Below are 144,179 nucleotides of genomic sequence, written 5' to 3' on the forward strand. Positions count from 1 at the left end.
TAATCATCAAGGAGGCATTTTGAAAAATCAGTAAGCCCAAGAAGGCTGGAAAGGCTATATTAGCAGATTAATAAAGACAAAAAAAAAATACTACTAGAGATAGAAGGGAACAAGTTCTAAGGACAAAGGGGGGCTATCCATCTGAAAGATATAGCAATTACAAATGTGTATGAACATAATAACAGAATCTTCAAATACATAAAGAATAAAATTACAAAAAGAATAAAATTATGACATTTGCAGGTAAATGGATGGAGTTGGAGGATATCATGCTAAGTAAGCGAAGAAAGCCAATCCAAACACCAAAGACTGAATGTTTTCTCTGGTAAGTGGATGCTGATCCATAATGTGGGGGAGGGGGGCATGGGATGAATGAAGAAACTTTTGATTGGGCAAAGGAGGGGAGGGGAAGAGACTTCAGGGTAGGAAAGATGGTGGAATGAGACAGACATTATTACCCTAGGTACATGCATAATTGCACGAATGGTGTGACTCTACTTTGTGTACAACTAGAGAAGTGAAAAATTGTGCTCCATTTGTGTACAACGAATTGGGGGGCATTCTGCTATCATGATTAGAACAAAAGAAAAAAAAAAGAAAGAAATATAGGGAAAAAAGATTTTGACAGAATGAAAGATCTCATTTCACTATTTTAGTAAGAGATTTTAATATACTTTTTTTAAAAAAAGCAATCTACAGAGTAACTAGACAAAAAAATCAGGAATAGTAATTCTATAAACTATCTTGATATAATCAAAATTTATATAATATTACCTCCAACAACTGCAGGATAGATATCCTCTTCAAGTACACATTCACCAAAATAGACCACATGCTGAACTATAATACAAATCTCAATGAATTGATAGCATACAGAGTACATTATCTGACCCAAGTAGAATTAAATTAGAAATAAATAAAAATAAGACATTTACAAAAGCGCAAATATTTGAAAATAAGTAACACATTTCTAAACAAGTCACATGCAAAGAAGCAATTGGGAGGGAATTTAGAAATTATTTTGAAATGAATGGCAAAAATCTGAGACATAAAAATATATGGGAAGCAGGTCAAGTGGGGCTTAGAGAAAAATGTATAGCTTTAATTGCTTGTACTGGAAAAGAATTTTTGAAGTTCTAAAGCAATGGTCAAACATTCTACTTTAAGTTGAAAAAAAAACAGTAAAGTAAGCAGGACATAGGAAATAAAATTAATTAGAACAGAAGTCAGAAAAAAAAGGCAATGAGACAGATAATAGAGAAAAATCAATAAAACCCAAAGATAGTTCTTTGAAAATATCAAGAACAAAAAATTACTGAAATAAAAAATTTAAAGACTGCTGAGGTTGAGAATCCTGAGCTTCAGTTTAGTATTGGCAACAACAACAAAATAGATATATAGACCAATAGAACGGAATAGATAATCCAGAAAGAGACCATTTATATGGTCAATTAATTTTTTTAATTGCTAAGGAAACTGAATTTTTTTCAATAAATGGTGATTGAACAATTTGGATATCTCTGTGAGGGAAAATGAACACTGGCCCTTTTTTCAAATCATGCACAAAAATGAAATCAACTGTATATCAGATAACTTTAAACCTGTAACTCTAAAATTTCTTGAAGAAACCATGGAAGAAAATCTTTGTGACCTTGGGATAAACAAAGTATCTTAAAGAAGAATGAACCATAAGTGAAAAAAAATAATAAAATGGATTTCAACAGTCAAAGAAAATATACAAATGGCCAATAAGCAAATTCAGATATCAAATATCATTGGTCAGTAGGGAAATGCAAACCAAAGTACAGTAAGATACCATTTTAGGCACAGTAGGATAGCTAGAGTGAAAAACAGTGTTGACAAGTGCTAAGAAGCAGATGAAAGTAGCCCCTTACCCTGCTGGAGGAAATGCAAAATGGCACCATAGCTGTGAAAAACAGTTCAGTGAGTCCTGAAAGGGTGAGCACAGTGTTACCATATCACCTAGGAAGTTCACTCCTAGGCATATACTGAAGACAAATGAAAATATATGTCCACATAAAAGCTGGCACACAAATGTCACAGCAGCTTTATTTTAATTGCCTCAAACTGGAAACAACTCAAAATTGACAAATTCCTGGTAGAGTGATCAAGGAAAAAGTGAGAGAACCCAAATAAACTATATGGAGAATAAAAGAGAGATATGAATTATTACTATAGATACAACAGCAATTAAAATGGCCATAGGAGAATATATGAAAAACTTCATGACAACAAATTTGACAATCTAAGTGACATGAACAAAGTCCTAGAAAAACATAGCTTACCAAAATTGACCCAAGAAGCAACAGAAAATCAGAGTAGCCATAGTTTTTCTGTTAATGGAGAAATTGAATTTGTTATCAGTGACTTTCCCACAAAGTACACTCCAGGCTACTTGTTTTCACTGGTAAATTTTATCAAACAACTCAGGAAGGAATAACTTTGATCTCATGTGAAATGTTTTAGAAAATAAAGCAGTAGGAAACACCAACCACTCATGTTATAAGACTACTTTCTATCAAACTCTTATAAAAACATTACAAAAAGACATCAAAACAGACATATCAATATCCCTTATGAACAGTAGTTCCTAATTTTTCCCTCCTAGAGAATATCTGGCAATGTGGGTAGACATTTTTAAAAAGCTTTTGCCATATTTTTTATTAGTACTTTATAATTTTACATAATGATGGGCTTCCTTGTAAGGTATTCATACATACACATAATACAATAGTATAATTTGGCCAATATCATGCCCTAGTGCTTTACCTGAGAGACAATTTTTAATAGCATGACTTTGATGAGAGAAAGCCAAAGGATAAAGGAAGAACTACTACAAGTTCACATTTCCATAATGTTTGAAAATTTTTATTACAAAAAGTTAAGGGATTATAATTTTCTTATATCCTAAAGCTTTTTTTTTCTCCCTAGGAGTAGGCATTTATAAAAGTGCTTAAATACAATATTAAAGCTGCTAAAACAAAAGAAAATAAATAATATGGTAAGACTAATAAAATATAAAAAGTAAAAGTTATCAAATCCTACAAAAAACTTAGTATTTAAGACTATACTGCATGACCAATATGATTCTGCAACCTGTTCACTCAGAAAAATGAGAAATTATATCCCATCTGATTCAAATGTATGATATATCAAGGTCATTGTACTTTCATGTGTAACTAATTAAAACAAATTAAAAACAACAACAACAACAACAACAAAGACTATATTTTTTTGGCCTTTGAGGCGCCTAGTCCTAATTCTGGAAAGAAAGGTAAAAAAGAGCACAAGGCATTGTGTTTTCAAGAGGAAAAGGGTATAAGTCACATGTTAAAAAAAATTTTCTAAAAATCACCAAAATACTTTATTTCTTCTCTTAAGAATTTGATAATTAAAGAAACTTTCCCAGAAAGGAGAAAGGTACTATAATCTCATAAATCTTTATTTGAATATAATTCTTTTCTATTTTTCCTCAGATGCAGATGCATTTTTATGTGGCATTGCACATTCTGGTTTTTTAAACAGAATATTAAATATTTAATGCCTATATAAATGGTTTAATAAAAATGAAATATATTAATTTTAGAGGACTTCTTTAACATGATTGATAATTTCACAATATTTTTTTCTTTTGTATCAGGGATTGAACCCAGTGACACTCAACTATTGGGCCACATCCCCAGCCTTTTTTATTTTTTATTTTGAAAAACTGTCTTGCTAAGTTGCTCAGGGCCTCACTAAGTTCCTGAGGCTGGCTTTGAACTTGTGATCCTCTTGCCTCAACCCCCTCAGCCACTGGGATTATAGGCATGGGCCACTTCCCCAGGCTAATTTCACAATTTAATAGAAGATATTTATTTACAGGAAAATGTAAAATTCTAATAGAAGGATAAAATAAATTCATGAAGACACATGCCTTGTTCTTGTGGAAGAAACCTAGGGAAAATATTAACATGTTCACTATTAGAGCATATTAAATATGAGTTGCAGTCTCCAGCCCACCTCTTAACAAGTTTATAGTGTAGTTTTTCAGGAAAGATCAGTAAGCAAGACTACCACACAGTGATGATGATGACAGTTATAGTAATAATAGTAGCATCTTAATGCTGGCACCCCCCCATCCCATGGACTTGGTTGGTACTCCCTGGCCCCACACATCAATTAATGTTTCATCCTCACCAACTCCTTATCCAAGAAAAGGAAAATTCACATCCAGATGTAAACAAAGAAGTACTGGGAGGCAGGAATAATTCAAGAGGAAGGATGGGAGATATTTTAATAATTAAAATCTGGTGGATTAGATTTGCTAGTAATTCCAAAAAGGTAACTTGAAAAACTATTCTAAAAACTAGGAAAAAATGGACTGGTATATATTTACCTCAGTCATGGAGGAATGATGCATAATAAACTGTAGTCCATGTTTAAATATTTTGACTTGTTTAAAATATTAAAGGAAAAGCAATTAAAGGGACATAAACATGTAATGAGCTGTTGATAAATAAGAATTTCAAGTGCATAAGATTAGTGTCTGGTTCTACTTGATTTATAGTCTATGTGGACAAACACTTTACACGTATAGACTTACAGAAATCAAATTATCAAAATGAAAAATTAATAAACTTGCTCAGTTTCTAGCACGGTTCAGTGGCATACATCTGTAATCCTAATGACTCAGGAATCTGAGGAAGGAAGATTGCACATTTGAAGCCAGTGGCAACAACTTAGCAAGACCCTGTCTCAAAATGAAAAATAAAAAGACTAGAGATGTAGCTCAGTGGTAAATGCCCCAGTACCAAAAAAAGATAAAGAAAAAAAGACAATCTAGGGCACAATTACACATCTATTAAATTTAAAATTGAAAACAAATTAAGCTTAAGATTAGAAGCACAACTTGGTAGGAGCTGGAGGGTGTGAGAGGTAACAGATGCAGGCTTTCAGCCACAAATTTATTCTATCATTCAGAAAATTTATCTAGCGATGAAACATATACGAACCAATGACCTTTAACTTGATCATTCCTGTTAGGGATTTTAGTCAGTGTGTCAGAAGAATTAACACAACCCTGGACAAGTTATTTAACTGTTCTTGGTTTTGTTGCTCCAAGTCTACGTAATGGGTTGGGCTAAAGACAAGTTTTCTCACTTTTAGTGTGCAAGTCAAACAAATGGCCCAGGCTAGTTCAGGCTCTCACCAAAGAATGGGGGTGTCCAGGAGAGGTATGGAAACTTTGCTTTTCTCCTTGTTTAGAGCAGCTAAGACATGTCCGTATTTTTAAAAGTAAACTTGGATTACAAAACAAAGGTAGGAATAAAGCAAAGAAGTATTGGCACCTGGTGACATCTAGCCAGAGGCTGTGTGAGGCTGACACTTTACCTAACTCTCCAAGTGACTTCAACACAGAATCCTTCAGCCCCTCCAGCTAGACCCTTGACTCTAGGAGCTCTATTAGGATATCAAAGTCAACAACTATGCAAAAAAAAAAAAAAAAACCTATTGAGAGCCTTCTGGGTATCAGACACTTCAATAAACCAAGTGTTTTCCTGGGGTTTATCTAAAGAAACTCTATCACAAGTGTGCAAAATATTTTGAAGGACTGATAGATAGATCCAGGATGTGCCTATTAAAAGGCAGATTCGTACATTCCACTCCCTCCTTTCTCTTTTTTTGGTGGGGGGGATGGGGGCAGTGGGCATACTGAGGATGAAACCCTTAGATGGCCTAAGTTGCCCAGGCTAGCCTTGAACTTGTGAAGATCCTGCTTCAGCTTCCTGAGTAAGTGGGATTACAGATGTGTGCCACTGTGCCTGGCTCTGAAATCTATCCTTAAACAAAAAGTGGACTTACAGGAGCTTTAAGATCTCTCTTGACACCCCAATTTTCTGAATCTATAATTTATTTTTAATAACCTAAAACTTAAAAAAATAGCTTACATGATAAAAAAAATGAGAAATGCATAAGGAAGTCAGTTTCATACAATGGAGTGGTAGAAAGGTCTATTTGACAAATTTCTTTTGCACAGACTTCAGTGCTCTTCCATTCATTAGATAATAAGAGTCCTGAAGTCCATGGTTCCCATTTTGCTCCCACATCCATTATTCACTCAATTTAGGAAGCTCGCCTTTAATTTATGTGTTTTGTTCGTGAGATTCACCTCTCCTCCATCTGTCACATCAGTGATTCACCACCTGGCCTGATCACCTTTCAAGTCTCTAATATGTAACACTGCAGTCAGAATGGACTCCTTAAACCTTATGTGGTAAAGAATTTATCTTACCCAAAGAGAAGCCTGGTCTTGGCCCCCAGCTCATGGAAGGTGATCTCTGAGCCCTTGGAATATCTTGCCTGATAATGTGATTTATGGTGGGGCCTTTGGACCATGAAGTATCAGTAACCGCCATAGGGGCTGGAGAATAAAAGTCAGCCATATGGACAGTGAACCATATCTATGTGTCTGACTTTAATAAACACACTGCGCGCTAAAGTTGGGGTGAGCTTTCCTCGTAGACAATACTCCATGCATACTGTCTCACATCATTGCTGGGAGAAGTTAGCTCCGTCCATGACTACACTGGGAGGGGACAATGAAGGATGTCACATATGGACTCTTCCCAGACTCTGCCCCAAACATCTTTTTCACTAGCTGATTTTAATCTGTACCCTTGAACCATAACTGTGAGTGTAACACCTTCCGGTGAACTCTGGGGATCTTCTAGCAAATTACTGAGCCTAGAGGTTTCCTTGGGACCTACCTAACTGCATTCTTGTAATGTGCTGAACATCTCAATGTCTTTCATTCTTCTAGGGCTTTCCTCAGCTTAATATTCCTGTCCCTATGACCCTCCTCTCCCGAGTGCCCTGGAAAACTCCTGTTCTTATATTTAAGATGGTTTAAGAGCACCTCCTTTGTGATTTCCCACTACATCTCTCTTTCAGTCAAAATTAGTCATTCCCATACCAACCCCATGATGCTTCTAGAGTTCTGTCAGGTCACCCTGCAAAACCATGTTCTTCCCAGTACCCAACAGAGGGCTTCCTGCGGAGTAAGTCTTTAGTACATGTAGGGATTGAATGAATTAGCTATGGAAATGAGTATTTAAAATAAAGAAAAAAACCAGATTAGAAAATATGCACAAATGAAGTGCAACCCAATGACAAAAATGTAAGGCTATTAATAAGCATCCACAAGGAATGCCAAGAAATGTCTATTTAACATTTATTATTAATTATCACTTATAACTTGAAAAATCCAGCTTTATTTTAATATGAAAAATGAGGGTAGACAGCTACAATAAAAATAATTTACCAAAGAAACAAGGTTAGGGAAGCTAAAATATAATGTGTAAAGTGTTACTGAAATAGGTAAATTTTAACATTTTAACTCATAAGCAGATTTATTTTTAGCAATCCAATTACTTTTGGCAATAAAATATATCATTATATTTCCCCTCCTTTTTTTCTGGCCAACTAAATTTAGTTAACTTCTTCTTTAATTGCTGTTAGAAAGTATTTCGAAAATATTCCTTTTTAAGTACGTTCACTCAAAAAAAAAAAAAAAAGAACATGCAGAAGTTCACAGAAATTAGGTTGCTCTTATTATTGCATGTTAATGTTTATGTTTTATTATGTTAAAGTAGCTGCTTGATTATGGCTTATCTTTTTGGACTTCCACATTTTGAGAACTTGGTTTAATCTAAATGAAGTATACAACTGATAACATTTCAAGACAAGGCTAAAGTAATAACTATATAAAGTGTTTGTTTTGATTTCAGGAGCAGGAAGGATGGCCGTTATGACCTTTTGCTTCGTATGAAAGCATTTGAAAATAATTACTGAAACTGGATATTAATGATTACCATAAATTTGATGGCTGCTCAGAGGCCCTTAACCTTAGAATGGTTAGGAAAACAGGACCTTGTAAATGAGTGATATTGTGCAGGTTGGTTTTGTTATGACTCATTTGTTTATTGTTAATGAGAAGCAATTGTCCTGGTACTAAATTATCATTTTATTTTTCCATTTGATAATCAGTTTTTTAATGTTTATTTAATTTAATTAACTAATTTATTTATTTTTTCTTTTTTTTTGAGACAGTGTCTTGCTAAGTTGCTCAAGCTGGCCTTGAATTTCCCATCCACCTGTCTCAGGCTCTCCAGTAACTGGGATTATAGGTGTGCACCTCCACACCCAGCTTAATCTTTATATTTTGGAAGTAAACGTCTTTGGCAGCAAGATAATTCATTCCTACAACTGTCTGAGATACCATCATTTATTGTTCTCATATCTACACTCAAATCAAACTTCCTTGAAATGTTTTTAATCCAAGTACTATACTGGAGAAGTGCACTGGAACTAAATATTTCTGGTTATGCAGCCTCAGCTTAGCAAAGTAACATCGCCATCCTTTTTTCAAAAAAGAAGAATCAGTGAGGTAGAAGAAACAATTATATTTGAAGATTGGCTCGTGATATTTATCATAACAGTACATTCACTGGGTTCACAGGAGGCCCCTGGACATTTTCAAGGCCAATGTTGATGGCAGTTTATCTTTTAAATTTTAGATTCCACTTCTGGGATGACAACCTGAGGAGCTCTGAGGACCCACTCCCCAGCTTACGAGCTTAGTTTAAAAAAGTTTTTTTTTTTTTAATATTTTAAAGTCTTTGAAAATTGTCCTAACCATACCAAAACTCAGAACAATAAGAGTATGTGGGAGTTGAGTCATGTCCCTCTTTTTTCTTTATACCCTGCAGCTCAGCTGATCTAGGTGGATATGGCCAAGAAGGTAGAGCTCCTTTCCCCCTACTATTTCTCACACCTTTCAACTCCAAGTGCAAGAGGAAAAGTTCCTGAACAGTGCAACCAAAAGTATGGGAACTCCCACTCAGCACTCACTTGAAGGATGGAGGCTCTGCCTCAGGAGCAGCAGGCCAAGAACACTGGGACCCCAATTATTCTCACTTCAGTTTATTCAAAGAGTAGAGCTTCCATGGATAGAGAGGGCAGCCAAGAAGAGGAGAAGCTATTGCCCCACCCACAGTGCTTCAGAGATGTTTCCCAGGAGAAGAGGTAGTTCATAAGAAAAGAATGTTTCATAATTTCTCCAAAGTAACTGATTTTATTTGAACCAGAGCAAGTTCAAGCTTAAAGATACTTTAGAAAATAATAGCTCCTTTTAATGAAGGGCAACAGCTAAACCATAGGTCAGGCAGCCCACCAAGGAGAACCAGCTATACTGACAACTAACAGTGCCCTCCTGGGGTCAGAACAAACCTCAAGACTGAACTCCAAAACTACCCCTGCCTGAATTTAATTGGGTCAGACTTCAGAGCAATTTATGCCCTAGGTTATTGTTGAAAACAATAGGGATAGGCTGGTAATTCATGAAGCCTAGCAGTTGGTTGTGCTACCAAATCAGGCAATTTAGACTACGGGAAAAGATAGTCAAAGAAAAACTCTGCTAAAATCCCAATGGGACTCTGTGTAAGCTCAAGGAAGTGCCTTCCACATAGGAGAGAAAATAGTCTTTAGTAAAATGGTATAAAAAAATGCAAGCAAAAAGGCTCCTGAGAGAAAGAAAATCAATATCCATAGCCACAATAACATATTGTTAAATTTTTAATAAAAATTGTAAGATACGCAAAGAAACAGGGAAGTCTGAGTCATATGTGGGAACAAAAGAAATTACACGTGAGAGGAACCAGATGCCAGATTTAACAAAAACTTCAAAGTAGCCATTACATATGTGTAAAAGGACCCAAGGAAATGATGCATAAAGGCATAATGGAAGGCCAGGTGTGGTGGCACATGCCTATATTCCCAGAGACTCAGGAGGCTGAGGCAGTAGGAACACCAATTCAAGGTCAGTCTCATCAACTTAGTAAGCCCCTATCGCAAAAAACAAAAACAAAAACAAAAAACTAAAAGGGCTGGTATGTAGCAGCTCAGTGATAGAGCACCCCTGGGTTAAAACTCTGATACTACAAAAAATTAAATTAAATTAAACAAGGGAAGTTATGATGAAAATGTCCCATCAAATAGGGACATTCACATCAATAAAGATGAATTATAATAATGAACCAAATGGAAATTCTGGAGCTGAAAAGTAGAATAACTGAAATGAAAATTCATTAGAGGGGCTTAACTAGATTTGAAGTGGCAGAAGAAAGAATCTGCAAACTTAAAGGTGAATTGACAGAGATTATGAGATCAAAACAGAGAAAAAAACAGAATAAAAAAATAAGAAGTCTCAGAGAAAAATGGAATACCTTCAAGTGTGCTAATATATACATAATGGGGGGATGAAGAAATAATTGATCACATTTCTCAAATATATTGAGAAAATGTTAATTTACACATTCAAGAAATTTGATGAAACCCAAGGAGGACAGATGAAAAGAGATATAAACTTGATAGTAAAAATGCTAACACACAGGATGAAAAAGAAAATCTTAAAAGCAGCAAGAGAAAAGCATCATATAAAAGAAATCCCCAATTAGACTGATAGGTCAGGGCTGGGATTGTAGCTCAGTGGTAGAGCACTTGCCTTGTATGTGTGAGGCCCTGGGTTCGATCCTCAGCACCACATAAAAATAAATAAATAAAAATAAAGATATTGTGTCTATCTACAAGTAAAAAAAAAAATAAAAAAAGATTAATAGGTCACTTTTCAGCAGAAAAAGTGACAGCCAGAGGCATATTAAAAATGCAACCAAGGATTTTATATGAAGTACCATTATCTTTCAAAAATGGAAATGAAAATAAAAATATTCCCCAAATAAACAAAACTTATAAGAATTCATTACTTTGCAGGCATACATTACAAGAAATACTAATGGAATTCAGGGGCAGTGGAGCATACCTAGAATCCCAGGTACTCTCGAGGCTGAGGCAAGAGGATTTCTTGAGCTCAGGAGTTCAAGGTCAGCCTGGGCAACATAGTGAGACCCTGTCTCTTAAAACAAAAAAACAAAATGAAGTATCATAGGAAGTTCTTCAAGCTAAAAGAAAGTAAACCTAAAAGGAAGTTTGAGTCCACATAGTGACACAAAAATTATGGGTAAAGAGGTAGAAATAGACTGAAGTATAAGCAATTATTTCTTCTTTCATTTTTGTTCATTTAGCTGATTTACAAAGTAAGCATATGAAGCTACCCATGTGTATATGGCCACGTGTGTACATTATTGTGTCTATACCAAATAGAAATACAGTATGCTGGGCAATGATAGCAAGCGAAGATGGCCTGGAGTAAAGAATGGGATTAAGGAAATGACACCAGCTAGTGACCCAAACCCACAAGAACAAATGAAAAGTAACAAAATGGTAATAAGAAACAAGATCCAACTATATGATGTTTACAGAATACACATTTTAGATTCAAAGACCAAAAAAAAATTAAAATAAAAATAGGTTGAAAAATGAAGTATTGGTAAAGATATGTTATGCAAACAGCAAACATGAGAAAGCTGCCACGGCTATGTTCAAGCAGACAAAACAGACTTTACAACAAAAAATTATTAAAATAAAGAGTGACATTTTATAATGATAAAGGATCAACCCATTGTAAGACATAACCAAAGTAAACAAACAAATAAAGTCTTATTTAAGACACCCACATAAAAACTGTATCAGGTTGAATAGTAAGCACCCCCCCCACACCCTGAAAAAATTTGATGTCCACCTGGAACCTCAGAATGTCCCTTTATTTGGAAGTAGGGTCTTTGCAGATGTAGTTGGTCAAGCTGGAGCCATACTGGGTTAGAGTGGATGCTAAATCCTTGGCTGGGGTTATTATAAGGGCATGCAAGGACACTAAAGAGGAAAGCCATTGATGACAGAAGCAGAAATTGCAGTGATGTGGCAACAAGCCAAAACCTGCAGGCAACACTAGAGGTTAGGAAGAAGCATGGAAGGATTTAAGAGCCTTCAGAAGTTGCATGATCCTGCTGCCACCATAATTTCAGACAATTTCAAAAAATTTGAGAAAATTAGTTCTATTGTTTTGTGCTCGTTTGTTAACAACAGCTCTAGGAAACTAATACCCCAACCCTGAGTTACTGGAATACATTTTTGTTTATCTTCTACCTACTTATTATATTATTGAAAGTAGGGTAAGAACTCTATTATCATTGAATTGTTTATTTGTTCTGTCAATTTTTCTTTAAGTATTTTGAGGCTAGTAACAATTTTTTATTTGGAAGTATAATGATCTGATATTAGTATAGCCACACTGAGTCCCTTTGGGTTGCTGTTTGCATTTTGTGTGTGTGTGTGTGTGTGTGTGTGTGTAGTATGGTGCTGGGATTTGAACCTAGGTCTTTACCTGTGCTAGGCATGCATTCCACTACTGAGCTATACACCTAGGCCTTCTTTTTGGATACATTTTTAAATTTTCAACCTGTGTCTGTGTCTTTGAATCTGAAGCATATCTCCTGTAGTCATCATATAGTTTGATTTTTTTTTTAAACCCAGTCTAACAATCTCTCTTACTTGTATTTTATTCTTTTTCCAAACTATTTAAATGTTTATTGAGTTCTTAATTTTAGGTCTTACATTTTTCAATTCTAGAATTTCTAGCTGATTTTTAAAAAACTAGATTCAGGCTCTTATGAAATTCTCCATCTTGACTTATTAATCATTTTTAAGTCTATCTCATATTTTAAGTTCTAGTAACTGTATCATCCATGGATCTGGAAGTTTTGTTTGTTTGTTAGTTTATCTCTTTTTCTTTTAGCATTCTTGGGAATTTTTTTTATGCTAGAAATTGTATATGACACTTTGTAGAGTCTTTGAATGATATCTTCCTTCAGAGAGGGATCACCCTATTTCCTAGTAGAAAACAGAATAGTAGCAGGTAGATCACATTAGTTCAATCAATAATTCAGGTGACTTGAACCAGGTTGCTATTTTAATAAGGTTTAATTTACTCTGATTCTCCTGTGTTTCTAAGCTCTCCAGAGTTCTGGGTTATGTTTGTTTTGTTTTTGATTTGTGGTGCTGGGAATTGAAATCAGGACCTTGTATATGTTAAGCAAGCATTCTACCACTGAGCTACACTCCAGCCCCTCTCCAGAGTTCATAATTGAGATTCCTGGATGTGTCCAAGGGCCTTTCTCTCGAGGGGTCCCCAGAGACAATTTTTGCCTGATTAATACCATGATGCAATTAATACAAGCTTCCAAAACCTATGCTATGGCTTTCATAAGGTTTTTGTCTTCCTTTTCTTTCTTTTTGTTTGTTGCTGGTTTTGTTGTTTTGATCTTTCTGATCTGAGCAATCCAAGGATTCTGCAAATACTCAAGCAGGGAACAGGCAGAGTGTCAGAATCACTTCTCTGGGCCTCTGGCCTAATTGGGACCCTTGCTCTCCCAGTGCTAGTTGGCTTAGTGGCTCTTAACTTTTACCTCTCCAGTCCAGTGCATGGTTGCCATAATTTATTTCCTTCTCTGATTCTTAGCAGTAACTAAAATATTTTTTGTGCCCAAATTTGTGCCCCAAACTGGCCAATTCTGTAAAGGAAAAAGTAGCCATAGGCTATCTGCTCCTTTCTCCTGTCATCTTCTGTATTGAGAGTCCTTAAGACCTCACTGCTACCCCAGGCTCAACAGACAATTGTATTCATGGCTATCATTTATTACAGAAAAACAATACACAGTAAAACCAGCAAAGATGCATGGGGTGAAATCCAGAGGAAACTGGGCACAAGATTCCAATAGTCCTTTTCCCATGCAATCATGCAGCATGAGACTAATTCCTCCAATACTATATTGTGGTATGGTTAACATTTTGTCTGCTAGGGATGTTCATTAGAGACTTATTGCCCAAACTTTATATTGAGATCTGGGCATAGACACCCCTGCCCCCACACCTGCCCCCTGCCTCTTGCCACCTAGCACATATCATGATTTCAGACTCCCAGAAGGAAACTAAGTATTCAGTACAGACCATGTTGTTTGTATGAACAGTTTATACAGCAAAAACCACCTTATTACTTGGGGAATGGTGTGACCATTCCTGTAATTCAACTTCCCAGACATAAACCAAAGCCCAACCTTCTAAGAAGAGCTAAGGATAGTGTCTCAGCCTACCACATTAACTCTTTTGGCATGTTTTCTGAGATTTTGGCTCCTAGAGTTCTGGTTTGGCTGAAAGTTCTTCAATGGTCTTAAACGGATATTAAGTAATTTTACCTAACGTTGCTAGTTGATACTGAGTGTCACTCTGCTAAGGAAGCATCTGGCTATATTTTATTCTCTGCTGAACATTATATTTGAGAAATTGTAGAACTTGGGGCTTAAGATGATGGGACTTTTCCCCCTCCGTGGAATATTTGTTTATTAACAGGCACCTAGAGGATTACTTTCACACAGTTTCAAGAATTGGGATGATTTGAGGCTGTGCTGAATTCCTTGTCCACGTATCTGTGAGAGAGTTGTACTTTCAGTTCACTTTTATTCCCATGGAGGCACATCGTACGGCCAAAGCATAGCAGTTTTCCAGTCCTCTCCCTGACTGGCTGGCATTGACATCCAGCTTTGTCCTCCTCCAAAGCATTCTTTATCTCCTTAAGTACTGCTTCTCCAGGAAATAAGTTGTGCCAATGCTGGTCTTGTCTCTTTAGATTTTCATGTTTAGAAAAAGAATTGTTCAGATTATCTAATTGCCAATGGAAAAATAACATTTCTGGAAGTGGATTTCTACCTCTACTTGACTTCTTATGCTTGAAGGTTTTCAGAAGCAATATTTTGAGGAACTCACGATGGTGATAGGGCTCTTAGTATAACCCTTAGAAGCCTGTCACTCTGGGATTTACGGGGATCAATTCCAAGAAGACAAACAGCTGCCTCTCCAAGAAGAGGAGATTTGATCAAATCAATCTTTCATTAAGGAGCTCTCCGGTCACCTTGGGGCTCATCTTACGATTGGTCAGTACTCCTGGAAAATTGGGCTCATGGCCAATTCAAAGTAGCCTTGGTGAATGGAGGTCGATCTTGTTGAAATCTGTGTAGAGCCAAGATCCTTGCAATATAGACACTTGAATACAGACTAGTTGAACAAGGATAGGATACCAAAGAGCTCTACTGACATCCTCAGAGTCACCCTAGCCACCTGGTTATCTAGCGCCTCCTTCACAATAGGACCTTTGCTTAGTATTTATGTGGGAAACAATTATTGTTATGATCAAAATCCATTTTAAGAAGTCTATCCATAATTTTTTTATTTTTCCTTCCTTCTTTTTTAATGGTACTGGGGGGTGAATCTAGGGGTGCTCTACACTAAGTTACACCCTGGCCCTTTTTATTTTTTATTTTCGAGAGGGGGTCTCACTAATTTGTCCAGTCTGGCATTGACCTTACAATCCTATTTCCTCAGCCTCCTGAGTCTCTGGGATTATAGGCATATGTCACCACTTCTGGCTCCAACCATATATTTAGCACCCAGATTTTATCACTCACCCTCCAATCCTAATAATTCCATGTCCCCAGCCACCTGGGTGGGTGTAAATGGCATATTCTTGTGATATCTCCCCTTCCATGAAAAGCAGCAAGAAAGACTGCTCAGATTTATTCCCACTGGAAATAATTATTTTCCTTGCTGTCCTCAAGAATTATTTGATGGGATTGTAATACCACAGTCTACTTCTAGCTAGTAACAGTGTACAGTGTAAGTTCTGCTGCATGTATAAGCAGGCTTAATTTTTTTCTCTTCAGTGAACTGGCAAGTTTACTATTCCTAATGCACATATAATTCATAGCTTTTGTTGCTTGCTTTTTTTCTCCTTTCAGGCATGTCCCTGCTTCATCAAATTTAACTTGGTTAATGTAAATGAATTAAAAGACTTGAAAGAATAAACATTCAGCTGGGTAGCAGTGGCTGTAATACCAGTAGCTCAGGAGGCTGAGGCAGGAGGATGACAAGTTCAAATCCAGACACAGCAACTGAGCAAGGCCCTAAAGCAACTCAGTGAGACCTCGTCTCTAACAAAATATAAAAAAGGGCTGGGGATGTGGCTTAGTGATTAATCACCCCTGGGTTCAATCCCTGGGACAAAAAAAAAAAAAAAAGAATAAACACTTGAACAAGATTTTGAACTACTGTGGAATTAGAAGAGAAAGTGGTACCATGTTATTTTGGTGAGGGGTTGTCTCATTTCTCTTGAAATGAGAGAAGAAAATATTGGCAGAAAATAATGGACAAGACTAAAGTGGAAACCCGTGGCTGACTGAGGAACTTTACAAATTCTAAGGTAAATGTACTGTAGGCCTTCATGAGTAGGTGTATGCCTACAATACAACCATCAAATAAACTTGTAGTTTCTTCAAAAGGAAGCAAGTGAGATAAAAGCGAGAATTCATAGCACTGAAGTGAGGTCTTGCCTACTTTGTTGTTGGATGAGTCTAGACATCATTCATATGAACCACAGAGTACACAGGAGGGAATAATATGGCAGAAAGTAAGAAAAAGTAAATGTCATAGATGAGCCCAGGAAAACTTCATCCATTTCTCTAAGTAAAAAGAAATATGATGTATTATAATGTACTTCTCAAAAAATTTTTATGCAGGCACATTTAAAATAATCAAAGTAGTCAAATTTTACAACCTTCATCTCCAGGAAGATGTACATTGGAGTGTCAGAGTTTTGCAAACTTCTCTCAAAACAGTCTCTCATACACTACCACCACTTTCCTGGATTAGATTCACAGTCTGTTTAATAAAACAAGTCTTTATTCACTAGCATGCACTAGGTATCACATTAAAGTCCCACAGAGTTATGGTCCAGTGAGGGAGACAAACATATAAGAAGATAATCATAATACGATATGATCAATATTTGTATTAGAGCACAGAAGAAGTGTGACCCAGTGCTGTAGGAGCCAAGAAGCTTCAGAAGAAATCTACAAGATCTTCAGTACAACTCTGAAGGGTCACTACAGGGTCACTATATGCTATACATTTGACTTACTGTCTTTGAATAGGGAGAGATGAAAAAGAGAACTGAACCCATCAGTGTCATCCTGGCTTAGACTGCAGCCCACCTATGTCCATGAAATTTAGTTGCTTATTCCAGAAAATCTGTGCCCAGGAAAGAGAAGATTGTAAACAAACAAAAACAAGAATGGGCTCTAAATTTTTGTTTGTATAAGGGGATTCTGACAGGTTGGAAACAATAATTGCTTCTTAAACATGTTGATATATTAAGACTTTTGAAGAGCCTCGCTTACTGTGACCACCATTCCTAAACTTCCCTTCCTAGACAGAGATGCCATCTGTGCACAGATCCCAGAGTCCTACAAATATCTCACTTCCCAGATCTGAAACACAGCTAAGCATATCAAGGTGGCACATTGTATTTTTTCAGCAGAGTTTTATTCTTTGGTTTTTCTTTAATAACAAATTATCTAATAATATTTTGGGAAGTTAGACAATAACAGTTTTTTTAAAGAATTGCTCATGTTAATTTGTACATACTCTTGTACAGAAAAACCAGGTTTCTATGCCAGGTCAATTCATCTTTCACTAACTAGTCTATGTTGATGTTAATCAGTGTTAGTTGGCTTTATATTAGGGAAGCCCCATTTAAAAGACAAGACCCTTTCGATAAGTCCTTTCTAGCTAAAATCCATTATCAGATAACCAAATCATTACTGTCAACTACTATACCAAGTCTGAGTTCATAAGTATCAAACTGAGGAACTTGTTGGGAATATAGGTTTACAAGTTTCATGCACAGTGATTCTGATTCAGGGGAATTAGCACAAGACCTAAGAATCTACATATTAAAAAAAACCTGTTTTTCACAAATGTAAACTGCATTTATACCTCCCTTTGAGAAATAAATGCTGTCCTCCCCATATAGCTGTAAACACATGTATATTACACATATATACACACCCACCTTAACTATTCAACTCACAATGAAAGTAAGGTCATACTACATACACATACATTTATATATATTTAAAATATATGCAACATTTTATAATACATTTTCCATGGCATGCTTTTTCCAGAACATATTATATAATTTGTCTAAATCATCACATATAGATTTGCATTTTTTAAATGGCTGTATCATATTCATATACACACACAATGATTCATCCATTTCTCAATTAATGAATGTTTAGATTGCTGTGGGGGATATATGTTGTAGATGGGCACAATACCTTTATTTATTTTTTTATGTGGTGCTGAAGATTAAACCCAGTGCCTCGCATATGCTAAGCAAATGCTCTGCCACTGAGCTACAGCCCCAGCCTTGCTGTGAGTGGTTTTTTTGTTTTGTTATTCTTTTCTCTCTTTCTCTCTTTTTTCTATTACAAGCAATGCACAATGACTACCTTGCATGCTTATGTTTATATATTAAGCTAAATTTTATGCAGAATATGGAAAATGGAATAAACATAGGAGAGTAGGATTGCTAGGTCAGAGGGTATATGATGCATTTTAAAGACTGATAGATCCTGCCTGTTGAATTGCCCAGTAATTCAGCTTGTACCAATTTGCAGTCCTAACTGTCTCAAAGTAATGACTTCTTCCATACTTATACTAATACTAGTATCAGCCTTTTTCATCTTTATCAATCTAACAGATTAAAAAAAGCATATTTAAATTTGATTTTACCATATCTTTAGTATCAGAATAACCAGAATTCGGTTTACCATGGAAATAATTATCTCAAGTTTTACAAAACATATCATAATTTCATTTTAGGAACTTTTATTTTAAAACTTAGCCCTATAAAAAGACTAGATGAATGAATTTCACTAGGTAGCACTTACTTAGCATTTTCTTTTACAAAGTGATATAAAAGTGAGAGTTCTAAGACCTATGTTCGAAGTCTGGCTTTACCATTCATCAATGAGATGTCCTTGGGCAAGTCACCTACCCATTCTTTTTTAATATTTACATCTTTTTAGTTGTAGATGGACAAAATACCTTCATTTTATTTATTTTTATGTGGTGCTAAGGATCAAATGCAGTGCCTCACACATGCTAAGCAAGTGCTCTACCCCTGAGCTATAATCCCAGCCACCCCACCTACCCTTTTGAGAGCTTCAGTTTCCTCTTTTGTGAAATGGGGCTTCCACTCATAAAATGATTGTTTGAGTAAGAAACGAGGTAATCATCCTCGTTACAAATATTAGCTGTTACTACTGCCACATTAATAATGCAAGGGAAATTATCAAATAACTAAAATTGTAATCTTTCTTCGTAATTGTAAGTATGTTGATGTTAACAAGTCAGATTCTATTAGGTGAGTCAACTATTTAGTCATATATCATAGGCTACCACACTGTCCATGAAATTGGATTCTGGCTCTGGTTCTCTACAAATCCTCCCCTAAAAGCAGCTCAGGAAATCTTTCCTAAAGTACTTAGTTCCTTATATGAAATGGAATTATCCAAATACACAGTTAATTATACACCAGAATTTTTTGCAAGTTTCTAAGAGGCTTTTGTTGTGAAGTACATACTTCATGTAATGCCTTTAAGATTTCCTAAAGCCAAAGAATGAAATTCTAAAATTTTACCCTAAAATAATACACTAAAGCTGGCATCAACCCAACTCAATCAGTGTCTAAAGTACCTAGCATAATTCCCTACATAATCTCTGTATTCAAAAGGTAAACTCATATTCAAATTACAAAAAAGAATAACCTAAACTTGCTTGTGCTTCTGGTATAACAAATAATCAACTATTGCCACATGACCCATGAAGCACTTCTTCTTTGGACAGATACTAATGGACTTCCTGCACTTCTCATCCCTAGGCCATGTCAAGCACAAAAGCAGGAATGAGATATCATTGTCCTCTGGCTTACCCCTACAGCTCTCAATGGCTCAACTCACCTAAGTCTTCCTCTTTTACTTTTTCCATATCATGATGTTTGAAAATTTATATAATATTTTTTAATGAATAAAATTATCTGGAAAAATATTTTTTCAGTTTTTATTTCAATAAAACAAGAGGCAACACTTGCTGTATAAAGTACTACATATGGAGAACATTTACACAAACATACAAAACTTAAAAAAAAAACTAAACTCCAGTTTATTTCCATAGCCTTAAAAAGGTATAGAGCACATAAAAATATCCAGAATCATGTTTGTTCTTTAGGAATGTAAACTCCAGGAATACAATTAGAAACAGTTATGCTTGCTAGGAAGAGATCAGTATCACTACATGATTTGAAGTAAAGATGAAAAATATACTCTCAGGTCCTGATGACAAAAGCAACAATCTGTGAAATAGGATCTTGTGTTTTCCAGTAAAAGCTTCGTATTCAGACACAGGTACTCTAGAATTCTACTATCAAAACACAAAAACATCAACAAAAGTGTTCACTGCCAGTCTCTTCAGACATGCACAAGTTATAAAGTACAGAAGACAACATATTTATACTCTCTGATGAAGAAGTTAACAATATTAAATGTAAGTCTGAATGAATCAAAGTATTAAGTACAATTCCACTAGAAACAAATCTAAAAGTACACTTTCATGCTAATTAAAGGACTACAGAGTTTTAAGTTTTCATTCAAAGATTGGGAAAACATTATTATGCATTAATTTTTATCTACAATGTTTAATTTAAGTATCCATCCAATCATTTGTCTTTCTAAATGGGTTTTTAAAAATATATCCTCTAATTACATTATTCACTGTATATATTTCCTTGATGTGCTTTCCTTTAATATAGATTTATTGTGCCTATAGACTCAAACATTAAACTGCCTTATTTTAAGTACTTGTTTAAAATTAGGTGAGTGCCTTTTTTTCCTCCATAATTTAACAGTTTAAACATTTTTTTGTTTTATTTTTCCAAAATAGGCAAAAATCCCTTAAAACTGGGATTATGTTGATCTATTTTGGTTTAAAATATACATTTCCCCTTAAGTCAACTTTTTTTAAAAAAATGAGCAATATTTGCTGAACAGCTGCTTCACAATTGAAAAGAGCAATGAAATATATTGCTTTTTCAAAACAAACTTTAGTCATCATTGAAGGACTAAGAATTTCCACTCTTCAAGTCTGCAAAACTTGTCTTAAAGAGTTCCACAGTGATATACAAAAGACTCCAGGGTGCTTTCCTGTGGCTTCAGGAAGAAAAAGAAAGACACCTGCCCTGGGTACTCTGGGATATTCCCTTGAAAAGTGTACTTTTTTTCTCTCCTGCTTGGATTCCAAGAGGCTTGTGCTGGGTCCAGTGTAGCCAGACCACTGCACCAGCTGGGTTTCAAGAGTGAGAGACTGAGTGATGTCAAGAATCTCTGGAGTTTTAAAATGTGCAGTGGAGCTGCATGTTTTGCTTAGATCCTTGGAACTGAGTGTGAGACCCCAGTTCTGTGTGGAATCCTTTTGGTTATTATTCTGGATACACAAGAGGTCTGTTAGCATCTTTATAGGAAAGTAACCTACCAAAGCTACCACCTTTCAAATTTGAAAGGTGAGTAGAAAAAGAGTAGTAAGCATAATAACAATTGTTGCCACAGTTAATATTATTCAATTTTCATAATTATTAGAAAAACTTTCAGGGTATATCCTTATTTGGAAATAGTATCAAAGGTATTACCAAAAAAAAAATTTTATTAACATGATTCCACACTGCAGAAAATCAGTTGGTACAAATCACTTGGAGCAAAAATTCAGAATCACTCATTCAATGAGTAAGCTTTCAGAAAAAAAAATTTAAAAAGTATATACACATGCAAATTTGTTGTGCATTGTTTAAAAGGATACCCTTTTGTACTTGAACTTGGAAGCATCTATAGCTGATTTCATTTGTGGTTAATAAAAATACTAAAAGTTACATTTGTATCACAAAAATTAATGAGAATCATTAGGAATTTATAATTAGAAGACTTAAGAAGTCATGCATCAATGTTATTAAAAAGTTAATTAGTTGTCAAAAAAAATGACAATTATAATGATCTACTATCTAGTATGTTTTATCTACGGTTGTGAGGCCACTGAAAATCCAACATATTCGACAACTAATTTGTCTGAACTCTGATACTCTCTTTTCAAATACTAATGTGCATAAAAGTCACTTGGGGATCCTGTTAAAATGATGATTTGATTCACTAGGTCTGGACCTGAAATTCTGCATTTTTAACAAGATGCCAGGTGACACCAATCCTACTTACTAGTCTTTGAACCACTTGAGTAGCAAAAGCCAAGAATAAAACCCAAATGAGGTTTCTTTACAGTACTACAACTTCAAGATTTGATCTTGCATTTGTGACAGATAATGTTTCTGCAAACTTATTCTGTTTTCTAAGCACCTCAAATTGCTTAAAAGGCCAGTCTTTAAAATTAGTTCTTAATGTTTTCAATACTGTTAGTAACTATGCCTAGGGGAAATTTTTTTGTTAAGGAGTTACAAAAAGACAATAGTAAGTTTACAGTGACATTTTACAAATATTTTACATTGTACACAGAATTACTATTAAAATTAATACAATGTCAACTTTCACTGTCTGGTTTCCCTACAGTTTTTGACTATACTTCATGACAATCAATATTATTCCATTTTATTGCTGGAAGTAAAAATATCAAATACAGTTATGTTAAACTACACTGTACTCAAGGATAATGGTTAAAAACTAATTCATGCTTTTTGAAGAATTAGGTTTAAACTGATAGGCAAAGAAGTTATAGTCAAGCTGTATTTGGAGTGTAAATGCTTTAGCACATTTCAACACATCGAGTTTTTCATGTGTTTGAGTTGTACAGAAGCAGGAAGAAGAGGAAAGCATTAGCATGCTCTCTTTGTGAGAAGAGACCAGAGCTAGGGACCATGAGGAAGGACACCACTGCATACAACAAGTAAAGCAGCTCAAGAGGTGGACAGCTTCTCAGGCCCTCTTCCCCAGTCACCTCCTTTAATCTGCAGCCCTTCTTCCTTTCTCTCACTCTAAATTAGTTCTTGCTTTACAGGGAACCTCAACCAGAGCTGAACTGACCACCACTAGAAAACAATGAAAATTTTTTATGTCCATCTAGAGGTCACCTAGTTCCCAATTGCTACCTAAAAAATTGTTCAGCTTCTACCTTTGTTGCCGTTCTTATTTTTGTCTTTTGATTGGGGGCAACTGAATTGACTCTTGTTTCTATATCATAACAAGAACATTGAAAACAGGCCTGTTCACAAACAAGAAACACATTTCACTCTTCATATTTTAAATTTAAGAATACAACCATAAGCAAACCAAAATTAGCTTACATGTAAATGTCCTTTGTTCATATTTCACTATCTTTATTTTTTTCATGTCATTTTACAGATGAAAAAATGTATCTAATTTCCTTCATTTGCAATTCAATATCACAGCATGGATGCTGGTTTCTTGAGAATTGTGTTGCAAGATTTACAGTGATTTCCAGGATGTCTTCAGTGATGTGTGCTCTAAGTTAAAGGGATCCACACTAACTAGGATGTCCAAAGTCCAGAAGCAGGGTCAATCAGCTTTATGGCCTATCACACCTTCAAATTGACAAGAGATTTTTTCACCTGCCAAGTTCAGATCAAACACTTCAAACAACATTTTCTACCAGCAATCTGAGTTTTGACATAAAAATGTTCCAAACATACCAAGAGAAATGCCCCTACCCATCTCTGGAATCACATAATCATCTCAAAGTACTGAGTTGTCAGGCATTTTCCAGTGCTTTGAACAAACTGTTCTAATCTTCAAGATGATCTGGCGACAAATATTTCTTATCAGGCACTTTTCGTACTCATCCCTTTTGTTTTCTCACATGCCTGCTTGTCAGCGTGGCTTGCTGAAAGACCAGCTGTGCAAATCGTGGACTTGCTCCTCTGCCCCATTCTTTATGACACAGTTCCCTTACATGAGACCCCCTTTGACTCTGAAGGGCAAACACAGTTATGAAAATAGGAGGCATTAAAAACCAACTCACAACCTCACATGAGATGTAACCAACTTGATCAGACAACCTGCCAAAACTTACTGTTACACTGACAATCTCAGGGCAACAGTAACAAATAAGATTAAAACAAAACAGAATCAAAAGAAAACAGGAATGGGCAGCGAGGTGGGGTGCGGGGAGAGACCAAATATCAAGAAATAACAAAATCGTATTTCAACTTACTGCAACCTAGACATTGTCTCCTTCATATAGTCAAGGGAGCCTTCAGAATTTAAGACATGGGGCTCCCATCAGGAATAGACCTGGGCATTTTCATAAAGAAGCAAGGTCGTATTTTAGGTGCACTGGTTATAGGAGAAAAACATTACAGATTAATCTGTGGACAGAGTAATGCTAATACTAGGAGGTCTCTGTGGACCTGCTTGATACTTCAGCGGAAGGTCAGTCCTTTCTGAAATGTAAGCGAGCCTTTCATCTTGGAGACTACAAGCAGAAAACCTATTGGCATCTGTCCCAGTCCCGAGACCCACGACAGAGGGTGGGTTATGCGGAACTGTGACCCCACTGACTTGTTCAAAGGATTTACTAAAAACAGTCGCAGCAGTCTTAGCCAAACTATGGCTACTAGGCTTAGGCAGGGACTGGCTGGTGGTTAAAGTTAGTCTCTTCAAAGAGAGAAGCTCAAGATTCTCACTTTGGGCTCTCTGAGTTTGTTTTCGAGCAAAGTGATCTTTGCAAGATTCCCCTGGAGTTTCTTTTTCTTTTCCTCCAGTTTTGCTTCCTCCTGACCGTCTCTGGTTCTTTCCTACACTTGTCTTGTTACTACAATTTTGACTACTGTTTGATAAACCCGACTGGCTGGTACTAGACGCAGCCCTGGAATAAAATCCCTCGTCAACTTCAGATATCTCCATCAGTTCTTCTTGACCTGTTAATTCTGTATTTCCTAAACAAAGAAATGACAAAGATTAATTAACATTAAGTATCTCAAGCAATTCTTTTAAAAAGATTAATACCAAATCAATTGATCATACTGAAATCAATTAAACTTCATCATAATTTCACAAAGCTACAGATTATAGAAAAAAATCAAAGGATAAATCAAAACAGCTATTCTATAAAAATGACAAAAAATAGTTTATTGGAATTAAATGACAGCTATTTAGAATGTATTAAACAAAAAGCATGCCATAACCATAACCCACTATGTTTTTAGAGAGAGTTCTCCTATTATGCATGCAAAAGATCAGAAACAATTAGAAAATTTACCACACATTAAAAGTAGGGGTAAATTCTCCCCAGTAGCAAAACAGTATAAAAGCAAAGCTCTTATATCAAGAAACATTAAAAAAATAGTATTAGAATGTTTTAAAGTGCTTTTTTCAGAAGGCTGAATTCTCCATTCCAGATTGTTTTATCAAATTAAAAAAATGACTATAAATATCACAAGCTCAAAACTTCTTAATATTCTATGTACATTGTCCTTCATATCAAATATGACAAAAATACAAAAATGGATAACTAATTTTAGATACCAAACACAACCAGAAAATTACTTTGGAAGCAATTTTCTGTCTCAGCTTTCATAACAGTTTACTCAAGAGACAACATAGGTATTACCATTCCAAAGAGCATTAAGAGTCATTGAAAGAGTGTGATGCATAGGTCATGCAATTTGATTATTAGATGACATGCAAAAATTTTGTGACTGTGCAGCTGTTGTTTAACATGCATCAGTGTCCCTTTGCCTTGAGATACCTTGGAGTGCAGCTATAAAGTGCTCTGCTAAAACTGCACTCTGCCAGGTGAGTTTATTCCATCCTCCATCATTTTTCTTACAGATTTTTGTCTCCTGATCTCTGGCAAGCCTTTGCTCTCAGTTCTAGGATCTGTGGCTGTTTCCTGCACACCCTGCATATGCTGAGCATCAATCTCTCCTAGTGTTCTGCCTTTTTCCCCATTTCCGGTTCTCTCTCCGGACACATTTGTGACACTAATCTCAGGAATGACAAGGATGCCCAATTCAGTAGTATCATTATTGTTGTCAGGTTGCTCTAGAATTGAAGATGATAAGACAAAATAATGGCTGAAAACAAAACAAAATAAAAATGCAAAACAAGAAAAACAAAAGACCCAAAACAAAAATTGGACAACTGAATGTTATGAATTAAGCCAAATATTTACACCATAGAAATTTTCATAGTTTACAATACTCTGACAGTACTGGAGACAACAGGGTCATTTTCTTTAATTTTACAATGACAAAAAAAATCACAGAGCATCAGTTCATGTTCTGAATTTTTCACACAAATATTTTACATGGAATATGAAACAAATTGTTTGTAAATCAAAACAGAATTTCTATTGTTTTAAGATAATAATGTGACCACATGAACTTATGTCAAGCCTTAGGCAAATGCTCAAGAATGTACAAGCAAAACCCTAGCTCTTAACATCAGGAATGAAGCCACTTCGAAATTCCATTCTGTACCCTTAAAATTCTATTTTTTATTAGACTATACTGAGACTGATTTAATAAGCCATTTGGGAAAGTGATTTTTCATTTATGATACCATGGTTAGCAATGCCACAGATATAGTTTTTGTCTCACACACCCACCATAAACATGAATTTGGCTGTGAGAGAATTAAGCAGTCAATTTCATCAGACTCATACTGATTCCATAAATTCAGGCCAGCTTGTTACACTTCACTACTATCCTGGAGAAAAATAAAAATTGATTTGAACAAAACAATTGGCTGTCAGTTCTTTCTTCTGAAAATAGCCATTATAATAGAAACAAAGGAACAAAACCCCTAACTAGTTAATATCTGTAGATGTGATTTTATTCTGTGTCTTAAATCACAAAGTCACAGTTCTATTCAAAGCTGTTAAGTAACTATCTAGCAAATGGAGGGGAAAATAACATAAAGAGATCTAGAATAGTCCAGTTCAAAACAACACAAGACTACATGAAACAATATATACTCATTAAAATTGTAGACACAAATCTGCCTGAGGAACATTACCTTCTATTTTCAAATATTTTTCACTAATGGTGCAAAAGGCTGAGAAACAGTATCAGGAAGTAAAGAACTTAGACTAGAGCCACACAGTTTCATTGCCTAAGTTTGCTGCATAGTGGTATCACTGGGGCATCTGTAAAAACTATGGATGCCTGCCTCCTCCTACCCCTAGACATTCTGATTCACCATTAGTGTGAGGACCTGATATTAGGGGTCTTAAAAGCTACCAGGTGACTAATATGAAGAAAAGTTTGGGAAGCACTGCTCTGTTCTGATTCTTTCAAATTGGGAAAACTTAGAAGTTGATGTGGGGGTCCTGCACACTCTGCCCCACAGCAGTACGCACTCCTGGAAGTGTGCCCGACCCCCAGACCGGCCCTGAGCCTGTGAGCCAATGTGCTGCTTTGAGTAGTTCCCCTTAACTTAAGTGGCCTCACACACTTTCAACCAAAGAATCCGTAAATGAAATTTCAAGTTCCTAGATAGGCTAAAGACTGGGTGAAGCAGTAGTAGCCAGCTGCTCCTGGATGCCCTGTACTAAAGGTTTAATGAGACTAAAAAATCTAACCAAACCCATTTCCCATTGCTAACAGCTGTCTTCAAAGTCTTACTGAGGTAAATACCAGAGGTCACTGGAGCTGAGAGGAAAGTCACCATGGTGCTGTTGGGCAACAGCCAAGACTTGTCCATTTACTTTGTAGAATCCATTTCAGAAAAGACCATTAAAGGGACCTTCAGTCCCAAAAGGAAATCATAAATGGTTGGAAATTATACGGACAAAAAAAAAAAGCTTACAAATATTAAAATGTAACAAAATTAAAAGATACACACAGGCAGCCTTATACAATAGAGAACACTAAATGGCACTAAATAGGTTTTTTTTTGAGTATTCATATAGATTATTCAATGATATTCATGATATTCTCAAAACAATATGTTGGTGAGCCTCTGAGGTAGGCCGCTTGATTCCCATTTACAGAAAAGGAAACTGAAGTTCACAGAGAGCTACACAACTATTCAGTGGGGAAGCTAAATTGTGAAATATTTTGACTTCAAATGTCCATTTTAATATACTAGAAATTCTAACTCCTCAATTCTTTAGAGTCAATTTGAGTTAAATATCCTCTGACATCTCCCAATTATGTTTAAGTTATTTGCTTAGATTCCTGGTCATTTCATAGACAGCAAATTATTTTACTTTGGCTGAACACAGGGCTAGACCAAATAAATACTGAAAGAAAGTCATAACTCCCAAAGTTAGGTTTTTTGTTTGTTTTGTTTTTTAGTTATGGGATATGGATATATATATATATATGGGATATATCATATATATATATATATATGAATGAAAGTTAATAATGTAAATATGCTTCAATGGTGAAAATTTGCAAGAAAAACTAGAAAATGAAAAAATATTATATAAAGCAGCACTAGGCAATTGAATTATTAATCACATTTATCAGGATAGTGGTAAAGATCTTCAGTCTGAGGAGAAATTATACTTATATAGTTATAAATTATATACTTATAAATAATTATAATTTTTTTAGAAACATGAAATTAAATGGCATAGAGAAAAACGAGATCGTATGTTTTTCTACAAGAACAAATCTTTGACTAACTGATGTATGCTAACAGTAAAAAATGGTGATAATGGGAGATTTTCTAAAACTGCTTATTAAAGTCATAAAAAGAAAAGCATGTAATTCTATACAGAACAAGAAATAACAGAAACATAATTCTCAGGAAAATTACACACTAAGAAAGGTAATTATGTAACACAAACAAACATTTGTTACTTGATCTTGCTCCTTAACTAATCTGGTGATTTCTTCCTGTATCCAACTCTGTGACCTGATCCCCCATCAGCCTCCACTTTCTTACTGGTCTCTTGGCTGTCCTCCAGGCGGAGAGTGCTATCCCCCAAGTGGCTCCTTAATTCCTCAGGTCTTTTCCCAGAACACTTTTCAGTGAAGCTTCCCTGGTCAACTCCACAAAAGTTTCAATATTATATTTGAAATGCCCTCTTTACCTATTTTTGCTTCTTAGTATTTATTACTTTCTAATGTACAATTACTTATTGTTCTTGTTTACTAGATAGATTCTTTTCTTCTGGTCACCACTGCATACCTAATATTTGGAAAAGAAGCTTCTATATACTAGGCATTCAATGAATGTTTGATGAATTGAAAGAATCTCCTGTTATGAGGTGAAATTACTATTGGAGTAAATCAAGGTGGAAAAACATGCAGAAGACCCAAAAAGTGTAACCTAGGAATGTATTTTTTTTTCCTTTTATCCAGTCAAGTAATATACAGATTATGCTAATGAGAATTTGTAGATGGCAAAAAACAGCAAAGGCTCTTTGTTTTGGAAAAGTGAAGCAGCTATTTCTAAATATAAATTCTAGTAAAATGCATAGTAACATCAAAAAGATCTTTTAAAAAGTGTATAGTTGTTTTTAATGCTTTCCAAAACATAACATACATAACTAATAAGAGTAATTAATCATTTAAAAAATTATATAAATGGTGTTTTAGGAGAAGATAAATACTAAAAAATAGAATTTGGTTTTCCCAGAACTTAAAAAATCTATACAAAAGGAGTCAGGGTTAATTCATATCTATAAAATGTTAATACTTAGATTTGATTTCCAATAATTTGAAAAGTTCAAAAAAGATCTAAAGAGAAATTTCTTAGAGAACTTTTATTTATGTAAACTCTATGAGTGTAAATTCTCTCTGTATTTGGAAAAGAATACTTTTAATAGACATTTCTAAATTGGTTCTCAAAAGCACTAAAAAATTTCTCCCTAAATGATTTCTTCTTCACTTTGAAAAAAAAAAAGTGCAGCAGATGGGCAGAGTGGCACACACCCAGTGATTTGGAGGCTGAGGCAGAAAATCTCAAGTTTGAGGTCAGCCTAAGCAACTTAGGGAGACTGTGTCTTAAAAATAAAGTAAAAATGACTGGAGATGTAGCGTTAGTGTTACAACACCCCTGGACTCAATCTCCAGTACTGAAATAAATAAATAAATATCAAAATTAAAGTTTAAAAAGGGGATGTAGCATAATGTAGAGTTTTTGCCTACCATGCACAAGACCTGGGACTTAATCACTGGCATTGCAAACAAACAAACAAAAATTGCAAATATCATTAAAATTGATCATAAAAATTTATGATTTCTCTTAAATATTGAATTTTATAATCCCAAGTATCTATTCCATATGTCACTTGTGAAACAACCCCAGTTTTTGCTATTATAATTTATTGTATGGCTACCCTGTTTTATTAAAGATGACAATATTAATAAAGAAACACTTTGCATATTTATAGAATTTACACATCTTTGTGAGTCTAAAGAGACTGACTACGATATGAGTCACTTACAAACTTACTTATGAAAATAATAAAATAAGCCAAAGCTTTTATTATACTTATAATGTTTGTATAATACAACTTTTGACATAATTATGAAAAGTATTTCAGAATAAACTCCAAAAGAAAGTCATACACATACCTTTACAACTTATTACATAGACATTTTAAATGGCATAAGATGCCTGAACAAATTCATACTTTTCAACCCGGTCATTTTATAATTACAATTTATTCCATCCAATGGAAGAAAAATATCTACATTTAAATCTATAACACTGTTCCTTGCAGTGTTATTTGTAGATGTAAAAAATAGAAACAAATTATTTAATATATTAGGGACATGGATAAGTAACTGACAGACTATCAACTCAATGTGATATTATTTAGTCGTGAAAATAACTAAATTCACTAAGAAAACTTGAGGAAATGCTTGACAATATTAACTGAACAAAAGAAAAATATTAAAAATATTTAAATAGGGTGCAATTATGAAAAATTCATACACATATGGAAAAAAAAACTCTAAGCACTGGAATACATGAATAACTCCTTACCCAGTTTACTATCATTTTATTACACTATATTTCAATAAGAAGGAACAAGTTACTTTTACCCTGTCATAAAATTTTTTATCATGCATTCACACAGCCATGCATTCAACTACAATTTATTGAACATCTAGATTGTGTCAGACATTGTTTTAGGTACTGTGGATACAATAGCCAATAAGACAGACAAAGACTTTGCCCTTGCTGCAATATAAGAACTAAGTAAACAAGAGAATTGAGACAGAAAGTGCAATGAAGAAAATAACCAGGATGGTGAGGAAGAAAGACTTTAGATGGGTGGTCTGGGAAAAACTCTCTGTAAAAGGGATATTTAAGCTGAGATTTGAATGATGTAATGCTGGCTACATAATGATCTGCAGGAAAGTGCAATCTGACACAATTTCATAATCCAAATTTTAGCTCAAATATCCCAAATAACTAGATCAAGCACTTAAGATAGAAATGATTTAGTATGTTAAAGGGATACAAGAAAAGAGTCTAACGCTGTCTGATAGAAGAAAAAGTTGGCTACGATCTACATACTGTGGGGTTGGGCTCCAAATTCCTCAATAGGACACCCATAGCACAAAAGTTAATAACTAGAATCAACAAATGGGACTTACTCAAACTAAAAAGTTTTTTCTCAGCAAAAGATACAATAAGAGAGGTAAATAGAGAGCCTACATCCTGGGAACAAATCTTTACTCCTCACACTTCAGATAGAGCCCTAATATCCAGAGTATACAAAGAACTCAAAAAATTAGACAATAAGAGAACAAACAACCCAATCAACAAATGGGCCAAGGACCTGAACAGACACTTCTCAGAGGAGGACATACAATCAATCAACAAGTACATGAAAAAATGCTCACCATCTCTAGCAGTCAGAGAAATGCAAATCAAAACCACCCTAAGATACCATCTCACTCCAGTTAGATTGGCAGCCATTATGAAGTCAAACAACAACAAGTGCTGTCGAGGATGTGGGGAAAAGGGTACACCTGTACATTGCTGGTGGGACTGCAAATTGGTGCAGCCAATTTGGAAAGCAGTATGGAGATTTCTTGGAAAGCTGGGAATGGAGCCACCATTTGACCCAGCTATTCCCCTTCTAGGTCTATTCCCTAAAGACCTAAAAAGAGCATGCTACAGGGACACTGCTACATCGATGTTCATAGCAGCACAATTCACAATAGCTAGACCATGGAACCAACCTAGATGCCCTTCAATGGATGAATGGATAAAAAAAATGTGGCATTTATACACAATGGAGTATTACTCTGCATTAAAAAATGACAAAATCATAGAATTTACAGGGAAATGGATGGCATTAGAGCAGATTATGCTAAGTGAAGCTAGCCAATCCCTAAAAAACAAATGCCAAATGTCTTCTTTGATATAAGGAGAGTAACTAAGAACAGAGTAGGGTCGAAGAGCATGAGAAGAAGATTAACATTAAACAGGGATGAGAGGTGGGAGGGAAAGGGAGAGAGAAGGGAAAATGCATGGAAATGGAAGGAGACCCTCAGAGTTATACAAAAGTACATACAAGAGGAAGTGAGGGGAAGGGGAAAAATAATATAAGGGGGACAAACGAATGTCAGTAGAGGGGGCAGAAAGAGAAGAGGGGAGGGGAGGGGAGGGGAGGGGAGGGGAGGGGAGCGGGGATAGTAGAGGATAGGAAAGGCAGCAGAATACAACAGACATTAGTATGGCAATATGTAAATCAATGGATGTGTAACTGATGTGATTCTGCAATCTGTATATGGGGTAAAAATGGGAGCTCATAACCCACTTGAATCAAATTGTGAAATATGATATATCAAGAGCTATGTAATGTTTTGAACAGCCAACAATAAAAAATTAAAAAAAAAAAAGAAGTCAAAGAAAATGAAAAAAAAAAAAAAAAAAAAGAAAAGAGTCTAGTGGACCAGGGTGAAGTAGTCTTAAACAAGGTCAGAGTAGTAGGTCATAAATGTCATAATATAAAGGCTGGATTTCATTCTGAGTGAAATGGGCAATCATTGACAGGCACAAATATAAACTACTTGCATTATTTATGAATAGAAATAATACTGTGTAACACAAAATATTGAGCATAAAATATACCCAAAGTTAGAAGAGATACATTGTAGCAATGTTCAACCTCAGCCAGTAATTTGCAAAGCAGATTAGAGAAAATGTAAACTGCCACAGAAAGAGTAAGTATCAAGAAGTTAAAGGGCTGCCCTCTGAGCAAGGATGGAAACAAAGACTTAGATACAGAAATCCTGCTCTTTAGGTAAGAAAAGATCAGCCTAGGGCACACAGAGAAAGTCTGGACCAGAATAATTTATTTAGACTCATTGGAGCTATTTCCAGTTTTCTCAAGTAAAAAACAGTCAAATATTTCACTTTTGTTGTGCACATAGAAAATGATAGAATTCTCCTTATTGAGGTGAATTCAAACACCCTCAATTACTTCTTTTGTCATCTTTATTAAGTCTCAAGTTAAAACACACATTCACACACACACACACACACACACATACACACACACACACACACTTTGAGAATTGCAGCATACAAACACTGCTGGCCCAGGTGAATGCTTTATGATTATTAAAAATCCTTTTGACTTGAGAGATCAACAACAGATAAGCAATACCTATTACAAAGCTATCTATAAAGCCTAATTTCTTCCTTGGTATGCAATGTGCAGCAAATGCTCATAAAAAAAGTGAAGGGGCACAATATTCATTAATCAACAATAATTTCCTTAACTATAGCAAGAATTATATAAGGCCTCCTTAGTAAAAACGTAGAACACAGTAATTTACAAACCAGTGCTTTTGACTCATAAGACCAATAATTCTGAGCTGTCTTGCTGCTGTGCAGATTTTTTTTAACTTTATTATATCTGGAAATAGAATAAGATTTTTTGTTCTCTTAAAAAACTGGATAACACAGAATTCTCTACAGTCTTTTCTCTCTTAAGCCTAATGTTCACATGTGTCAAATGTACCAACAACATAACGTTTTAGCTCTTTAGCTACTATGTCCTTTTTTGTTGAATCATCTAACATTTCCTAATATTTTTCTTTGCTCTCCATGAATATAAAGTTTTCTATCAAAAATGCCAATTCAGTCAGAAGGAAATTTTTGGCCCAAATGTTTTATCATCTATATTGGGAAAGGAAAATTTGTTCCTCAAATAGCATCTGAGAATGAAGAAATAGAGCTTCTCAAAAAACTGTCTTTTTTATAAAACTGCCATAAATTGTTTTATTTTCTAATTTTCCTTAAGTATAAATAATTTCTAAAATAAAGCATGTATATTATAAACTTCTAATTGAAGCTAAAGAAGTGATTCCAATAGCCACTTCTTAAAAGTTTGCACTTTGGAGCAAAAGTAGGTTTTGCGACTTTTAATTTTAAAACCAATTTAATTAATTTAAAATAATTTTAAAACTTTTAAAATCATTACCATTTCTTTGTTTTCCAATGCTTTTGTTAACTCTAAGGAATTTTATTTCTCCTCAATTTAAGACTTTTCTCATAAAGTCATGATTCACAAAATAAATATTCCATCTGAGGATTTATGACAGTCGGTTTTCTGCAGTATCTAGAAACATGATCTTAATATTTTGAATATTTATAAACATTTATTTAAAAATATTTTACTGAAATATGTTTATAATTTTTCACACTTGTTTAATAGTTATAAATTAGTTTCATGCCTCAAAAATGTTATTATATTAAAAATTCATTAACATTTTCTATATCACTAACCAAATTTAAATAAATTATTTTCAAACATGAATTGTACTTTTTTTATTGCTTATTTCCCCCTCATGTAACAAATTAGTACTAAACCACTGAGAAAATAATAACACAGATTTCTTTCTTTTATAATCACAAATCTCTTAGTTACAATAATTTAACTTTATTTAAATGCTATGGCATTCATTAAATAGAAACAGTTTTACAAACCAAAAATGTAATAAAATTGTTGTAACAAGATGAAACTGCACTTTGTTTGGATTCAATATATGTAAACTGTATTTAGTTTGAGTTTTCATTTAAACATTTCATATGATTATATATTCTAAAATTCTCAGGATATTTATTTTATATTAATAATTAGAAGATTTAAAAGAGATAAGAGTTCTTGCCAGGTATGGTGGCACACACCTTAATCCCAGTGGCACAGGAGAATCACAAGTTCAAGGCTAGCCTCAGCAATTTAGGGAGAGCCTAAGCAAGTTAGCAAGACCCTGTCTCAAAATAAAAACAGGGTAGAGATGTGGCTCAATGGGTAAGTGCCCCTGTTTTCAATCCCCAGTACCAAAGAAAGAGGGGTGAGGGATCGATCTTATTTTCAATTTATATTAAATACATTTTCTAGTAGATGGACACAAATTATTTTATTTATATGTGGTGCCTAGGATCAAACCCAGTGCCTCACATGTGCTAGGCAAGCACTCTGCCAACTGAGCCACAACCCCAGCCCTCAATTCTTTTTCACTACTTAAAATTTTATACTCTTAGATTTTTCAAGTCAAAATAATTTAAATACAATGTTATTAAAATAAACTACTTAACATATCTGAGGACCAAAAGTAGGACAAAATTCAAAGTACCTAGTTTGTAAGTATTATTTTATTATTGCAACCTACCTGTTTGCAAAGGTGTAACTATACATAAATGAGAAACACAAGTTCAATCTAATTCTATTTTGACATTAACTTGAGATTAGGTGAGGATAATAGGTATTAAAATAACATTTTTAAAATTCTGACTGCAATAGTGACTTAAGTGTTAAATAATAGAATTCTATATTTCAGGACTACAAAAATCATTAAGATGATTTTTACAATTTCATAACATATGTATACTTCTGTACTTTATAGTACTCTTAAACTATACAAGTTTATGTCAAAGTATCCAATTTATTAAAGAGCTAATCTATCACAGAACTATTTGAACAGCAAAGTATTCAACAAAAACCACAGATACAATTACTATGTAGGTAATAAAACTCATTATAGTTCTTAATTAACAATTGCCTTTATGTGGTGCTTTAAAGTATACTAAATACTTTCCACTTACTTCTCTCATCATCTCACAAATACACAAGTGGAAAGAACGGTAGGTAGTAAAAAAGATGGGGATTTTACTGGTTAAGCCTTTTTAAAAATATTAGTTGGCAAAAATTATGAGCACTCACTATTTGCAACCATAAATAAACCAGGGGACTTTTATAGAATGAATAAGTGATATTTCAATAACTATTTTAAAAGAAAGAAAAAATGCTTATGTTGGAACAACAACAAGTATAGATAATTTTTTAAAAAGTAGAATAATGAGTCACATGGTGGGGGGACTCAGGGGAAGCAAACAAAAATAGCAAGGAAATTTGCTCTGGAGGAGGGGCAGCAATGGAAATAAATAAAAATATATTGTATACTAGAATCAATGCTAGAGACCCACTCAGGTTCAAGAAAAGGGGCTCTTACAGCTACAGGGGTAGATGATGAAGATAGCTTTAGAAACAATATTTAAGAAAAACTATAAAAATAAAGCTTAATTATAAAGAAATACTTTGTTTCCATTTTAGCTATTGTGTTTATTTTTAAAGGAAATATTTAAGCAAAATTGCCCCTTTTGATTAACTTTTTAAAAAATTACAAAAAATTAACATATAACTTCACTAAATTTTAGCTTATTTTTCTTAATGGAATTTTCATTTTGATTCTTATTATTGTGATCATCATCTATTCATTTTTCTCTTCCTTTACATAATACTTTTTGAAGTTTACTCTATTTTTATCTTCCTGTAATTGTATTTTACTTTCCAATAATGACTTCTAGATAGCCCACAATTTGTAGATGGCTTGAAAAATCTAGGTTTGAAAAATAAACCTTTGCCTTGAATTATCTACCATCTAGACTGAATGAAAACTACCGCTATGCAAATAAAGCTATTATTTATGAAGTTATATTCTTTAAAAGTCAAAAGCAATAACACATTCTAACTTTAGTTTCCAAACATATGCATTGACATGGATTCATAAAAATCAATATAATTTTTCAAAGAATTAAATACAATGTTTAAAAAATTTGAAACACACAAAATTTTAAGTTAAGCCATGTCAGTACAATGTTAAAATAATCAAGTGAAAAGTGGTGATAATCAGGTGAACATGCTATTCAATGTCAAATAATTCTCCAAAATAATACCTCTATTGAAACCAAACTTAAAAAAAAATCCATTCAAATAAGGATGCACTGTCTGATCAAAATTTGAATTATAGGACCTTATGAATGCACTCTAGTGTGGGATGTTGGTAGTGGAGAAGGCTACATGTGTCGGGGGCTAGAGTAGAGATGAGGATGCTCTGTACTTCCTACTCAGTTTTGCTGTGAACCTACAACTGCTCTTAAAAAAAAATGAAGTCTATTAATGATAAAATAAAATACAGGGACAAGCAAATAATAGAATGGGTCAGAATACAATTCTGAAACTTTGGGTTATTATTTAACAACAACAATAAAACAGCAGCAAGGGATGTATAGTCTGAAATGTGTGAAAATGTTAAGTCTAAAGTAATTTTTTACCTTTCATTAGGATACTTTGCACTAAAACATAAACAGTGGATGGATGCGTGGAGCTTCAGAGAATCCTGAAATACATTCTAGAATAGTTAAAAAATCTTTTAAGATATAGTAATTAAAAATAACTTTTAAAACACCAGAGTGTAATTTTTGGCTGTAAAGATAATTAAAATTTGTTTTCTGTTACTAAAAATAGAAAAGAATAAATGTGGCTTATTGTTACAATTAATGTATTTGTTGCTGTATAATAATTTCTGATGTCTAGTTTAATTGTATATAATGATAAAAGGAAATGGAAAGGAAACAAGTGAAAAAAGAAAGTCATGCTTGGCTGCTTCAGTGGCAGAGCCTCACTTTTTCCCTCTTCTACCCAGATACAAAGGAAAGAGGGGCAAGCAGAGAGATATGGGTGGAATGGGAAACATATTTATGGCTCCATAAATAAAAGAATCCTAAATGTGTTTTCAAATGGTCACAAATTGAATTTACATTTTACAGTACTGTATTCTTCAGAAACACTGTGGCATAAAAAGGCCCTTGTGGGTTATCCTGGAATCTGGAAGTCTTTTAACACTATTTCTAAAGAAATGTATTAATTACATTTTGTTGTTTTATATATATATATGTATATATATACATATATATATACACACATATATATATATAATTTACTTACAAATATAATTTTATGTATAAATAAAACCAAATTTAAAGATTTATAATCTGAGAACTATCTATATATTTAAGAGATATATAAAAGATATTTATCTTCCCCACAGGAATTCCATGCTGGCCAGAGAGTTCAGAATAATAATACACCCTTAGAGGAAGAAAGACCATGAGGATTGAAAATTAAAAAAAAAAAAAAAAGCCTTTAATTCAGCAAAACATGGTAACTTCATGAGAAATACTGCTTTAGGAAAGTGTCATGGCTTAAGTGTGTTTCCCAAAGGTCCATGTGCTGTAAGCTTAGTCCCAGTGTGATACTATGAGAAAGGCAGAACCATTCAGAGGTAAGACCTAGTGGCAGGTATCTGGGTTACTGAGGATGCTACCCTTGGAATTAATTGATATAGGACCCTGATAGAGTGGGTTGCTATAAAGTAAGACCACTCACAATGGTTGGCCTCTTCTGTGTGCAGCTACTTCTCTTTCCTCTCATTGACCACGTTGTGAACCAGCCAAGGGGGGCCTTGCCAGATGAGGGTGCACCAAACAGATGATGCTGCCTGATTTTGCTTGGACTTTCAATCTCTAAAATTGTGAGCCGAAAAAAATTTCCTTTCTTTTTAAGTTCTCAGCTTCAGGTATTTTGTAATAGCAACAGAAAAGAGACTAACATAGCAGGAAAGCTAAGACAACCTTATAAAAGGAGAATGCAACCTATCTGTAGAGACAGAAGGACCTTTGACTAGGAATACCATATAGTCCACCAGATGAAGAGAATTCACACTACAGAAGGTGGCAAACAAGGCTCAATTGTATTCTGTATCTGCTCATGCACATGACCTGCTTTTCATAGTTCACTCTCTTCTATGACCTTTTTTGCTATCATAAGCAGAAGTTGCTCAAGTGTTAGAGTTGTAAGGTCTGAATAAGTATAGGGGGGAAAGGCTACTTTAGTGAGGCTGCAGCCTTGAAACAGTGCACAACCCCTCAACTGGCAGCCAAAATTGAACCTAGAGGATATGTAAAAACTTAATAGACAATATATTTAAATAGTCTTTTCTCTTATTTTGGTAATTTTTTTCCTTACAAAATATTTCTGGAAAATAGCTTCCATTTTATCCAGTGTAATACCTCCTTCTGTTAAACGCACACTTGGACATGCACACACTCTCACACATACATGCACAAGAGAGCTTCGATACTTTTCACATTTTTAACTATAGGACCTACATTTCCCCCCCTAATTCCCCAAATGACAACCTAAACAGCAAGAAGGGAAAGTAAAAGAGAAATTAAAATTCATTCTTGCATTTTCTGTAGCAGTATTTTGGGTCCAAGTGTGGCCATAGTGTCCTGTAGGGTCTAGTTGGTTGCTTCTGTGCCTATTTTCATACATTAATGCCATCACAGAAAATTTGACCATTGGAGGACTCTCATATCTAACTAAATTACTTCTACCTATAATATAGTTTCATTCAACAGCATAATTTTTATTGAAAAAACTGAAGTATGTTTAGATTTTGTTGTTTTAAATAGTACCATAATTTGATAATTGCAAACATCGCCACCTTTTTATGCCTTCCTATTGGATTTTAAGAAATTGTCACACTGACTTAAAAACAGAAAATGAGCAAACATAATCACTAGTTAAATGAGATCATTTCATCCTCATTCTTTTTTGCACACAATCCCCCAGAGTGTTTAAGGGAGAAAATGGCAAATGTTCTCATTAGCTTTCTACTCCACCATACATAACCTCTTCCTTCTCACTTTCCCTTTTCTCTATAGAGACCATAGAACAGCTGAACTCAATACAGTATAGCAAAAGAGCTACAATTTTCACCTCAGTTTATAGTAGAAAAACAGAGACAGGAGTTTGTTTTATCCCCAATACACATTTTGCTTGGGGCAAAAAAAGTAGCTGCTTGCCTCTCATCCAAAGGTCACCTTCTGAGGAAGGTAATAATAATCCTCTTCATGCACTGATTCTTGCCACTACAATGAATTTTAGGTAGGAGGAAAGTTATAAAAAGAATAAGCAATTAAATAAGGAAAAAAATAAAAGACAAAGGAGGAAAATGGGAAAGTATTAAGACCATGAATAAAATTAACTTCCAGTAAAACTTTAAAATAATAAAATTAAGCAGACAAGAAGAAAGATTAACACAAACAATCTTGAAAGAAAATTAACATAAAAAATTGGAAATGCCTAAGGTTGCATCAATACATCTTTACCAGGAAGTCCAGACAAGATGTTTAAAGTCCTTGTTAGTTGTTCTGCTTTTATACGCAAATTTACCTGCTAAGGGTTCATTGAGAAATAAGAAGCATTTATTAAGAGAATATCTAAAAGTAAGAATAGAAAACCAAAATGCATGAATAATTGAAAATGCATTTTTCTAACTTTCCTATTCTATTGAAATTCAACTTAAAAACTAATACAACTTTTAAATAAATTTTCATTCATATGTGTACCGTAAGGGACTCCATTTTCCTTGTCTATTGCCGCTGGATGATAAATTAGGAATTAAAGTGACTCAGTAGCCCCTTCTTCCAGGACACTATTTACTAAAGTTATAAGTTCCAGCACCATAAGTGCAGAGCAGAATGTAAAGAGCCATGGATGCTCTAATTGGAAGAGTTATGTATTTCTTACCATGTCTTTTCCACCTATGACCTCTTATTGACATGCTGGTTACTGCATTTCTTGATATTCTAGAGGAAGTTGGTGTGATTTCAACTTGAATACACCGTGTACCTTCCTTACTAGATTTCATGGCACCATGAGGCAATGAAGCCTTTATTGCATTAGCAACCTAGGAAGGAATAATACAGTCTGAGATTGACATTAACAGACGTATTATTTTGCCCTGAGATAAAACAGGATAGGATTTAAAAAAAAACCACTCTAAAATATTCCATAAGACAATACATAAATCCTCTAGAATAAGGAGTAAGAGGCTCAGAAGGAAATTTACAGTTAAAAACAATACGTATGTGATGAGGTTAAAAATTTCAAAACATTAAATCAAGCTTCCTAATGTCTACATTAATTAACAAATGTACCTTAAGGAAAACATTATGTTAAGTTCCTAAACATAAATGCTAAGGAAAAATTCTCATAAGTTAAAAAGACTCACATATCTAAGAAGTTCATGTAATGAAATTTTTAAATTGTAAATATACCCCTTTAAGTGTAAAATTTCCTATATATAACAAGAACAGAATCACTGAGTAGTAATGACATATCAATGCACTATGAATGACTTCTTCTTAATTTATAATTCTAAACTGAAAAAAGCATAAATTTTAAAATATATATAAATAAGCGAGGCACCTACCAGCAGTGGCTCTGGATATAATTCTAGCTGGGCTCTGTATGTAATATCATCCAATGCTTTTTGAGCTAGATCCCATTCTCCATTATATCTACAAAATTAAGCAAATTAAATAAAGTGTTATTATTTTTAGTTAATTTTATATTATTGAACAAAATGTAATGAAGAACTATTTACTGAGGAAAATAACAGATCACATTAGCACATTGCTTAACATTCTATTCCCCTTAAAAATGAATTTTCAAATCTTTTGAGTTTCTTTCAATTGTATCTGAAATCCTATTAATAGCAAAGAAAATTTTATAGATGTACATTTCTTCTCTAAAGAACATGACTATTTATAGAACAAAATAAAAAAAGCTAAGGCAGTTTCAAAGCATTTTGTATTTTTAAAGCAAACCAGAACATAATAAATTATATACCTTAGAATAATGTTCAGAACACTTTATGGTCAAATTATTCTGTAACTCTTGTGGCTTTTAATGAGAACCAACCACTACTCAGTGTCCTGAGTACTTATTTCTTAGTGCACATGATGTATGAAATATGAGGGGGAAAGGTGTGTGTATGTTGGGATGTGTAATACATAAGAATAATTTTCAAAGGTGTACCAAACCCTTCCTAACCATCAGTTAAATAATAGAGGTAAACAGAGATATAATGACTTGGTCATCTGTCAACAAAATAGAGAGTCATGAATGATATCTAAACAACTGGAAAGAGAATTACTTCCATCCTAAAAAACAAGATAGATCCAGGTAGTCTTCAAAATCATTACTTTTCATGAATCCATCAAAGAGCTAAGGTTCTAGGCAACCAAACAGCCAGAACCCTAAAATGTGGGCCCCAATATAAGTGCATTTTGCATCGAATTCATCTAAACCTCTTAATAAATTTCTTAGAGCCAAAGTGCCAAAAGGATGAGTCACTGGCTAGTGGGAGAGTAGAATGTCTGGGAAGCACATACAAGGTAATCCTTTATCCTCTCAGGCTCTTCTCCACACACCTCTCATAGGAGCTCATGTAGAAGCTCACAAGAAATACTGGAAACAGGGCAGGGGACCAGTGAAAGCTGCCCTGGAGTAGTACAGGGATGAAGGACCTGAGTGGCCACTCATATGGGAAAGGCACGAAGACCTAGCCAGACCCTTTTCTAGTGTGGAAAAAATTTTTTAAAGCTTTAGGGGAAAGAGCAGCAAACCTTTTAACTCTAGGGCATAGGTAAAGACTGTGGTTCTGAGGAAAGCAAAAGAAATTTTAAAACCTCATTCTATGTGAGATCACTAGGGGTCATTTACCTAGAGAGGAGCACAGTCACTGAGAAATTCAGGGGCAATAAGCCTGCTTAGAGCTGAGGCTGGACCAGAACAATAGAAGACACTGTTTGCTACCACACCCCCATACCAAAACCTACAGGCTACTGCACACCTAAAAACAATCAGCAACATTCTACTGCTAGAGGAGGGGAAGAACACAGAGAGAGACCCTCTGTGAGGTACAGGCACTCAGGAAAGCTAACAGTGGAGCAGGAATATGGAAGAAAACCCTCCAGCAACCCAGCTCCCACCCTAATACCAGGTAGAACTAGAGGAAAGGGAAGTAAGTGGTGCCCTGGAGGTAACCATAGCAACAACAAAACCCAACTCCCTGCCACACACACACACTCCTGCCCATAATAACTCCACCAGCAGCCTAAAAGAAAAGAACCATGCCCATTTCAGGCATAAATATTTACCTCAGTCTCCACTGTTCTATCTCTGAACAACATCATAAACAATCAAAAATTACAAGGCATACAAAAAGCAAGATTAAAAATAATCCTGTCAATAAGTAAATCCATTAGTAGACCCAAATTCAGAGATGATCTAGATATTGAAGTTGTCAGGAAAATTAACAACATGCACAAACAGATGGAGATTTCAGCAGAGATGGGAACTATTAAGAGTTGAGTGAAAAAGCTAGAAATAAAACAGAAACAGAGATGAAGAACACCTTCAGTGTCCTCACAGTAGGTTATGTCAAGTCTACAAATTGATAAAAGAATAAGCTAATGTGAAGATAGATCAACAGAAATTACTCAAAATGAATCAGAGAATCAAAAAACTCTAGGACAATATGAATGATGTAACACAGGGAACAAAAACTTTTTAAAGGACTAAACAAATATTTCAGGCTTATGGGCCATATAGTCCTTCTCACAACTACTCATCAACTCTGCCAGTGCAGCAATAAAGCAGCCATGGTGATATGTAAACAAATGAGAAAGACTGTGTTTCAGTAAAACTTTGCAAAAAAAAAAAGCCGCAGGTCAGATTTGGTCCAAAGATCAATAATTCTGCCTTTAGCCAAGAAGCATACAATCAATGGGGGAAAATTAAAGTGTCAAATGAATATAATCCAAAGTATAGTATGATATGTATGATAGGAGAATTACAAAGAAAAAATTATGGTTCAAAGAAATAACTAGTCCCTACCTAAGTCATTAGGTAAGACTGTACCAATATAAGAAATTAACAGTAAATTAGTAGCAAACTATTTCCAAAGTGGTTCTAAAATGCTTTTGGAAGAGTTAAAATTTCTGGAAACAGTAAAAGACATTCATTGGGGGAAAAACCAATTTGGAATTTATTGCAAAAAAAGAGTAATGAAGAAAGGAATGATGGATATATTATGGTATTCATTTTCATTCTGTCCTTTAATGAAAGAAAAATGATGTATTCATAATCCTAGATACTCCAGAGGCTGAGGTGGAAGAATCACTGGAGACCAGCCTGAGCAACATAATGAGAACTCCCCCACCCACACACGCAAAGTTAAGTCAGGTGTGGTGGGATATGCCTGTAATCCCAGAAACTCTAGAGGCTGAAGACAGAGGATCATAAATTCTAGGCCAGCTTGTGCAACATAGAAAGACCTCATCTCAAAAGGAAAGGAAATGAAAGGGAAGGGAAGAAAAGGCAAAGAAAGGGAAGAAAAATGACAAAATATTTTAGTTGGTTTAAAATTCTTCAGAGCTTTAAAAGATATGCTTTAAATAATAAAATTATTATTAAGATATTGATTCTTATTCTTTCATAAAAATATGCTGATTGAGACTATAATATAGTAAGAAATAATTATAATATAGTATAATATGCTATATTATAATAATATAGTAAAAATATGCTATTGAGATTATAATATAGTAAAAATAAATTAATAATATAAAATTTTCCAAAGATCAAAGGTTTGCTTTGTATATGAGATAAACTTACAAGGCAAAATAAATTCCTGTTAACATTTGCACCATGAATCCTGAAGAAACTGGTATCCTGCTACTTACACCCTTGTATTTTCTTAAATGTTGTCGAGGATATCCACAAACACAGATTCTAGAAAGACAAAAACAAATACATTTGTAAAATTCATAAAAGTTTAAGTAATTTATTTTTAAACATTTTAAGACAACAATAAATTAGGTATATTCTTATAACAAACCTCATGGTATCTATAAAGTAAAAAATCAGAACATTTGTTTGCAACATTTTCCTGAATAAGTTAGATTGGAAAAAATTTATAAAGTTAGAGGAATGCTGATACATAGTAAGTGAACCAGATTCATTACTGGTTGGTCTAATAAATTTGGTCAATTCAATTATTAGTGATTTTTGACAACAACAAAACACATTACACAGAACTTGTCATCAATAGATTCACAGTATGACTGTCAATTCCTGACAAAGTTCTTGATACAACTTCAGGATCAAAAATTTACTATAAATTTGATTCAAAACTCATGCAATATACCATAATAAATTTCAGATATATTATTCAGAACATGTTATGATACAATTAAACTTGATAATTTGAAAGTCTAAATGACAGGAAAAAGCTGTATAAAACGACACATCTGAATGATCACACTTTGTAATAAACAAAGAAGTGTCTAGTATGTTCTAAAACTAACATATACACAGTCACAGTTATCTCTGATCTGTGGGAAATATAGATCTATTTTCTACTTTGTTTATATTTATTTTCTGAATTTTCTACAATATACATGAGCTTCTTTTAGAATTATACATTTCTATTTTTAATAAATTTACTAGAAAACAGCTGCTTTCTCATAATGTGTAATGTTTGATATAGTACTAATTAATATAGTACTAGCCAGTAGACTGTAATCAGTTACCCACTTTCTCCTCTGCTCACTGCCTAGAACTTAGTACTTAGCCCTCTATTCAATAAATCTATACTTTCACTTCAAAATGCCTAAGTATCACAGATCATTTCAAAAATATCTCCCTGGAAATGTTTTCCAACCAAAGCAACTTTATAGAATAAATACATACACATTTGATATTAAAAGGACCTCAGAGTTATTTGGAACTAAGAATAAAAAGTAAGAGAAAGACTGACATGGTGCCAAATAAAATATTTAAAAAGTCTGGGGATATGGCTCAATGGTTAAGTGCCCCTGAGTTCAGTCCCCAGTACCCCAACTCCCACCACTAAAATAAATAAATAAATAAATAAAAGTAAGTGGGAAAATAGAAAACTTAGCTTCATGTGAAATAAATAAAATAAACTAATTTTGTCTGAAGTTACAAAAAAATTATACCCAAACTAGAGTAAAGACTCATCTTACTCTTGTTATCTAAAGAAGCAAATTTAGTTTTACTTTCTTACTTTACCACAGACTGGTAGCAAATAACAGAGAACTAATGTATGAAAGGATAGGATTTTTCAATTAATCCATTTATCTATTCAGTAAATGCTTATTAGAAATTGATATTGTGCCAGATACTAGTAATTCAGATGAAAGATGTAGTTCCCATAGAGATCCACAATTGAATGATGGAGAATGTGCAGTAGGCAAATATCTGCAATGAACAAGTTCCAGAGTTGGCAAGAGAAAAGAATGGACCTCAGGTGAAAGAAGTAGATGGTCAGAAAGGGCTTCTCAGAGAAGGGTTCCCTTTGACCTGAGTCTTGAGAAAAAAAGTGATATTTTCCATTTGGAGAACAGGAAAGGGCAATGGCAGACGAGAAATAAACAGCATGACATTGAGGAGCCCGGGTAAATTCTAGTCAGATGACTGCTGGGACACTAGCTCAGAAATAACGAAACTAGCTAGCAAGGTCAGATCCTGAGGTGTTTTACAATGAGTAAGGTTTTATTACATAGAAAATGGGAAGCAAATAAAGGTGTTTGTTTTAAGCAAGGAAGTAACATGATCAGATATATTTTCTCTTTCTTCTCCTCTTTTTTTCTTTTCTTTATGGTGCTGAGTATTGAGCCCAGATCCTCGTGCATACTAAGCAAGTGTTGTACTACTGAGCTACATCCCTAGTCCTTTTTATTTTTTTATTTTGAGACACAGTCTCACTAAGTTGCTGAGGCTGGCCTCCCAAGTAGCTGAGATTATAGACATGCTCCACTATGCCCAGAGAAGTTTTTTTTTTTTTTTTTTTTTAATATTATTGTAGAGTGGGAAAAGTAGTACTTTAGAAAAGATGGTCCTGGAAGGACTTTCCAAGGAAGCAACATTGAGCTGAGACCGGAAATCTAGCTGCATCTTAACTAATAGCAGGATCTCTTTTCTCCATCTCTTTTAGTACTTGAGAATTCTCTGAATCACTCTTGCATTATCTGATCTCTCTATCCAAAGATATTCATTTCTCATATACCCTTCACTGTATTTAAATAAAATGCAAAACAAAACTAAAACTGATACAGAAATACTGATGTTTCAGTTCACCAGGGCTTTTCCCTGAAGTCCTCTGATTTTCCTATAAAATCCAAAACACAAAAGTCCAACCTTGACAAAGGGTAACTAAGTGGTATCATCTCTATTCTGTGTTCAGTTTACTCTATGGTTATAGATGTCTGTCAAATTCTTAAACTATGTTAAAATAAAATCCCTTTTGGTAAGTATTGTGCCAATACATTTGTTGGAGAAGATCTGAGAATCAATTTGTAAGTGAGGAAAACCTGGCTGTGATTCTCATTCTCCATTGAGAGACACTTGTCTCATTCTTAGGGTAAAGTAAACTTTTGAGATTGCTGTTAAAAAACTTCTGCATCATAAGTTCTAAGGCAATCAGAAGCCCCATTCCAGTGAGGTTATTTAGAAGATGTTGTGTCCGCCAAATACTAAAAAATAAATATATAAAAAAAAAAAGAAGTAGGGAGAAGAACAGAAGCCTAGGAAAGCAGAAGAAGGATAATTTAGGGAGAAAAGAGAAAATGGAGGAATTGCCTAATCAGTAATGAGTGCTTTTTTCCCCCCTTGGCCTTTTGTTCTCCCAAATTAGGAGATTAATAAAGACTGCATCTTCTGTTACTTCCCATAAGTGAAAGCCACACACTAAAACTATGATCAAATAGTTGGAGGAAAGGTTATTTTGATTGGACTAGGAAGGATGGACAAGATTTAGATAGGTTAGAAAAAGGTTTCCAAATAAAATAACAAGCAATGGAAAAATCAGCCTTAGATTCTTTCAACAAGGAATCTAAAACAACCATCACATGGCCAAAGGACTAGATTTGCCCCACAACCAAGGGATCACTTTAACCTCTGGAAAGCCCTATACCATCCCCAGCAGCATCATGAAGCTCATAACTACTGTCATCATTCATAACTTACTGAAGTTTTGTCAACAACTTTCTTTCCATAGATACGAATCGGCTTAGTTTGACTAAATACAAGTGTTTTCTAATTATTTCTGACTCATCTTCAAAACCTACAAAGTTTCTAAATTAGAATGTATCATAATTGATTAAGGGAGCCAGGAGTTAATGAATAACTGGATGTCACCATTGAGAATAGAGCAATAGGGAACCTAAAATAGAAATTAAAACCTAAAAAACTAAAAAAAAAAATAGGAATGACAGTTTGATGGAGTTCCTCTTAAATAATGGCTTAAGAGTTAGTGTAATTTAAATCTTTTGAAGTACTCAGATTTCTTCCCCCACCCACATTTCCTTTACAGCTGGTGAACATAGAAATAATTTCTCTTGGGGTATAAATTCATCTAATACATTCCTACTAAAATCTTCCTTGGCCAAAATCCTACAGCTAGAGAAACATAGGGCAATCTATGTTTCTCTGCTTTCAAAACAGACTTTTACTTGCATTCTTCATTGAAGTGTTACTCAGTTCCCTGATTAGGTAAAACTGTCAATTGTCTACCCATAATTATCAATTGTCTACCTATAATGTAAAAGTAATTCTATTAGAAGGCAATGCATTAGAGTTACAGAGGACAAAACAAGCCACACATATTCTTTCCTAACTTTTCCATCAGTAGTTTTGGGGAAACATCAACAATGGTTCTTATTAGGGCAGTATTCGAACATCTATGGAGCTTCAAATTTACATATTACACGTAAACAAACACATGTACACACACACACATACACACATATACATACGTGTGTGCACATAACATATTCTTGGGTCCTATCATCTGACACATTGCTTCAAAGTTTCAGATCAAGACCTGGATGGTGTAGTATGTTTCAAATTCTACTATATCAAGTTTCTACTTAAACTAGTATTTCTGAAGTGTTGGTCCTTATACACATTTTAGTACATAACAAAGTATTCACTGGACCACAGTGAAATCAGAAACAAGGAAAGCTAAACTTAACCCACTTTTCATTTATGAATTGTTGTTCTTCCCTTCCAATTTTTTCCCTTTTTGATTTTAAAAATAGTCTCCCTTGGGAGATATAGCTCAAGGCCCTAGGTTTCATCCTCAGTGTGTGTGGTGCGCGCACACACACACACACACACACACGCACACACACACACAAGTCTCCCTTTTGATAAATCATAAATAATGTTGATGTTAGATACTTACAAAAACTTAGCAAAATAAAAAGTTGGTAACACCATGTAGATAACCTACATGCTTCACCTCTTTGAAATGTTTGTAGATCTGTGGAACTCAAGCCAGGCACCTCAGTTTAGAAGATTTAAAGCAAGGAATATATCAGAAAGGTTCCATAAGTGAAAGAGATGACACTGGCATTATCTTTCAAGTAATTCAGAAATTATCTGAAAGACTCTTTTCACTTCTCTAACAAGCCCCTTGTCTTTTTAACTCCTTCCTCAGCTGATCTTGCATGACCACGTTCTGCTTTTTTTTGTTTATTTTATTTTAATTGATTTTATTTCTAAGTATTGCTCAATAGACTCTCCCTCTGGCTAAGTTTTATGTTCTCAAAATTTCCCCAAATACAAATTGTTTTCTTCAATTTCCTTAAGTTTATTTGGGCTATCAAAAGCAATAATTTCTCTTTTTTGTTTCATTTTTATTTTATTTTATTTAAAGGTAACATGTTCATCACAGAGAAGTAGAGAATCATGGAAAAATCACAGAAGAGATAATAGAGGGCATCTATAGGTGAGCTATTATGTTATAGAACAGACTTATGTTATATAAGCTTATCAGTAACAATAAAAAGGAAAAGGAAAAAAAGACTTCCCAAACCTTCAAATAAATCATAATTCCACAAATGAGAGACAACCATTGTTAATGTCCTTGTCATATTCCACAGGTACAAAAATAATAATATACCTTATAGTATATACGGTTGCCATCATATTATATATGCTATTAAATATTTGAATACTATTAAATACTTGTTGATATGGGAAGGAGTTTTTAATGTTTGCATAATATACCCAAAAATATTTATTAACATAAATAAATAATAGCAAACAACACAACAAAAAGCCCAACCACATTTCAAAAATGGTAAGGTCTCAGGCATTCTACCCTTTCAGACATGCAGCATAATCCCTTTTTGATTAAATATTTCATTTAAATGTGATCTAGCTTGACAGTCTCCATTATGCTTTTTGTGGCTATCACTTAGAGGGAGCTTTCTATGTATTCCATAGACTGAGCTCCATAGGACCTTACTTAAAATTTTAAACAAACAGTTACATAAAAACAAAAATAACTGAGGTATGTAACAAACTAATAATCCTAGATTAAGATATTCCAATATTAAAACATTTAAATTTCAGTTTACCTTGAACAAATCTGACACAGTGATTGAAGAGAAACACTGGGCATATAGGTTAAGGCAGCGTTGTAACACAGCAAAAGGAATGTCAACACTTCAAACCTAAGGAGGAGACAAAGGAATGCTAACACATCTTTAGAATTCTAAAAAGTCAACCATAACAGGGAAGAGGGCATCTTAGGTGAGCTATTATATTAGAGAACAGATTTATACAACATAAGCATATCAGTAACAATAAGAGCTAAAAGGAAAAAAGACTTTCCAAGAGATAACAGCCATATACAACATTTTAAAAACTCAATGTTCCAGATGACATTTGAAGCAGGGTGCAATGACAAATCTAGATGTTTTTCTCTTCTACAAAATGACTCAATATTCAAATAAGTTACTACATATAACTTCATTAAACAGTATTCAAAAATTTACTGAAATCATTTTTTGAAAAATTATTGTGGTAGGATAAGAAGTTTTGGCTCCACAGCATACCTATTCTGTGCTGTCAGCATCTCCCTTTGAGGATGAGGTCCACTGTACACGACTTTTGATAAACCATGTTGGGAGAGTGCACTCTCGGTCAGAGCCATGGACCCAATACTGGAAGGCTAAAGAAAAGACATTTGAACAAAGGAGAAAACAGCTATTCTGTTGAAAATGTGATGTTTAGAATATATACCATACCAAGAATGGCTACTAGAAGCATAAATCTTAACAATATTCATTCAAACTGCCTACCAAATTTTCTGCTCAAAGATTTAATAAAAATTAAAAACCAAATCACAAATGACAAATAAAAAATAGCATAAATTCCAAATATTCTACCATGAAAATATACAATTACCATGTACAAAAAATTTTAGATCAATGCTTAATGATTTTGATTTTCCATTTCATATTGGAAATAGTAACACTTTGGTGCTTTATAAAAGAATTTTTTAGACATTAAAATTTATCAATATTTTTGCATATGAAACTATAATCTAGTTTCTGACCATATCAAAGCTTAGGACCCAATAAGCTTATTTTGATAAAATGTCACTTACTTCATGATATACAGATGGTTTGGATAAAGATGGAATCGTAAAACTCAATACTTTGCAATGTCCCTGTTTGTCAACTATTTCCTACAAAAGTGAAAGAAAAATGCCTTAAAATATTTGCTTTTATACACACAAATCTTAAAACTAAATTTATATTGTTAGGCTAAACTATTTTTTAAAAAACTGAGTAGAAAATTTTAAATTCTTCAAACTCTTAGACAATGACAATCCATTATCAATTATTCATAAGTAATAGTCATTTAAAAGTACATTCTTCTACATTTAAAGTAAAAAATAGGGCTGGGGTATAGCTCAGTGAATGTTTGCCTCACATGTATAAAGCCTTGGGTTTAATTCCCAGCCCTGGAAAAAAAAAATTCTAAAATAAAGGTAATACATACTTTCTAGGATAACTGAGATATAGATATACTATCTTAATAATCGTTGATCTTTTTCATGCAACAAGCTACAGTTTCTAAATTAATTAATGATTTAAACATAAAATATGTCAAGAAAAGAATCTTAAAATTCCTTTCCATACAAAAAGTACAAGCCATTAAGTTTATCTTCATAATTAACACACAAACTACTAATAATGCAAAATACATGTAAAACAAAGATGTAAACTCTGGAGATAGCACAGATTTTATGCAACTATGACTGGTGAATATTAGACAATATCTTTTCTAAATTTTTTGAGAAGCAGCCTATAAACGTTTAAATTGTTTTTATTTAAAATTTTATATAATATTAATATTTTGCAGATACCACTATAAAAATTTTGAAATCATATGCTTTTCAGCTTTCAAACAATTCATAAAGGTATATTTAAATAATTATATGTGTGACTGTAGAGTTCCCAATTTCCATAAAAAGTTATTCTGGGGAGAATACATAAAAATAGTACTAGCTTTATTAAAACAAAAAGTAGTTGCAAAATTATGTATTTGATTTTGCCAAAAAAAGCATTTGTTAATACATTAAATACAAACCAAATTGTAAACCCCTAGAAGAAGAGCTTCAATACATCCACTGCTATGCACATTTCTGCTAGCTGAGACTGCAAGGTAGCACCAAATCAGTTCTGGGAGAAACTGCAGTGTAAATCGAAGCAACTGTTCCTCTCCACTTCGATAGAATTCAAAGAGCTGGTGGCAGACAGGTTCTAGCAACTGGAAGAAAGAAGAAATGTTAGTCAAGAACTGAACTCTGTTTGAATGACACTATCATATAAAATATAAAAAGTTTTCTCAGATCAATAACAACAGAAATATCCAAATGTTTTAACTTTTTAAGCAAAGTATTCACTGCTAAGCTATTAATAAACCTTTTGAATTCTGGTAAAAGGACAAAAATGCCATGCAAGTATTATGGACACATGTTATCTTTGACATATTCTGTAACTCTGAGGTAATACTATTATTTAAAACATGTCTTTGAATGTCTTATAATAGCTACTTTATAGGAAGTTTCTTCCTTAAAGCCTTTTTTCTTAATAAATTACTTGTGTGTGTGTGTGTGTGTATATATATATATATATATATATATATAGTTATAGGGTAGAGAAATTGAAATGGAAATCCTGGGCAGTTACTGTCACACATCACCCCTGAGCTTATAATTAGGCAGCATGTGACAGCAATGACTGGAGTGTAGAGAGGCTAAATAGTTACAGAGTGCCTAAATCTAGATTCTTATTGCAACCATGGTTAATTGTCCCTGGATAATCTAAACATTGCTGTAATTTTGTTTTAGACATAGTTCATAGTCATTTATAACATCTTCCTTTCCCTCATGCTACCAATTTTATCAAGTTAGTAGAATTGACTGCATCTTTATCATACTCTTTTTAAAAAACAGCCAAAAGGCAAGATAAGAGAACCACTTAGGTAAGTGTTGTCTTAAAGCCTAAACAATGATCACACACAAATCATAATCAAATATGCAAAGAGATTAACAAAGGTACTCATTTTTCAAGGAAGCTATCAGTTTATTGTATTTTTCAATAAATTGTATTTCACTGACAGGGAACAGATTTGAATCAATTTACTAAACAAATTTTCCATTACCAATAATTTTAATGAGCAGAAACCAACTTACAGTAGACATTTTTATTTCATATAAGTATATAAATAATATAAAGTCAAATATTATTTGTACAAGTTTAATAAACACTGATTATATCAATAAAGTCTCTCCTGAAAAATTATCTAACTTCTAACACTTATTCTTCCATAAAGAATAGTTTTTCCAATCTCTAATGGTCTTTGGAGGACCACTGATATCCATTCTATCCATGGAAGATAATAGGAAATTTAAAGGCAGGAGGCAAAGTACTTCATCCATAGATGGCAAGAAAAGGTTTCAGGGTAGGAAATTGGAAGAATGGGATTAGAGGTGCCAGGAAAAAAGACTTTTAGAGGAAGGTCTAGCTTTTGGAAGAGTTTTAAAAATTTTTTCTTTATAGACCAGCCAAAATAATCTTATAATATCCCTCATTTCTAAATCCCTGGGCAAACTTTGATTAAATCATTTCATAAAACTTGATAAGTCTAATAAGTGTTTGCAAATTGGAAAATTTATTCAAGACAATCTACTTGAACATAAAATCAATTTTAATCAAAACATACTCAAAGGCTTTATAAACAGTTCCAAATCCCAAATTAAATGGGTTTTTGCTTAATGAAAGCAGAACAAAATGAAGGTGGATTCAAAGGGAGGTAGAATTTATGTTGCAAAAAGATTAAAAGAAATTACCCATTTGAAATCAGTACAGATAAATATCAACATCTGTTCAATATTTTACAGCTTGCAAACAACTTCCCACATATGAATCTGGTCATTTTCCACGTTACTACAGGTAGAATAGCACTATCTACACTTTCCACATAATGAAATTGATACAAAGAGGCTATCCACCATGAACAATATCACACAGCTTACAAGGGCCAGAAAGGAATTAGGTCTTTTGACTCCTTTACAACCACACCTTTAATATGTCATAAAAGAATAAAATAAAATACATTGTGGGAAATACAGGCAGTGTTTGACACACCTAACTTGAATATATTTGAGGCAAGCCATGGAGCATTAGAACATGCTGTGCTCTTAGTGTCTGGGTTGAATTCTTTAATGTATTTTCTCATGGAAAATTGCCATATATGGCAATTGGGGTTTTAAGTACTAGTAAGAAAGAACCATACCACAAGTATATTTTCATGAGTTAGGTGGGCTTTTATGAGTCTAACAAGAACCCAACCACTATTATTCTCTCCATTTTAACATACTTCCTAAGTTCTAAACTAAGCTCAAATGAACTTCTACAACAATCCATTCATCAATTAGAAGTCTGTATCCTAAGAGAGATTTCTAAAGGTAGAAATGCGACACAAAAATGTCCCCTAATCACTAACCTAGGAAAAGGCTCTTAACTAAGCAAACAAAGAATAAAGTTTAAAGAAAATTTTAATTGAATAATTACTGATGAATATGAGTAGGAAAAAAGATACTGAGAAGTTGTGAAGGCACTGTTCTGGTACCAGCAGTCAATGGGACCTGACCTCCCTCACTCTGGGTTTCCTACTCCTAGAACATAGGAGACTCTATGTGGCTCTTTAAAAAAAAGAAAAAAAAAAAAAGACAAAACAAAAACAGTTGATTTCATACAAGACTTAAGCTTTGTTATCCTCTAATTTCATATCTATCTTAAAATTACAGTTAATGAAAAAGCACCATCCAAACAAACTGCAGGTATGCCTATACAAACTGTCTCTTTGTACTTTTCTTGAATACAACACACATACCTTAGGGCCCCATGCCCACTGTTCCCCTCCTGGAAATCTCTTGCCCTCACTTTTTTTCTCTAACTGATTCAAACGTTGACTTGACCATCACCTCCTCAGTCCTGATATATATATGTCCCCTACTCCATTTTATTTAGCTTCTCCGCTTTGTCATAGCATTTATTATAATATACATTTGTTTAATGTCTATTCCACCTACTAGAACACAAGTTCTACATATAAGATGAAGAATATAGTCTATTTTATTCTCTGCTATATTCCTACCTGGTTCCTGACATATGTGTTCAATAAATATTGATTAAATGAATAAAACTGAATAATAGAAAAATACTATTAGTAAAATACAAATACCAAATTTCCCAAACTTCAACTAACACCAAAATCAATGTTCCAAATTTTAAAAATGCCAAGAGACAGTCATATGAACTCTTCAGGAATATTTCCAAATTCAGACACAAAGTATTCTAAAGAACAAAAGGGAGGCAACAAAGTTAAAGTAGAGCACACTGTTACATTTTAGAAGACTGGGGAAAAGCCTTGAAAGGCTGAGTTGTTTTTTAAGAATACACAGTACACACTGTCTCACCACATTAATCAGAATGAAAACACAAGACAAAACATTTATAAAACTTCTGAAACCAGTGCTTCTCCAAGTGTGGCCCTTAGACCATCCACAAACTGTCACCAGTCCCCAACAACAAAAACACAGAAATTGAGAGGAAACATTTAAACATTCTTAAAGCAATTTTATACTATTGTAGTAACCGAGTGGTGATCACCAGACTTACCAGAGTTTAGGTCAGTTAGGGATAACCAAATATGTGTGATGCCTCACATCTGATGTGAGTTGTGCCTCACATTATGCACAATACTAGTCTGTGACAAATTGGAAACAATTTTTAAAAATTGTCTTTCACTACAATAATTTAAGAAATATTACTCTGAATCACTAGAGCTGTAGTCACTAAATTTATCTTAATAAAAGAAATGCTCTAATTAACATACCAAATCAGAAATTTATCCTATGAACTCTTTCCAAAGTAGCCTGGTTAAAACACATCTCAAAAGAGGAATAATTTTTAAGCCTTCCAAAATAATAAACGGTACCTGACAAGCAAGTTTAATTTGTTCAAAAAAAAAAAAAAACCACATAGCTATACTTTATTAGGTCAAGTAATTCTGAAACAAACATGGAAAACAAAAACAGTTCCAAAAAATGGTTTTGCTTTTAAGGCAAACCTTTCAAGAAAACAGGCTAGCTGGGTACAGCAGCATGCACTCATAATCCCAACTTCTTGGGAGGCTGAGGCAGGAGGATCACTTTTTTTTTTTTTTTTTTTTTGTTGTTGTTGTTGTTGTTGTAGATGAACAGAATACCTTTATTTCTTTCTATGTCATGCTGAGGATGGAACCCAATGCCTCATAAGTGCAAGACAAGCACTTCACCACTGAGCTACAACCCCAGCCCCAGGAGGATCACTTGAGTCCAGGAGTTCATGACCAGCCTGGGCAACATAATGATGCCCCATCTTAACAAATCAAATAAATAAGAAGAAGCAGGCTATCTATACATTCTATACAAATTAAGAAGCTTTGCTTTGGAGAAGAGGAGGAAATAAATCCAATGCGATTGTTAATTGTTATTCCAGTTAAAGTTTGTTGGCTTGTCAATATAATCCCTGTAGCATTTAAAATGTATAATGAATGTATTTTATAGTACAATAAATAGAAGCTGGGCTATTCTACACTACCACCAAAAGAGATTAACTACTCAAATAACAAAAATCCTGGGTTGGGTAGTTTCACTCTAAGGATACATGGATCCACTGAAGACTAGACTCAAGCCTATGTCTCTTTACCACTGAATAATGAGATTAGTGGTGTTAGAGACTATCACCTCATTTGCCAAACTTAAGAACAAAAGAAATTGTGCAGATCCCTCTTCTGTACCCCACTTCTCTCCACCACCACCCAGCCCTATCCAGGTTCAGGTTCTTAATAGCTCCCTGCTAGGCCATTGTTTGTTATAGACAGCCCCCTGTCTTCCTGCTTATACTTTTCCCATTCTCCAATACCAGCCAGTGAGGGGGGGAGTCTAAACTGCTTAAGATAGAAGTCAAGGCTCATCCTGGTTAAGCCCTATGGCTATCCTTTCAGCTTCAGTTCTGCCAGTTGGACCCTCTTCTTGTCAACTATTGCATTAGCCTATTTGCCTTTTACCAAGTGCCATGCCTTTTTATTTTTCATGCCATTTTCAATCCTTTTCTATTTCTCCTGTGAGTAGCAGGATTTATAAACATCAGAATCTGTAGTATAGATTATCACCTTCAAATAAACTGTCTTCCTGACAAAAAGAAAAAGAGGAGAAAGGGAAAAGGCTCCAGTCTATCCAAACTACTTGTCCTTATAACACCTTGTACATTCTCAGGCCTCTCTTGGAATGTTATTTGCTTTGCCTCCTGGAAAACCTGTCCTTATCCACACTCTTAGTCTATCTTGTGTTGCTGCTATAACAGAACATTACAGGCTGGATAATTTATAATAAATAGAAATTAATTCCCTCATAGTTCTCTGGGCTAGGAAATCCAAGCTTAAGGGGCTTCTTGCTGCATCATCCAACAGCAGAAGGCAGAAGAGCAAGAGGGTGCCCAATTGGCCCTTTTATAACAGCACCAATCCCACCCACAAGGATGGAGCCCTCATGGCCTAATCACCCCTTCAAGGTCCCAACACTTAAGACTTGTTACAGTGGCATTTAGATTTGGAGGGGACAAACAAGCAAACCATAGTGCCCATAGACTCAATTAAGCATTGCCTTGAAAACACATTTACTTATTTCCTCCTCATTTTCTCTGTTAGGATAAAGATCATGTGTTATTGATCTTGTGATTCTCTATTGAACAGCAGAGCAGACACCTTATGATGGGCACAGATATTTTCTAAATGAATAAAATGAATGTAGCTACCTAGAGTTTTCAAGAGTACAGAGATACTTCACAGTAAAAAATCAGCAATCGATCAACAGAATGGTACTAGCATAATAAACCGTAAGAGTACTTACCTCACTTTGTGGCTCCTGGATGACTTTATAGAGTGATGAAACTAAAGAACTCTTGTCTTTCAAATTTGTGGCATAATTTGGTAAAGATGTTTCTGGCAGTGTCTAAACAAATTTAAAAAAAAATTCACTTTATTTTTATGAAATTCCAAAATAAGCAAAAAAAAAAAAAAAAAAAATAGATTAGCTGTTGCCAGAAACTGGAGCAGTTGGTGGGGGCGGTGACTGGAAGTCACTAATAGGCACTGAGTTTCTTTGGGGGGATGGGAATGTCCTGAATTAGATGCTGGTGTTGGTTGCAACATTGTGGATGTACTAAAAACCATTGTATTCACCTTAAAATAGTGAATTTTATATGGTGTGGATTATATCTCAACAAATAAAATAAAAATGTATTTTATTCTCTTATCAACAGAAACATAAATTAATACCAAACCTTCATCTTTAATTACAGTTTGGGGTTAGAAATGAGAAAACAAACTGGGTTTAAAGCTATAGATATATTTTTGTAGCATTGTATAAATTATAGTTTCATTAACTATGTTGATCCTGTTTCATGTTATATAAGGATTTGATAACATTTCCACCTAAAAGCCACAGATCACCTGATCCAAGTAACTACTGAGTTACATGTTGAGATTATTGAGCTGATCTACTTTCTGGATTTGGGAAGAAAATTTAAGACTTTTCAGAACTGGAGAAAAACATATCCATACCCACAGCAAACTAAAATGTCATTAAAAGTGTGGACAACCAATCACAGCTTGCCAGACCTACCCACCCACACAGGACACCAAGACCAGAGAGGAATGGAAAGAGACAAAATTCAGTAAGAAGTCATAAAACTTTGGGTAAAATAGCAATAAGGAAAAGGAAAGAAAGAAAGAAAGGGAGGGGAAACAACTCATTATAACAATGACAAAAACATATGCTTCTAGAGCATACCCCCTTCCGTAGCATTGTTATTTTTCCTCTACCAAATGACTTTTCTTCTTCAATTATCAATCACTCAATCGATGCTTATTCAGTGGATACCATGTCTCAAGATATTCCTGTCACTCCAAGATATACACTATTTCTTACATATCTCATAACCTTGCATTTCATGATTTAACATGGATTGTGGTATGTGATATAGGTATTTGTGTGCATAAACAGGGGTAGAAAATTAAACCACCGACATTCTCATAATTAGGATACTTGATTCATTTCTACTTTATTGTGAGCTCCTTGAGGGAAAGAACACTCTTATCGTGTTTCCCATTCATGTCACTCAGCACAAAGCCCCATACTCAAATCTTTGCTGAGGGAACATATTACAAAGAAACAGAATAAGAAATAGAAGCTGTCACTGTTTACCCTTCAGATGGTTCTTTCAAAAGAAGTCATATTTCACCTTAGGATACAAAAGTGGATAGTTTTGTTTTAATCTAATGAGAGAATTTTGTTTACCAGAATGGTAAGTTAATGTGAACTATTTGGGAACCTTCCACCATTTTCTAGAGGAAGAAAATACTTTCAGTGTACTGCTTACATAAAGAAGAGATTAGGGCATTCTTCAATATTTCAAAAGCAAGTAACAAAAGATATCCAGGTAACATTTCATTTCCGTAATTTGATTAAGAGTAACTTCACACTGGGGAAATTTATATAAAAGGGAGTAATGGTCAAATATACAGCAGATTTCTAATCCCTGAATAGAAACCTACAAGCCTAAATTATAAGTATAAAATAGATATAGTCTATATGAAAACATTATATAAATGCCTAATATACATACCTAGTTACATATATTTCTAGTATAATTATGTCTATAAAGTTTAAGAATAAATGAATTAAAAGTACAAATATTTTAAAATTGCTATTGAATAGAAAGATTATTATAATATTATCTATACTATCTAGGCTAAAATTGGAACAGTCACTAAAAACACAAATTATAATCCTCAGTGTATGTATCAATTTAGCTTCACAGAGTACAATCTTTTCTGTGAAACAGCCAAAGGAAGAAAAAAAAAAAAACAACTTTTTTTTTCTGAAAAGTCAAGATCTGGGAAATACCTTGAACTGGGCCTACTACAGTTGAATGAGAAAGGCTATCTTAAAATTTAGTGCAAAACTATTATATGTTATTCACAATTCTGTCATTATTTCATTTTATGAATGTCTGTAAAAGCAGTGGGATATAACTGCTATGTTTACAAGGGATGCTTTGAAAAACTTAAGATCTGAAAGAAACAGATGAATATAAGTACTGTTACAAAAAAACATTTAAATTTTCTGGTAGCATACTAGTTATAATGTACTGGTTTTCTTAAGTGCTAGTAAGGTTTCTCATGTTTCAAATGAGGATGAAAAGTAATAATGGGAAATTATGTTGAAATTATTCTTGGCAAAATTTGAAGAAGACAGATGCTTCATACTGAAGTATCATTTGGCAGATGGTTTTTCAAAAATATAAGGAAATAATATGGGTTGGGTGGAAGAGAATTAATGAAGATGGACAGATGGGTAAAGAACCATTAAATAAAACAACCTTGATCAACAACATCACACTTAAAACTGGATTTTGAGTAATATACTGAGATTTAGTGACTATCAGGAAAAAAAATGGAGTCTGGAAATCTGTTAGCTATTTTGAGAAAAACATAATATAATTTGCAAGGTAATATTGTATAAATGAATCTTTGGAAAGATAGAAATTAAACCATTCATGAAATCTTAAAATGAAAAATCCAAGTTTCACTTAATTGTTTATAATGAAAATACTAATAAGAGATTGGATAGCTTTTCCAAAGGAAAAAAAATGTTTCTTTCATTTTTAAGATTTTAAACAAAAGATTTGCACAAAGCAAATTGCTGTCTCTGCATTTCAGAGTCTGTTGAGTCAGGTTTTGAGGTTAGGAGTTCAAATTGACATCATGGAAGAACATAGAACTAAAATCATCTTCACAGAGCAACTACTTCAAATTTTCTGAAGACACTGAGATGTGGAGAAGTTATATGATTTTCCCAATGTCATAAAACCACCTAGTAGGAGAATTAGGATTAGATCAAAGGGTATATGACTCTAGGTCTACTTAATAAATCACAATGATTTTGGCCTTATTAATGCCATGGTTATTATTAAACAACCAAACTGAGATTTCTCTAAAAATAAGTATGTACCCTCAAAACCTTCCTTCTTAAGTATTTTAACTAAAATATGCAATTTAATAACACAAACCATTTCAAAAGACAAGTTACTCTAATTTTAAAAGTACTTTGCAGATTTGTTCCCAAGCAATTTTCTACCTTCTATTACCTCTGGTATGCTGGTTTAGCCTGACAATCTTGTTCTTTTTATCAAAACACAGAGCTGAATTCAACACACATTAATATAATTCAGAATAACACTCAAAATCATTTTCAGGAATGCCTATCAAATTAGTCAAGGAATAGGAAATATCTTTCCTTAAACTGGCTGACATAAAGACTTGAAGATAATTTAAACATTTGTGCTAACAAATTTATTGGAAACTAGGTAAATTTAATATGGAGGGTAGGGAGAAAATAAATTATATTATTTTTTATTCCAGGTGGCCTATGATTTCACTCTCTCCTCCCAATGGAAAATTTTCCTTAACTTTACATTAAATTAATTTTAAAATTTAAGAAAATATTGCTACCCAGCGTAAGAATGGCCTTAGGTTTTAGCCTAAGCAACTCCATTTTAAAACTCCAGTTTGAAACCTGCCGTCTCACCTGGCACCTATTGAGCCCTCCAGTATGGCCCTCAGGCACAAACAAGTCATTTATCCCCACCCTGATACAAACTCAGAATGAAGTCTCTGGCAAGTTGCCCTGGATCTCCCTGATAAGAGTGAGAAAGCAAGAAAATCAGGGTGGGGACCACCAGGCCAGACGCTTTATCCTCAGGATAATGACTGAGAAATCTGGTAGCAGCTGATAGGGATTGAAAGGGTGGTCAGAAGCCCTGAAATTTCGTATAAATGATGGAGCAAATGAACAGACATTCAGACAGCTGAAGCTGATGCCCTCACGCTGGAGAGCCTGATGAGGACCTGGACTGACATCCCAACTCTTCTCATCACTTGCCTGATCCTCTGTATCTTCCTCACCATTCTCAAACTCTACAGCCATATCTTGACCCTGGTGAGAAATGCAACTTCTCCCTAAGACCCTCTCTTCAACCAGCCATCAGCTCCACCCCAGGAGAAGCCTGCCTGTCCTGATCTGACCACCATGATCTAAGTGAGGTTGTGTCTGCTGGACTAAGAGCCTAAGGCTTGAGACTTTTGATGTGACTTGAGCTTAGCATGCAGAGGGAATGTCTGTCCTGAGCCTGTCATGATTAAGTGTGTTTGCAGTGCTTAGAATCAATCTAGAATTGTTTGCTGTGAATTGACTATGTCTATTGCAGTGCCTAGCATTAAGAATTGCAATTTTCTTGATTAAGAACCCATAGAGTGAAATTGTATTGAATGATTTGAATGAGTAAAGCATTGAAAAGGGCAGAAGCACATGGACATTCTTTATTTCTCCTCCTCAACTGCACAAGTCACACCTTTTGCCCATCTCAACAATCAGATAATATATGTCTTATTGATAAAACTACTACTTAGATAGTACTTTCAGCTATTCACACTTTGGCTTCTTTTAGTGGAAGATGGTATTTAGAAAATAAAACCTGGTTTATTTGGTGCTACTGGGATGCCATTACTTCTAGGTCCTCTCTGAGAACAGTGCTGGGAAATATGTGTTCATATAAGTATAAACATATATATGTATCATATATTTAGAACCCATTCCATTTTTGTAATTCCTAAGACAGAAACATAACTCCCATTATCCTCAATATATACACTTACTTTCTCAATTAACTTATTTACTCAATGTAACCAATCTACCAGTGCAACTTCTCTAGCTGGCTCTTGTACCTCTGCAACCCTTTGCCCTAACCACCCACTTCTTCAGACACTAGGGCATATCACTGCCTATACTGCTGCCCTGCCGCCCCCCCTTAGTCCTCCCTATTGAAGTTCCTAGGTATTTACATACCAAATCAGGAGGAGGAAAGAGAGAACAAACAGATGGGCAGGGAAGGGAAAAAGTCATAATTTTCAATTGTTTGCCTGTAGAGTTGATCTTTCCTATATGATCCACACTTTAGTAGGTCCTCTTTCTACAACCCCCATCACAAAGAATGGATAAATGGCTATTTGTTTTTGCAAGCTTGATTTCACTATTATAAATATAAGTATGCCCTAGAAGAAATGGTACTCAACTGTCAAACTTGACAATTTCCATTGACCTGCCCCCCCAAAAAAAGGAAAAAAAAATCATGATACTACACATCAAATCATAGTCAACACTTTTAAAGTAGAAAAGAAAAAGCTTAAAAACATCTTGAATGCTTATTACTAAGACAAAACTTAGAAGAAAAAAGCACATACAAAATTTAATCAAATTATTAAAAATTATATAAAGCACTATATACTGCACACTTTTATAACATTCTGTAACACTTCATGATGACAAGGGATCCATATAGAAGGATGCTCAATTCATGACTATAAAAGCTGAGAAAGTAAAAATCTACCCAGACACTCAACAGGATTAGATAAGAGACAGATAAGGCCAGCTGCAAAATGAATAGGATACATTGCTTCTCCCAAGGTCACACTGCAATTGAAAAGTGTCACAACAACCTCCTTTTTTGAATGATTACTGAATTCTTACTCCCTGAAAATCCTTGTTGTCCAAAAGAGATTATCAAAAACTTTGTTATTTAAACATATGTCAGTAACAATGAAACATCCCACTCTTGTCTGGAGGACATAAGTCACTTTGACACAGAGAATCAACCTTGATTTCCAATGCAGGTGCAGAGCTTCAGATAAAGGGTTTCTGAATACAACAGTCCAAATCCACGTTACTGTTGTAGTTTTCTAGACTGCAAGATCCTGGATCCACTTTGAAGTCCACACCAATGTGCCCATTACAAACAGCTCTGCTTTGTTTTGAGTTTATCAAAATACAGACAGCTTTATTTAAATATCACCTATATTCTACCCTCACTTTTATACTGTTTATCTTTTCCTTTATTTGAGGAAATGTCCTTTCTTGTGCAATCTCCCTCACTGCAACAAGTCAATAAACCTGATAATGTCAGACTATAAGTTTCTCCCTAAGGTTTTGGAAGTGATGGGTTGAACAAAATCAAAGTGACAATTTCAGCCCAAACCTTTTGCTTCTGTGGTTTATGATCATGAAGCTCACACAATTTTGGTGTTGTATAAGGATAGAAAAAAGGAATTAGCTGGTTTAGGGAACACAATTTTAGTTGTGATTAAAAAGAATTCATGAGACAAGCAAACATGAGATTTATGTCCTTCACCAACTAATAAAGATTATATAGTTCTTAAATAACCACTGGGTTAGCCAACTAGAGAAAGATCCATTGGTAGAAAGCTGGGCAAGTACTTTCCCATCTTCTCCCCATTGTTGATCATGCCTGGTGCCACTGCTCTCCCCCGTGACTGGGAGAAACATTTTGACAATGAATCATTGATGGTCACTGGAGAGTCACATCAACATTCATAACCATTCTTAGTGGAGCTGCTGTGAAGGGAGGAAATACACAAGCAAATCAATGGATAAACTCTGCATCACCACTCAGGAGAAAACAGAAATTAATTTTCTAGAAAAAAGATTACCATGTGTAAATAGTTCTCTATTAAGATATTATTAACATGCTTGTCCCTCAGCTATTTATCTTTTCAGTCATATACAATTTAAAAAGTCACTGAAAACTTCTATGGAATATAATTTTTAGATTAACAGTAAATATTACCTTAAACTCTGACAACCATTCCTCCACAACCCCTTTCTCTGAAGTAAACATCTTTCCACATCTGTTCCAAACCTTCAACCTGAAAATCAACATAGAAAAATGTTAAAATTTGAATATTTTTTATTCAGATTACTATGCATAGAGGTAATCCTATAATGTTAAGGCCATTTGTGAAATTAAAATCATTCAAACATAAATTACTACATTCGTTTCAAAACCAATGTGCATAAACAAGACTTAAAATGCAAGTATTTTGACAAAAGTATAAATATCATAACATGATGAAATTGGCTGTGCAATTGATTCAGCTTTCAGGAATGCCAGCTGCAAAACATACTGAAATTTTTTCTCTAGTTTCCATTAAATAATTTCAAAAAAGATCATTTGTCTTAAAATTGTGGAAAATATTTCAAAACTGTGAAAAATTAAGAATACACCCAAAATTGAATCTATAGAAAGAATTAAAGTAATTTAATTTGCTTATTTTTCAGTTCTTCACAGCAGCAACTACCTAGACAAGACATTCAGTTCCTTAATACCTTAATATTCATTAAAAAAAGTGACAATATCCAAAATACTAACCCTATTCAACAGTACTTATTCAGAAGATTGGGCTTTACATAAGTAAGAAGGGAAAACAACAACAAGCAAGCTAAAGGAAATGTGTAATTTTTTCTGGGGGGGGGGGGGAACCAGGGATTGATCCCAAGGGTTCTTAACCACTGAGCCACAACATTCCCCCAAACCTTTATATTTTTTATTTTGAGAGATGGTTGTCAAGGCTGGCTTTCAATTTGATGATCCTCCTGCCTCAGCCTCCTAAGATACTGGGGTTTTAAGCATGTGCTGCCATGCTCTGAATAATATTTTTATTTCAAGCAAAATTTTTGTTAAAAGTACAATCTATTTTCCTTCAACCATCTATCCGTATGAAAGTATACTTAGAAACTGTTTCCTAAGGGAAAACTTTAGCTCTGTCTAAACTTCCTGACCCCTTGACTCTGCACAAATACTGGAGTAGCTTTCTTCACTTTCATCAATGTTACAATGTAGCAGAACCTGAGACAGAACTGCCAAAAACTGAATCCTGATTGTTCTATTGCTTATTTGTAGGATAAACTTTGGGCAGGATATTTGACTAACTTTTCATCAGTGAAAAAGTAATAACCATAGAACCCATTTTCAAGGGATTACTGTGAGGATTAAATTTTAAAATGAAGATAAAAGCACTTATTACAGGGCCTGGCAATAGAGTATTATTACAGGCAGTATTATTATTAAAGAACATTACAAACTCACATAATCTTTGCTACGCTGCTCATCAAAGTATACGGAGCTATCTTAATGAAAAACAGAGATTCTTGCAGATGAATATACTCTATTCATTCATTCATGATGACTTGAGTTTTATGTATCTCATTTTTTAAAATAAAAAATAGCTCATTTTTCCTTCAATAGAGTCATACTAACAGAAAAATCACATATTTAATTACATCATTGATTTGTCAGAACTGTATGGACAAAGTTGGCTTTGGAATGTTATCCTAAATGTTACCAAAAGCATGCTAGATCACATTATCTCTCTTAAAAGCCAACAAAGGACAAAATTCACATCCTCAGTTTTCAGTACAGGAAAACTCTCCTTTAAAATAACTGGGCTGTTTTGTATTATGAGTATTTTGAATCTCATAGCTGATTAGCTTTGCTCTAATTCTAACAAAATTGGGAGCCAAAGTTTCTGCCCTAACTTTGTTCACATAAAAAGCAAGCCTAGATCAACTTTTCTATTGCCTTACTTTATATCATTACACTTGTTTTCTTTTACCCTGTATCTACTTAGTTTTACTCCTTTATGCATATTTATGAAGCAAAGTAAACATAAATACACAAAACTTTTCCTTTATATACTCTATTGTTTAATTAGGATTAAAAAGTCATCACAAATAGTATACCATATCAAGTTACAAAGAATGCGGCATGTATTTTCCAAAAAAGTTCCAAATAACTTTCTAGTTAAAATTAAGGCAAGGGCTGGGTTGTGGCTCAGGGCTGGGGCTGAGGCTCAGCAATAAAGCACTCGCCTAGCATGTGTGAGGCCTTGGGTTCAATCCTCCGCACCACATAAAAATAAACAAATAAAATAAAGGTATTGTGTCCAACTACAACTAAAAAATAATTTTTTAAAAAAATTAAGGGTAATTTTTAAAAGAATCAGTAGGAATATGCAAAGTTGCCAAGTAAGGCATCTTTGTTCAACAGTGATGGAGCTATACTTCTAGATAGTAAGGCTTACTATGAAACTTACCAAAACTATACTAAAATTATAAAATGATATTGTCATAAGGGTAGAAAAACTAACAAGGAATAGAACAGAAACAGACCTGCACATACATGGTCACCTGATTTATGGCAAAAGTGACACTGAATTCTTCAAGGAAGAGACTGTCTTCTATAATAAACAGGACCAGGCCAACATGAGGAGGGAAAAGAGAACTATGATCCCCTGGCTCATACCATATACAAAAAACAGTTCCAGTGGAATCATCTGACTATGAATGGTAAAACATAAAGTTTTCAAAAGAAAACATTAAGAGAGTAATTTCATAACCTTAATGTAGGGAAAGATTTCTTAAACAAGAGGCACAAAAGCACTAATCATGGGGGTGAGAGAATAAATTGAATTTCATTAACAGTAAAAAGCTCTATTCATCAAAAGGTACTGCTACAGGAATGAAAAGGCAAAGTCACGGAATGGGAAGAATTACATTCATATATAGATGATAAAAGTCTTATATCCAGAACAAATGAAGAACTCTTATAAATTAAAGGCAGACAACCCAATAGGAAAAACAAGATCATCCCTTAACCAAGTGGAAATTTGACACAGGAATGATGCTCAACTTTGTTAGTCATCAGGAAAGTGTCAACTGAAATGTAGAATGAAATATACTGCACGCACACTAGCGCACATACACACACACACACACACATACACACTCCAAAGTATGGCTGAATGAAAGATAATACCAAGTATTGTAAAGTTGGGAGCAATCATAATATTCACATAGAACTAGTGTGAATATAAGCTGGTATGATATCTTGGAAGACTCTTTAGCAATGTATATCCTCTAAACTTGAACATATGCACATTCTATGCACTCAACAATTTCATCCATAAAAATTATACCCAATAGAAACATGGACATATACATATGTGCAGGAATGTTCATCAGAATAGCAATTTTTCAAATAGCCCAAACTAGGAACAAATGTCCATCAAAAGTAGAATGGATAAAGTTTGGTATAGCACACAGAGTATTTCACACAACAAAATATATCTCTATGAATAAATAAATTAAAACTACAACCATGCCATGATATTGGGCAAAAGAAGGCAGATAAAAGAGTACATACTCTATAATTCCATTATATGAACTTCAAGAAACAGGTAAAATTAATTAAGTTAGAAGTTGGGGGAGTGGTTGCTCTTGAGGTTATGGAAACATTGTGTTTCATCATCTAGGAGCTGGTTACACAGGTGTGTGCATTTGATGAAAATTTACCAAGACTAACACTTATGATCTGTGCATTTTTCTACATGAATATTATACTTTAGTAACAACAGTCAGCCCCAGACATCTTATTTTCCATCTGAGATCAAATGGGAGAGCTCCTTGTATAACTGAACTCACATGAATATTCACTTGGTTAGTACTGATGAGCTCAGGGAAAAAAAAAAAAAAAAAGAAAGAAACCTGTCCTTCCCTGTATCTCTTTGTCTCTTTTTGCAGAACTCAAAAAGGAGTTAGGGAAATGACTTCCAAACAGAAACTTTTGGTCTTACCATTCCTCTCCGCCTTAGGTCCAATGGGACTAAAGTCATTATTCCCTTCATCCTTGTTGGTATCAGCACCACAAAAAGCTACAAACTCCCAGGCTATCCTTATCTCCTATACACAAATCTTCATAACTCTTTGCACATCCTCTACCTATCCTAATCCTATCTCCTATCCTACCTATCCTAATTCTGAAGAAGAAATCCCTCTACTGTACCCTCTGCAACTGACCAGCAGACACTGCTTTCCCTGCATGCAAATTTCTCAAAGTGACTCCTTTTCCTCACACTGCCCTGGAAGAAATCACTGGGCCTGAAGGTAAAGCAGGTATCCTCCTTCCTCCATGTTATCACTCCAGGTCATTTTCCTTCTCTCCCACTGAACCATCTAACCAACACTACTTCGAAATGGGTAGTTTTCAACCCACACCCATGTTCTGCCCTCTTCCATCCCTCCCTCCATTTCCAGATGAGCTGAGCTCCGGGCTCACTATCACCCTGTCAAACCACTCCTACTTAAATTCTTGGTGATTTTTTTCCTCACCCCCATGATTTTTAACTACTCCAGCAATATTGTCTTCCTCCTTGTCTGAACTACTTAACTTTATGATCATTGAGCTGTTCTCAAACATGGTCATGGGCACTTTATGCTCTTAAATGTCAATGTAACCTTAACAAACACCTAATGGTCAAAATAAAACAAAAGTATAGTCCTGATATATAACACCTAATGGTCAAAATAAAACAAAAGTGTAGTCCTTATATATAACTCAAAGTATAAAATAAATATATACAAGACCCCACTAATTATTATGGTTTGGATATGAGGGATCACCCAAAAGCTCACGTGTGAAATAATGCAAGAAGTTTCAGAGGAGAAACGATTGGATTATAAGACTTTAACCCAATCAGTGAATTAATCGCTGATGGGATTAACAGAGTGGTAACTAGATGCAGGTGGGGTGTGACTGGAGGAAGTGTGGCTATGGGGTATATATTTTGTTTCTGGAGCTGGAGTCTCTCTAGGCTTTTTTTTTTTTTAGAGAGAGAGAGAGAATTTTAATATTTATTTTTTAGTTTTTTTGGCGGACACATCTTTGTTTGTATGTGGTGCTGAGGCTCGAACCCAGGCCGCTCGCATGCCAGGCAAGTGTGCTACCGCTTGAGCCACACCCCCAGCCCCTCTAGGATTCTTAACCACCATAATGTGACCCGCTTCCCTCTGCCACACACTCTGCCATGATGTTCAGCTTCACCTCAAGCTCTGAGGAATGGAGCTGGCCTTCTCTGGACTAAGACCTCTGAAATCATAAGCCTTCAAATAAACTTTTCCTCCCCTACAGTTGTGCTGATCAGATCCTTTAGTCAGAACAGTGAAAAAGCTGAATAAAACACTGATATAAATCAATTATTAAATAAATAAGAGATAAACCCTTCTTTCAAAAAAAGTCCCAATAACAAATGTAGACCCTTTCCCCTCCAGGAGAAAGAGCTTAGTACCTGTCTCGCCTCTAAGGGTAGGCTGGAAACAGTGATTCACTTCTAAAGAAAAGAGTATGGAAAGGGTGAAATGATAACAGTATAGTGGAGAACACTGGGTTAACATCAGCTATGATGCCAAGTGAATATCATGTATGATTTGATGTGATGAGAAGGGCACCTTGCTCTGTGATAGTCTTTCTAAAACTCCATAAACCTAATATAACTATGTGACAGACACTAGAGGAAACTCATTATGAAGAATATTCTACAAAATAACTGACCAGAGCTCCTCATGAAAAACAAGAAAGAATGAGAAACTAAAAACTAAAATGAGACCAAAAGAGACTAATGATGAAACTAAATGCAATATGGTATCTTAGATTAGATTCTGGCCAAAAAAAAAAAAAAAAAGGATAATGATGAACACAATGGTGAGATACTAATAAAGCCTAGAATTTAGTTAACAGCCACGTAATAGAAGGACAATGTACATTGGTAATGTAAGATGACAACATTGTGGGACAAAAAGAGGTATAGGGTATAAAGATATTCTCCTTACAGCTTTTCTGTAATTCTAGTTATTTGAAATAAAATAAAAATTATTGAAATCCCCAAAATACTTTTTACATATGTAGGTTAATAGCTATTGATATTTACTGTGTCATAAATTATAAGAATTAAAAATTTCAAATGACAACATATAATTTTAAATTACCAAGTTAAGCCAGCTCCTGGAGGATGTTATGCTAAGTGAAAGGAGCCAGGCACTGAAAGATAAATACTGCATGATCTCATTTATATATGGAGTCTAAAAAGGTCAACTCTGAGCAGTAGAAACTAAGAGTAGAATGGTTTCCAGGGATTGAGGGTAGAGGAGATATGTTAGCCAAGGGGTACCAAGTTTAAGCTAGACAGGATAAATAGTTCTAGAAATCTAATATATGTGAAAAATTTGCCAAAAGACAAAATCTTTATGTGTGTGTGTGTGTGTGTGTATACACACATACATAAATATATATACATAATTTTTTTTTAGTTGTCAATGAACTTTTATTTATTTGTATGTGGTGCTGAGAATCTAACCCAGTGCCTCACACATGATAGGTAAGTGCTCTACCACTGGGCCATAATCCCAGTCCAAAAGACTAAACCTTAAAAGCTCTCCCACCCCCCCCCCCCCACAAAAAATAAGTATCTTAGGAGATGGATAATTAGATTTATTTAATCATTGAACAATGTATACTCATATTAAAATATTACATTGCATACCATAAATATGTGCCAATTTTATTTGTTAATTATACTTTAATAAAACTGAATACCCCTCCCCCAAATCTGCATAAGGTAAAACTTTTTAAATTCTTTCAGGTGACAAGTTTCTTTTAACTTCATGAAAATGAAAATATCTTAAAAAGAAGATAAAGCATATAAATATTAAAAATGGTATTTAAAAATTATTCATTTTGTGAAAAAGAGGATTATGTGGATAGGTAAGTATTAAAGAAATAGAAGATAAAAAAGTCAACACTGTTTGTTTGTTGACTGATACTTTTCTTTGTCCTCACCACACTGTATTAAAAAAAAAAAAAACTTTCCATTTGCCCTGGGCTCCAAAATGAGTAACAGTTATAACTACAGGCATCACTAAAAACTAGGTAGAACAAAAAATAAAGTGACTACAAAATAGAAACAATGATTTAAAAACTATTTCTCTCTACCAGCAGGCAGCAAGAGTCTTTCTACAGTTACTAACCCAGCCCTATATTTTATACCTAATATGTAACTTATTAACATTATGGCAAAGCCTTGATTATATAACTCTGTTGGTTGTATAAACCTAAATAGATACATCAAGTAATATTCAAAACATATTCTCACATCTTTAAAAAACATATATATATATATTCTTCTCTAAGGTAAAAGGAATAAAATTTAAAAAGAATCTTCCTGCTGTATAGCAAAACTTCCTATTTTTCTCAAATATGTTCAAGAGAAGAATATTTAAAATTGTATTAGAAAGTTTACTGAGGTTGCATGCAGTACTTCACAAGCAGAATTAATCTGTACAAAATTAATTTTTATATGTAATATATAATAAAACCATTTTAATCAAATATCTTATTCTTCAATTTTTGTACTATATTCTTAAATCTTAACTCTAATAATGACTACCAGATTTCATCTTCCAGTGTTGTCATCAGAGACACAAAACATTAAATTGTTTTACTATTACCCAATTGAGGAAAAAAATACAAAAAGAAAAATCTGAACTGTAAACTAGAAATTTCCTAATTTCTACTATTATTTTACATTATCTTCTTTATTGTGTGATATTAACTATAAACTACAACAACAAAAAATTGTATCCATTTGCCTTGTGTATTATGAAAATCAACCTTCTATAAATTTAGAATAACCAAATTTCTATACACAGATTATGACATAACACGAAGTTTAAAATTTCTGTCCTATGCAATAAAGCCATTGAAGTGTTTAAATTAAGTGCTGTCAGATTAATAAAATTCTCAGGTGAAGTTCAGGAAAACAGAAGAGAAAGAAATGTCCAAATTATGTTACAGAACAATATTGATACCATCTTAGGTATTTGTTGTTGTAGTTGTTGTTGTTTAGAAACAGACAGATCAACTAAAGAGTCCTATGAAGAAGCAGGAATTCATGAAGGAACAAGGAATCTGTGCTATTTCTTGAAATGAGGGGTTGTTGAATGCCTCATGGCAGGCCTGTGCCCTTGAGCAAATAAAGCTTCTGCTCAAGGCACAGGGAGATGCAATATAATTTACAGGGCTAGTAAGAGAGGTGTAGGGAGTCTTTCCCAAAGCCCATTGCATAGGTCTTTTCTCCTCTGAATAAAAAAAAAAAAAACAAGTATCTGGCTATCAAAAAGTGAACATAAGTTTTTACTCAGGGAAACATTCTTTGACTAAATCATCTTTTGCACAACCCATGGATAAGATCACATTGGGATTTCAGTGTACTATGACAACTAGCCCAGTGTTTTTCTGTTGGGAAAGCTAGAGTAATAGAAGGAAAGATAACAATCCCTCTTCTTATTTCCATCTTCCTGTTCTTCTCAAATCTTCTAGAACTTCAGAAGAATATCTGATTTGAACTCTAATAGGAGTTTAGAAAGAAGTATTTTTCAATAACCATGTTGATATCTAGATGGATCCTCTTAACTAATTAACTAATTTCCCACAAGAACATAATGAACACAGTGCCAGAAAACCTTTGAGGCCAGGCCTTAAGAAATCTGCAGCTTCCACCTTCATGCATGTATCCCTCTGGGAATCCAGTGGGCACACTATATGAAGCCCAAACCACCACAGAAGCTTGCAGGGAAAACAGCTGAGGTGCCTGCTGAACTGCCAGCTGAGAACAGCACTACGTGCCGCCCATGGGACTGAAACATCTTAGACCTCCCAGCCGAGTCAAACCTCCAGATAGATGATTGCAGTTTCTGCTACCAACAAGTAGAATATCTGCCCAGCTAAATTTAGTCAGCCTCATATTTTTAAGAGATAATAAATAGTTGCTATTTGAAGCCACTAAGTTTCAGGATAGTTTATTAGGCAGCAACAGAACTATCTTAACCAAATATTTGGACAGATCGGCTTAGTGCAAAGCATTACGGTAACTCCTAATGGAGAGCATTAGATTGATCAAAGAGATGGTCCCTCCCATCAAGGAGTTAGACTTTTCTCTGAAAACTTGTAATAAAACCCTTTGTAAACACGACATAATTCCTAAATTGTCCAATAAAGGTGATTACATTCTTCTCATGTGTACTTTTTTGCTTGATCCCTATTGTCAATAATGACAGACATTATGAAACAGTTGGCTAGAATTCAAAGTTTAGAGAACCATGGCCACAGAACAAAAGAAAACTCACTGGCTAATAATCATCTTGTCATAAGTGTTATACTTAATCAGTGGAGGAAGCAATCACAATTGCCACGATATTATATAAAAGCTTTTTATTAAGCATAAATAATCTAAATACATATATATCTTGATGCTAGCTCCCTAGAATACAATCTTCCTGAAATGTCAAATGATTTTATTTAAATTTTCAGTTAAGAAAAATTGTTTCATCTGGATTTTTCTGCTTTCTGGTATTAGATCTTTAAATTTTCAATATAATTAATATTTTTAAAACCTTTTAAAATGTAAATACAATAAGGAATTCAGGTTTGATAGAATAATTAATAATCAATAATCCTTATCACTGAGAACTTCAGTGTAAGATGGGCTATTGAGAGAAAATAACATTTTCAAAATGATAGATTGTTTTTTTCTCTTTCTAGGTTTAAGAAAAACTCATAAAAATTAGGGGGGAAACTAGAAGATTTCTAAAGTCCCTGCTTATCCTACAACCGTCCATAAAAATAAATTATTCAAAAGCAAATTGACTAAGATATGCAATGTAAAGCAATACTTGCTACAATTAGACATTTTTACAGACAATGCAGTACTTTAATGTTATAGATAGGGACATATGTAGAAGACCATAAAATTCATTTGTCCAATACTCATACTGACTCAAAGCATCAGATGAACATATAGGTTGTTTCCACAATGTAGATGTTTTCCCAAGGGATGATTTTTATTAATTTGATGGCAAAATCCAGAACATAATTCTATGTAAAATGAATTCAAATTAATCCTAAATTTGGGGGTTTACAAAGCCATCCATTCCACAAAATGGAGGGATAAGATAGAAACAAGAAAATTGGTACAATGAAACTAAGAAACACATTTCCACTCCATTAGGAAACCACAGGTCATAAAGCCCATCACAAACTATGGTATGGAACAGAATGCTTTAAAGAAATTACTGAACCACTCAGGCATGCATTATTCTAATATCAATAAAAAAAAGTGCTCATCTCACCATTCTGGAACCTCTTAGCTCAGAGAAATCTAATTCGTCAATAAATTGCATATGATTTTAGTCAAGGCTATTTGAATGCTAGCTCAAAAAAAGTGGGAGAGAATAATTGTATATATATTTTTAAAAACTGCAGAAATCTAACGATAGGAATTGTAGCATAATGAGGACTTAAGGAAACTGGACCTAAAGCTAGAAACTAAAACCCGGATCTGTTTTCTAAAGGTAGCCAGTTTATTGTGACTTCTCTGCTTTGTTGGGTGCACTCTCTATTTGCTGACTAGTTTCTCAATTACCCTGCTCTTTTGGTTTAGATACATGTCCTCCTAAAGCTCATATGTGAGACAATGCAAGAAGGTTTAGAGGTGAAATGATTGGATTACGGTCCACATAACCCATCAGTGAATTAATCCCCTAATAGGGATTAACTGTAACTAATAGGTAGGCAAGTAGGGTGTGGCTGGAGGAGGTGGGTCATGGAAGGGTGTGTCTCCCTCTTTCTCTTCCTCTCTCCTGCCATGTCCAAAGCTGGTTTCCTCTAACACTCTTTGCCTGATAATCTGCCTCATCATGGGCCTGGAGAAATGGAGTTGGCAGATAGACTAAGATCTCTGAAACTCTGAGCCTCAAAATAAACTTTTCTTTCTCTAAATGTTCTTGTCAGATCTTTTAGTCACAGCGGTGAAAAAAGCTGACTATAAGACACTTTCCTATGGCCCATGGTGGTTATTCTAATCCTATCATGACCTTTTTTCTGTTCCAGGCCCACATTCTCCTCTGCAGCAAACCTGTATTTCTCAATTTCCCAACTCCAAATTCTTTATATAAATCTCTGATTTGGCCAGTTCTTTATTTTGAGTGTGACTAAAACTGGCCAGTCCAGAGATGGCCTGTCCTTGAAATAGATGTCTCCCCTTGGGCCAACATTTGAGAACAAAAGTACAGGATCATGTAGATACAGTTTTATTTAGAAGAGTCTTTATATGAGCAGAAAAGGTAAACATATCTAGCATCTAGTGCAAATGTAACAGCTCAGAAGAAATCTAACAAGCTATCAGGCTATAACACGTCTATCAAGAAAACCTAAAATTGTATAACCTTCCTTAGCAATCAAGTATCACAGAAAGTGTTCATACTAGGCTTGGAATCAGCAAAACAAGAAGACCATTTTTGTAAAAACTCTTTTCAAATAAGGCTACTCTTATCATGTATTTAACCAATCAATTTTTTAACACCTGTTATAATGAAACCTTGTTAAATTGGTTTACATATAACAGAATCATAAACATTGTCCAGAGAATGAATAAGTGAACAAAATTATAGATCTTTACTAGTTTGAACCCAGGGCCTCACGCATACTAAGCAAGTGTTCTACTGAGACACATCTCCATCTCCAGGAAGACAATGATATTGTTTTTATTTTGAGTCAGGGTCTCACTAAGTTGCCTGGACTGGTCTCAAACTTGCCATCCTCCTCACTAGCTGGGATTACAGGCATGCACCATGTCTAGCTTCTGAGTTTTAAACACCACATTTACCTCATTACTTAACTCTTCAAAGTAGTTGTTAATAGTTTGGATCTCAAATGTTCCCCCAAAACCTCTTGTTTTAAAGGCTTGGTCCCCCATGCAGCAATGTTCAGGATTTTTTGGAAATGATTAGATCACAAGGGCTCTGACCTCATCAATGGATTAGCCCATTCAGTGATTTGTAATTTGATGGCATTATTGGAAGGCAGTAGAAACTTTAGGAGATGAGACCTAGTTAGAGGGAATGTTCCTTGCAGGCATGCCCTTAGGGACTCTGGTCCCTCGTCCCTTCTCTCTCCTTCTCCATGTGCTTCCTGGCTGCCATGAGCTGAGCAGCTTTCCTCTGCCCTGCCCTTCCACCACCATGATATACTCACTGACCCAGAAACAATGGAGCCAGCTGACCATGGACTGAAACCTCTGAAACCATGAGCCAAAATAAATCTTTTCCTCCTTTAAGTTATTTTACTCAGATATTTTGTCACAGCAAAGAAATGCCAACACAGTTGTTGATATTATAACATGCAGTAAAAGTTGTTTTAGAATCCGGGAAATTCATACTAGAGAAAAACTAAAGAAATTCCAGTGACATGTTGTAAAGTCATACCAATATAAGTAATAGTTAGTGCAATAACAATAAATAAAGATTCCCAAAGTAGACATAGTCTAGGCATAGGGGGCCCACACTAAGTAACTATCCATGATAAAAATCCAAATCTTAATGTTTAGTATGGGAAAGAAATAGGGGTCTATGCAGAGAAAGGTTCCAGATTCAGCCTTAAGATAGAAATCTCTGAAATATATAATAGGAGATTTACCAATGAGGAAATAGTAAATATGTATAAAAATCAATTACCACAAAGAATATGATTGTCCAGGAAGACAATGCAGAAAGCAAAATAATTTCAATGAAGTAGAATCATCAAAAGCCAGGTTTTCATTAGGATCTAATGGAGAGAATATAAAAACAATGATGTGGGCAATTTATTTGCAATTATAAAGGTAAGAAAAAAGTATTTCTGCTTATTGTAACTGAAGACAATGCCATTAATGGTAAATTTTTCACATTTAACTTTCTCATCAACAAACCAAGGCATCAATTACTTGTAAAATGATGAATAATTGAACATACTTCCATTGCCTCACTCTGCCCTTTTGCCTTTATTCCAACATGAAAACTATTATACATTAGCCAATATTACTTATAAAAATATTCTAATGTGGTTTTTACATATTTTGGATTCATACATATTTTGTATCATTGGCTTTAACCAAAGAAATGACCTTGAACTTAAAGTACTTTTCAGTTTCCTTTAAACAAACAACCTTCTCTAGCATGCTTGATATAAAAATCACATTTACAAATGTTTAAAACTATAATATAAAGTGATAATTTCATTGCACGAGTGAAGAGAAATGGCTTTTATTATGCACTTCTAGAACATTCATAATCATTCAAGAATATAAATATAAGCTGTCTTTAAAAATAAAGCCCTCTGGTCCATTTTCTTGCCAAAGGATTTCTTACATACGTGATTAAGTAGCTGCCTTTCAACTTGTTAATCAAATAAACCATAGAACAGTTAGGAAAATTAAGGGGAAAATGTTTGCTTTTCATTTAAGAAAGGTTCTCAACATTCATTATTTTTAACATCACAAATTCCCAGAAAATATTAAGAACTTCGCCACCAGTGTACATAATACATTTTTTGAAATCATAGTTTTTAAAATAAAATTATATAACAATTACAGGCCAAGTTAGTTCAAATATTATTAGCATAAATGCATATAGTATCTAATAAATAGTTGTTGAATAAGGGAATAAATTTCATTTTTCATAATGCCTGTCAAATTTACCATCTGGTCTCCATCTCCACAGCAACACCCTGAGTTTGGGCTCTTACTGCTTCTGCATAGGCTGCTCACACAGCACTCCTGTTTCTGGTTGCCTCCCTTCTGCAGTACACTAGGCATGTTACTACCATACTAATCTTCCTGAAACACCACTCTTATCCTGAATATATCATCAAGATCAATGAGATCTTTCACTGCAAACTTGCCCTGTAACATGGCCATAATCCAAATTTCACTTATCATAATCTTCAAAATACAATAGGTCATTCCAACTTCTATGTGCTTCCCATTCTGGCTTCCTTTTTCTCCTCTGCTTTTTACAGACTACCCAGGAAAAACTCAGCTCATACCAATGAGTTATATGGGTTGCCAAGGCAAACTGTCAGGAGAGAACTATGGCACTGCATCTGTGAGCCACAATAGCATCATCTGATGGTTTAAAGATTTATTGATGGATGTAGATAACCTTGACTTAGAAAATCTTCCATTATCATTTTTAGAAATTCTAGAATCTATTCATTTAGGCACTTCATTAAATATCACAAGTGAATTATTTTAAATGTAGTAGGTAGAAATCTGTAAGAGCAATTATTGACTGAAATAATATTTTCCAAAATGTTTGTATCATCTTTTACAAAATACAAGGATAGCTATATTAAATGATTCAAGTATTGCCTCCGTAAGTCAAAGTCCATTTAACCCTGACAACTAATACATACATTATAAAGTCTATGATGACAGATTTGAGATTGCTACAAAAATTTGAACTTTAAAAATTATCTCAACAGCATTTATTGACATGATTATTGTACAATTGCATGGTAAATAGCATAGGGATAAGGAATGCTTTTAACATACAGACCAAGATCTCAAGTTGACACATTTGTTTTCTATCCTTCAAGTTCATACTATTTATTAGACTATAGGCTCGATAGGTGGAAACAAAGGAGAATAGAACTAGGCAAAAACAGACATAGACTGGGAGGTCATGTTAAGATATAATGCATTCAACATTTTTATGTACACAAAAGTCAATACTCCTATCTATTTAAACTGAAACATTAATAATTCAATAAGCCATTGAGTGCTTAGAGAGTATAATGCAAAGTGATTCTATTACTTCGCACAAATGGCAAAAGAACAGTAAAATATGGTCTATGTCCTTAAGGAGCATATAATCCAGATGGCAAAAGAAGAGAATGGAATAAATGAGGAGAAAAATGAAACAAGGTAGCACCCTACATTTTCCAGATGAATAATTACAAGTGTTAGTGTCATGATAAAATTATAAGAACTACACAAAATCATTAATGTAGAATTTAAATGCAGGTTCTGCTTAACTATGCAACTATAAAACAATCGCAAAATTTCTGTTGCGAAAAAAAATAAAGCAAACAAAAAACTGATCACTTTGGTAGAATACATATCTTCTATATCCTCTAATATTTTTGGTCATCAGAGTTCTTTTTTAATTGCTATACTTAAATCTTTACCATGTAATTGAAAGAAATGTTCAACCTTCTCACTGTTGCTATCATGTACTTTAGAAAAAAAAAGTTAGTTGTGCATTATTTTGAATATTTTTCTATGCTACAAAAATAGCAATTCTCAAAACTTTACTCTTAAAAATTATTGAAAGCATCAGTTTATACCCAAAGGACCCACAATCAGCATACTACAATGACACAGCCATATCAGTTTTTATAGCAGCTCAACTCACAAATAGCTAAACTATGGAACCAATCTAGGTGCCCTTCAACAGATGAATGGATATCACAGGGTGACCAACATCTCTGCTAGGGAATTCTTGCCTGCTCAGACGAATAAACCTCCTGAGAAATTAAAGTCTAGAATAATTAGTGAAGAACAAAAAACAAAGAGTCGGAAAGAATAGTTTTAAGGAGCTGGACCCCCTGATAGGTCCAGTCCACATAGGATCTGGAGCTACACAATTAGAAAATGGCTCCCTTGGTTTATTTAAGGGAGTACATCAAAGGTAGGGGTAAGGTTTCAGGGATGGAGTCTTACTTCCTGACATCTTGCAGTCAGCAGGTTGATTGGCATCTTAGCAGGTCAACCCCATCTCCAGTGCTGTGTGGGATGTGGCAAAGCTTGAATAGGGTTCACAATGTGTCTGGGCAGTCTTCCACAGAGGAAATGTCCACTAGAAGTTCCCTGACACCAGAATTCCCTATTCATTAGGCTACAATGCACAACAGTCCATACGTAACTCCAACAAGTAGCTCCCAACAAATGGATAAAGAAAATGTGGTATATATACACAATGGAATATTACTCAGCCTTAAAGAAGAATGAAATTATGGCATTTGCCAGTAAATGGATGGAACTGGAGAATATCATGCTAAGTGAAATAAGCAAATCCCCCCCAAAAATCAAAGGCTGAATGTTTTCTCTGATAGGCAAATGCTAATTCACAATAAGGGGAGGGGATGGTTAGAGAAGAATGGAAGTACTTTGAATTAGGCAAAGGAAAATGAAGATGGGTAGGAAGAATAGTAAAATGAATTGGACATTAATACCTTAGGTACATATATGACTACACGACCAGTGTATACATCATATACAACCAGAAGAATGAGAAATTATACTCCATTTATGTATATGTGTCAAAATGCTTTCTACTGTCATATATAACTAATAAGAACAAATTTAAAAAGTAAAAATAAAATTATTGAGAATTTTGAAGAGCTTTTGGTTATGATAGTTATACTTACTAAGTTTTATCATATTTGGAATTTTTAAAGGCAAAGTTTTAAATATAAATTCATTTAAAAATAACAATGATAAATGTATTATGTGTCAACACAAATAACATTGTTATTTAAAAATAATGATTTCCTAAACAACAAAAATTATTGAGATGAGTAGCATTATTTCACATTTTTGCAAATTTCTTTAATATCGTGTCTTAATATAAGACATTTAGATTCTCACAATTGCTTTGGAATTTAAACTAATATGATTATTTTGTTTTGATTGAATATATACATGCACACAAACACACACACGAATGAAATATATATAGCAAAAATATGTATAGCAAAGCACTGTGGCACGTGAATATAATCCTAGCAGCTCAAGAGGCTGAGCAGGAGGATTACAAGTTCAAAGTCAGCCTCAACAACTTAGTGAGGCCCTAAGCAACTTAGAGACACCCTGTCTCCAAATTAAAAAAAACTAACAAACAAAAAGGGCTAGAGATATGGTTCAGTGGTTTAGTGGACTTGGGTTCAATCCCTGGTACCAAAAGAAATACATAAATGGCATACTGGGCATACTGATGGCAGTTAGACTGCAAACTACAGAGTCTATAGAAAGAACATAATAGGGTACTGAATTAAAATCTTCACAGTTAGATCCAGTACTGTCACTTGTTTGCATCTCATTTTGAGGAAATTCTTGGTTTTAGTATTTTCCTCAGTTGGAATGAAGGGAAAGAAATGGGATTTTAAAAAAATTATACTAGTATGGGAATGGGGTATTGCTCAGTGGTAGCATGTGCTCAGCATATATGAGGCCCTAAATTCAATCCCAAGAAAGAAAGTAGAGAGCAAGAGAAGAGAGAAAGGAAGAAAAGTATATCACTGTTATTTACCATAGTGCCCACTTACCAGTAGCAAGGATGCTCCAAACACATACAAGTTTGACTGAAGTTTAAATGCCAAAATTAGACAAAAATTCTCACATCTTTATAAATTGGAGCTCTCTTGTCTATTTTTCTTTGCTTTATGACAAACATATCCCCACCCACCCCTGGACTAGACTTTTATCCCACTATCTAGTTAATTAAGTTTACCCTACTTTCAGAACTCCAGTAAACTACCTCCAAATAATGAAAGAACAACTGTTTTATTTTTCGCATATATTCAAAACTATCTCTTTCAGCAAAGTATCTCAAAACACTATAAAAGAAATGACTAAATACAGCACTATTTGATATATGACTCAATTTTTAAATGTCAAGGAGAAATAAAGGGTAAAAATTGCATACATACTTAGCATGTAATGAAAAAATTTTGAAAATGTCCATAGCAACTCAGTATGACTGGCTGATGATTACAGGGTGTGGCAATTACCAAAGTAATGTGTATGAGCCCAAAGGTACTCCTTTACCCCTGTTTCACTATACTGCAGACAGAACAATGTTACTAATATTATGCATAAGCAATAAGCATAAATTAACATCATATTTAAAATATTTTACTCAATCTTCTTCCATTTTCTACTTTGAAAAAGCAACCAAGTCTATTAGCAGAGGTTCTTGAACACTTAAGAAAACAACCCATTCTCTTCCTTGTGAGCATTTTTCCCTATCTTCTTTCTCTTCTAATAAATTTTGCTATACTTAAAAAAAAAAAAAAAAAACTTAAAGTCCCATAAATACTTTGGCCTTGCCAAACCAAATAAATCCAATAAAACTAAATATTAACCAGCTGCTTGCCACTGTATTGGGAGAAATTTGAAAGGAGGAAAGTAATTATTACTGTCTCCATTAAACTATCCAAATTTCTCTCTCTCCCAGGGGAAATAGTAAAAAGTCTTGAGGTTTTGGCATTAAGTTTAGCAATCTGTTATTTGGGAATAGGCAAATTAAGGGTATTTGAGGTTTTGCTACATCCAAGCATACAAGCCATCTACATTAGTTTGCTAGGGCTGCAATAAGAAAGTACCACAGACAGAGTGGATGAAGCACAGAAATTGATGTTCTCATAGTTCTGGAGGCCAGGAGATGTCAGCAAGGTAGATTCCTTCTAAGAGCTATGAGAAAAGGATCTGTTTCAGGCCTTTCTCCTTGGCTTATGCTTGGCTATCTTTCCCCCCATGACTTCACCCTGTCTTCCTCTGTCTTTCCTAACTGTCCTGTTCTTTTAAGGACACCAGTCATTTTGGATTAGGGACCACCCTAAAGCCCTCATTTTAACTTCATTACCTCTGTAAAGACCCTACTTCCAAACAGAGTTATGGTATGAGGTACTAGGGGTTAGGACTCCCAACACATTTATTTTGAAGGGGACACAACCCATACAAGCACCAATGATACGATCACCTAGGACCCAGCCATGAATCTGGCTCTTTTTTTCTTGTACTAAACATGCTTAAATATCAACCACTTATTCATAAGCTACTAACATGTCTACTCTGCCCTTGATGCTAGGTTTACAAAATGAATATGACATAGTAGCTGACTTAAGGGATTCATGGTCTATTAAAGGGGACAAGTAAACCTAAAACACAGGAGAAGGAAGCACCCCTGAATCTTTTTTGAAATAATCAAGATAAATCAAGGTATAAGCAATAAAGTAAAATAATAAAAATAAATGCTCTGAGGAAAATGAGGAGGAACATAAAAGAAAACACAAAACAAATATTATGTTTCAATTATTTTGCTATCATTTTGCTTTTAAAGAGGGTAAATCCCCTCTTTACTCTCTCTTCCGCAAACATAAAAGTATACAGAAATACACTTTCCAAAGCACAGCTCTACTTTAATTCCTTAAAGCTTTTTACGTTCTAAGTAGCAGTTTTCCCTACTGCAATTTTGGGGACAAAGGAAGAGAGAAATGTCAAGAGAACCAAATTCCAATTAACTTGTGGGTTGATGTTTTAGCATGAGTCATTGCCTTTAATAAGCTGGAATGAGACTCTCAACCATTAAAGAAGTCTGACAGTTGAGACCCAGATGTTCAATAGAAAATGGGGGGCAAAGAGGGAGGTGCAAGGAGAAAATGCAAGAAAATGTGGTTGATGGTAGTAAAGTCTCCTGAGAGGGCATCAGAATAAAAGCAACAAATCTTGACTATGCAAAATTCTATTTGATTCTTCCCAACCAGAAACTTAGTGGATCTTATTCATGTAGTTGTTTTTCTTGGTTTAAAAAGATCACAGTAAGCAAAGCAGAAATAAATAGTTCAGTATAATCACCCTTGTTTGTATTACCTGGGATAGAAGCCGATTTGTTTTAGCAAAGACTGAATAATAAAATTATTTTTCAATAATATCAAGTCTTATACTAATATAACAAATGTACACTATAAATTGCTTTATAGCTGAATATGAAACTAAAATTGGTATGGCAAAAAAAAATTCTATCTTGGTTCCTCCCAAAGTATGTAAAAGTGCTATAAGAATGTTTAGATCCCTAAAGTATTTTAAGCATTTCTTTTTCCATTATGCATTGCTTCTGAAGAAAGGGTTTATTCCAAAAAAAAAAAACAAACCCAAACATTTGCTTGGACCCTTCTACTAGTAATTCATTCCAGATTGATGGAATCAAAATTCAATACTTCACCTTATATTACAATAAACTCTCTGGAGCTTTATAATCTGGTGATATGAAGAATATATCCTCTGATTACTATCTTGTGACCAATTCAATAAGACTGTCATGAAGAGGCTGACCTTTTTTATGAGAAATTCTACAATATATTTATATCTCTCATGGTGAAAACAAGTTTCATTCTTATTTATATATTCTTTCTTGACCTATCCTTTCTTTCCTTTCAACCTTATTATCATTATTATAAGTAAAAAAAGTATTAAAGAACATTTTATCTAAAAATAACAGCAATTATTAAAAATTAGATATTAGTATATACAAAAGGTTATTAATAGGATTCCTTTTATAAAACAATTTAAATTAAAAAATACAGTTAACACAAATTATCACAAGCATACTTGAAATTTTTCCCATTCTTTCCTGTAAGAAGAGGCGTCATACCTTATATTCCTCTTACAACATTCAATAAACAGAAAGCACATGGCATAACAAAATTAATGCCAACTTCAGAGACAAAAAAAATGACACCTCAGCAAGTTACTTAACTTTCTGAGTCTCTTCTTCCTCAACTATGAAAGGTGGAGGGTAACTTATACCAAATGAAAATGTTTTAGAGATTAAAAATAATACAAATAAAGCACCAGCATATAGTAGATATTTAACAAAAGATAGCTCAAATTATCACTAACAGAGTATTTATCATTTGGACAACTGAGAATTTATTTCAGGAGATTACAGTTCCAAAAAGAGGGGTCCAAGAGGGGGGTTTCATCAGATTCCAGTACCTTTATTCTTCACTGATTAACCCTTTATCTCCAATGGCTCACCATCAACCTATTCCTTAACGTACTTTATAACATAAACTGGATTTTCATCATATATTCTCCATGACCTTATAAACAAATCTATCAGCTCTTTCTCAATGCTCATTCTTTCTCTTTAACTTTGTAACAAGTGTCTTCCCTGCTGAAACTCTGCTTCTTGACTTCACTTACTTCAATCTTCTTGTTCCATCACCCATGTAACCATTTCCCAAATTTTGAACACTTCTTTAACAGTCTGTTTGATTTGCACATTCTAGTTGATGATGCCTTATCTTATATTCCTTATACCTTATATCCTCTTACAACATCATACCTTATATTCCTCTTACAACATTCAATAAACAGAAAGCATATGGTCTCTCATTTCTAAACTACTATAGCCATTCTCTGTCCCCCATTTCTAAACTACTTTACCATCCTCTCCATTTCCTTACCAGGACCCACTTGAAGTTTCCTAATTTCACAAAATGGTCCCTTCCTCTTCTCAACTACTCAAGTATGCACTGCGTTAGGCACTGTGTTGTGTCTCTGCCACAATAATATCCATTGACTAAAAAAATCAGCAGAAACTTTGAAATTCAGATCAAACAGGAATAGATATGTCCAGAAAGTTCCAAGAGGCCAAAAGGACAACTTTTTATATCTCCAATGGAAGGAGATGGGAGTACTGTTTATGTATTGATTAGACCCAGGACCCTAAATGAATTAATTAAACAATGTATATTTTAAAAGTGAAAAGACAAAAGAGTTCAATTAGATAAAAATGGAGTTTGTAAATGTTGCCCAATTTAAGCACTTTTAAGGCTTACATTATTCTCTTAAATTTCCAAGCCTATGTATCACTCTATACAAAAGTAAATGTATATCTTTCCATAGCTGAAAACTAAAATAATTTGCATAGTACAGTTTTAGAAATCACATATAATATTTTCATTAAGTCAAGTACAATGACTGAATGAATCCTTATGCACATATAGGAGAAAGAAACTTATGTTCATCAGCTAACCAAAAGGCTTTTTGTTCAAAAATGCACACCAAACAAATATTACTTACCAGTTACTAAATGCTACCCTGTTACAAGAGTCAAAAACAATAAATGTTTGAACTACAATAAAAAAAAATACTATGTTTCCAAAACTCCTCTATCTCTTCTATATGATACATTTAACATAACATTCTTTACAACATACAAACAGGATTCAGGAATGCAAATTAATCTTGAAGACCTTCAAGTTGAAATGTGAATTAAGTATATTATGCAAATATCAATTTTAAGTTTCTCCATCTCACCCAACCCCACTCCAGGGTCATTTACTTTAACTTTATTAGGCTATATTTATTAAAATAGCAGATGTGAATTCATCACAGAACTGACTAGTAATAATTATAATGGGGTTACCAAAATTTGAAACAAATTGTGCAAAAGAAAAACTTTAAAATGCTCAAATAAATAATTAAATTTACTTATCAAGTATAAGAAGTGAGAGAAGTGTCATAGAAAAAAATTAAAGAAATTGATTTTCAAATAGAATGGCATCATATAGAAATTGAGTTTAAATTGTCTGTACTCTACCACTAACAAGGTGTTGATTTGAACAAGACTTAATCTGTACAATAAGAATAATAATTCTTACTTCATAAAATTAAATAATTAAATGAAATTAATTATGCAAAATATTCTATAGTACTTAACCACATATTAGAATTCAATAAAGTATATTAAAGACCTAGATAATTTTACAGGTAAACTACTTCAATCCTTCCAAGGAAGAGATTAATTGATTAATTGCCAGAGGATACAGAAAAGATGGATAGCTTTCTCTCCCCGCCAAACCTAGCATATTCAAAAACCAAAATGTTAAAAGCAAAATATAAAGGATATTTACTATATCACTCTTATACAGCAAATCAAATATAGCATTACTTTTAAAAGACAAGATATTATCAAGTGACCTTTATCCTAATTTGGTGAAATATATTGAAAATTTTCTAATACAACTCATTAACCAATAGGTAAAAGAACAAAACCACATTATCATCTCAATGTAGTGTGAGAGAGTTTGATCAAATTTAACATCTATCTCGGTTCCAGAAACGGGAAGGGAGGGGGATAGAAGAGTATTTTCTCAACATGCCATAAATAAAAATTATGAATTCACAACTGTGAAACCCTAAAGTAATTCTCATTTAAATGAGAAATGAGCCAACAATGCTCACTATTTATTACTATAATTTAATGGTATTCTAGAAGTTCTGATCAATGCAACAAAAGAATTTATTATTGACAAGAAGACCAAATGATAATCATTTATAAATGGAATAAATGAGTTATTACAAAACCCATTACATGGGTAATGGTTAGCTAACTACTATCTCTTCATTCAGAATTATTGGAAAGAGCATAAATTTGCAAAAATTAATATGGTAATTAGACAAACTATGGTAAATCCATATGCTGGAATATTATACACACATTTTAAATTAATGTTATGTTGTAAAAAATAATATTTTATTGACGTGAGTAAGCATTCACAACCTGTTAAGGGAACATAAGCTGGTGAAAAAGCAGCACATAAAAACATTTTTATTTATTTATTTATTTTTTATTAGCTACACATGACATTACAATGATCTTGGCAATTTATACATTTGAATCAATTGGGGTATAAATTCTCATTTTTCTGATTGTACAGATAGCAGATTGTGTTTGTTTGTTTTTTTTTTTACTGTAAATACCCATTCCAAAAGACCTATAAGGATATTAATAATAAGTATCTCTGGATGATGGCAGGTAAATGATAAACATTACTTATCATTTGGAAAATATTAAATAAATATTTACTTATCATTTAGAAAATTCATGAATGCATAATAATATTATCATTTATCATTGTCCTTGTCCTACAATGACATTAGTAATTAGGAAAATATAGAACATTTATGATATTCTTGTGACCATAGGGACAATTATATCTAAAATCATGCTAACATTGATTCTTCCATTGTTTTAAGCTACATTTTAATCGCTATGAAGAAATTTTCAGAGTTCTAGAAGACAATCAGACAAAATACTTCACTCCAACTTTACTTATAATCAAATACAATGCCAAATAATATTCAGATATTAGCCATACTATTCTCATTCCCCTGCAAAAGATAAGATTCAAGAGTGAGGAACAAGTTCTGGACCTCGATATCCAAATCCTGAACTAGAAATTGTAAAAAGAAAATGAAAGTGGTGGGGAAACTTATGTATTATCTTCCTCAGGTGAAGAACGAGGGTCTTTGACAACTAATCTCAACTCTTCTCTGTCTCATTTTGGAGACAGAGGAATAATTTTCTCTCCAATGATTTATAAGGCAATATCCAAAGGGCAAGCACACAGGATTTCTTTTGAGTAAAGATGCTTTAAACAGGAAATTGTCAAGTGTGAAATGTTCCCTTTCCTCTGGGCAGATATGCAGCCTAAGAGAAGGCCAAAAAGACTCTGGCAGTACTTGATTCTCAGTAATAAGCAATTGACAAACTGTTGATTCCATCTGCTCTCCTCCAAAAAAAAAAAAAAAAAGACAAAGCATTCCACAGTAGTGCCAGGGGTCTCAGGCTTCATGCAAGGGGCTTTTCTAAGTGTATCCATTTTGACAATATTAAGATGCTCTCAAATATTTTTGAGTACCTGAGAAATACTACATAGACCCAATATTGACACTATACAACAACAATGCTGGTAATAAAGGAATATACTATCTTTAACACAATTTTGTTGTTGTTGTTGTTGTTAGAGATGTTTTTTCCAGAATTTCTTACTGGCCAAGGCTCTGAATTCCTTCCATTTCTATTTCCTCAAGGACTTAGTTCCAATAATCATCTCAACTTGCCTGCATCTCTTACCTTCTAGTCTCTACTTTGACTTTTCTTATGTGTGTAAACAAATAAATATAACCTTCCTTCAACCTCTGTTCTTAGGCAGTAGTTTTCAACCATGTCTGCAAATTGAAATTATCTAGGGAACTTTTTTTAAAAAAATGCAAGTAATCTGACAGGAAGTGGATCACTGGCTTCCTTGGATGAGAGGGAAAGATTATGAAGGCATATGAGCAAACTTAGGAAGGTGATGGATATGTTCATTATTGTGATAGTGATTATAGTTTTACAGTTGTAAATGTGTCAAGCATTAAATTGCATAGCTTAAATATGTGTAGTTTATTATATACCAATTTACTTCAAAAAGCTCTTGTTTAAATAAATACCAATGTCTGGGTCCTATCTTGATCTCAGTGGAAGGTATAAGACTCCTTCTGGCAATCAAAATTCTCAAAATCCCAGGATATTGCCAGGCATGGCTATACATGCCTATAATCCCACAATTTGGGTGTCTGAGTCAGGAGGATTGCAAAAGTGTGAGGCCAGCCTGGACAACTCAACAAGACCCTATCTCAAGATAACATAAAAGAGGGCTAGGGATATAGCTCAGTAGTATAGCACCCCTGAGTTCAATCCCCAGAACTGGAGGGTGGGGAGGAAGATGGCAAATGTGTAGTCAATTTCAAAAACCACTGCTCTACAGCTATTATTTTCTCCTTTCTTCACTTTATTCTTCCTGAAAAGCCTCAAACACATCCACTTTGTCACTATCCATTCTTTTTCAACCTTCTGAAGCTTGGTTTCTGAACCAACCACCTCTCAGCTAACATGTACTTGAAGAAGTTACTTCTGAACTCCTGACAAAGTCACTGGTCACTGGGTCCTCTTCTTATACACCACTTCACAGCATTTAAAATTATTGACTTGTTCCTACTCCATTTGAAAATATCTCTACCCTGAGCATCTCTCCTGCTGCTCCTCCTATTTTTCTAACTACCACTCCTCTATTTCTTTCAGACTATTCTACTTGTTTCTGCTATCTATCAGAGTATGTGCTCTGGCTGCTATTTTTATCATGCTGAAGGCTTTCCCTGAGTCATTTCTACAAAACCAAATCAATACAGCTTCAATTCAACCCCAAATCTTCTCTCCAATCCTGATTCCCTTTATAAATTCCACATCCATAGACCTAAACATCTCTCTACATCTTTATCTGCCTGATCCACTCACTGCTTCCTCAAAGTAAAAAAAAAAAAAAAAAAATAGAATCTATCATCTTTCTTCAATGTATGTGCTCCTCATTTCCTATCAATGAAACCAGTTCAAATCCTCATAGTCTTTATTCCTCCCCTTTTCTTCCTATTAGATTCTACCTCACTAAGCCAGAGTGAGGGTATAAAATACAAATCTAATAAAGAATTTCTCATTCATCACTTTCAAGCCAGTCTCTTTAGCTAAGAGTAGAATGCCCTGGCCTGACCCTCTACCACCCTCACTACCTTATCTTCTGCCATTTGCTTACTACCCCTTCATCAAGCCATGTCAATATCAATGTTATTGACTTTGTCAACAATGTTAATTGACATTGACCTGTCACCATCAATGACTTATCTAACTGCCAAGGTTTTTCATACCTCCTTGCCTTCTCACTCATTATACTTCTTTGAAAGCTAGTTACTCACCTCTCATGATCAACACTGAGCTGCATGTTTCCAACTTCACCTACAACCAAAGTGAGTTGGCCATCTTCTACACAAGCTCCCTTACTACACCAGGCAACCTCTATTCATAGTTATTACATGGTATTATAAATGTTGCTCTACTGTAATATTACTAATATCTTATACATTAGACAGTAAATTCCATGAGGACAAAAACTATGACATTCATCTCTGTACTCCTAGTAACTATTCAGCTTGGAGTAATGCAAAGTAAATTTATTTTGACATAATTTAATTATACAAAATGTCTTTAATACTAAAAAATTTTAAAGATTTTTTTAGGATTCACTATAAAATAAATATTAGGAAATAGAATGTTGAAAAACAGAGTTGACTGAAATGTATTTCAATTTATTGTCAAAACCACACCTCTAAAAACCACAACCAAGAGCAGATTTTATAAAACAGAAATACAACAACAACAAAAAAGCACATCAGGGACACCACACAGGCCTAGCCCATCTCTCATCATGTATCCACACCAAAGTACTGTTCAGGGATCTTCTAGTCCCTCTATGGTAATAATTTTAATAAATCAAATAAGGATAAAATGAGCCAAGTCTAAATGTGTTTTCTAACTATGTGATGGTTTTCCCCCTTGTCTGTTTATGATTTGAATATCTGACTGAAATCACTCTTGATCAAGCAGATCCTAAGGATATATTTTTCATTCTTGCCTGAAATTCAGGAGTACTAATATTCATTTTTAAACCTTAAAATGTATTGACCTATAGGGAGGGGGGGAAATACTTATAAATGATGACTTTGGATGTAGAATGTTCTTATGGAAAACAAACCTCCCAGAACTACCATATTGACTCAAGGTTACACAAATCCTTATGCCTTAAAGTAGACAAAATTTTTAAAACCTCAAACTGTAAAGTATTCCATGAACCAAAGAGTTAGCATACCTGCTCTAAAAGCTACTGTGTAATCCAAAGGACAAATAATTTGCAAAAGGACTCCTTGGCCCTTCTGCCTGTAGTAGTGCAGTCTCTGAGATAAGTAGTAGCTGCCAGTGCAACACACTCCCCCTACCTGAAGAGTGGAGCCGCTGCTAGGCGTGTGATAGCGTATTTATCAGAGAACCGATTCTGTGCAGCACCAAACCAAGAGGGCAAATTAAAATCTTTCAGGAATGTCTAAACTCTGAAGGTACAAAGCACACACGTGCACGCTGAAGGGTGGCTATCTAGTTTGCTGTAGCGTGCAAAACTTGGGGTCTTTTAATGCAACAATTTTCAGCTAAAACCCGACGATTCTCGAATATGATAAAGTCAGCCTCGGAAGAGAAATAACTCATGGAATGAAGAGGGCAAGGGCTGAAGAGATTTTCGTACATAAATAACCAAGGAAGGAAATGTGGTTGCTTTCTGAACCTTTCTGCCTTGCATGGGACCAAAGATCGAGAGGAGAACGCTGCTTTCAAACAGGAGCGGGGTCTACAGTGACCATTTTGGCAACCAGACTGGCCGAATAGCGGTGGCCTCCCCAGAGTGCAGAGACAGCGTGGGAGGGATAGGAAAGGCGGGAGCATCTCCTGCTGTGAAAAAGAGGCAAGGGGGCTCCCACTTTAGGCCGACTCTGCAGAGGGGGCCGGGGGGCTGCGGCACCCGAGTCACGCCCGGAGGCTGGACCGCTCCCTGCTAGGAAGGAAAGATACTCGAGTTCGCGCGCACAAAGCTGCAGTCTGCCAGGCTTCGGGGGGGCTGCACCCAACTTCGGGGCAAGCAGCGGCCGGCCGCAGCCCACCCATCCTTCCCGGACGCCCCCAGCGCCCAGCGTCGCCTCGCGCTCACCCACCGAGCCTCGCGCGAAGCCGTTACCCCCAACGAAACCGCGGCCCTGGGGACAAAGCCCTGTCCCCTCCCCGCCGCCGCCTCGTCCCGGCTCCTCCCTGACAAAAAAGTTATCGGTCGCCGGCCGCCCTGGGGCCCCGGCGTGGGTCGCTCGGCCAGACTCACCAGAGCAGCTTCCAGAGCTCCAGCTACAGAACCTCGACTTGTGCTGCTCGCAGCGACAACGGCGGCGGCTGCTCTGCTTTCTCCAGAGTAGCAGCACCACCTGCCCCCCTTCCTCCTAGCAGAACGGGTCCGGGAGAGCCATCTTCCCCCTCCTTTCACTGACTGACAACCCAGCCCCGAGAGCCGCCACTGCCGCCAGCCACTCTGACAGGCACTACTAGGGACCCGTCCCCAAGCAGCCAACCACCACCTCCCCACACCAGTTCAGCCTATCGCCGTCCTCCAGGGTGGGACCAGAACAACTTCTCCACCAATGGGAGTCTTCCGCTGCTGGGCTTGGGGCGGGGCCATCAGGTGGGAGGGAGGGCGGCTTGAGTGGGCGTGGTCTGAGCAATGGGTGTGACCGGGGCACTTGGGGGAGATGATTGACTGTAGGGTTTGCGGTGGCCGCTAGGAGATAGCGATCAGTGAAGGTCTCTTAAACTCTGAGCCCTTGGGGTTTATGGTCTTCTCACAGAAAATAAGCCTCACCAGTTGATGTGAACTGTAATCAGATAAGAAAAACAAATTGATATTTTAATTTATTAGTCAAGAGGATACTTTCCAGCAATTCAACACACAAGAATTTATCAAAATCTTATCGGATCCCCTTAGGGGAAAAAGGGTTCGTTTTTTTGCAAAATGCTAATTTAAAACTCTCCCCCACTTCTTGTATCATTGTGTTTGGCCTCAGCCTGAAGTAAATTCCAATATATTTCCCTAAATTGTTTCCATGGACTGTTTTTATTTTCTCTATCTTACCTCCCCTAGCTTCCCCCAAGACACTGCACTAAATATGGTGTATAAGGACTGGAAACCTGACCACATCTGAACCAATTCCTGCATATAGTTCCACCATTTTTTACCTTGCCACATCCCTCTCTAGTCCAATCTAGATTAATTAGAAGGAAAAACAGACCTCCAACCTGGAAGACAGGAAGTCATTCTAGCTTTACACTAGAAATGGGAAGGATTTCTTCAAAAGCACTCAGTGATCTTTTCAAACATGCCAAACACATAAATAATAAGAGGGAGGGGAGGGAAGGGTGTATGGGGGCAGGAAAGATGGGGAAATGAGATGGACATCATTCATTACCCTAGGTACATGTATGACTGCACATATGGTGTGAAGCTACATCGTGTACAACCAGAGAAATGAAAAGTTGTGTGTAGTTGTGTACAATGAACCAAAATTCACTCTGCTGTCATATATATATATATATATATATATATATATATATATATATATAATTAAAATAAATTAATTAAAATATGTCTGGGTATCAAAAGGGTATCAAGCAAGCATTTTCAGGTAATCATTAGAGCAGATTGCTAAAATAGTAAGAATCCCCTCTCCAAGGGCATAGCCAGATTTATAAGAAAATAACACAGAATATAATCATAAGGACACCAGAGCCAGGTTCATGAGCAAAAGAATTCAGGACAAGAAACGATTGGGTTTTAGAAAATCAGAAATCTTCAAAAGGAAGATGATGTTTGAGTTGGAGCTTAAAAGATAAACAGGAGTTTGCCAGAAAAGAAACATAGCAGTCATTTTAGAAAAAGGGAACACCATGTTCAAAGTCGCAGAACTGTGGAAAGGCACAAAGTAGTTGGGGAACGTTGAGGAAATAGATGAGGCTAAAAGATGAGAAATAGTCAAAAATTGGGCTAAAGCAAAAGATTGAGATGAAACTGTGAAAAGCCTCATGGGCTGGTATAAGGTATTTAGAACAGCTCTATCCAAATGTGCTTTCTGCAATGTCAAAAATGTCCTCTATTTTTGTTGTCTAAAATGGTAGACACTAGACACATGTGGCTATGGGGCACTTCAAATAATGCATGACCAAGGAACTCAAGTTTTAATTTTACTTTTAGTAACTCCCTGTTGGACAGCTCAAGTTTAGATTTTATTCTAAAGGCAATAAAGGATCAACAGAAGTTTTTAATCATGTAACCAACATAATCAGATTTCTTTTAAAGGGTGAGAATTCTAAATAACAGTATATAGAGTATCTGTTCCCTTTGAAAGGAATCTTAATAGATCAGACCAGGGTACTGTTGGAGGATTGACATGAACATTTAGATCTCCTGAGCCAGAACCTGGTAGGTGGGAGTATTTACCTAAAGCAATATGGACAGGATATTCCAGAGAGTATATTATGCCCTAACTTCTTAGAAAATACTTCCAGTGAAATCCAAGAAGTCCTGGGGAATAAGGAGTAAGGGACCAGATAGAGAAGGAAAGCCAAAGGATCAACTAGATCATAAAAAAAGGAGAAAAATAAGAGTAAGGAAAGAAGTGCACATAAATGTGCGTGTGCACATTCTCTCTCTCTCTCTCTCTCTCTCTCTCTCTCTCTCTCTCTCTCTCTCTCTCTCTCTCTCTCTCTCACATTTAATCAGCTTTTACTGGCCATTGGCCATGTGGACCACTGATGTGTTAGCTGGATTTCAAGAGTCAAGGAGTCTGGTGGCAGGAAAGCTGGTTAGGAACAGGGCAGAATTGCAGCAGCTAAAGACCTGAACCACACCTGCAGAATTGGGAATAGAAGGTAGGAGAAAATATTGACTTCCTTTGCTCTGCAAGGCATTTGGTTTGTCAAGGATGCAAATGAATGCTAGATGCTTACAGTGTAGATGGCTGGATAAAAAAAAACGGGTGAAAAGTTAAGCAAAGATTCATCATTTAATGCAACAGAAGAGATGACACAAGACAGGGGTTCAAGTGATTTTCTAGGGGCAGATCAAGTCTTCCAGTCACACCCATCCCATCAAGGGTGGTCAGGGAAGGCTTCATAAAGGAGGTATTGATAACCTGAGCTGGGTCTTCAAAAATGAGAGGAATTTGAATCAGAAAAAAAAATGTGAGAGGAGGAAATTTATAGAATGACTAAGAAATTAATAAAAGGAAGAGGGAAAGCAAAAGGTTCAGAGGGTGTCAGAGGAAATTGGGGCCAGACAGAGCCTGGCAAACTTGACTGTAAGTAGATAATAGAGAACCTTGAAGACAGAATGAATGTTCAGAAGGAAAATATTCTCTTTGTGCCGCGTGGCTTCTTGTCTGCTCATTAGAATAACTTAAGATACTTCTAAAAATATTAATGCCCAAACCACACCCCCATTCCAAGTAAATCAGAAAATTTGGGAATGGAGTTTGAATACAGAAACTTTTCTTAAAGCTTCCCAAGTGGTTAGAAAATCACCCAGGGTTGAGATCAGGGGGGTGGCATTATAATATTTTAATTATGCTGAATCAGGATTGTACATAGGTTGGATTGAGTAGACAGAAACTGAAACCTGCAGGGGCTAGGTTGTGGCTCAGCGATAGAGTGCTTTCCTTGCATGTGTGAGGCACTGGGTTCGATCCTGAGCACCACATAAATAAAATAAAGGTATTGTGTTGTGTACAACTAAAATAAAAAATAAAAAAAGAAAAGAAACTGAAATCTGCTTATGCATATTTTTATATAATTTGTTTTCTTCCTGCCAAAAGACAGGAAGCAGTTATTGCCTAACTTCACTTCCCGTTTTACAGTGGTAAGGTAATATAAAAGTCAATCTAAGACTTCCTCTAAGTCAAAGTAAAACCAAAGTACAAGTTTCACTCTCCACCAGAGTTTGTGCATATAAAAATAATTTCCAACAATAACAGTCTGCAGTTAACTGTTACACATAACCATTTATATTTTAGTAGCAAAACACCAGGAAAATGCCTAAGAGAACATTCTGTTTTAAAAGGGAAATGCTTTTAACCTACTTTATTATAGGCAGCATATTCTAGACCCTTCCTATCCATCTTTGCTAGTCTCTGATATCTGGAAGCACAATTCTACATTAGCTATTAAAATACATTTACCTTCTTTAAAATAAGTTTTTGAAAAGGCCTGTGAATATTATAAAGCCTAAACATTGTCCTTACAATATTAAATTTCAGGGACTTTAAGGGAAAAAAAATAGCTCAAATACATTTCTGATAAAGTCAGCTAAGTAACTGCCACAGTCCGGCTGCAGCAAAATAACCGAGGGGGGGGGGGGTGACGAACAACTTGTGTAGATTGATACAGCAGGAGTGGGAGCCGTTTATTGTAGGACAGGAGGGGTATATATACATTATACACAGCTTATCTTAATTAACATAAACTAGATACAGCAGTCAACCAATAAGGAATCTCCACACTTAATGGCTCGCTGGCGTTACTTCATAAACCACTCCCTCTGACAAAATGCCAGGCGCCATCCTGACTTGTTTACAGACCCTAACAAGTAACATGACTTTCAAATAAAACAAGAGATTTTTGTCTTGAAAAAGATGTAAAAAAAGTGTTAATATTTTACTTTAATGTTTTTATATTATGTTATAAGAAAATGAGAGAGAGAGGGAGGGAGAGAGCATGTGCATCCCAAGGGTCACTGAAGGACTTGCTGTGTCAGAGGTCCTTTCTAAGGAAACTACCCTGGCCAGAGCCCCCAATTGAGGTGACAAGCAGCATGAACCCTGATCTGTACCATACAACCCCCTTCATAGAACCATGTAACCTGGGGGCAGTCAAGCTTTAAGCAACCTGATACAAAAACTCTAACCAAACAGTGATGGCAGTGACTACTTACACCCAATGTCATTTAAGAATGTGAACTGGAAATGGGAAGAGAAAATCAATCACATGGTGAAGCTAAAAAGGCATTAGAAAGCAGATTTGAGAAGCCATAAGTGGGATGAGTAATGAGTAAACTGAAACCATTAGGTAGAGAAGAGACATACATAGTGAAGAGCAAAGTGATTGACAACAAAGGTCCAATATAAGTAGAGATAGCATAGAACAGGTGACAATCACAAAGTAGGGTAGGGAAGTCCTGTTGTTAAGGGAACAACGAGATAATCCATTTCCTGAAGCCACACTGGAGTGCCCCAGTTTCCACATCTGTGAGGTCTAGTTACTACTGTTCCCAGAATCCCATAAGATTCCCATCTCCCTCACCTAAAGGTATCCTAAGAGAATATGGTATTCTAAGTGAATTGTCATAACTTTTACCCTGCATAAAACTAAATGGATTTCCAGAATTGTGGACTGTGATGCTATGATACATATTTTGGTTTTCATCCAAATTCCTGACTCATAACTCCCATAGCCTTTGTTATTTTCTAAGTGACTAGAACAAGTAGGTTAAAGTATTTATCTGGTCACTAGTCTTTGGTTCCCGAGGCAGCCTTAGAACAGCTTCAGAGGGATAAAGTTGAAAGATGATCTTTTGCTGTAATGTTGGACACCCTAGGCCTCGGATGTAGGCCCTTCGACCTTCTCCGGGCCTCCTTTCACCTGCTCCTCTTTCTCCCTGAGGGAGGCCAAAGAAATTAGAAACATACTCTAATCGTCCCCTGCCTTTTAGTCTTGGAGCTACCTATAAAGAAGTTCTTTGACCTACCTCGTCTGATGGTAGATTATAAGACCACCATTTCAGAAGGGGTCCTTCCTTACACCGAGGCAGAAGGAATGCTGCACAGAGAAGCTGAAAAGAATCTGAACAGACAGGCTTTGCCGGGCTTCCCCATTCAGTCTGTTAGCATTGGATCATGCCCTTTTGTCTAATCACATATCTAATGATTGTCCGTGCTTCAATCATACTTATGCAATGAAGGCCCCATAAAAACTCAAAGGGACAGGTTTCAGAGATCTGGAGAGCTGAACACATAGAGGCTCACAGGTGATTAGGAATTCATCCAGGTGCCGGAAGGTGGTGCTACCCCACTGAATGGGGACAGAGCTCCTGCACTGGAGACCCTTCTGGACTTCACCCTATATATCTGTTCATCTGGCTGTTTATTTGTATCCTTTAAAATATTCTTGGCAAGCCGGCAAACCTAAATAGCATTTCCCTGAAGAGTTGGGTGGGCCATTTCAGGAAATAAACAAAGACAAAAGATAGGGGTCATGGAAGCCCCAGTTGGTAGCCAGACTTTCAGAAATTCTGGAGGCTCTGACTTGTGACTAGTGTCTGAGTGCTCAACCTGTGGGATCCACGCTATTTCCAGATAGTGACAGAACTACATTGAATTAGAAGAAACCCAGCTGGTGCCTGCTGCAGGATTTCTTGATTGCTTGCTGATGGGGAAAAATTCTCACACTTTTGGGGATCATAGAAGTGATTCCTATTGTGAGGATATAAGAGGAGAAACTGCATTTTTTCCCTCCATTTCCTTAGTTGGATAAAGTGAAAGAAGCTGGACCAATTTCATTTTGCAAAGAGAACTTTACTCTTCAAGGTTGGTAATGGGTTCTTCTAGGAATAGCATTTCTGGAAAGAAGAAAATATTCTTCATATCTTAAAAAAGACTCATAAATTAAAACTTCATAGTAGGTATTTTAAGGAGGAAAAAAAGTTGTCTTCTTCTTGTCTTTTAATAGCTGAGCCAGCCTGGCTCATTTTTATAAGTGAGCTATACAGATAGGGGTGGAGAATCCAATGACTAACTGCTACCTCAAGTGATTGGAAATGAAAAATATCCACATATATCTTCTAAGACATTTTATTAGCCAATGCCTGCTAGAAGAATTTTTATTGAGAGAGAAATATCACACATCTTATAAATCATATTTTTGAAGAATATTTTATGATACAGGAAAAAGACATTTCTTTTATCACATTAGATGAAAAAGATGGATACAGAACTACGTGCATGCCATAGTCACAATTTCATAAATGTTTATGTCAGGAGGACATGTCAGCAATAGATAAGCATCGAGAAATCACATAAGAATTTTACGTTCTTTTTCATGCATGTTTTTAATTTACCAAATGTACTACAATAAATGTTAGTTTTATAACCAAATAAAAAGCAATACACATTATTTTTAAGATGAAAAGACTGTACATTGCTTATTGTTAATTCTGCCTAAGTGAATCTCAATTAAACATTATTCCTTTCACTTTAAACCAATGCATTATTTTATTTTAAAAAATTAAATGTACTCATAAATCCTAGAGAAAAGCTCCTCTTGTTGCTGACAAGCAGAAGACCTCACCAGAGAGTATAGAAGTATGAACTTTTATATAGATTTTTCTCTGCCAAATGAGGACCCAGAGAACAAAAAATAACACAGAGGAAATATGTTGGTAAATATGATAAACAGTGACTCCCCCAGAGGAAATTGACTGTGGTTTGTCATCTTTGGGTCCTCTGCAATAGTAAAATGCTTAGGCCATAAAGGAACTTCAGAAACACGAGTTAAAGGAACACATGAAATGCTGGTAGCATTCTTCCTCTGTCTCAGTTTAGTTTATGAATTTTTTTCAGGTTTGCATGCCTATCCCCAAGTCCCAAGGCCAAGTGTTGGAAAACATGGCATTTCCCCTTTCTGACAACTTTCTGTATTCATTAGAGCAATGCATTTAAAGTTGTGTTCAGTTTAATATCTCATTGTGTGTCACTTTGAATGTTTCCAAAATCCTATCTCTTGTGTTGACCTCTGTGCCCAAGAGCAGAAGCAGCACCCGGCCACACACTTCCTTTGTTCCCTTGCCCTTGGCACTGGACTGCCAAGTCAATTCAACAAGCTCAAGCACTGAATGAAGGGGTGGATGAGCCTGAGACCTCGAGGCATGAAGAGGGATGAAAGGAATGGCAAGAAGAGGCACACCCTCAAACAGTTCTGCAGCCCACTGTCTCTGATTTCTAAGGGCTAAGGAAGTCCAGCAAATGAATAATACTTGCATTTTTTCCATTTTGGTCTCATCTACTTAGTCATCATCACCACACCCTGGTATTTATGCCAATAAAAAAAAAAGTGCCAGTGAGTGAGCACACCACCACTCAGTAAGAACAAGCCTGGCTTCCATCAATTCCACCACCACTGGGAAGTGGCCCAGCCCATCATCAAGACAGTCTCTCATAATGCTGACAAGCCAAATCACACATCCTTTCATCTCCTGTGTTGACCTTAGCACAGACATGTTCAGGGCAACTGCTCTGTGTCATTTGAAGAATACCATCCACAAAACCTCTACCTATGGGCTAGACACGGTACTAACCCTTAACGTCTCTCTTGAGGATTTTTTTCAAAGCTGAGGAGGAGAAGTCACACAGCCATCAAAAACTAAGCAAAGATTAAGTGGTAAGTCCTTAAGAAGGAGTGGGGTTTCAGGAAAGTAAATGGGAAGAGTAGAGAAAGGAACGTAGATATCTCAGTACATAGGGAGGACTCAAGCTCTGGAGACCATGGGCAGACAACACTAACTGGGGCTGAGAAGAGTCAAGATAGATGTTGAAGGAAATTAGACAAAATAAAGATCAAGGAGAGGTGAGCTGTATAGACCTGGGCCAGTCCTATCAGTTCTTCAATTGTAACCTTATAAAATCGAAGTACGTGAAGTATACTTCCCCATTCATGGCAAAGGATTTATTCCAAGACTTGCAGAGGTGCCTGAAACTGAGTATAATGGCCAACTTTATACATGCTGTTTTTCCCTACACCTACATACTTGTGAGAAAGTTTAATTTATAAATTAGACATGGATTAACAATGATAACAATAAAACTGAACAATTATAATATGCTGTAATAAAATTGTTAGCAACATTCTGCTTGTACCTTGGGGTCCTATTAAATAAAATAAGGATTGTTTGAGCACAAGCACTGCAATACTACAATGGTCTGACAACTGAGATGGCTTCGAAGTTACTCATAGGCAGGTAGTATATATGGTGTGGAGACACTGGACAAAGGGATGAGTCATATCCTGGGCAGGAAGAAGCAAGACAGCATGAGGTTTTTATCATGCTACTCAGAAAAAAATTACACTTATGAGCTATTTATTTATGGAAACTTCCATTTAATATTTTCAAACAGCTGTTGACCATAGGTAACTGAAATGGTAGAAAGCAAAACCTTGGCTAAGTAGGGGACTATTGTACAATAAATATATAGAAAAATAAAGAACACAAAAAATATGATTAGCTCAATGTATTGTCACAAGGCACACACTATGACCAGGTCAAGAAAAACAATAATGGCTCAATCTAGAAGCCTACTCCCAACCACCACTCCTACTCTTCTCCCCAAAGATAACCTGTTCTGACTTCTAATGCTTTAGTATATTTATGCCTATTAATTTTCATTAAGTGTAATCAAATAGAATAGGTACTTTTCCTGTCTGGCTTTTTTCTTCTAATATTATGTTTGCAGAGTCTATGTTTCTTATAAATTTGATTTGTTCATTTTCATTGTTGCATGGTATGAATACACCGTGATTTATTTGATGATTTCATAGCTGATGGACAGTTGGGTTGTTTCAATCTTGAGGGGGCTTTAACAAAGAATGCCTCTGGGAGAATTCTGGTACCTGTCTCTTTGGGCACATAAATATGTACTCCTGTTATATTTGTCCAGGAGTGAAATTGCCTGGTTAGGATCAGCACATGTTCTCCTTTAGTGTCAAATCATTTTCCAAAGTAAATTGCCTGGTTAGGATCAGCACATGTCAAATCATTTTCCAAAGTAATTGTGTCTCTTATACACCCACTAGTGGAATATAGAATTCCAGTTGCTCCAAATCCTTGCCAATATTTGAATTATCAATGTTTTAAATTCTAGCTATTCTGGTGGGTGTGTAGCTCTATCTCATTGTGGTTTTAATTTGCATTTCCCTGATGACTAATGCAAACCTTTTCATGCTCTGCCATTTTAAAGCATCTCCACATGTCTGCTTCATTACAAATCACTGCTCAGCCACATTTAGATTTGGAATTAACAGTCATTTATTAAGTTCCCGCCTGTGAGTCAGAGTCTACATGTGTTCGATGCCTCTACATACTCAATGCCTCCATGGATTGGGCCTAAAGATGGTACTGAGAGAATTTTTCTGGACTGGGTAGTCTCTGGCCAGGCCTGCTGGTTTATCTCTAAGATATGTTATCATTGACATTGTGAAAGGAGAACTTCTGGGTGAAGAATGTTCCAGCACAGGTAGGAACAAAGGGGTAGGAATAAGATTGAACACTGAGGATGGATTTTCAAACTTTACAGCCTGAAAAGAGTTGATGACAGTTTCTAAAACTAAATAATTTAACCTATCAGTCATATAAATAGGATGATAATTAATACTGATCCAGATAATGCCAGTCCTCATAAACAAGAAAAAGGTGAACTGGTATTAGATGGTATTGTGAAATAAAACTTTCCCAGGAAAATCTTTCCCTGAATGACTCAGAGAAAATAGGCTGTCTTAAAACGTGGGTGAACCTCTGGTAACATGATGTACTTTGAAGGCCAAAGACAGGTTACCTTCCCTTCAAATTCTACCTACCGACAGAATTTTGCCCAATGTTGATGAGAGGCTCTTTCTATTTTAGATAAAGGGTCTCTGAATTACCCTCCTATGAATCCCAGCCAAGAGGTGGCACTGGCTGGACCTGCCCTTGCTGCTTCTTTTGCAGGATGACTGAAGTGTATGAATAACCCATGCAGGGTCTACTGATTATACTGAGATACTATAAATGTGTAGAGAGTGGCCTGGAATAAGAACATTGGGAGACAACTTGGGAATTACAAATCAAATAACAACCACAAACAGGCACACTTTAGTTAGCTGAAATCTCACTGAAAGGGAAACCCTAAAGGACAGATAGGCCTCTAATGAGTAGAGAGACCAAGAAGAGCCTAAAATAGGGGGCTACATTCAAGGAGCAAAGAGAGCAGCTCCAGGGTGAGCCAGGAACTAGCTGGAAGGGAAGGGGGAATTGTGGAAGGACATGGAAGCATGAGGTCACCTACAAATTTTCCCTAAAGCCAGCCTTGCCACCTAAAGAACCCTGAGTTCCTTGGGCAGCCAAAGCCACCACTGAACTTAAGAGAAATAGCATTTTGGCCTCTTCATCCCCCACTCAGATTGCCACACAGCACACCTGGGGTGCACTTGGACAGATCAGGTTGACCTCACCTGGTGAGCCAGTTCTTCACATCCATCCAGCTGGCCCAAACAGACACAGCTGGGCTATAATATAGGCATTGTATTAGTCAGCTTTGTGTCACGAGAATGAAATACCTGGAGCAGGCTGCTCATGAAGAAGAGGTTTATTTAGCTCACAGTTTTGGAGGGTCAAAGTCCAAATGGTATATGCAAGTTTTAAAGTTAGGGTTGACTTGGCTGCATCATCTCATGGCATAGATATCAATGGTGGGAGCAGGTGCAGGAACAAGAAAGAGGGACAGAGAATAGAGCAACACAAGGCTTGCTCCTTTTCTACCTACTCTCTCACAAGAACTGCCAAGTGGTAATGCAAGAACTGCCACACTATCCAGTGACCTGAGGACTTCTCACTAGGACCCATTTCTTAAAAGTTCTACTATCTCAGTGGGTGTGGTGGCTCACACCTGTAATCCCTGCAACTTGTGAGATGGGAGAATCTCAGTTCAAAGCCAGCATCAGCGACTTAGTGAGACCCTAAGCAACTTAGAGAGATCCTGAATCAAAATTTAAGAATTCTTTAAAAAAACAGGGCTGAGGGTATGTCTCAGTGGTTAAGTGCCTTTGGGTTCAATCCCTGGAACCAAAAAAATAAGTCCTACCATCTCCCAGGAGCACCACCATGAGGACCAAGTCTCTACAACAGAAATCTTTGGGGTGGGCGAAGGACACAATTAGATCATCTCCAAGCCATAGTGGGCACATTTTAATTTCTGTGCAATTTATACCTCATTTTGTTTGTAAGAACTGAGAACGCCCTCCTTATTCAGATGGCTAGGTCCGTGCCAGGGGTGTACATCTCCCTGGAGAGAGCTCTTCATCTCTTTTTCCTTCCCTGGGAGACAGAGGAGATCTCGGTAACTGAATTTGGAATCAAAAGTTAAATAATTACTAGAACCAGAAAGGTTGTAAAAGACACCAAGCGGGGAGTGGAATGAACTAAAAGCTGAAAGCTCACATTTCTCATGAAAGATGGGTGACCTTGGACAAGTCACTCGTGTTCTCAGTTTTCTCACCTGTGAAATGAGGGGCTTGAACTCTGATCTGAAAGTTAAATATTTCCTTAATTGACACACAGTAGCTTTGCTCAAAGTTTTTCCCTGAGGTTGGAAATATGGCAAAGGAGGTCTGGAGATGCTCCATTTCCTCCTCAGATCCTGCCTTCTTCTGTCCCTAAAAGGTTCTCCTTGCTCTGCATCTCCTAGTTCCCTTCTGTCTGCATCTGCCTGTATCTGGCCAATGGAGACATCTGCAGGAGAACTAAGGGTTGGAGGAGAGGGTGAGAGAGCAGGAGTTAGGGTTTCAATGTTTCTCCCCTCCAAAATTCATTTGATCATACTCAAGTCATGAGGTCTTTCTTGCCTTCTCTCTCTGCCCTTGGGCCTTTTGCCAATGCTTTTGACACAGCATTCAAGACATCATCTTGAAATCTAAGTCACCAAATCTGTTGCCACTTTGATATTGAACTTCTCAGCCTCCACCAACGGTGAGCCAATACATCTGTTCATTGTAAATTACCCACTCTGTGATATTCTGTTACCGTGGTGCAAATAAGCTAATACAGCAAGGTATTTCTCCTCTGCTTCTTTTTGCTTTGGTGTCCTGCATCTGCAAGTCCAACTTCTATGGAGCAAACTGCGACCTTTTCCCTTTTCTCCCCTTGCCATCTCTGCCTACCAGCAATAACAGTCTCCCACTGCTGCTTATCCTTGAGTACCTCAGCATTGTTGCTGACTCCCCTAACCATGCCTTCATCTCTGTAAATAGTCTAAATATGAAATCAACCTAAGTGTTTATCAACAGGTGAGTGAATAAATAAAATGTGTGTACACACACACACACACAATGGAATACTATACAGCCTTTTAAAAGGATGTAATCTTGTTATTTGCAACCATACAAATGAAACTGAAGGGTATTATGTGAAATAAACCCAACACAGAAAAACAAATACTGCATGATTCATCCACTTACATATGGAATCTAAAAAAAGTTGATCCCATAGAAATTGAGAGTAGTTAAATTGGTTATCAGAGGCTGGAGAGGAGAGAGGAGAGGAGAATGGGAAAAGATTGATTGATGAGTATGACAGTATGATTGCATAAGAGTAATGAGTTCTGGTTTTCTATTACACAGTAGGGTGACTATTGTCAACAATATATGGTGTATTTCAATATAGGTAGAAGAGAGGATTTTGAATGTTTTTACCACAAAGAAATGAGGTTTAAAATAAGGAATTATTCTAATTACCCTGGTTTGATCACTATACGTTGTGTACATGTATCAATGGATTACATTGTACCCCATAAATATGTACAATTATTATACATTAATCAGATACAAAATTATTTTTTTTTACAAAAACTCTGCAGTGGAACTATTTTGAATAGGGAACTTGATTTCCTATCAGGACTTGGATATAAAAACTTTCTCTTTGAAAAGGAAATTATGAATTATGGCCCATGACTTCATACATGTACATGCTGAGGCTTTCACTCTTTTCCTGGTTTCCAAAAAGAGATGTGATCTTGTGGATTTTATTTACTTGGAGAAGAGAGAGAAAGACACAGAGAGAGAGACAGAGAGAGAATCAAAGAGCTTTCTTCTTTTTTAATCACTTCGACTTTTGTTTTCCAATTGGACTTCTTGCCATGCAACAAACTTCACACAAAAGAAATCCAGAAAGAGAACTGCTTCAGTTATCTGACTAACACAAATGGCCCCTTTCCTCCCTCTGCACACCTCTTCCTATCGGAGTTATTGGACTGACTCCGAAATGGAGCCAGATTCAGCAGGCAGTTTCCAAGTTTTCCCTTTCATTTTGCATCCCAAGATAGACATGATCCATGACTTTAATTTGAATACATTTGGGTTTCAGTCGGGTGTTGGCAGTTTTTCAGAAGGGCTGTGCCAAGTTTTCATTTCCTTACTGAAATTTACATTCTCCATTCTTGGTTACAACCTTCCTCTTTATGCCCTCTGGCTCCCCATCCCCCAGCCGGCCCGCCCAGTCATTTCAGATGGAGGTCACCACCTCATCCAGCAACTGAGGGATTTGAGAAACTGAATGTCTGTCACAGATACCCTAAATTTGACTAAAAATGTCTATGAGGCCATTGAGAACTAGAAGCATTGAAAAAATACACAAGAACTAGAAATGTTGAAGTTGCAGAAGATTGGGACAAATGGGGAGTTTGCACTTGTGGAGAGACGAAACCTGGAGCTTTCAGAGCAGTAGAGAGCTTCGAACTAGAAGTAGGACTGAAAAACAAAAATTTTTTTTAAAAAGAAAAAATAGCACAGATCAGCCAAATGTGACTCCTCTTAGCCCCCAAAGCATAGTAAAAGCTCCTATAGTCATAAAGCCTTTTTAATGGTTGAATTCCCATGTCCCCCCTCAAAATATTCGGCACAAAAGCTTTTTAAAGATCACCTATTGTCACTATCTGGTTGCAATTTCAAGGAACACAATTTGAGAAACACATACCAGAGTGGCAACAGAAACTCAGGGAAAAACATGATTTCTCTTGTCCCCATCTTCTGTTTCCTGAGCAAAATGGATCTTGCCTTGGAATCCCAGACTGCTGTTCTTTTTCATCCTGATGAACACCTTAGCAGAAAATGTTCTGCTGTACCACACTGACAAGCGTTAGGTGTTCCTCAAATGTTCATTGAATGAATTACTGATGGAATGAAATGAAAACCACTCCGAAGCACTTAGTGGAGGGTCTGGAACAGAGTGAAGTGGGAACAATGTGATTGTTGCTAGTCAGCCTAGTCTTTGGTTTGGGGGACACAGAAAAACTTAAAAACATGTTATTATTGGTCTCCTTCCAAATGACTTAAGACTTAGACTCTGTCCTAAGGTAACACACATTTTTCTAAAAGAGAATCAAACATTTCTCACAATAAGATGACCTTTCACACAGAGAAGCCTACATGAAACTGTATCCAAATCACAGGCAAAATATTGTCTGCTTGTGGTCATAAACAATGAATAACGTGTTTCTACAAGTAAGAAATGAACTGAGTAAATAATATATATCTTCCAATTCTGTGGTGCTAGGAGGCAGATCTAATATGCTATTTGAGAGTTTGCCTCTTTCTCTTTAATATCCTTATCAGAGTCGCAGTTATTTATGGGAACAATATAAAAGCATGAAAGAGTCAAAGTAATTTATTTTCACTTCTGCCCCTACCTGGACTCATAAAACAGAACAGAAGCTCTAACTAACTGGCACTCTTTAAGATTATGTGGACCAACTTCCTTAGAAGGAACGTATCTTGTCTGAGAATTTCAAGTGTTTCCTAATTTAGTAATGTACTGGAGTATGTTTCTCACCAACATCTACTAACTAATCACACTGAATCTTTTGAAAGAGAATTCTTTTTCCTGCCCACAGTATAGCAAGAAAGCATTAAGAACAGGGTCATGTTTTTTTTAGCACTTTCTGTGATTTAAAGCTCAGAAATAAATGTGTATTTATGTATTTATGTATCTCATTAATGAAAGATAAAGTCTCCCATTATTAACAAGAGGAAAAGCTAGCACTAAATTAAAATGATTGTTTTGAATACATGTATTTTCATTTGACTGAGTCTTAGGAATTGATTTGACTTTAAATAGTTAAATATGACCAACATAACAGAAGCTCTGATTTGAATTAGCCAAACAACAAGGACATTTGCACAATGTGGCATGCTGGGAAGTACAGAGGAAGATCAGCCTCAGGCTTGGCTGATTCCATGGCTCAGTGATGCCATCAAAGGCTTGGGCACTGTCCATCTCTCTATTCTGCCATCTATAGCACTGGCTACTGAGGCTGGTTTCACTCTTCATGGGGATAAGACTGCCACCAGCAAATTGTAGAGCAACATCATTTATTATTCATCTGCTCTAGGACAGAGTAAATCCTCCAACCAACTACAGTGAATCCTTGCCTTTAATCTAATTGAACCAACTGACCACACAGGCCCATCCCTAGAACAGGGGAATGACATTGGTGGTCTTAAAACCAGGATTCTCAAAATGTGGCCCATAGACCATCAGTTTAAGCTGCCAAAAAGCTGCTGGGAATGCAAGTTCTTGGGCCCCACTTCAGATCTACTGAATTGGAAATGCTGGGGGTGGGGTCCAGCAATCTGAGTTTTAACAAATCCTCCATGTATTCTAAAATTTCAGGAGCACTGTTTTAAACTAATTAGAATTCACCCCTAGAGATGGGGAAAGGGTGGATATGTGGAACAAATTAGATTCTGTTAGAAAGAAAGAAGGACAAGTTATGCCCTTCTTTCAGTGTCCAAATCTTGGAATTTTCAAGAACAGTTTCCAATTTTCCATTTCATTGGGGGTTGCAAAACATGGTACCATGAAGATGAAAACCTCAAACTCTCTCGTATAGTACAATGTCTTGGAAAGATAGTGAGAATATATAGTGAGAGCTGAGTTCCAATTTCAGTTCTATCACTGATTAACCCCGTGTCCTTGAGAAGTTCACTTAGACTCTCCGGATCCCATGTAAGAGTGTTGGTCTTTAAATTCCTAAGGACAAAAATTATTGTAGCCAGCATTTATTAAGCACTTACTATGTACATGGATCACCAAGGATTTCACCTATCACTCTCTCATTTAATACTTGAAATAGTCCCTTGAAGTATGTAACTTGCCCAAACTCAATGGTCTACTGAGGGAATAATCTGGGATTCAGGTCTGTCTGACACCACAAATTGATTTGCTTAGCCACTATGCTGCACTTTCCCACCCTCCCCCAACCCCTACCAAACTCTCTGTGATTCTGTAATTCATTTGCTATCTTTTAGGACTAGCTCATTATACCTTTTAACACAGAGGCAGTGTGGTATAATGAAAAAAACGTAGACTTTGAATTTTAGCTATGATTTTAATCTTGATTTCACCACTCCCCTGATAAATGATTGGATAAAAGTTATTTAGCTTCTCTGCAACTTTAATTTTCAATTAAAAAATAACATTTTACATAGTATTTGTAAGAATTAAAAGAGGCTAGATACATAGATAGATAGATAGACAGACAGACTAGATGAAATAATACATATAAAAATGCTTAGCTCAGTGCCTGGGCTATAGTAGGTATTCAGTAAGTATTCATTTCCTCCCTTGGCTGTTGCCTTGTGGGAAATGTTTTCTGCTGAATGAAGGGGGATTATTTTGGAACATTTAGTTTTTTATTTCCCAAAATAAATATTTCCATTCATAAGTGACCTTACTAAGTACCACCAGAAATGGAAAAAGTCTGCCTGTGACTTATTGCCTAAAACTTTTCTAGACATAAAAACCCAGACAGAGGGCCCTGTACAGACAAGAAAAGCCCCCACACCTCCCCTCCATCTCCCCTTGTCTGTCCACTCTCTCAACCATCTCTTCTCTTACTGTTCTTCAAGTGGGATATGCAAGGCGTACATTCGAATACCAAATAATATTTTCAAATTTTGGAAGTATCCCCTCTTAACCTGTGTTAATCTCAAAAATAACATAATCTCTATGGGGTATGAAGTCTGCTCTTTCCTTTCACAGGCCCTTCTGGAGGCGTGGGCAGCACCCATAGGGTTTAGAGAAAGCTATTTACCTCATAACAATGAAGACCATGTTTCCCAAGAAAGAACATTCACTTTGAGCAATCACATCAAGGAGGAAAGAATTTTGCCCTGTGAACTCAGAAGGGTATGAGTTGTACATATTTCATGGTTTGCTTCTATGGTTTTGGAGGATTGTTTAAGACATTTATGTTATAGCATTATCATCATATTATTTTTAACGGCGAGAAGTCGTAAATTAGGAAACATTCATTTCAAATGCTCGAAAAGTAAGAAGCGCCTTATGTTTGCTTTAAATTTTAATGCTCCACTGGTTGTGAATAACAGACACTTGAAGTAAATTTACTTTGTAGTAAATTTACCACAAATGGCTTCTGAAGTTACTTAATGCTTATGCTTTTTTGCAACATTATTTGAGCAAAGTGGTCATTGATGACTAGATGTTTTCCAAGACCATGACCAATACCCATTATAGTCAGATTTTGAAGTAAATGCTTGACATCAGATAATTTAACTAGAAATAACCCTCTAAAATGCCCTTTTATTGTAATCAAGAGGCAGTAATAGATAATGAAGATGAATGTATACCACTTCCCTCTGGTTGATACATAAAACCCAAAATTATAAAACAAAATTTTATGATCTCTTTAACACAATGCCAAGAAGTCCAACAGCCATTTATTTTGTCTTCATAAGAAAGGAGAATATAAAATTGAGAAAATATCCCAAAATATCACTACTGGTAGTCATTCTTAATCATTCAAACCTATAATTGTGCCAAATTTTCCTGTAAGTTTACATATACTTACTTTATATATGTTTATGTGCATAATGTGTAATTATTCTAACTCTACTGTATAAATACATGTTTTTGGTTACTAGAACAAGAACTGGTTTAATACAAGCGATCTTGAGATCCTTGTGTGGGGTGAAGGCCAGGAGCACCAGTATTTTTTAAAGTTCCCCAGGTGACTATAAGGTACAGGCAGGGTTGAGAATCATTCATCCCAAAGATTCTACCAATGACACTTAAACATGATTGTTTTTGGTTTTTGTGGGGAGTGGAATTTATGGTACTGGGAACTTAGGGGCATTCTACCACTGAGATATATCCCCAGGCTTTTTATTTTTATTTTAAGACAGAGTCTCACTAATTTGTGAAGCCTGGCCTCAAACTTGTTATCCTCCTGCCTGAGCCTCCTGGGCCTTGGGGATTATAGGCATGCACCACTGCACTCACTGAACACATGTATTTTTAACTTCACTGGGAAGGTATTAAATACTTCTAGCAATATACTTTTCCATCTAATTCTGTGGTATAGGCACATTCTGTACAGCCTGACACCCAGATCTCTCTTTAACTTACCCTTGAGCAGAAAAACCAAGACAGTTATTTGTTGGTGTGTGTGGTGTGTGTGTGCGCGTATGAGCGCACGTGCATATGTGCGCAGATATTTAATAGCAAGGCTCTTTGTTCTCTTTCCAAATGAAATTTCCTTCTGATTTTAACCAAGGACACTGAACAAAAGAGAACTGTCAGCGTTGGACAGGAGAGGGGAGGGCTCATGCCTGTCCTATGTTGCTGTTCCTCCTCCATCACCATTGGAACCCAGGGGCTTCCCACAGCATCATTTTAAAAATCTGCCTTTTAAACACTAGGGAACTTCATTGTCTCCCAGAGTGACTGCTAAGGGAACGCTCATTACACAGGTGACATGAAGGCCTCCAGAATAATCTACTGAAGTCATGAAACAATCAATCCCACCCAGAAAATCCTGGATCTATCTCCCCTTGACCATGACGCACTATGAATCACCAGTGACTGGACATTGGGAAGATTGCTCTCCTTTAACCCCTGGTAGGGATAGCGGTACACAGAGCCTTTTCTAATGGGTCTAAGAATGAAGCGAAATCAATGGTAGACGCTTCTTCCTCGTACCCGCTGTCCCTCTGCCTCCAAACTGGGTCTCAGGGAACATCCCAAAGGATCTGAGAAGGAATACCCACTATGAGAAGGCAATCATTGTCCTGAAAGTGGTATGTGGAAAAACTCAGCCATTTTGCTTTGACCATCTAGGGATGGAGTTGTGGGCAGGTGGCATACGAATCTTGGTTTTTGTTTAAAACAAAACAAAGAAAGGCTAGTTGGCAGCGGTTCCTCTCTGTTGCCACCTTGAGTCTCCACTCGAGTCCTCTTCAGGCTTTGTACTGAATCACAAAGACATACACTGATCATTGTGATTCATCATACAAAAGAGAACTTGGAGGAAGATGCCATCTGAAAAGTGCAGGGTGCGGAAATGCCCCCATGCTTTTAGGCAATCCAGTGATTAATTTTGTTATTTTACAATGACATAAACCGATGCTCAGAGAAGTTAGCCAACTCCACCCAGGTCACATAGTGGTGGAAATGGGGCTTTGCCCCATACCTTTCTGACTCCACAGCCCACTAGCTTTCCACTGTTAGCCTAACCCAAGGGGAAAGAGTTTTGTTTGGAGAATGAGATTTTTTTTAAAAGTGAGCTATTTTGGAGAACAGATAAATTTGAGATCAGACCAGGCTGAAATCAGTACTTTAGTAAGGGTCTCTAGAAAGACACAAAAATATGGACCCCAGTCTCTCACAATCAGGGAGCTGGGAAAGAAGGAAAAGGAGAGGAAGGACCTTAGAGACAATCATACCCACTTCAAAATCTTGATAATGGATTCTGATATCTAGGTATTAACTAAATACATACAGTTCTGATAGGTTTTCAAGATGGCAAAAAAGAGAAGGTCATTTTCTTGGCTATGGCATGAAACCAAGAGGGCGGCTGGGCAGCTTCTCAGCAAGGTGACAAAGTGGACTAAGAATTGGCTCCTTTACTACACAAGTGGAACCCAGGGGGATATCCCAGGTTGCAGTCTTCCAGCATGGACCAGCAACTGTTGGGCCCTAGAGGTGCACTGATTTAAAATTTCCAGACCAAATGACATTTACCAAAGGGCCTGGAGCCCAACTAAGCCTAAACCCTGCCTGCAGGAGTTCCACCTATGGAATTACCTCTCCCACTCTAGGAACCCCACCCTGAGCGTGGAGCCAGCATCATACTCCAGACAACCCCACTTAAACTGCTGAGAAGGAAAGATGAGAATCTTTTGAACTCCAACAGAAACAATTCTTTAACTTTTCATTAAGATCTTTTTTTTTCTTTCCTTTTTTTAAAAATTTTTGTTTGTTTAATTGTGACCTTAATGGTTCATGGATATTTGTACATATTCATTATTGTTATTTTCTCATTTCTAACATTTTTGAAGCCAGTTGTTTTTCATTGATCAGTTTTTTGAGAACTAGATGTTTTGTTAGTATATTGCAGTTTTGTTTTCTTTATTTTTATTTTATTTTTTATTTTTAGTATTTTTACTTTTATATATTTTTCTCTCACTTATCTGTTTTCCTTGATTTTTTTCTCTTTTCTTCCACTAACAGCCAATCTCTATTGTTCTTTCACTCTTCCTTTAATTTTTTACTTCTATCCTCTCTCCTCCTCCTTCACAATCATTGTATCCTACATCACCTCTGTTCTCTTCCTGTCCACCGTTTGAAATTATAAATCCTTTTGCAAACTTATGGTTTTTATTGTAGGCAATAACTGATTGTAACATTTCTGTTTATTGTGACAACAATGTAGACATCATAGCAGGAACTATTTGTTCTAGTGCTGGATAGTGTTTGCATTGGTTGTTGTAAATATTTGTCTACCCCCAAATGGTAAGGTACTGGAAACATTCAGGGACACTATAAGTTCACAGGGTATAATCTCTACTGCTTCAGATCCATAGTGTTCAATGGGTAGATACACAAACAATATGAAAAAGCAAGGTTTGGAAAAAATTACCCCAAACAAACCAAGATACTTCAAGAATAGGATCTATCAACACCTCAGTGGAAGAAATATCAGAGAAGAAGTTTAGAACGTACATAGTTAAACTGATCTATGAGATAAAGGACGATTTAAGGAGTGAGATCAGAGAGAAAATACAGAAAATACAGGAAGTTAAAGATCACTTTGATAAAGAAATAAAGATTCTGGGGAAAAAAGTCATGCAAAAATCCTCAAAATTAAAGAGTCAATAAACCAAACTAAAAACTAATGAAAACATCACTAACAGATTACACCACTTGGAAGACAGAGTTTCAGGCAATGAAGACTAAATATGTAATCTTGAAAACAGAGTTTACCATACAGAAAAGATGTTAAGAGAAAATCAACAGAACTTCCAAAAAACGGGATAACCTGAAAAAACCAATTAAGATTTATTGGGATAGATGAAAGCTTGGAGATACAAAAGGAAGGAATGCCCAAGTTTTCTGTGAAATAATATCAGAAAATTTCTTAAGCCTAGAGAATGAAATGGAAAATCAAATACAAGAGGCTTACAGGACCCAAGATTTACAAAGACCCACCCATGGCACATCATTATGAAAATGCCTAACATACAGAACAAGGATAGAATTTTAAAGACTTCCAGAGAAAAATGAAAGATAACATTTAGAGGGAACTAATCTGGATCTCAGCTGATTTCTCAGCCTAGACCCTCAAAGCTAGGAGGTCTTGGAATGATATATATCAAGCTCCCAAAGAAAATGGATGCCAGCCAAGAATACTATACCCAGAAAAATTAAGTTTCTGGATTGATGAAGAAATAAAAACTCCCATGATAAACAAAAGTTAAAAAGAACTCACAACTAGAAACCCTGCACAATAAAATATACTCAATAAAATATTTCACAAACCTACAGAATGGGAGAAAATACTTGCTACCCATACCTCAAATAGAGATTAATCTCCAGGATATATAAAGAACTCAAAAAATTTAACACCATAAAAACAAATAACCCAATCAATAATGGGCAGAAAAACTAAATAGACATTTCACAGAAGAAGAAATATGATTGGTCAACAAATATATGAAAAAATTTTCAACATCTCTAGCAATTACAGAAATGCAAATTAAAACTACACTGAGATTTCATGTCACACTCCAGTGAGAATGGCAATTATCAAGAATACAAGTAACAATAAATGTTGGTGAGGATGTAGGGAAAAAAGTACACTCATACATTGCTGGTGGGACTGCAGATTGGTGCAACCCCCCTGGAAAGCAGTATAGAGATCCCTCAGAAAACTGGGAATGGAACCACCATTTGACCCAGATATCCCACTCTTCGGTATATATCTAAAGGACTTAAAATCAGCATAATATAGTGATGCGGCCACATCAATGTTTATAGCAGCACAATTCACAATAGCTAAACTATGGAAACAACCTAGGTGCCTTCCAACACATAAATAGATAAAGAAAATGTAGTGTGTGTACACAGTGGAATATTACTCAACCATAGTGAAGAATGAAATTATGGCATTTGCCAGTAAATGAATGGAACTGGAAACTATCATGCTAAGTGAAATAAGCCAGTCCCCCCAAACTAAAATCTGAATGTTCTCTCTGATAGGTGGATACTAACACACAATAAGGGGGTGGGGAGGGAAGGGTAGAAGTTCATTGTATTAAACAAAGGAGAATTAAGGGAAGGGAGGGAGTATGGGAATAGGAAAGAAAGTAGAATGAATCAGATGTAACTTTCCTATGTTCATATATGAATCACAATCTGTGTAACTCCACGTCATGTTCAGCCACATGTATGTATAATAGGTCAAAATATATTCTACAGTCATGTATTACTAAAAAGAACAAATAAAAACTTTATACATATATATAAAGTTTTTATATTTATATATATATAAAGTTTTTATATTTCCTATCATGTGACATTTTAACTGTATAGGTCCACATTCAAATTTTTTGCTCATTTTATTCTTTGGCTTATTGAAGCAGTTAGCAGAGGAAGCCAAGATAGTCTGATTTGTCACAGGTGGTCAAGCATGGTGACATTTAGCATTGGTTAAGGCACCCAAGTGAAGGGTGATGTCCTACAGATGACTTCTGGCAGTCTACCCAGATCTATGGCATTTGCCAGTAAATGAATCTCTACCCAGATCTATCTTGGAGGTAGAAATCCACAGATCACTTACTGATCATTAGTTTATTTGCAATTTGTCCTTGAGTAATTCCTAGGACTTGTGCTTGTGGATAGGATGATAGATCATAATGAAGTGAAGCTTAAACAAATTTAAACAATGAGCCTTAAGTAAAAATTAGCCCAATCATCCTCATTCAAATAACCAATTGCAAAAAAGAATGTATAAGACAATCAAGAAAAGATTAATGCTGACTGTATATTTGATAATATTAGAAAATTTATTCCTACTTTTTCTTCCCCCAGTACTAGGGATTGAACCCAGAGGTACTTTACCACTGAGCTATACCTCCAGTTCTTTTTATTTATTTATCTTTATATTTTGGAACAGAGTTTCACAAAGTTACTAAGGGTCTTGCTAAATTTCCCAGGCTGGCCTTCAACTTGTAACCCTCCTGCCTCAGACTCCTGAGTTGCTGGGATTACAGGCCTGCAATAAGCCATGTGTAGCTTATTCTCTTTTTCTACTGGTGTAATGGTAGTATCGTGATTAGTTAGCTTCTTGTTTTTTTGTTTAGAATATTTATCCTTTAAAAGTGCATATAAGACAATCTGATACAGGCTTTATCTCTGGAGACTGCATTCTTGAAATCTGTCTCTAGGGTCCTTCTCATAAGCTCAAAGGCCCAGTTAGCAAGTGTTGAAAGATCTGTAGGAACACTGCAGTGCACCCTGAAAGCCAGAAAATGTAATTGCTGACATTCAGGGATGTGGCCATGCAGTTCTCTCAAGAAGAATGTGAATGCCTGGATCCTGCTCTGTGGAATTTATATAGGGATGTGATGCAAGAAAACTATAGAAACCTGGATTTTCTGGGTCTTTCTATCTATAAGCTATCCCTGACCACCTTTCTAGAACAAATGAAAGCATCCTGGAATTTGAAGAGATAAGAGACAATGGGAATATATCAAGAAAACTTCACCTTTGCCAAAATAATCACCTCTACCATGAAATTTCTCATCCTAGGGTTGGGTCTAAAAGCACAGTTTGCTAATTATTCACTCCTAGATAGTAACTACATTTTCTAGGAGAATTATTTGAAAATCCAGTGCATTTAATCTTTTTTCTGATTTAAAGAAGAGAAACTTGGCAGCAATGGCAGATCTTACAAGTAATTGACAGTGTACCCCATGATTTCTTTCCACTGATATCTGAGAGTCCTGGTCAGACAGCACATTACTACAGCTAATTTTAGTTTTTAATAATGCCTACAAACTACCTGCTTATTCAATGGTTTTTGTTGCTGCATGCATAGGGAGTCAAAGAATTGCAGGCTCCAAGGACAAAAAAAAGTGTGCAAATTTCAGAAGACTACTTTTTCAAGTATCTTAAATATTCTTTGCAATATTATTTGACTGAATGATTGAAATACCTAAAATTTCAAATATTCTATAGGGCACACTTTTTTTCAAATGTTTTCCAAATGGAATCATATTTAACAGGTTTAAAAATCTACCCCAAAATCACAGTTTATATAATTAGAGTCAGCTTTGTAGTTTGACAAGTTAAGGTTTTGATGTATAGATTTTTCTTCCAAATTGAACCCAATATGTACATTCCTTGGGATAATATCTATAACTTTCCTTGGGATATCTATAATTTTGATTTTGGAACATTCATCATTAAAAAGATAATATCTGCATTTTGGAAAAATGATAATTATGGGGAAAAAATCAGCTGTGATCAATAATGAGAACATTTTGCTTTATTTATGTTCAGCTCACAAACCTATGTATAACTATGCTGTAAATATTACAAGTACAATTCTTGTTTCTTATATACTTTATTTCACTTGGTATTAAATTGATATGCATTTTTCAAGTCACTAAAATTATTTTAAATTGTATAAAAACTACCTTCAAAAATATTTACAAATGAAATGACACGATGTCTGGAATTTATTACAAATAATTCCATGTTAGGGGGTGCAGAGTGGAGTGAAGAAATAGGTGGGCAAAGATGACACAAGACTTAGTTAATAATTAGAGAATCAGAAAACTACTTGGAGGCTTATTATAATATAATGCACATATATTATCTATTACTTACTATTCCCTGTTCTACTATGTTTCAAATTTTTCATTAAAAAGTTTTGGTTTTTGGTTTTTGTTGGGTTTTTTGTTTGTTTGTTTAGTTGATTGGTTGTTTTTTGTTTGTTTGGGTTTTTTGGGGTGTGTGTGTGTGTGTGTGTGTGTGTGGCTCTAATCATGAATATATATGGAAATTTTGAAGTCTTTGGAATCAGATAGACCCGAGTACCAATATCTGTTTCATTTCACTCCCTAGTTAAAATCTTGCCTAAGATTCTTAAGCTTATAGAACTTTTACTTCTTTATCTTCAAAGAGATGAGACTAATTTAAACTTTATAAGAAAGTTCAAAATTAAAAGAAATCAGCTCTACAGCTAGCGTAGTAGACATTCAGCAGCTATTGTTACAGAGGTAGAAGTCATTAACCATGTAGGTGTTTGAAACAGACTTGGAACAACATGTCTCAAGATTTCAATGGAAATCTCAAAGCAGAATGAAGTAAACTAACAAAGAAGAAGAGGTGGTACCTTTTCACTGAGAGCCTGAGGTTAGAATTTTTCTGCCCAGGCAACAAGACAATTATTCAAAACACAAAGGAAATAACTTTCTACTTAACTCATTTCTAAGGTAACCATTGTATCTCTAGTGACACAGTTCAGGCATAAATTGGACATGGTCTGCAAGTCTCAGATTTCATTCCTTTTAGGATTTGAATGAAAATAGCAAAGAAATATGTCCTTGCCTGGGGGAGAGAATAGGATCCAAATGTTTTTTTTTTCTTAATTGACATTTTTCTCTAATTTAAATTTGTGCTGTTTTTAAGTCTCTTGTGTGAAAATGAATGCTTATTAGACATCTGTGTTTAGAATCTCCTATAATAACTCGGTTAATGACTTTTCCATCCAATCATCCAAACCAGAACTCTGGTAGATATGGTCAATCCCCATACTTCCCTTACCAGGTCTCTCCGTACATACTTTCAATTGATTATCAAGTCCATCAGTTTCATCTCTCAAATCTCTTTTGTAAATATCCATTAATCTATACTTACACAGTCATTGCCTTAGGACAGGTGTTCAACAACCCACACCTCAATTTCAGCAGTAATCACTATACTGGTTCCCTTTCTAGTATTTTCTTATTTTAAAAAATACTCCAGCATGCTGGCAAAATAATAATTTTAACACACATATCATATTATATAATTATTCTGAATAAAATATTCCAGTTACTTCCAACCATCTACAGAAGAAGTCCAAATTCCTTAGCATGGCATAAGAAGACCTTATGATTTTTCCTCATCCTCTTATCTAACTACATCTCCTCTTCAACTTCATCCTCTGTTCTCTGTGCAACTTGCATGCACATGCATATGCCTCTTTTTTAAAACCTTATAGTATTGCTGGACATGGTAGCCTGTGCCTGTAATCCCAGCAACTAGGGAGGCTGAGTCAGGAGAATAGCAAGTTCAAGATCAACTTCAGCAACTCGACAAGACCCTGACTCAAAATAAAAAAAATAAATAAAAAGTCTGGGGAGGCATCTCCGTGGTAGAATTCCCATAAGTTCAATCCCCAGTGCCACAGAAACACCAAAAAAAAAAATCCAATAACATTTAGTAATATGTGTATATGTACACACATGCACAAGAAAACACACACACGCACACACGCACACTACCATACTAGCCTATGAGCTTTCCTGGAAAACAAAAACCTTGACTTGTTTATTTTTACCTTAGATAGTTTCTTTTGCTTAAAATGTCCTTCTATTCCATTTCATTCGTGGCTCATCTTCCAATTAGCTTCTAAACAGATAATATCCTTATCTCCTTCAGGCCTGACTCTGAGACCTCACAGATCTAATTTTTTTTAGCATAAAAATGTTGATACAAGCTTGTGGATTTCTTCTAAAATTAAATTTCTAGATTGAATCCTGGGTTTCTTCCAGTATGTCAGCCAGCTTTTAAACTTTTACTCAGATCTTTCTCTCATTAGGCCATTTTTAACAGTCAGGTTCATTGGGATAAAATTTACAGAGTTGGGGCTAGGGTTGTAGTTCAGTGGTAGAGCACTTGCCTTGCACTCATGAGGCCCTAGGTTCAACCTGCAGCACCACATAAAAATGAACACATAACCACCACCAAAATTAAGATGTAGAATATTTCTACCATCCCCCTGAAGTTCCCACAAGCCCCTTTGAGGTTATCCCCAAGCCTATGGTGCTCCCTATGATTTTAACTTTTTCAGAATGTCATATAAATTAAAGCATATAGCATATGTGGCCTTATAGACAGTTTGTTTCCATTAGCATATGCATTTAGATTTGTCCTTTTTGTTCCTGAATAGCATTGTACCTATGTAGGATTTCATTGTATGTAATATACCACAGCATGGATGTGCAATGCTTTATTTATACCTTCACAAGTTGATGAAAGTTTGAGTTGTTTGCATTATTTTGGTGGTTATGAATAAAGCTGTTACAAACACTTACGTGCAGGGTGTTGTGTGGATATATATTTTCATTTCTTTGGGGTAAAATCCTTGAAGATGAGTTGAGTCATATAATACATGTATTTTTAACTTTATCAGAAGCTGTCGCACCATTTTTAAAGTAGCTGCACCAGCCAGGGGGCACAATGAACACGCCTTCAATACCAGCTACTCAAGCGGCTGAGGCAGGAGAATTTCAATTTCCAGCCCAGCCTGGGCAACTTAGCAAAACAGCGTTATTTTGACTCAAAATAAAAAAATAAAAATAAAAAGAGCTGGGGGCCATGTATATATGATGTGTCAAAATGCATTCTACTGTCACATATAACTAACTAAAACAAATTTAAAAGAAAAAGAAAAAAAAGGGATGGAGTTTTATGTAGCTCAGTGGTAGAGCACTCTCCTACCATGTGTGAGGCACCAAGTTCAATTTCAAGTACTAGGGGAAAAAAATGAAGAAAGGGAAAATAGAAAAGAAAAGAAAGTGGCTGCACTGTTACCTACCACCCAAAAAGGTTTAAAGGTTCCAGTGGCACAGCATCCTCACCAGCACTAATAGATGTGCAGTAACCTCTCATTGTGTCTTTAATTTGCATTTCCCTAGTGACAAATGACTTTCGTTGTTTTTGCTCCATCCCTATCTCTTGTCCATAAAATATTTTATGAATTTTTAAATGGACTTCCCTGTTTTTTTGGGACTTCCCTCAACCTAATCTAAGGTAATGCTATTCTTCCCTAGTGCCCTCTCCCCCACCTTATTGTGAATTAGCATCCACATATTAGAGAAAGCATTCGGCCTTTGGTTTTGTGGGATTGGCTTATTTCACTTAGCATGATATTTTCCAACCATTAACTGGAAAACACCATAATTTCACTCTTCTTTAAAGCTGAGTAATATCCCATTGAGTTTATATACCACATTTTCTTTATCCATTCACCTAGGTTAGTTCCATAGTCAAGCTATTGTGAATTGAGCTACCATAAACATTGATGTAACTGTGTTACTATAGTATGCTGATTTTAAGTCTTTTGAGTATAAACCAAGGAGTGGGATAGCTGGGTCAAATGGTGGTTCCATTCCCAGTTTTCTGAAGAATCCCCATACTGCTTTTCTCATAGTCTTTTGAAAAATAGACTATTTTAATTTTGGTTAAGTCTGATATGTCAACTTTTTCTTTTCTGAAGGTTGGTACTTTTTTGTGTGTGCTAATAAATTTTTGTCTAACCCAAAGTTGCAAAGATTTTCAGCTGTTTTCTTCTACCAGTTTTATAGTTTTACATTTAGGACTGTGATACATTCTGAGTTAAGTTTTTAATACAATATGGGGAAATGAATCAAGGTTCTAATTTTTGCACACATATATCCAATTGTTCTAGCAGCGTTTGTTTAAGTCCACTTTTTCTCCATTGAATTATCTCAGTATGTTTGTCAAAAACCAATTGGCTATATAAGTGTTGTTCTATGTCCGGCTCCTGTTTTGAGGGTTGGTCAACTTCTCCCATAAAGAAACAAATAAGATAGACCTTAGGCTTCAAGGCCATCCTGTCTCTTTCACAAATATCCTATTTTGCCATTATAGGACAACAGATGAGCATGGCTACATTTCAACAAAACTTTATTTACAAAAACAGACAACAGGTCAGATTAGTCCTGCAAACCATAGTTTCACAAATTCTGCTCTAGTTTATTCTGTTGATTTATATCTTATTACAATATCTTGATTACTGTACTTGTAAGTTTTTAAAATAGGTAGCTGTGTAAGTCTTCAAACTTCACCATTTATTTGTTTTAGCAATTCCTTCGGAGAACAGTTTTGATTCTTCTTTTCTATGTAAATTTAGGATATAGTTGTAAATTTAGGATACAGCTGCTGGTTTCTAAGATAAAGTCTGCTAGGATTTTCATTAGGAATTGCACTGAATCTATAATCAATTTGGAAATAATTGCCACCATAATAATTCTGAATATTCAAATCAATGAACATATTTCTTTAGAGATTTTGATTCCATTGCCAAAGTTTTCTAATTTTCAGCATATAAAACTTACACATATTCTGTTATACTGAGAAGTTAATGCTTTTAGTGCTATTGTAAAGTGACATTTTTATTTCAATTTTCAATTATTCCTTGCTAATAGAAATACAATTTTTATGTATATTATTGCTTAGCTCACTTATTAGTTCCAGTATCTTTTTTTTTTTACATTCTTTGGTATTTTCTATGTAGAAAGCCATATTACCTGGAAGTAGAAATACTTTTGTTTCTTCCTTTTAAATTTTTTTTGCCTTTTTTTTTTTATTGCACTATGACTTCCAGGAAGATTACAGCATTGAGGAACATGGATAACTTTCCTTGTCCTGACCTTAGCCATCTGCAAACCAGAAAGAGGGCCTTTGCCAAACATCACATCTGCCAGCAACTTGATCTTGGATCTCCCTTACTCTAAAATCCTGAGAAACAAATGTCTGTTGTGTGTGCCACAAAGTCTATGGTGTTCGGTTATAGCAACCTAAACTAACAAAGACAACTATTAAGTATGGTATTAGCTACATGTTAGCTATAGGTTTTTCATAGATATCCTTTATTAAGTTGAGGACATTTCCTTCTTTGTTTTGTCTACTTAAGAGTTTTTATTGTAAATGAAGATTAAATTTTGTCAGCTTTTTGCATCTATTGAAATGATCATATCATTTTCCTTCTTTGGTCTACTCATATGGTGAATTATATATATTTAGGTACAACTATTGAGCAACTTTGCCTTCCTGGAATGAATCCCACTTGGTCATGATGCTTTATTATTTTTTTAGATAATCCTGAATCTGATTTGCTAGTATTTTGCTTGGAATTTCAGGAGATTTATTTGTGAGGATATTGGTCTATAATTTTCTTTTCTTATTATGGTTTTGGCTAGTGTTAATATTAAGATAATAATGAATTTTCCCATGCAAACCTTCCCTGCACAAATCAGATAGCTTTTAAATTTTCACCCACTTACTTGATGAATATTTAAAAACAAAAGACCACTTCACAATGACTTGCTATATTAAGAGAAATTTGCATTGATAGAGACTCTCTAGGACATAGATGTTAAGCCATAAACTAGATTTCCCCAATGATGGAATGACTGGATATAGGATACCAGCTCCTTATTATTAAAGAAGAAATCCTAAGCCTCGCATTATGTATATTGCTGTATTTTCTTAGTTTTTTAGTGGCTTTGGACTAGTTAAAGACACATATAAAATCCAAGTGAGTCTGTTTATATAATCGCTATTCTAATTTTTGTTTTTAAAAAATGCACACTCACTAGATATATGATCTCCTTATGAACAGGACATATAACATATTTATCTTTGTATTCCCAATGTTAGTACAAACTTAGGAAATTTGGTGTGTTAGCATAATTTATTTAATTAACAAATGAGCACTTTAAAAATTAAATTGAAGCTCTTAATTTTTAGTTCATCTTTTCCTTGTACCAAGTTTTTCTTATTGCTGGGCACAGTGGCACATATCTGTAAACCCAACTGATTGGGAGGCTGAGGAAGGAAGATCCCAAAATCAAGGCCAGCCCAGGCAACTTCAGAGACCTCGTCTGAAAAAAAAAAACAAAAACAAAAGAGGAGGAGAGGGGGGTAGCTTAGTGATAAAGTGGCCCTGAGTTCCCTAGTGCTGAAAAAAAAATTCTTTTTGTTAAAGAATGCTCTCTGAAGCAGCATAGATGTTATAAAGGCTAAAACTTAACTCTTTTACTTGAGGTATTCAATTTGTCTTTGGGTTTTACAGAAGAAAATCCAGATTTTATTAAATATAATTAATGTGTAGATGGAGTCTGTTTCAATGTGGAGGCTTCAATTACTTCAATATCATGTTGAAAACTTTGAAGTCTCAAATTGCCAGCTATACTATGTATTGAATTATAATACTGTTGACTATGCATATTCTTTTCAGAAATATTTTAATTAGGCTTCAAAATCTCCTTTAACTTTCAAAGTAACTACAACTTTATGCTTCTGGCAACTCTGAATCTGTGCAAGAAAAGACATTTGCATGGTGCCCTTCTAATCTGTATGAGAGACAAAGAGAGATTGCTGAATTCCATGCCTTAGGTTAGTGGATCAGGTTAGCTAGCCTACACTATGATGACATCTACTGGCCCAACCAGGACTGAACACCCAGAGGAAATTTCAGAATGCAGGCAGCCTTTGTTTTCTCTTTATGTTACTGTTAACAGGAGGTACACTGTTCTACATTTCTTGAAAACAGAAATCCTGTGTTCTTGAGCTGTGTATCTCCATTTAAAAATGTGTATCTCCATTTAAAAATGTTCCAAAAGTATGTCGAATGACCATAAATGTCATTGACTATAATTTAACTTTTTTAAAAGTACGAGCTCTAAATTGGATCAATTCTGTTAGGAGTAATTTAAAATTTAAAATAATAATAAAATGATGTTAAACAGAACTCTTCATTTTTGTGGTTGATAAACTCTTTAAAATTTCTAATCATTAAAATAAGTCGGGGGCTGGGGTTGTGGCTCAGTGGTAGATCGCTCACCTAGCATGTGTAAGGCCCTGGGTTCAATCCTCAGCACCACATAAAAGTAAAAATAATAAAAAAGTAAAAATAATAAAATAAAGGTATTGTGTCCGACTACAACTAAAAAATAAATATTAAAAAATAAGTCCCGTCTCCCAGAAAATTGCACATAATCTTACATACAATTTCATGAAAGTCCTGAATTCTGTTTCTCAACTCAAGATCAAGGACCCCAGATCCAGAAGATAGAAGTTTGTTTTAAGACACTTTAAAAGGTATGCGAGCAAATTTAGACAATGAGAAACCTCAGTACACGTATCAGAGTGGCTAAAGTCCAAAACCCCAGATGACACCAAACGCTAATAAGGGTGTTGAGCATAGGAACTCTCATTCATTACTGGCAGGGATGCAAAATGCTACAGCTACTTCAGAATACAACTTGACAGTTTCTTAGAAAATCAAACACATCTTACCATATGATCAAGCAGTCATGTTCCTTGGTATGTACTCAAATGAGCTGAAAACTTGTGTCCACACAAAAACCTGCATAAAAGGTTTATATCTGCTTTATTCAAAAACTCAATAATACTCCAAAGCAACCTCTAATAGTTGAATGAAAATACAAATTGTGGAATACCTGCACGATGAAATAGTATTCAGCAACAAAAAGCAATAAACTATCAAGTCAAAAGAAGACATAGATGAACCTTAAATGCATATTGCTAAATGAAAAAAAAAAGCTAGTCTGAAAAGCATACACATTGATTCCAGCTATATGATATTCTGGAAAAGGCAAAGCTATGAAGACAGAAGAAAGGGTTCAAGGAGAGAGATGGATAGGGATTTTTAGGGCAGTGAACCTGTTCTGTCCAATATTAAAATGATGGGTATATGTCTTATCAAGTGTTATATGTAACACAAAGAGTGAACACTAAAGTAAACTATGGACTTTAATGATAATGTATCAATATTGGCTCAACTGTAACAAATGTACCACTAATAAAAGATGCTAATAGTAGGGGAAACTGTAGGGAAGAGGGAAGGAGGAATCTGGAGAAGTGGAAGTTCATAGAAACTCTCTGTACTTTCTGCTCAACTTTTCTGTAAACCAAAGTCTGCCCCCACCAACCAAAAAGAAAACTATTAAGAGGGAAAAAAACACTTCTATTCTAATAAATATGTTTTTAGATCTATTTGTTATATTTCTTTTTAAAAAATGCATGTCAGCCCTTAAGGAATACATTGAACAGGTTACCTTCAAATTTTACAATTTTAAATGGTACATCATATATGATAGAAGTTTACTTCCTAAAGTGCTCATGTGATCAAGTCTCTCTGACAGAGGGCTTGTAGGAGCCCAAAGGAGAAAAATACTTTTTACTTAATCCTTTGTTTGATGAAATTAAACACTGCTTTTCATTTGGATGTCCCTTAGGACTGAAAATTGCCTTTCCCAGAAAGTACTAGAAATCAACTGTGAATTGCTAGGGTGACAGAGGGAAGAAGAACGATTCTATTACAGCTTCTGCCAAGAGCTGTCAGGCATATCCAGGAAGCTGCCAAGAAATGTTTAATAGTGTGGTACAGAGTTTTACTCCCTGGATCCTTGTGAAAAACCGAAAATTGCTTTTAGTTTTTTTAAACTCAATTGTTAAAAAAAAAAAAAGTCATACGCTTTAAAATTGATTACCATTTCATCCCAGAAAGCAGAATGGCGGTCTAACAAATCATGATCTTTACAAGGCTTCCTCTGAACCTCCTGCTGCCTACCAATGCTGAAATATTTTTAGAATGCCCCCATAAAAAGCTCAAAAAAAAGTGGAGGGCAACAATTCAGGGCAACAATTAACTTTTGACCTGAGTTTTTTGGGAGTTTGGGCCTGATGAAATAAAAATGTCACAAAATAAAAATTTTCTGCTTTTGCTACTGAGCATGACCCAGCAGGCTTAACATTAACTATCAGGAAAAAAATGTAAGATAAGATTTTAGCCATGACTTAGGAGAAAAGATAGTGATCCAATTAGATGTTACTACATGTGCTTAAGTTGTTTCTACGGAAAACATCCTGCCCCAAATGAAGACATAAAACCAAAGAAAGTGAATCTTCATATCCTTACTGCCTTCCTACCTTGCACTTCACTTGCCCAGGGCATAAGTAGGTACATACTGCCCACTAAAGCCTAATCCACCAGAACTTGTGGGACCTTCTTGACCAAGAAAGCAGATAGCAAGAGCTGTGAGGAGCTTTGGAGAGTCTCCTAGCCTAAAATCTCTACCTGCCTAAAGTCTTATTAAAGATGTATATTTGTACCTTACTCTGTAAGTTGTGATTGTTTTGATACTTCATTGTAAATTGTGATTAAATACATCAAAGACACTTTTGGATAAATTCATTTGTCAGGTTTTTCCTCTTCTGCAGTGTTCAGCCAAAAGAAGGGCCCAAAGAACCATAGATAGGGTGCAATAGCAGGTACCTGTGATTCCAGCTACTCAGGAGGCTGAGGCAGGAGAATCTCTTGAGCCTAGGAGTTTGAGACCAGCCTAGGCAACAGAGCCAGACCCTCTCTCAAAAAAGAAATTATGCTGATATTCATATTGAAGATAGGGAGGAAGAAACATCTTGGTAGAAGAAAAACTGAGGACACTCAGAAGATTGCCCAAGTGTACCACAGCACCTGCACCTCTGCTTCACGGGATCATAAGGAGCAGCAAAAAAGTGAATAGTCACATCTTTGCCTCCTACTCAGATGTCCAAATTCCAGCACCAAAGGAAGTCATAGAATGAAATATCTACTGAAGTATTGCTATCACCTTTCCTAGTATTTCCCCCTTCTTTTTGTATTATGTTTTACTTGTAACACTCTTTTGGCCATATATTAATTTGAGATACGGTATGAGGTCTAGTTATCTTTCGACTATAGGAGACTGAGTTGTTAGACTCAAAGCAGCAACAACTTGATTGGTTTGTGTGTGTGTGTGTGTGTGTGTTGTTGGCAGTCAAACCTAGGCCCTCACACACACTAGGCAAATGCTCTACCACTGAATCATCCCCAGCCTTTAATTTGATTAAGTCACTAGATACCAATCAGACCTATCAATAGGAGGAAATGATTAGAGATGAAGACAGTGTTCCAGATGTAATATTAAAACAGGCCATATTGAAAACCCATTCATTAATATAAGCTATATATTAGGCACAGAGACTCTAGCATTTTGGCCCAGATCTCACAGTTGGTAAAGAGCAGAGTCAGGACTCCAACTGAAACCCTTATGACTTGAAGCCCACATTATTTCCACATCCTCTCAATGACCCATGAATTGTCAGCCACTGTTACAGATGCTTTATATCCATTAACTAACTTAATTGTCACAGTTGCTCTGTCAAGTAGTTATTATTATTATCCCTATTTTACACATGAGGACACTGAGGTAGGGTCAGCTGAAATAATTTTCCTGAGATCCTGTCACCAGCAAGTGATAAAGCTGGGGAGTGACCCCAGACAGCCTTGATAATACAATACTACTTGTATAAAATTGTAACTCAAAATTTCTACTCGTAGAAATGAATTTTGAATGACTTTCCCGTGGTGATAACTTTCAGCCATTAGAAAACATCTCCCCTCCCCCTTCTTGCCCCCTTCTGACTTGTGGGAGAGGAGGTCATAACCCTCCTGGAAGCAGGACACCACAGTCATTCAGCTCCTCCCTCCTGAGTAAGGCAAAAGAGGCAAAGCCCAGCTCCCAGCTGTGTAAAATCGGGCCAGTCCTGCAACCTCTCTTTCAGTTCCCTCTTCTGTGAAATGGACATATTCAATTCTATGTCATGTCATTGTTACAAGCATTAAAAACATGTGCATGTAAATAGTCTCACCCATTGGCTGGCAGCACTCACCAAATGATAGCTCTCATTATGGCCAGTATCATCATTATTACAATTATTATATTACTCTGTCACTACTACATCAGGAATATAAAACATGATGATGAGAGTATTTGCCAGTTTGGGTTATATATTTGTGTGCTATTTTCAAAGACACATTTCCAGCTCTGTGAAAGAGGACTTATTCTGCCTTCAAAAACATTTGAAGCAAAGTCATATGAATTTGGAGTAATAATATAGTTTATTTCACAACACTGTATACCAAAGAATGGTAGTTATTTTTCACAAGTGAAAAGTCAAAAACTTTTAAACTCAACTCTTTCCACTAAGGCTTGGGGCGGGAATGATGGGGGCCTTGGTGCTGAAGGAGGATCTTCTCCATCAAAGCAGTGAGTCAGTTTTGCAGCCAGCTCAGGCAGGCCTCTGCTTGGACCTTTGACACAGACTTGTGCAGCAGACACTGTGCCTGCCATGGCAATTCTTCCCTCATCAGTGTTATTAGAAGGCCAAGTTTGTTCAAGTAGCAGGCAACAGTAGCTTAGGGAAAATAGATTCTGTACCTGGGAATGAATCATAACTGGTCACATTAACATCGTGTTGTTATTTATAAAAACTTTACTCATTCACTAGGATGAAAAAGGAAAAGGGGCTCAGAGGGTAGCTCAGTGGCAGAACACTTGTCTGGCATGTGGTTGAACCTGGGTTAAACCACCAGCACCACACCCCTCCCCCCAAAAAAAAGGAAGAAGAAGAAGGAAAAGAAGAGGAGCTTTTGGGACTTGAATGTTTGTTCTGCCACTTAGCAGCAGGGAATCTTGTGCAAATTATTTACTATTTCTGAGCTTTGTTTTTGAAATTTTTCAAATGAGGAATGCAATACTTATCTGGTAGCATGTGTTGCAAGAATCAAATATAAACATAAAAAAATCTCTTACTTGATTTCTCATTTGATTATGCAGACTCAGGCACAAAGTACGAGTTTGATTCACTGACAATATAAGTTATTGTTTAAATTGAGATTGACCAGGTAACAAAGACACAGTCGACCTAGACTTGATAAATGGATTTCCTTCCTTTTATGTCTCCTCACTTGGTCTCTTTTCTCTTTCTCTCCTCCCTCCTGTATTTCCTCCTCCCCTGCCAATTTAGAAATAATCTTGTTCAAATTCTTCACCTTACATACAGCTTCATTATGACTGGAGGCATTTCCATCCCCACAAATCTTCAACTTTCCTGGCCAAGGGAAGTTTGAGGGCTTCTCCAAGACATCAGTGAATTGTGAACACAAGGTCCCCTCCACTCTAGTTACCTGTGTCTTCTTAAGCTACCCCAAATCTGCACTTCATTATCCCTCATGTCAAATATTGAATCTTTTTCAGATTCCACAACAACAAATGCAAAATCCCTAACACATGTAGGAGACACTACTGAAAGAAAGGGAGTAGGGGGAAGGGGTTTACACCTAGGTACCAGGAAGCATCAGCAGGCACAGCCTCTCAACTTCAGACTTTCCAGGTGTGAATCAGATGTCAAACTTGGTGTTCCTTCCACCCCGGCACATATGTTAAGTTCTCCAAATGGGTCTATTAAAGCCTATTTAGCTGGCTAAATAAAGTTAATGAGGTTAAATAGATGAAGTCTCTTGCCTCTGCATCCTCCCTTCTTGTAGGAAGCAAACTGTACCTCTTTCATGTCTCTTTAACATGAGTGTTCCCATTCTCTGAGATAACCTGAGAGTGGGTCACAGGCCAATACAATGGGCCAGCCCAAGGTGGTTTAGCCTTTTCTTTAGGACATGAGAATTATTGCCATCTATTATATTATTTTTGCCCTTTGAAGCCTCTGCCAAAACTCTGAGATAACAGAAAAACTTATGTGAAAATCCCATTCCCAAAGTATATTACAATATAAAGTAAATGTTTTAAATGAATCTTCTCCCAGAGATTCTTAAATGGCCGTTCTAGGAGCTGTATTTGCTTCCCATCTAATTGAAGAAGATCACTATTTTATATATTAAACGTTTTTAATGTTCTTGATCCCCTTCCTGGTCTCTAGATATCTTTGAATTCACCCAAATTTGGTGCCTGGGATTGAAGCTTCATAGGGACCTCTCTGTCCAGGTATAACAAAATATTTCATTTGATGAGCTATAAATGGTAGTCGAATCTGACAAGATTTGCAGCAAAAACTGAAAATGCTTAGTCCCTGAGGCCATGATACAATTAGGATCTTCTAGGTTGATAAGAGCAGAAAGGATCTGTCTAAGAGACCAGTTAGACCTGAGCTGTGAGACAGCTGAATGAGAGTCACTTATTTCCTCCTTGTGACGAGGAGCAGCTCAATGAGGTTAGGATGCTCAAAGGCCATGCAGTAGCCAAGCTGACTGCACTGCAGAAGTCTGAACACAGACCCTCAGTCTCAGGGGCCTTGTGTTCATGCTAACTGAGCTAAGACTGTAGAAAGAAGTGAGAAATACCATAGGGTCCTTAGAACTTTGTCTCTCCCTTTGTCTAGAATGGTTATTAAATATATGCAGCTCTCCTCTTGCCTGGATAATCAATCTAAGAATCTGAATTTTCCTGTAAAGTTTACATCAGTATGATTCTGAGTTTTAAAAGGATTGTAAAGTTTCAGGGAGACAGAGGAGAGAGACACTATCTTCCACCAAGGCAATGGTAACTCTCAGATTGTCACTTTGATAACATGATGCTATCGAGGTGTCTTGTTCTCAAGGTATCTCTGACAGCCCCATGTTCCAGCACAGTCAGAGAACCAAAACAGTAGGTACAGCCTTTGCTTTTAATTGTTGAAGTCAGTTTGCCTCCTAGACTTTGGCAAATTCTGAAAGAGTTGGAAATTTGTTTGAAATCTCCTGCAGGAAATTCTACAAAACTCTCTGCTGGATAGGATCGTATAAAATAAATGGCATGTAGGAGGTGGTTTCCATTTCTTGAGAGCCCTGAATAGCAAGAATAACATTAATGTTGTGTGTTATGATTCCTGTTAGAGTAACACACGTAATAAATGTCCTAATCTTCCCAGACAGCTGCCAACCAAGAGAAGAGGTGGGTTTCTTTCTGAGATGCTGAAGTTCACAGAGCAGCATCTTATCCTAAAGTTGTATATCCTAGGATCTGGGCCCAGAGAAAGGTCAATGCAGGAGGATGGCAATGCAAACAAGACTTCTCTTGATCAAAGATTAGTAATAAACAAGACAAGGACTCTTAGGACCTATAAGGAAGTAACGAAAGGTAATTTGGAGATGGCACATTTTATTTATCTTTCCTATTCTTGGATAATTTTCATCACTCCTGGACTGCCCCTCAATCCCCAAAATATGTACAAACTTACATTTAATAACTGTTTTCAAATGCATATCAACCTCAGGTCACACATGTCCTAGATTGCTCTCCACCATGTTGCCGAAAAGTTATTGACCCAAAAGTGAAAACATAATTTTTCAAAATACTGTTCAGCTTGAGCCTTAACCAGTTGAAAGTGTCAATGTGACAGCAGCAGTCTTTTGGGTTTTATTTTCCTCCATATTTTTTATTGGTGCATTATAGTTGTACATATGGTGGGACTTGTTACATATTAGTACATGCACACAATATAACAATATAATTTGGACATATCCTTCCTCAGCACTTCTCCCCTCCCTCCCTTCCTCCCACTTCCTAGCTCCTTTCCTCTCTTCCATTGATCTTCCTTTGCATTTCATGTGATCCCCCCCACCACCAACTTTTATTTTCTTTTTCCTCTCTAGCTTCCACATATGACCTTTGACCTTCTGAGTGTGGTTTATTTTATTTAACTAAAAACACTCTCAAGTTCCATCCATTTTCCTGAAAATGGCATAATTCCATTTTACTTTATGGCTGAATCAAACTCCATTGTGTGTACAGATCACATTTTCTTTATTCATCCATGGGTTGATGGATATCTAGGCTGGTTCCTTATTTGCCTATTGTGAATAGTGCTGTGAATAGTGTGAATATTCACTATTGTGAATAGTGCTGCTATCTCTATAGTGTGATGACTTTAATTTGTCAGAATAAATACTAAGGAGTGGTATAGCTGGGTCATATGATAGTTTCATGCCTAGTGTTTTGAGGAGCCTCCATACTGATTTCCATGGTGGTTGTACTAATTTACAATCCCATCAACAGTGTAAAAGTGTTTCTTTTTCTCCACATCCTCTCCAGCATTTATTATTATTTGTATTCTTAATGTCTGCCATTCTGACTAGTGTGAGATGAAATCTCAGTGTAGTTTTGATTTGCATTTTCCTAATTGCTAATGATGTTGAACATTTTTTTTCATGTATTTGTCGGCCATTTGTATTTCTTATTTTGAGAAGTGTCTGTTTAATTCATTTACCCATTTATTAATAGGGTTATTTGGGGGTTTTGGTGTTAAATTTTTTGAGTTCTTTATATATTTTAAATATTAATCCTCTGTCAGAAGAATAGCTACCAAAAACTGTCTCCCATTCTGTAGTTTCTTTTTGATTTATTTTTCTCTCTTTACATTATTGTTTCCTTTGCTGTGCAGAAGCTTTTTAATTTGATGCCATCTCATTTATTAACTCTTGGCATTATTTCATGAGCTTTAGGGATCTTGTTGAGAAAGTCATTGCTTGTGCCTATATGCTGGAGTGTTGACCCTATGTTTTCTTCTAGCAGTTGCATAGTTTCTGGTCTAATTCCTGAGTCTTTGATCCATTTTAGTTGACTTTTGTTCAGAGTGAGAGATAAATAAGGGTCTAATTTCATTCTTCCAGAAATGAATAACCAGTTTCCCCAGCACCATTGATTAAAAGATTATTTTTTCTCCAATGTATGTTTTTGGCCACTTTGTTAAGGATCAGATGGTTGTAGATGAGTAGGGTTTTTTCCCATGTCTTCTATTATGTGCCATTTGTCTAAGTTTTTGTTTTTATGCTGCTACCATGCAGTTTTTGTTACAATAGTTCTATGATATTATTTGAAGTCAGGTGTTGTGATGCCTCCAGCATTACTTTTTTGTCTTAGAATTGCTTTGGCTACTCTGGGTCTTTTAATTTTCTAAATGAATTTTAGGGCTTTTTTCCTAGTTACATGAATGTCATCAGTATTTTTATGGGGATGGCATTGAATCTGTATATTGGTTTTGGTAGTATGGCCATTGCAACAAAATTAATTCTTCCTATCCATGAGCACAGGAGGTCTTTCCAGCTTCTTGTGTCTTCTTCAATTTCTTCAATTGTCTATAGTTTTTATTTTAGAAGTCTTTCACCTCTTTGGTTAGATAGCATCAGTATTTTGAAAAATCCACATGCTTCTCCTCAAAGCATCCCATCTGGGCATGTTGGGAGCAGGGTGGTAACTGGGAATGAAATAAATAAGATTCAACTTCTGACGTGTGAACTAAGACTTTGCAATGAGACACCTGTCAAAATAGTTTACATCTCTTGGGCTCCCACTTAACATGTTAGGAGCAAGAACAAGAAAACCAAATCTTTGAGTTTTTCTTCTTTTTCCTATAACACTATGGGATGAAACTTCCTACTCTGAGGTGAAAACAAGAGGAAAAGTAAAAGGAAACCTCCTCTTAAGTTTCATGGGATGGTGAGAAGAAAACAGAAGAAGGAAAATGTGGAGGATAAGAAATTCACATTCCAAGGGAATACCCGTTTGGGATTCTGGGACAGCTATGCTGGGAGAGCTATGCTTTTCACCTCAGAAAGAGATGTTCTAACATAATTAGGAGAATGGCACTGAGGTTCCTGAAAGATAGAGAGAACAATTTGCATTCCAAAGCCTACCTTATCATCCATGTAAGCTGGATGCAGAGCTGGGAGCCAGACACTTCCTCTGGACCTTGTTATACCAGAAATATTCAGGATGGACACCCTAACCAGGGGCTGGTCAGGAGAGAGACCTGGAAGTGTCTACAGCAGAAAGAACTGAGGGTAGGTATTGATCGAACCAGGAATAAAACAGATAACTTTAACAGCCGCTGAAATCTGTAGGCAAAACCTGGTTCAACCAACCCAATCCATGTACACTTGGTGATAAGGACAAGGCCATAGGCAGCCTTCACCTAACCCTACACCCAAAGAATATAGTAAACTATCCACCTGCCCTGTAATTTCAGGCAAGAAGCCATGAGGGTGAAATGTGACAAGTTTCAGAACTTGAGAATTCCCTAAAGATTAAATAACTGGATCAGAATACATTTTAAACCAAATTAAGTAGAATTTGTTTGGTTTTATTTTATTTTTTTCCCACACAAGACTAAATCAGCATAGACAAAATAAAGAAACTAAATCTCTTTTAAATTTCTGTATCACGAGTAATTTTGCAAACCTGCTATAAAAACACTGAGATAAATATTAAATTCACATGATATTGCATTTGATCCTACAAAATAAATAAATAATTTCAATATTTACAACTATACTATAGGTAAATGCCGCAGCCCAGCTGGCTGCAGCAAAATAACCGGGGGGGGGGGGGGGGGGGGGGGGGGGGGGGGGGGTGACGAAGAACTTGTGTACTTGATACAGCAGGAGTAGGAGCCCTTTATTGCAGGACAGGAGCAGTATTTATACATTCCACACAGCTTATCTAATTAGCATAAACTAGATACATCAGTCAACCAATAAGGAATCTCCACACTTAATGGCTCGCTTTTGTTACTTCTCAAACCACTCCCTCTGGCATTTTGCCAGGCACCATCCAGACTTGTTTACGAACTCTAACATTCCCCTGGCAAAATGCCAGGTGTTATTTTGACTTGTTTACAGACTCTAACAGGTAAAAATCTTTTATTTATGAGAGGCATGAAGAATAATCGGCATTATTTGTTTTTTAATATCTAATATTTTACTCTTATAGGTTTTTTTTGTTTTGGTTTTTTTTTTTTTTTTGTACTGGGAATTGAATCCAGGAGCACTTAACCACTAAGCCACATCCCCAGCCCTTTTTTATATTTTATTTAGAGACAGGTTCTTGCTGAGTTGCTTAGGACCTCGCTAACTTGCTGAAGATAGCTTTGAACTCATGATCCTCCTGCCTCAGCCTCCCAAGCCACTGGGATTACAGGTGAACACCACTGCACCTGGCTCTTATCAACTTTTTAAGTGTGATAGATGACATCATTTGCTCACAGTTCTTCCATTCCCTCCCCATCTTTGCAAGGCTCATAGTAGGTAAAGCATTCTTCCCTACTCCTTTGGATTTGGCCATATGGCTTTCCTTAAACAACGTAATGTAGACCAGGAAAAGAGAATTGTCAGTTTTGAGCCAAGGAATTAAGAGACATCACATGTTTGCATTCTCTTAAAATCTGCCTTGAGAAAAGTCTGGAGAGATCACTACTGGGCCCAAAGTAGGAACATGTGAAACATACCCAAACTCAGTTCACAGCCTGCAGGGCAACCTCCCCAGCCCAACTGCAGACCCATGAATATGAAAGTGGTGATTTGGAAATTACTTTTCATATACCCATAATGCAGCAAAAACATGACTTGTATATTAAGAAATAAACATTTCTTTAAATTGTAAACAATCATCCTAAACATTTATATACTATTCATATAACCAATAAACCAAATCACAGATATAATGCTTTAAAATTTCCCAAATATTGGTTATAAACTTACTTAAATGATTACAACAATATATCAAGTTCTCATAAATATATTAAACAACAGACTATAGAACAAAGCACATACCCAATATTATATTGATTACTAGCACTGAAGGATTAGGGCAATTAAATAATTGCTTCTCAACTGGATCTGGAATCTGATCACACAGTTCAAAATTATTTAACTCAAACCACTGGTTATTAAATTGAAATCCTTTTATAAGTGAAACTCATCTTTGCTTTTAATTACCTTTCCCATAGATATAAATTTTTTGATCCATAGTTTCTTGCTACAAAATGATTCATTCTTTCATGTTTTCTACACTAAGTACCTAACCAATGGTCTTAACACTGATATAATGGAGTAGCCTAAAGGCATAATTGGAAACTTCCATCTCATTAATAGCTCATTATAATTAGTAGAATACCTAGATTAGAGCTTTACAAAGTTTAAGGGTGCATGCAAATCATCTGAGAATCTTAATAAACTACAGATTCTGGTTTAACAGAGCTGGAGCAGGGCCTGAGATTCTGCATGGCTAACAAACTTACCGTGATGCTAATGATACTGGTAGTTAACCATACATTGAATAGCAAAGATATAAGAACTATTTCTTCATGGATGATTAGGGATTGAGTCTGTGTAGTTAATTCTCTTCTTTTGGACATCCGACTCCTTTTTTTTTTTTTTTCTTGGAACACATTATCTTTCTGCATTGTTATTATGTGTGGTGATCAGTTTTTCTCTTCCTGGGACAATATCTATTTCTTCTGTTCCTTGTGTTTATTTTTTCTTGCATACGCACAATAAAATGAAGATGTTTCTATACAAGGATGTTTTTTCATAGAAATGCAAGTTGCTGGGGAATGCAATTTGTTATTAACCTGTTGATCAATCTCTTTTCCATCTATTTGTAAATTCATTTCAGGATTCCCGACTGCCTCTATGTATGTGTGTGTATATGTGTACATATTTCTCTGAGGTCTTCTTTGACCAAGTGATAACATAATGTTCGTTCCCTCATTAATTCATTAATTAAATAAAGTCTCTCACATGAACTGATTTTATATCAACATGAGAGTCATGTGAATACAACACCTACTGTCAAAAATTGTCCTTTAGCCAGACTTATAGTTAGTTGGAAAAACCCTGCTACTGTCTTATTTAGTAATTACTTTCATTAATAAGTAAAAATTGAACAAAGCATTCATCTTCACCATTCTCTTGTCTTAAATCCCACCTATTTTGACATTTTAACTTTTTTCTTTTAAGTATTATTAGGAACTTAATGTAAATCATTATTTGATCCTTAACTTTAAAAAGCTGCCTCCCCTTTAATTTGGCTTCTTTGGAAAATTAAATACACCATAATACATTTTTATGAATACTTATTTTCTAGTGATAGAATGATAGTGATGTATTTAAAAAAACTCTTGAAGGCTGGGGATATAGCTCAATTGGTAGAGTGCTTGCCTCACATGTACAAGGCCCTGGGTTCAATTCCCAGCACCACAAAAAAAACAAAACAAAACTCTTTTCCTATCTCAAGTCCTCGAAACTGCAATCATCTAAGGAGTCCAGGCCCCTTTGGGTGGAGAAAAGCCTCCCAGACTCCAGACTAGGTGTTCTGGAACTTTAACTATTTTGGGTGTTGTGAACACCCAGTTCAAGGCCATGGTGAACGCTGGTGCCACCACTGCTGCTGGGCCATTTGAGAAGTGGCAGAGCTGGAAAACATGTCTTTTTCAAATCTTGAGTTCATACTGATTTTCCCAAATATGTTAAGTTGCTGTGCCCTACTTTTCATACAGTCTGGGTTTCACCAACCTCTAAGAGTTTTTACTACTCATTCCCTAAAGAAAATATGTTTGACCTATTTTTAAAAAACAAAACAAAACAAACCACACACATAGATTTCCAGATGCAAAGAGGAAGGGCTTGGGGGCAGGACTATAAAATAAAATTTATATTGAATTCTAATTTATTTCTTCATTCTAATCCTGTGTATATATTTTCACACTACTGGAGAATATAGAAATCTACTTTCTCCAGTAGTATAAAATTAAAGGATTTGGGGAAATCACTTTAGAGACAAAATGGGAACAATATATGAACCATCATCAAAAAAACAAAAACAAATATTCTGTCTCAAACAATCTCAATCTTCATTCCTCTTGGCTTCAAACTGGTTTTCACGTTTGCTAAGAGAAGTAAAATATTCATTTTAACCTTCCAGCTGGCAGTGACCGAGAGCTCCAGGGTCTCCAAGGACACTGGAACTATGTGTACAATCCTCTGGAGTTTTCTCTAAAGCAGAAAATGCAATTTTTTCTACTGTGTTTTTTTTTTTCCGTTCTCTTTGCCTATGAAAATCAGATATCACTCACTTGATTCTAAAGAGTTTTCTTTCTCCCCTTAATTGTAGTTTTTGTCAGACAAGACTGTACCCTGCCCCACCTGGAGGGTTCAAACAATGACTAATGCCAGATTTTTGGATCTACAAGCTGTTCCAGTCAGTGTTAAAAGCAGCCACATATGAGCAGAGGGCTCAGGCATCCTCCCAGGCCCCTTTGTCAGATAGACAGCCAGAGGGCAGAGCGGGGTGGTCCTATCTGATGGATGGTGTCTTAGCATAGAGCTCACATGACCTGGGATTCTCTCAAGAAATCTAGATTGTTTTTCTAACCAAAACAATTAAACATTTAAAATTCTCTCTCTCTCTCTCTCTCTCTCTCTCTCTCTCTCTCTCCTCTCTCTCCTCTCTCTCTCCCTCTCTCTTCCCCCCCAACCCCCCTCCTCTCTCCTCTCTCCTCTTTTTCTCTCTCTAACTGTGAGCTCAAATAGTTAAAGGCTGCTGTGCTACAATAAGATTTTTCCTGAGACTCTATCAAAGATTACAGGATATACTCAAATACTTTTAGATACTTTGTGAAAATACTAAGCATCTAACTGAGAATATTATATTTCAGTCTTGAAAACAGTTCCCCATTACTAGTCTAAAGCCAGTAGCAGTTAATGCCAACTAAGCATTAACTTAACATTAACAATGAAGTGTTCCGTTCATTTCTGGACACTGAGAAGTTAATATGGCCTCAGAAAAGGAGATTATCCTTTTTAAATAAAAAGTGAGCCAAATTTCGGAACACATTTACATTACTATTTCTTTTGAAGCATTTATTAAGGACAAAATTTGGGAAACTTATCCTCCCAAATACAGGGAAATGAAGAAATTGAGAAGAGATTGTGAAAAATCAAAGACATGAGGATGAAGATACCATAATACCCAGTTGCCCTACTTTCTGAAAAGATACTGGAATTTTAATAGGCAATTCACAAGCTTCATTTATCCAACTCCATCACATTCCAGCACTAGGTAAGCTTCGTCAGTGAGAAGAATTTATAATCTAGCTAAATTCGTATGCTGACTTCATTTACTGTATGCCTACAGTGAGCCAGGTCCCATGTTAGGACCAGAGACTCAATAGTAAAGAGTTGCCCTGACCCTGCTGCCAAGATTCTTCTCAGGCCTGATTTTAAAACAGATCTCTGGCTCTTGTACTTAAGAGAAGCAGCATTAGTTATAAAGGCATCTGAAAAGAGAATTGTCATTTCGCTTAAATAGAACTTGTTATGAAATTAGCTGATAAACAAAAGACATTTCGCAGCAGCCAAAATGTATTTCACACATTTCAAACACTAAAATTCATGAGTAGAGACCTTACATATGACTCTGAGAGACCACGTATTCCAATTTTGTACACAAGTCTAGCAATTGTGGTGCAGGAGAATACTGGCTCCTTTACAAAGAGACATTTTGAGAACTTCCAGTGCTCAAGGGAGTCAAGCTGTGCAGTCCTGATTTGCCCTCCTTGTCTTCTACTGGGCATTATTACATGGTTTCCAAAGTATATTTAACTAACAACCCACAATTGATAAAATAGCAAACGGTGCTAGAGCATTGTAAAGTTAAAGGTTACCCTGAAGGATTTGCTCAGGAAGTATGTTGCATAACCTTTAGAGAAATCACCTTCAAACATGCTATGGTTTTACTGCCCTGTAGAACATTAGCCAGTTTTGTATCCAAACTAGCAATGTTTCCTTAGGCTAACTGTGTGTGTGTGTGTGTGTGTGTGTGTGTGTGTGTGTGAAGCACTTAAGGAAATCAATCATTTTACCTAATTGTCTGATTTCCAGTTTCCACACTAATGGTTTAAATAATGCTTTGACACAGTCTAACAAATAATTTTGTTCAGAAATTTTGCTCTTAAAGCTCTGTCTGATCCATAGATCTGAGATGACACCTGCCCTCAGTCTTTAAATGCTCACAAGTGCACAGGGGCTAGGCTCCTCTGTGCTCCTAGCGTGTCTGCAGCAGGAGGGAGCCATCCTAACATCCACCTAAGAATATTGCTTTCTTGATCATTTTGGTGTCTGTGTGGTCAGAATCAAAAGGGAGAGACTTTACTACTTTTAGTTATAAAAAAATAATACCTTTATTTATTTATTTTTATGTGGTGCTGAGAAGCAAATCCAGTAACTCACCATGCTAGGCAAGTGTTCACCACTGAGTTACTACAACCCCTGCTCCAAAAAGGAAGAGACTTTTGTTCATAGAAACTTGCCAGGCCTCTCCTTCTTAGCCTCCCCTTGGTTGATTGCCACTGGGAAGGATTGACACAGCAAATAAATGGGCCCAGACCTTTGGGATACATAAGTATAACCATCTTACTATGATAAAATGCCAAACAATTACTATGCTAAAACACCAAAGCTCTGTGCCAAGAGAAGTGAGCCCTGGGGCCCTTTCTGAAAGAACTTTACGATATTTGTAACTTCCTAATTTTTGCTATATCTGTTATTCCTTATTTATTCTCCTAAAATAAGTAGTAAAACTCAACATAAGAAGAGCCTATGTCTGAGGAGAGGGGGTTATGATATTTTGTGTGTATGTGTGTGCTGGGGATTAAACCCAGGGCTTTACACTTGCTAAGCAAGCACTCTACCACTAAGCTGCACCCCCAGACCCTTTTTTATTTCTTATATTTCCTATCCCCTACATAAAACCAATATTAGCAATTGGTTTATAATTTTTCTATGTATTTTTAATATGTTCCTGCCAACTTTTCATGTCAAAATGATTTCTTTTTTAATCCTTTCCTCATAATTTTGAAAGATTCTCCCAAAAGATTTTGAATATTGGAATAGCCATGGACTACTTAGGAATTGTGCTCAACCTATCTGGGGAGGTAGGAACTATTGTTTTTTAATTTGTTTTTTCTATTGTTGGAAATGCTTGTTGAGTAAAAGTGGGTGGAAACATGGAATGGAAGAGGTTAGACAGTAAATCTAGAGATGCTCAAAGGAATTGCCTAGAAAGTCTGGTCCACAAGTCCACAGTGAGAAGGGAATGGAGAAGCAGAATTTCTACCAACTTTACAGGATCACTCTGATGTGTGTGTTTGCAGGGTAGAGGGATAATAATGGGGAAGGATGACGATATACATAAGCAAACATAAGCACAGGAGAACACAATCATCCTAAAAAGGTGGAGGTGGGTAGTAGAGGTGAAACAGACAATATTTAAGGGAGCTGTATAAGGATGGTAAAGCTCAGTGGAAATGAATTTGGAAAAAGGACTCGCTTCCTTCAGCCAACTTGACCTATGAAGTAAATAGATTAATAAACTAGTTCACTGCAAAAGATATGCATCCGTCATCTAGTCTGCTGGGCACTGCACTCAGTGTTAGAATTACAGATCTCACAGCTAACAAGACTGCCCCCCGGGAAGAGACCGATATGTGAACAGACAAGTAAAACACTATTTAATTTACTCAAGTAGTGTTTTAAATGTTCAGATAGAGACAGAGGAATGGCATATGACTTGGGGTTTTTGTTGTTATTTGTTTGCTTGTTTTTGCATGAGGGCAGAATCAAGGAAGACTTGTTCTAAGTCTTACTAAACCATGCTGATCCACTCCAGGCTGCATGAAACATCCGAGACCCGACAAGAACAAAGAGCAGATAACAAGATCCAGAAGTTGTAATAGCACCATGGGTGAGGGGGTCTAGAGATGATATTTCAATTGTCTGGAGCACTGAGGGCAAAAGACAGAGACCCAGGCAGTGATGAGAAAAGAAGGCAAGAGAAGAAAGTGGATTCTTCTTATTTATGCTGCAAGTAGATTTACTGTTGGCTGTATTAGGATGGCTGATGTTAAGGCTAACTGTAAGATGGATTACAGCTCCCTTATTCATTCTTTGAAAAGCAAACCTAGAAGCTTACAGTCTTGTTCTTTAAGCATGTGAGAGAAAAAGCTGATAGAAAGGAGCCTCATTCCCAGTCCCAGAAGATCCCAGGGCATGGAGTGGCAGAGGTTGACACAAAGTAGGTTAAGACTCTGACTTCCCAAAGGATTGGG

General features: G+C 35.6%; 1 protein-coding gene across 3 annotated transcripts; it reads right to left on the minus strand.

Moving 5' to 3' along the window:
- Positions 1-19,957: 19,957 nt before the first annotated feature.
- On the minus strand, positions 19,958-93,724 carry Hycc1 (hyccin PI4KA lipid kinase complex subunit 1). 3 transcript variants are annotated; one of them, XM_046463538.2, is made up of 12 exons: positions 93,528-93,724; positions 65,247-65,325; positions 58,394-58,495; positions 52,522-52,701; positions 51,533-51,613; positions 50,979-51,094; positions 50,499-50,594; positions 44,725-44,841; positions 41,474-41,561; positions 40,789-40,948; positions 25,669-25,964; positions 24,719-24,856 (listed from the first exon to the last, which is right to left on the minus strand). In XM_046463538.2, exons 2-11 carry the CDS (start codon positions 65,295-65,297, stop codon positions 25,696-25,698), a joined length of 1,260 nt encoding a protein of 419 aa, XP_046319494.1. In that variant the 5' UTR covers positions 65,298-65,325; positions 93,528-93,724; the 3' UTR covers positions 24,719-24,856; positions 25,669-25,695. The 3 variants fall into 3 exon arrangements, with proteins under 3 accessions (XP_046319492.1, XP_046319493.1, XP_046319494.1); XM_046463536.2 differs by lacking the exon at positions 25,669-25,964 and having other exon boundaries at positions 19,958-24,856; XM_046463537.2 differs by lacking the exons at positions 25,669-25,964; positions 93,528-93,724 and adding an exon at positions 77,858-78,068 and having other exon boundaries at positions 19,958-24,856.
- Positions 93,725-144,179: the final 50,455 nt, after the last annotated feature.

The sequence above is a fragment of the Marmota monax genome, unplaced genomic scaffold, assembly GCF_021218885.2.
Source record: "Marmota monax isolate L192 unplaced genomic scaffold, Marmota_monax_Labrador192_F-V1.1 WCK01_AAM20220418_F8-fsc00057, whole genome shotgun sequence".
Lineage (NCBI taxonomy): Eukaryota > Metazoa > Chordata > Mammalia > Rodentia > Sciuridae > Marmota > Marmota monax.

Coding starts and splice junctions, on each gene's coding strand:
- Hycc1 (XM_046463536.2), bottom strand. CDS start 65,297: ATGTTTACTTCAGAGAAAGGGGTTGTGGAGGAATGGTTGTCAGAGTTT. Junction 51,614..52,521: donor TTCTAGGGGTTTACAATTTG/GTTTGTATTTAA, acceptor TCACTTTTGTAG/GAAATAGTTGACAAACAGGG. Junction 44,842..50,498: donor CTGTGTCAGATTTGTTCAAG/GTAAACTGAAAT, acceptor TTGTCTTTCTAG/AATCTGTGTTTGTGGATATC.